Below are 144179 nucleotides of genomic sequence, written 5' to 3' on the forward strand. Positions count from 1 at the left end.
CCCGCCAGGAAATACTTAAGGACAAAATTTTCAGAGGCAATCCTGATGTTTCAGCGTCTAATGAGAGATCCACAAACAGAGAATGGAAACTGATATTTACTGAGCTCCTAGTATCCAGGCTACAGAATCCTCTTAGGAAAGATTGGTGAATCCCAGGCATATCCATTTCCAGTCTCTTATTTATACCTATGATAGAGATTACTAATCAATCACAGCACTTACTGGCTGAGACTTGATGACTGCCAGGGCTGACACGAAGGAGTGGTATCCCAGGAAGATCAGTTTGGGAGGAATTAATATAGTGAGGCTAATTTTGACTGTGTTGAGTTTGTTGTGCATATGGGTGGTAATAGGTGGTTGGATATAAAAGACTGAAGCCCAGGCCAAGGGAGAGGTCTGGGCAGAGAGAGACACTTGAGTCTTTGGCATGTAGACGGGAGCAGATCCAATCTCTTAGAGTGAGTGACAAGGCAAGATAAACTGGGAGTCTGATGAGCCTACAAATGGGGTCAGAAGGGACTGGCTTGAGAGGTAGAAGAAAAACCAGGAAAGAGTACTGGCGAGGAAACCATGGAGAAAGGGCGATTTAGGGAAAACATATGATAGCATCAAATGTTGGGAGAAGTTTGGTAAGGTGCAGATTGGAGAGTGTCTCTGATTATTATGAAGTTTTTAAATTATTTTTTAAAACTTTATTTGTTTTGAGAGAGAGAGAGCAAGGGAGGGGAGAGAAAGAGAGAGAGAGGGAGTGAGATTGAATTTCAGCAGGCTCCATGCTGGCAGTGCAGAACTTGATGCGGGACTCGATCCCATGAACCGTGAGATCATGACCTGAGCTGAAATCAAGAATTGGATACTTAACTGACTGAGCCACCCAGGAGCCCCTATGAAGAAGTTTTTAGTCACCTTGGTGAGTGCAGTTTCAGTGGGATAGGGAAGGTGGAATCCAGATGCTATAGTCTGAAAGGTGAACTGAATGTGAGCAAAGACTCACGTTGATGAAATCTGATCAGAGAGATAGAGATAGGTCTTAGAAAACCAACAAGATTATTGTAACTTCTTGGAATTTAAAGAAAATCTGAAAAAAATATAAAGAAAATCCGAGGTCAAATAAAAGGATCTGTAGACTGAGAAAAAGTGTCTAAGGGAAGATGCGTGTATCTGTGCTTGATCCAGTTCGCATGTACAATATCAAACCAACTGCGTCATTGTTTGAGACAGATCCTGCAGAAATGGATCCTAAATAGTGGGGGGGGGGGGGGGGAATTAATTTCAAGTGCAGGCTTTGCTAAAGAATATGTACTGACAGATAAAGCACAAATCCCTAAGCTTGTGTTTCTCACAGAAGGATCCACATGATGACCTGCATCAGAAATCCAGAGTGTTTCAAAAATGTTCATCCCTGGGATGTATTCTGGACCTACTGAATTGGGATCTCATGGTGTAAAGCCAAGTTTTAATAAACTCTCTGGGTTTAGAAAGCTCTAGAAGACATTTGCCCACTGTACAGCTGATGATAGGGATATTTACTAACTGTTCCATTCATAAGATTCTTTAGCAGTTTCATGACACTGGTAACTAGAGCCAGATTAAGAACCTTGTCTACTGGGCAGTTGCCTAGAGTAACCATCTATAGATGGAGTTAAAATATTCCTGGAATAAACAGCTGAAAACTGGGTCCACTTCAGTCAAAGTAGTGAGGGGAAAAAATCCCAAACCTTTGTTAACCTCAAACTGTCTTTTTTGAATATTTTTTGAATATTATTGAATATTTTTAGGATGAGCACAGGTGGCTGTCAGCTAAGATTTTGCAACAGAGTTATGTATGGTTTAGTGTTTCTAACTTGGAACTAGTGATTTATTTGAGCTGAGTCTTAAATCATTTAATGGTTCCTTAAAGTGTTCTGCTTTGGGAAATTATCCCCCTCCCCTGACACTGTAAACAACAGCAACAACACAAAAAACCAAGACTCAAACAAGCCCAGAGACAAGTATTAAGAGCTGCATAAAGGAGAGTCGTGTTGCTTAAATTTATCAGAAAATGGACACTGTCCTGGCCAGTGAAATTAACTAGGGAAAACTTTGCTTCAACCTAAAATATTCCCTACCAGAAGATTAGTTTCACCTTGTTTCACTAAATAAACGTGAAACAAAAGGTGTAAAATATTGGTTGGAGGAGGTGCAAAATCATCCATTTGGGTGGGTTCCCATGAGCCTTGGTTGACTCTGAATGTAATCCTGAACATTTGAATTAATAACTGAAATGATTTTGATTCTAAAAAGTATTTACTGAGTGCCTACGGAAGACAAAGTTTGTGCCATCATTAAGTTAACAAGAGCAAGACAGATACTAAATAAGTAATTCAAAAATATTTTTATATGCTTCTGTTCGGTGAGGCTTGTGTGTTGATAAACATGTGATAAATGTTCTCAAAATATCTGCTATGTAACACACAGAAAAATTAGATGTTAAAATGCAAGTGCATAATAAGTGGAAAAACTTAGAATTCAGAGATTTCATTTATTTTGAGATTTCAAGAATAAAAATATTAGAAATGTGACATACTTTGAATTTTAAGAATAATTCCAAATTTTCATGGACTTTTTATCTAGTAGGTGTGAGAGATAAGCCCACTGACCCAATCAAAGGAGGGACAAGGACTAGGAGCACAGTGAGGCAAGGGTTTAATCAACGTACTTGCAAGAGCCGGTGTCTGATGGACAGGCACATTTGGGGCACTCACAGCAGGCAATTTATCTCCTAGAGTGCAAGTCCCTCCCCTGATTCCTCATTGGCTGAGTACTACAGAGCTTACAGCCTTACCCAGACATCACCTATGCCCATGTAAGGAAAAAAAGTAGTCTGATTGGAACAAACGTACATTCTCTGAGGTAAGGCAGAGACTTTTAGTCCCTCCTCCCTTTATTCTACGGCGCATGCTCATTGCAAAGCCCGTAAAAAGGTCCATGCTCATTGCAAAGCCCGTGAAAAGAAGCCCATGAAAAGAAGCCCACAAAATGGAAAGGGGAAGAAGAAGAACGAGGAAGTGAAGTGTCTGAAGGTTTGGGACTCCATTGTGTGTGTGTGTTTGGGGGGGGGGTGTACATATTTCCAGTAGGTTGTAAACCTACTGTTAACTGGACAGCACATGAATCATCTCTCTTACTTCTCACAGGAGGCTATCCAATGTTAGTTATTCCTTGTTAACTAACATTGTCTATAAACTAGAACACTATTTGTACATTTTCTAGGGCTAACGTTAAAGGAATGGTTAAAACATTATTATAGACAAAAGTGCTAAAATGTTTTAAACACCATCAATCTATTAGTTAGAAGTATCTGCCCACTTTTTTCATTTGTTCACATGTTTCCATCATATAAATCATTTATATCTCCTTCTCTCTGATAAAGGCAATCAGTAATTTACCAATTAAATTTTCTTTATTCCCCTTATTATTGAGTCAGTATTAAACTACTGAACTAACAATGTTTCATGTTTGCACGAAAATGAATTCCCTAACATGCCATGGTATTCATCCCAAAACACAGGGCAGAACATATAGAATGATAAAATTCAGACAACTTTATAAATTATAAGAACCTTGCTAACCTGTTATCCTGGAAAGCACAGGAAAAGCCTTTATAATTCAGACATGCAATTACCTGTTGATTTTTCTTTTCTTTCTTTTTTTTTTTGTTTTTTGTTTTGTTTAAAAACTTTTTTTTAAAGTTTATTTATTTTGAGAGAGAGAGAGAGAGAGAGAGAGAGAGAGAGAGAGAGAGATAGAATGAATCCCAACCAGGCTCCACACTGTCATAGTGTGGAGCCTGATGTGGGGCTTGAACCCATGAACCATGAGATCATGAACTGAGCCGAAATCAAGAGTTGGACCCTTACCTGACTGAGCCACCCAGGCACCCCTGATTTTTCTGATGGCTGACTTTGGCCTTTTAGAGTTTAGTCAATCTGATCCTCTGACTTGGAAGCTAGAGGCTGGAAGTAGCATAAAATGCACAGGGAAGCCTTGTTTGGGAACTTGGCTATCTTCTATCGTGAATGGTGTCACACAGGGAGCTTTCTTCCTATGGATATTCATATTACTCACATGGAACTAGAAGGAAAATAATTTGACAGATTCTATAGTTGTGGTGAATAGGTTGGGCTTTGAATCAGACCAGGTTTGGAGTCCTGATTCTATAATCAAGCTGTGTGATTTGGATAAAAGGTAAAACTTTTGTTTTCTACCTATAAAATGGAGTCTACTTTGTAGACATGACGTAAAGATTAAGTGAGAAAACATTTTTTAACTGATAAGCTGATATGCCATGAACATAGTCATATAATATTGCTGAGAAAGAATGACTAAAAGTTATGCATATATACTTTTAAAAAAGACTTTATAGATTTAAAAGTACTTTTTACATACATTACTTCAAAATTTCTAAAGAAGCAAACTCCTTTTAGAGCCATGCTGGTGGAATCTTGTCATTGATTTCAGGAAGTAAAATATACAAGCGGGAGCTATTTGATTTTGTAGAACAAGGTCGTTTTATTTAACTAATGGGAGGGCAAAGGTGTTAAGAATTTCGCTTAGCCTCACTGACCTCATTGCCTTAAACATAGTTATGTTGGCTGTGAGACAAAGGAGAAGAATTTTTCCTAGACCTGCTGATCCGCTGAATATGCTAACCATTGGCATGTGACGAGATGGTTTCACTTTCAAGGTCCTCAAGATAAATAAGGCTTACAGCAACCATGGGCTTCCTAAGGGATCTGAGAAGGAGGAAGTCCATCTAGACAGTGGGTTGTATTGGATGCACACCTAGGGACAACTGGAAAGCATAACACAGCTCAGGAGAAGCCCAGAAATGAATATCAGAAAGTCAACAGAAACCGGATAAAGTGTGACACATTTGACACAAAAGTGACATTGATTCTCCTCTTCAGTGTGGATTCCCAGAGTGACTGAAGGATGGGAATCAGAAATCAGCCTAAAAGATGACTTGACTTAAGAAATCTGGGGCTATTGGCTTTTATTGTTTAATTGGAAACCTCATTTTGAGTGGAAGAAGTAACCTGATTTTTAGGTAAATCTATTCAATTGTGGAGAAAAAAAATAAGGACTTGTTTGTGTTTGGAGGGAAGGCTACTACTGGTTGTTTCATGTCGACTTTGAAGAGGACCCTTGAATTGCAGAAGCAGGTACTTCCAGATTGCATCTTTGGTCACACCTTCTGAGTTATTTCTTAATGTCTCCTGAGGCTGGTTATCCGTGAACTGTGTCATTGCTCAGACGTGGATCCCTGTGGTCTGTCTGCGTTTGCGATGGAATTGACAAAAATTTGTCGATTGAGCCTTCTGTACAGACACTATGCTAAATGTTGGGTGTACAAAATATGGACAAACAGTCTTGATGTCATGGAGCCCACACTCTAGAAGCAGTTGAATACATAGAGTGTTTCCCCTTTTTGGCTTCTGTTTGTCTTCTAATTTACTTCTCTACATTCAAAAGTTCAGATACTTGTTTGGAGATGTATTGAGTATGAATTAACTTCTTTTGGTACAAGCCCACTTCTTTTCTGGAGTGAATACAATGATACCTTTTATGACATCTGATGGCTTCTGCGGTCAATAAAACCTATCTAATAGGATGGTTAATGTTTGACTGAAGTCTGAAGGGAGAGGCTGGGGAAGCAGAACAGTGCGGAGGGAATGTTCTCCAGGGAGATTCTCAAGCCCCAGCAAGAGTCTCAACAGCTGAATGGAAGAAAATAACTTTTAACGGCCATTTTGTTATTTACTTACAGAAAGGTAAGGGTTGACATGTCTTAACTATGTTGATAATGTACTTCTTCAAGAATGACAAAATAGATGGTGGAGGGAGAGTACTTAAGTTGCTGGACAAATTTATTCCTTGAAGAGTGCTATGTAGCTGGGAAGGGAAGGGAAGCTTATTTCTGGTGTGACAAGTTTTGCTTAGGGAGCATAATTTCTTTCTCAGTTTCTTTTAATTAGCCTCTATTTTATAAATTTAATGAAATAGCTTTGGTTGAATCAAGTTTGGCAGTGGAAACAAAGAAAATGTGGAGTTTTGGGATGTTTAAATGAGTATTATACCCATTCTTTCTGATTAAAATATAAGAGTGCCTAGACCTAAGATGCTCTGGAGCTCTTGTATTCCAGAAGTTAGAACTGGAATCTGATTCTTAAAAAGTGTTCTCTCTCAGATGTGGTCTTCAAAAAATGAGCATTCTATCTACTTCTCAGAGACTGAGATTAAACTTAGGATTCTTGGGACTGTCTGGGACACAGTGGGGGAGGGGAAATGCATAGGAGAAAAGAAACCCTTTTCTTAAAAGTATTGGATATAAGAATTGAAAACAACCAAAAAACAAAACAAAAACAAACAAATAAACAAACAAAGAGTTGGAAACAGACAGACCTGCAAGCAAGTCTTGGGAAAGCAAGACTTATTGTATGTGTTGGTCAGCTTTTGGTGTTTCTTTCCACCTCATTGGTAGATGTACCATCTGCTAACAAGTGATTATTTTGAGATGTCAAGTTGTGTACAGCCTATTGTGTCTTCAAAGGTCCAGTCTCTGCCTCTGTCTTGTTTTTTTCTTTATTATGGGTGACTTTTGCGGGACAGATGCTGTCTCTGATGGGGGATGCTGAACAGGAGATTAGAAGAGCAATACATTCTCTGATATTTTCTTGTTTTTATTTTTCTCCAAAAACTTAGATAGCAGTGAAAAATCATTTCAAAGAGAAAGAAAGCACATGTTTAGGTGACAAGAAAAATGGATGACATTTAGCTCTCACCAGGAAAAAAAAGAACCACTGAGTAAGGGTTTATCGCAGATTGCAGGGTATATAGTTTATGAGTCTTCAGGGTTGGGCAGATGGGTTAGGCCAGTTTCATCATTTACCAGCCAGCAGGCATTGAGCAGATTGCTTAAGCTCCCTGGACCTTAATTTTCTCATCTATAAAATGGAGATACTTGCCTAACCAAGCAGTTGTGAGAATAAATTAGATAAGCTTGTAAAGAATTTGGTACATTGCTTGCCATGTGGTAGCTGTTCAATGAAAGTTGGCTCTCCTGTCCATTAAAAAGGTCAAGTAGATGATTCAGGTCAAGCTGAAAAGTTGTTGTTTCATTTCCTAGGGAAAAACAACAGTAATGTTACAGTAATGGCATTTTGGGCAAGAGAGCAACAGATTCTATTCTAAGGACATGAAATCCAAAGATATAACAGAATGATGAAACAATTGGGCTTTGTTTTTTTGTTTGTATGTTTTTATGAGAGGCATTTAAAAGCCCCTCTGATGTTTTGTATATAGTTGACGCTTGAACAACATGGGTTTGAACTCTGTGGGTTCTCTTAGGAACAAATATTTTCAATAAATACAGCAGAGTCCTATAAATGTATTTTCTCTTCTTTACAATTTTCTTTATATTTTCTTTCCCCAACTTATTTTGCTATAAGAGTACAGTATCTAATAAAACATAGAAAATATGTATTAATTGACTGGTTTTGTTATCATAACGCTTCCAGTCAACAGTAGGCTATTAGTAGTTAAGGTTTTGGGGAGTCAGAAGTTGTATGCAGATTTTTGACTGCACGGGGGTTTAGTGCCCCTAACCCCTGAGTTGTTTAAGGGTCAACTGTGTAAGTTTTTCAGTGGGTGTGGCATCCTTTGAAACTTGCCTTAGTGACCCCTGGGAAAAGTCATTGTTGTTCAAGATGAAGGTTACCTTTCCTATGCCTCCTCCCTTCTTTTATGAAAAGCAAAATCTATGCTGGCAGGAACTCAACTTAGAAGTCCCTGGAAAGGAGAATGCACCCCCACTTTTCTTCCATGTTAAGAGAGGTGACTCTGAGAAGGAAAGCTGAGCACGAATCATCCTGCTTCTTTTTCCAAAGGCTCACAAATAAATGCTTTTATGGGTGTTAGTTTACATGGATAAAAATCTATAGATTTAACTGTTGGCATAAAATTGCATTCATTCAGAAATCCTTGGTCTCCAGCCTAGACTGGGGCTCATTCTGTGGTCTACTCAATGATTCAACACGGAAAAAGTACTTCAGTTTGTTACGGGAGTATCTATCTACCTATTTGTTACTTGTGACAACAAATAGCAATGTTTATTGAGGTACAGTAAATATAAATGTAATAAAAACAGATATTTACTTAGTGGTTGAAGTAATAAAAAAAAAAAGTTGATTTTTCACTTAAGCTTATATAGCAGCCCAAGCTATGCTCGGTTAGTGTATGTGGCACAAAGAAAACTTAATTTTTCTTAAAAGATTCTCTAAGACTGACATATTGAATTTTCTCATCCATGATATTCTGAATCAATAATTTCTTACCATATTTTAATTATTTTTAAATATTAAGACTTGTGTTCTTGATAAAGAGATAAAGAGAAGTCAAAATGGTAGATTTGTAGTTTTAAAGAATGTTCAAACTAAGGATGAACACCTCTTCTGTTCATCCTAGGGAGGGTTCTGTGCTTGATCTGTGCAGTCAGATTGGTGCCCCTTCCTCAACCTCTCTGAGCTTAGTTTCTTTCCCTATAGGATGACAACAGGACCTACCTTATAGGATTGTTGTGCTATTTATTTTTTAAATTTATTATTACTATTTTTCAATATTTATTTATTTTTGAGAGACAGAGAATGAGTGGGGGAGGGGCAGAGAGAGAGGGAGACCCAGAATCAGAAGCAGCCTCCAGGCTCTGAGCTGTCAGCACAGAGCCTGACGTGGGGCTTGAACCTGTGAACCGTGAGATCACAACCTGAGCCAAAGTCCAACCCTTAACTGACCGAGCCACCCAGGTGCCCTGGATTGTTGTGCTATTTAAATGAAATAAGTTATCCAAAGCGTTTGACTTAGTAAATGCTCATAAAATGCTAGCTGATTAAAAAAATTTTTTTTTCAACTATAAAAAAACTAACTCACGAGAGATTTCATAGTGGCATGGTATTCTTTATTAAGATAGAATTAAATTCATTTTTCTTTTACTCTCTGACTCATCCCAGCCGCCAATTATGATTTAATTCAGGGATTGGAAAGTGAACCTGCTATAGTTGAGCATGTCTGTACATTTTTGTCATGAGAACCCTTGCCTCGGGGCTACTTTATAAATGAGCTAGTATTACAACAAGTGTTTTAGGGATTTTTGTTTTGTTTTGTTTTGTTTTAATCTCTGTGTCCAAACCCATTGGGATGAAATCTAATTTAGATTTACCTCACAAGGAATTTCTAAGGCCAGAATGTGTGATTTTATTATACTGGCAAATGCTTGTCTGTGTCCTTTATAATACACAAGTCACTGTTGTATCATGAGAAAGCACTTTGTCAAAAGCAATTCAGCCATCTTTTATGAGAAATAATGATTCCTAGCCTCCTCTTTAGGCCAGGGAAGGCCCTTACGATGTTCTGACAGATACGGAGGAAAGCACATCTTTCCCTTGTGGCCTCCCGGGGTTTCTGAGATGTCAACCTGCACATCGCAGGGAAAGCAACACTGACGTCTTACGGCCAACCTGCCTGACATGTCAGGCAAGCACCACGACTAGACATCCATCTATGCCCATTGAGGCCCTCCCTTCCCTTTGACCTCCCCTGACCACCTTCTCATTCAGGGATGGGGCATCCTGTGCGACTCTGAGGAGAGGGCTCCTCACTCCTGCTGCCCTTCCCTTACTCCCTTCCTGGGAGTGTTGGGTGGAATAAAGCTAGGCAGGAATAGGCATAAGCACATGTCTCAAAATGTTTCTTAGAGCTCATTTCTTCTTTAATACGACTGATTCCAGTAGTCATTTGTATTTAAATTGATCACATAAATTAAAAACATTTTAAGTCCTGGGGGAGGCCGTCTATCTTTCGTGAGCCCATTTATCTTGACCACGAACCTATTGATACAAATAATCACTCTCAGTTTTGTAGATGTGTAAATCCAGATTTTCATACACTGAAATATTGGCATATCTACGTTACAAAGCTTAGCGAGAGAACAAAGTGCTTCTATTTGTGTGCCCGGGGGTGGGCGTCCATCCCTCATTTTCTTCTTTCCTTCCTCCTAAATCAGTCTGAAGGATGAGGCAGCGGCCCTGCTTTTATGCCTGCCTGTTTACTTCTAGCTTATTAATGGCCGCTTTAATTGGGTCCCTAATTTGTCAAGAGTGCAAATTGGTCAGATCTTCCTGTGATTTTTCTAGACCTTTAGAGATGTAATTGGTGCCAGAGATTTGTGAGCAAGACCGACAAGATGGGCATGATTGATCTGAACATCACTTGATGAACAATGGTGTGAGCAGGCTTTTAATCTGATCTTTATTCATATCTGGCCTTGCTTTATAATTTATGGGGCTCTTAGCAATATACAGTGCAGAGATGAAAGAAATGGTACACAGGATATATGGTGCTGTTGGGTCCTGGCAGTATTATGAAGTCCAGTCACATCCTTTCCTGCCCACATCACCTATGAAAACAAATTTTCTAGTCCTTCCCTCCTGCACCTCCTTTGTTCTTTAGAAATGCATAGTTCAACCTTTGAGCAGGGTAAATTATTTGAATTCAAAGCCCTTAATGCTTCTTTTTTTTTTTCTTTTTTTTCTGTGAAGGATGAGCGATGACTAACTCTATTTAAGGTTTGCCTTTCTAGCTTTTTGCAAGGGGGAGAAAATCAATGCTTGTGTGTTGAGTTACTTGAAGGTTTGGAGACTTGGGATCTAGAAATTCCACGTCCTTACTCAGATAAAGGGGGAAATGACAAGAGTGTCTAAAAATGCCTCTTGGAGGAATTGGCGCCCAGCAGGAGAATCAATCAAGCTTCGAACGGAGCCCTGAGAGGCCTGCCAGGGGCACTGCATGTATAATAACTGAAGACAGCCCTTTCTGAGGCCACCTCTGTCCTGGAATGGCAGTGCCTTTCTTAGTCAAAAGCAGAGTTCCTTGGTATATTAGTTTGGTAGGACTGCCAAAGCAAAGCACCGCGGATGGGGTGGCTTAAACAACAGACATTTATTATCTCACAGTTCTGGAGTCTGGACATCCAAAACCAAGGTGTCAGCAGGGGTTGGTTCCTTCAGAGGGCCATGAGGGTCTGTTTTTGGCCCCTCCTTTCTGCTTCTGGATGCTCATCTTCTTCTTATGTCTCTTCACATTGTCTTCCCTCTCTGTGTGTTTGTGTGTCCAAATTTCCCCTTTTTATGAGGACACCAGTCAGATTGGATGAAGGCCTACCCTAATGACCTCATTTTAAGCGCATTACCTCTGTAAAGACCCTATCTCCAAATAACATCACATTCTGAGGTCCCTGGGAGATAGGACTCCAACATACGAATCGGGTGTGGGCACTATCCAACACGTAACACCTGGCTTGGCTAAAAAATGGGAGACTGCTGGGGCACCGGGGCGGCTCGGTCAGTTAAGTGCCGACTTTGACTCAGGTCATGGTCTCGCAGTGTGTGGGTTCAAGCCCGGCGTGAGGGTCTGTGCTGACAGCTCGGAGCCTGCAGCCTGCTTCAGATTGTCTCCCTCTCTCTGTCCCTCCCTCGCTCTTGCTCTGTCTCTCAAAAATAAATGTTAAAAAAAAATTTAATGGGGCGCCTGGGTGGCGCAGTCGGTTAAGCGTCCGACTTCAGCCAGGTCACGATCTCGCGGTCCGGGAGTTCGAGCCCCGCGTCGGGCTCTGGGCTGGTGGCTCGGAGCCTGGAGCCTGTTTCCGATTCTGTGTCTCCCTCTCTCTCTGCCCCTCCCCCGTTCATGCTCTGTCTCTCTCTGTCCCAAAAATGAATAAACGTTGAAAAAAAAAATTTAAAAAAGGAGACTGCTAAGGCGAAGGTCAGCGGGGAAATGAGGAGAGATGGTACGATACGGAATACGTGTTCTGTAGGAACTAGATCTCCTAGGCTAATGTTCCTCTGAGCAGGGGGCATCATATCAGTTTCTGACGAGGAAGAGCAGCAGAGTTTAAAAAAAAAAGGAAAAAGAAAAAGTTTTTTGAATTTTTGGGAAGATGTGTAATGGATTAAGTGATACTAGATGTCTCATTATGTTTATGAAAAGAACATGGGTGTAGAATTAGCCAGGCAGTGTGATCTCGGGCACGTCTCTTAACCTCTTTAACCCTCACCTTTAGATTTTTGATCTTTAAAAGGCAGATTTTAACAGTACCTGCTTCAGAGGGTTCCTATGAGAAATCAATAAGGTAACGCATACAGATGTCTTAGCCTGTGCATGGCAAATGGTTTTCAGTAAGTGTTAGCTGCCTTCGTGCTATTCTTCCGGCTGGACACAGATTCAGGACGCAGAGGGATTTGTGTTTTGTGGGCTGTGGTGAATCAAGGCATTAGCCGTAAACAGCAAGGCCAGCAGCCCTGATTCTGTATTTGCCGATGGTCCATGGTTAAAGCAAGTGGTGGTGGCTTTTCAAAATCCCCCTTTCCCACAAAACCTTTGACCTGTGTTGCTAAGGATGTGCTTGGCCTCACAGATAGTTGCCATAGAAACTGTCTGAATTTAGTCTTTGTGCCTGAGGGGAACCCCAACAAATAGCAAAAATTCTAAGCAGATCTTTGGATCAACCATTTCAGGTAGGGCAGCTAAAATGTCACTGAATTATCTAGAAATACACTCCAATCCTTTTCTAAGGAGCGTTTGTGAGGAAATCTATCAAGTGTGTGTGGCGTGGTGGTTTTAGGCAGTTGCGGTTATAAACTATGGTTTCCCTCCAGCAATATTATGATCCAGGATGTGATATTCATTAGTGGAATTACGTCCATGCACAGAGGAAATATAGGCAAGATTTGTTTGAGGGGCTAAAGTCCTCCTCTGGCATAATCCCAGCATTAGTGCCTTTTGCCTTGATGCATTCAGATAAAGGCTTTGTCTCACGGCTTCGCTTGGTTGTGAAGGCTGCTTCTTGAGTATTATGGGGGGCCTCCAAACGCCAGGGATGATGAAAGGAGACGTTCTACAGGACAGTGCTGAAAGCTCTGACTAAGGGAACGAGGTGGCAGAATGAATTTTTATGTGACGAACACTGTTCAAACTGTTAACTCATTGAACCCCATAAATCTCAAAGGTAAGTACTATGATCATCCCTGCTTTACAGAGGAATACAGACAGGTTGCTGGAGGAGCCAGGATCCAAACCAACCAGTCTAACTCCGGGGTCCGTGTTCCCAACAAACGCACTGTGGGGTATATTTGTCTGCAAATAAATCATGGAACCCTAGGCACGGCAGCAGAGAGCAATTACTTCTCTTGCTCACTGGAAACCTTTCTGTGCTGTGACTGACAAAATAAGGGATAAGTGCATTGCTACTTTTACGTTTTAGATTCCTTAAAGCATCCCAGATGGTGGCCTGTCGGAGCAACTGACTAAAATAAGGCATTTATTTTATTTTCATTTGCTTTTCTATCATTCAATTTATATGTCTTTGGGAGATTAAAAGCACTAAAGAAATCAGTTCAAGGAAGAGGTGATGTGTATCGGCCAGTCCTTAACCTATTTACTGAGCAGAAATCTGTTAGTGTATTTAAAAGAGAAGCAAGCCTTTTCACCAACAATAAAAATGTATTACTTTGCATCAAAACAAATCTTTAAATTCCAAATTAACTTCCTTTAACAATTTGTGTTTATTCTGAAAGCTCTTATAGATTGGACAAAATTCATAGGATATCAGTGTTAGACAATTAAAATGTTTTAGAATTTAACAAACATCTGTTGAGGGCTTAATATATGCAAGGCATAGTATGACAAGCTGTGAGAGGTAAAAAAAAAAAAAAAAATTTTTTTTAATTAGGCCTCATGGCGCCTGGGTGACTCAGTTGGTTGAGCGTCAGACTTCGGCTCAGGTCACGATCTGGCCGCTTGTGGATTCGAGCCCCGCCTCGGGCTATATGCCAACAGCTCAGAGCCTGGAGCCTGCTTTGGATCTGTGTCTCCCTCTCTCTCTGCCCCTCCCCCGCTTGCGCGCACTTTCTCTCTCTCTCTCTCTTATAAATTTTTTTTTTTCAACGTTTATTTATTTTTGGGACAGAGAGAGACAGAGCATGAACGGGGGAGGGGCAGAGAGAGAGGGAGACACAGAATCGGAAGCAGGCTCCAGGCTCTGAGCCATCAGCCCAGAGCCTGACGCGGGGCTCGAATTCACGGACCGCGAGATCGTGACCTGGCTGAAGTCGGACGCTTAACCGACTGCGCCACCCAGGCGCCCCTCTCTCTCTCTTAAAATAAATAAACATAATAAAATTTTTTTAAATAAAAAAATAAAATTAGGCCTCTGTCTTGAAGGATTGTGCTTCCTAGTAGAGGAAATAACATGGATATATAAATAAACGATAAAAAAATAAAATGCAGGAGGGGTTTCAAGAGGAAGATACATCTGGCTGGAAATCACTGACGATTTCATGAAGGAAGTAGGATTTTGGTTCTAGCTCCGTGAGCTACCCCTTATTTGCGTATCCCAGTTCTTAGCATGGTATCTGGCATATGAGAAGCTTTTTATAATAATTCAATGCTTTTGAAATAAATGAACAAGTTGGAACTAGAGGTAAGGTATGACAAGTAGTATGAGTAGAGGTCAGGAAGGACAATCTTAATCCAACTTCCTGATGCAAATATTATCTGTCCCTTTATTGCAGCTGGCTTTGTGCTGGGTGGGGAGGACAGCAAGCCCCGAAGCATGGAGACAGGAAATCTCGGGTGCAGAGTCCATCCTGGTAGACAGCTTTACTGAGGGTGGGAAGGGAGTTGGAGATAAGGCTGGAAGAGTGAGTTGGGACCAGTATTTGAAAGCTCTTGAATGCTGTGGAGCTTGAGGAGAATGATCCCCAAGTGTGCCATTATCATGTATATTTTCACTTCTCTTACAAGTATTTTTTATAATAATTATTATTTTTTGTTACTTTTTTTTTGAGAGAGAGAGCGAGCGAGCGAGAGAGAGCGCACACACACAAGTGGGCAAGGAGCAGAGAGAAAGGAAAAGAGAGAGAATCTCAAGCAGGCTCCACACTGTCAGTCTGGAGTGCAACGTGGGGCTTGAACCGACAAACCATGAGATCATGACCTGAGCTGAAACCAAGAGTTGGACACTCAACTGAATGAGCCACCCAGGCACCCCTTCTCTTAAAAACATTGGTGACAGCTGATCATGTGAATTTTTCCAATGTGAAAAAAACAAACAAACCTAGTTAGATTTAATAATTGATATATATATATATTTAATATTGCAATATGCTTCAGCCTGGCATTGTTATTTATTTCCATGTGTTTCCAAACCACATAAGCAGTCTAAAGCAGTAGAAAAATGTCTTGTTTGTGTTTAAGATAATGAGCCAATTCTAAAATGATGTTTGAACACAACGACCAAATTAATTCTGTTGCAAAAGCTCATTTCTAAACATTCATAGAATTTATGAATCTGATTTTCCTGAAGGGTTTTGATTCTAGCTCTTCCTTAACATAGCTGTAGAACCTTGGGAATAGTTCCTTCATTGATTTAGCATGTAGAAACAATATATACATTTTATATATCTCCATACCTCTATTCCTAGTTCTGTATCTCTGCAGCTCCCACATTATATACAGTACAGTAGAAAGAGTTGAAAGAGGTTTAGGTCTTTGGGATCTGACAGATCTGGCTGGAAGCAATGCAATGTCCCTTTCTAGCTATGTGTTAGGCAAATCACTTAACTTTGAACTTCCATTTCCTCATATATAAAACAAGTATAACATTTCCTAACTCATTATGTCTGTGAGAAACTCACAGGCTTTCTGACTCGGAATCCACTGTCTACATCACTGTTACACTGTTTGTAAAGGCTCCTCCCAAATCTACCTCCTAGATGTTGCTTAATAAATGCTTATTTCCATCTTTATCTCTTAAGGCATTTGCGAGGCTAAAATTGTGTAGTACATTTACCTTTTTATTTAAAAAAAAAATTTTTTTTTTCAACGTTTATTTATTTTTGGGACAGAGAGAGACAGAGCATGAACGGGGGAGGGGGAGGGGCAGAGAGAGAGGGAGACACAGAATCGGAAACAGGCTCCAGGCTCTGAGCCATCAGCCCAGAGCCTGACGCGGGGCTCGAACTCACGGACCGCGAGATCGTGACCTGGCTGAAGTCGGACGCTTAACCGACTGTGCCACCCAGGCGCCCCACATTTACCTTTTTAAAGTTCAAATATGGGAGCTCCAGTGGCACAATCGGTTAGCGTGTGGTACTTATAAAGTTCAAATATAAGCTATCCAAATGTAAGAAATTTAAAATGTCAGGGACTACATTTTTAGAGTGGTTAGAATTTCAATAACCATATTTTCATGGTGACTATATTAGTGATATAAGTTCATTGGAATTTTGGTGAAATGGGTACATGTTCCATTTTACCAATTTTTTTGGTTTTGTTTTAGCAGTCCAGTATTATGATAGGCAACAACCCTGCTTTATAGTCCATGTGGAAAATTTATATCAGATCTTAAAAATCAGTTCGTCATGATGTGTCTCAGAGTGAAAGTTATAATGTTGAAAAAATGTGAAGCCACAAGAAAGAAAGGAATAATGCTGAACAGAAGAGAGTAAGGGCAGAGTTTGGATTCTTATTTGGTTGCTTTTGGAGTAATAAGAAATATACTCTTCCCTTAGGCATATTGCCTAGTTAGCAACAGTGTTTAGAAGACCGAAGTGTGGCTGGTGAAGTCTTTGAATGAAGGATGATGAACGTTCTTGGGTTCTTTCTGCTCGAGGAAGCTCATGTCTTTGCAACTTTGAATCAGAATCACTAAAATTTTAGTATCTGTTATCCTGGCATTTGCCAAAACATATCTTTCCCATGCATACAATAAAAGTGAAAACTATACTTATTTTCTACCATTTATGACCCTTAAATGGAGAAGATTATAATAAAGTGAAACAGGTAAAGAAATGGAATTACTATGAGCTTCTTTGGGGATTTTGACTTGTGTGTTGCTATGGATGAGGCATCATAAAGCTTCTGGAAGGCTGGGTGGTTCCGAAACGAGAAGAAGCTGGCCTTTAGAAATCCCATTCTACTAGGTTTATAACTGGATATTGTTCCATGATCCTTTCTGGTTGGAAATACGTGATTTTAACCGACTGGTAACTAATCACTTTTATCTCTGGTTTATTCACAGAAGTTTCAGTACAGAAAACCACAATGATGCGAGCCCAACTCCATGGCTTGTGTCTCCTTACACTTTATTTGGTAAGAGAAGAGGATGTTCTTTATTTATTTGCCAGAATATTTTCTGCCATTTTCTACCTCATACCAAGGAAACGATGATTATCATCACCTAAAAAAAAAATCTATCAAAATTAAATTGTATACAAAGGACACGTAGTTTGCCCCACTGTGATATTTTTGATGAAATGGCTTCAAGTCAAATGTCTACTCTTCAACCAGGGAGGTACTTTCTCCTCAACTCTTAAGAACCAATACCACTTAACAGGCAAGGTTTAAAACAAATCTGTCTATTCATGTTTAGATCTTCATGTATAGCTCAGGGACTCTGGAAAGAAAAGTATACTGTACATATATTAATGTATATATATACTAAATATATTTATGTGTATGTAGTGTGTGTGTGTGTATATATATATATGTATAATTTAGTCTATGTCCCTTAATCTTGACTTTTTTTTTTACTTTGACCATGAAAAATTACCATGGGAATATTAAGAAAAGCATTTTCTCTATTTTCAACCCTGCTTTGTTTTGTACTTTTATCCCCTATATATGGTTTGGAGTTTTCTGGTCAGAGTTGTCTTTAGCCATTTGTTGAGTCAACCCTGTTGACTAACAGGCTTCTAGAAATTAGAGCTGGATGGACTCTGGAGAGACCCAGCCCTCAATCTTGGGTAGATAGTGGGGTGTCATCATTGTTTTATTCATGAGTCTCATAAAGGTCGTACACTTGCCCAACAGTCTGTTGTATTAGGAGGCAAGATTATGGGGAAGCATCTGCTTTCTCTTTAGAAGGAAGTTGCTAGACCCTCACATTTCAAATCTTGTTTTTTTTTTCTTCTGGGACCCAAAAATAGCATCAAATTCTAAGTTCCTGAGAGCCTCCTAGAGTCCTCAAAGTTCAGAATATTGACATAATGAAACAGAGCCAAACTTGTAAACCTACCAGAGCCTTCCTCCCGGGGGAGGGAAGGAAGCTGCGGTTCCAACTTTAGGAGCAATGTGCCTCCTCATAGACTGGGGGCTCAAAGCCAGACACAAGGGCTGCTTGGAGTATGTCAAACATCCCCTCTTAACCTGTCTCCTCTTCTTACCCTATTGAATGCCCTTTGCTATCTGTCTTATCACAGGGTGGTAGTGAAGTCAGACCTAGGTACAAAAGTGGCAGTGCCACTTACTAATGATAGGAGCTTGGGTGAGATAGTTAAGTTCTGAACCTCAGTTTCCTGCCCCATGAAATGGGTCTTAAAAGAGTACTTGCCTTATTGGTTGTTGTGGACATTTAATGAGCTAGTGCATTTATATAAAGCCCGTTGGTCAGTGACCGGCCCAGTCTAAGTACTAGATAAATATTGGCTATTATTATTACTACAGCATTTTAAATATTCAGTGTCTACATTCATATGGACCTTGACTTCCATGAGGAGAACTATCTTTTAGTCATCTTTGCAGCCTCAGCACGCAGCACTATGCCAGGAACAGGGTAGAAAGTAAGTACATAATCATGGACTTATATTAGGAGACAGCAAGATCTAAGACAAGATTCTATCATGATAATTTGATAATAGTGGGCTTATCTTGTCTGAGAAGGAGACATGCATTTTTTTTTTCCTGGATAAAACGTTGGATATAAGTTTTCCTTCTCTCTACTCTCAGGCCAGTGGGATTTCTACCTAGAGTAAGAAATAGTGCCCAAACCATTGCTGGCAGCAAGAGCCTTGCCCAGGAGATAGACACATGCACAGCTGTGTCAGGTGAAGGAAGGCAGTTGCTACCATCCACCCCACCACCCCCTGTCATTTAAAAAATTTTTTTAATGCTTATTTATTTTATTGAAAGAGAGAGAGAGAGAGAGAGAGAGAGAGAATGAATTAGTGGGGGAAGAACAGAGAGAGAGAGAAAAAAAAAGAGAATCGTAAGTAGGCTTCATGTTCAGCCTGAGGTGGGGCTTGATCTCCCAACTGTGAGATCATGACCTGAGCCAAAATCAAGAATCAGACGCTTGACTGACTGAGCCCCCCAGGCGCCCCTCACCCTCAGTCATTTGTTCAGCAAGTGGCTCTCCTGTTCTCTCCTGAGCACTGGTTTCCGTCGGGGGCACGAAACATTGCATGAATATATTGCAAGGGCCCTGAAGAGAAAGCAAGTAAGTGACCAGGGTTTGGGAAGGGGTGCTGCATAGTTAGGTAGGGAAATCAAGGAGAAGCCACCTGTTTTAGAGTTTTGCCTGGGATTGTACTTCTTCTAGAAGTAAGGAGGGTTTGGCATAAATACTATGTAATTACTGCAGAGAACTCTTGCTGGGAAGTACAAGGAGGGTGGCTACACGGTAGGCAGACCTAGCAGTCCCACGTATCCTTTGCTGGTCTGGAAGGGTGTGGCAACGTGGCTCAGAGTTGGGGCTCGGTGGTGCCACAGAGCTGGCTTCATCCCCCATTATCTGTGTCTCCGCTGTGGCACTTTTCTGGACGTACTTTCCTGATCTTGTTGAGGAACAGAAAAAATGATACGTGTGGAGGGTCTAGTCCCACAGCTGCTGCACAGGAAACGTTTAAAAAATGACAGTTCTATTCTCTTCCCTTCCTTTTACTTCGTGCAGGATGGTAGGTGTTACCTCTCCACCTCCTGCATGAACCCTCTTTTCTTTCTCGTTTCCCCCACACCACCTTTCCCAGTTCGGGCAATGTGGCTTGATGACTCAGAACACACACACGCATTTTGAAATCTTTATAGCCCAAATAGAAATGTTAATGGGCATGTAGGGAGATTTGCTGCCCTGTCACGAGAACCCAACTTTGAACCTTGCAACTGAGATATACCCTCCTGTCCCGATAGGTGAGCCAGCTTGTCCTCGCAGGAAGAACACAGCCTTGTTTGTGAGGTTTGCTCGACTAATGGGAGTTTCTTCTGGATGCCATTACTAGTGTGAGCTGCTGAAAGACTGGCCGCTTGCTGACATGAGCAGAAAGTTGATGAAGGCAGTTTGCTGTTAAATCATGATCCCACAGAAACCACTGCTCTTCTCTTGTACCAACCATGGTGGTGCCTGGACATCTGCACCCAGTTCTTGTGTCCTGCCCTCCAGAGGATAAGTGGAAAAGGAGTGCAGGGGAGAAAGAGCCCCCAGAGGAAGATATTCCCTTAAAGGAATTGATGAGCTAGAAGTCTATAACGTTATTGTGTCAGTTAAGGATGCTTTTAGTATAGGCAATAGAAAGTTCAACTTTGGAGTGGCTCTAGTAAGTCGAGGTTTATTTCCTCAGATAACGAGAAGCCTGAAGTGGACAGCCCAAGGCAGGTTTTGCATTTCTGTGATATTATCAGAGACTTGGGCATCATTCTCTTCGCTCCACCATTATTTGAGCTGATTTGTTCCCTTGTGGTTTCATGATGGCCACCACAGCCATAGACATGCGGTGCATGGTCTGAGCAAGAACAACGGGGAAGGGGGGTGACAATGCTGGCCACAGCTGTCCTTTTTCATTGGAAAATAAAAGCTTGACCAGAAACCCTCCAGTAGACTTCACCTTTTGTTTCAGGAGCCAGAACTAAGTCACTCAGCTCCCTGCTAGCTGCAGAGGAGTCTGGGAAAGAGACCTCTTGGCTTCCCGAAAGAGAGAGGTTGCTGATGGCTGGGGGCAGCTAGTCCATGGGCCTTCCACAATCTGAGGGAGTGGAGACCAAATTCCAAAGCCCTCTGTGTTTTCATCTGACAGACAACCAGTATCAAGTTAATCGAAATTCAGTGAACCAAGGGATATAGTGGAAGGCCTTCCCCCAAACTCTCATACTGATTGTTCTCGGTTTATTCTCAGCATGTCCATCCCAAGAGTGTACTTGCTCTCCCTGAAGAAGTGGCAAACAATTCTCTTCCCCCGAGTTCTTCACACTTTCTTGACTTTACCTCTCCAGCTCCCCAACCATCAACTCCTCATATTATACTTCTGATCCTAACCTATCCCACCCATGATTTCTACACAAGTAGACCTGAAGAACCACACAAGAAGCATTGGGTACGGGTGCTAAGTCCCTCATTCCAGAGGGCGCCCTCTGTGGATGGGTTGATGGCTGGCTGTCCCCCTGTGTGCCACCTGTCATGCTCTGTCTCACTTTAGAAGGATAGTTGTGGTGGGACATGGAGGCATGGCAGGGGTTGCCGCTGGATGTTCGCCATCCTCCTGGGTTGGGAATGGTGGGAGTCATACCCTCCTGTACATCCTTGATGTCACCTGTTTTCCTGTCAGATTGTCTTGGTCCTTTTTTGTTCCCTCTGGTAGGTAGTGGGGCATAGCAGCCGAGGGCAGCCATTGCAGAGTTGCAATGGGTTAGAATCCTGCTTCCCGTCAGCACCTGGGCAAACTGCTTACCCTCTCAGCATCTTAGTCTCATTGCCCGTAGAACGGAGCTGGCAGTAATAATTTGTCCCCAGGTGGTTGTCAGGATTAACTGTTTTTAGGGCTGAGTTCGGCACATAACTAATTTCTCTTCTTACTGTCCCAGCCACCACATACTGCTATTCCAGCCTGAATTTGGGTGTCTGCAGAGGTTTCTTGCCTGTCAAATTCAAGGTCTTTTGGCTTTAGAAATGTCTTAGTTACTTGAAGTAAACATTTTGTTCTTTTTTTTTTCCTGTATGAGCATGGATTGCTAATCAAACGTTAAAATAGTAAGCTTTTCTTGAAGTTACAGTTGTACCAAGTAAGCACTGTACTCAACACATCTAAATATTTTTTTCCCTTATAAATTTAGTTGTCCTTGAAGTGACCATGAACTCTAGGGTGCTGGGGATCTTCCATAAATGTCCTTCTAAATGAATAGGAGTGGAGGAAAGGTGTTTTAAGAAGCTGATTTAACACTGTGTTGTGTTTAGAAGACAGAGTGGCATTGTGGGCAGATAGAAGCTTTTGTTCAGTTAGATCTTAGTGTGTGTGCCCTGACAACCACTTAAGGCATTTACTCTGGGCAAGTAGCTTCACCTCTGTGAGCCTCATTTGTAACATGGGAGTGTTAATATTCTCTCTACAGGGGGATTGCTTGAATGGTTAAAGGAGAAAAATAGCACAAGACTCATGGCAAGCCATTTTGATATAGTGAAACTCAACAATATCAGATCTCTTTCTATCTGTTTTGACTATACTTTGCATTGTTTTGACTAGGTTAGAATGTTGTGTCTTCTATATCAGTCCTAGAAGCCATAATAAAATTAGCAAGTGGCATGTATGTATTCATAATGATGGGTATGCCAATTTTCTTTTTTTATTTCCTTTTTTAACAGACAGCTGGATATGGCCAGGAGAGGAAGTTTAGTGGACCCCTGAAACCCATGACATTTTCTATTTTTGAAGGCCAAGAACCAAGTCAAGTCATATTCCAGGTAATGGCTACTCTTGATCACTGTCACCTTCATTTTACAGGCTCTCACAGTGGACTTTACTCCTTAATCTACTGTACAGCAGGAAATAAAATAGAGGCATGGCAGATCTCATTATCAAGAATGATTTCAGAAGCTAAGTTAAACAGAGAGATGGGTGGCCTCAGTATTGTAAGGGGTTGTACGTGACATTCTCATTCAGACTTCTTCAACCATGTCTGGGGGAAATGCTCCCATCCCTGGGGGTGCGCAGCTTGGTGCCTATAGGCACTGCCTCTTCCTCAAGGTGGGAAGGGAACAAGTCCCTGGAGTGGGATGGCCATCTGACTATCCATCCAATGAGCATGCTGCTTGAAGCATTTGAAGATGCAGATTCTCTGGAGTAGCACTGGCATGGTGTGCTTTTCCTTACTATCTTCTCTGAACCCATCCCTGGGCCCTGGCCAGTGGGTTGGCCGTGCTGGGAGGTGGTCATCTCATGTAGTTAGATAACTGAGAAAAGCATCAGATTGAGGGTGGACTGTAGATGGAAGTAAGAGACTCCAGCTATAAAGGGGACCGAAAAAAGGCAGCAGCATGGACACCTGCCCTTTGCTGCCAGAGGAAAAAGCATGTACCGAGGACTGGCAGTAGAGAGTAGGTATTCCGTGGGCATCTATTGAACTTTCTATTGAACAGAATCAGGACCCCATAGAGGCAATCCCCAACTTACAAACTTCACAGACCTGGAAACTGGCTTGGTAAGATGATTCTAGTCTCTGAGTATCCCAGTCAGTGGAATCATTTCTTGGGTTGCTCCACCTCTTTTTCTGTTCTTTTTCCATTAGCCAGCCACCCTACAAAGCCCATCTCTTCTTGGCCAGAAATGATAGTCCAGTTGTCATAGCTGAATGTTTCTTACTTATGGGTGAGTGTGTTGGAGGAGAGGAGTAGGAGATGAAGGGGATTTCCTTCCTGGGATCTCAGAATCTTTGTGTTAGAAAAGACCTTGGAGACTTTTGGTACCAACCACTTGTTTTACAGATAAGGAAACTGAGGCTTAAATAAGTTATTGGCAGAGTTGAGATTAGAAAACAGATCTCCTGATACCTGTTTGGAGATGGAGATACCCTAGTCTCTCCATTTTGTATAAAGTTAAGTAAGTTAACAACAACACTGAGATTAGAAAACAGGTCTCCTGATACCTGTTTGGAGATGTAGATACCATACTCTCTCCATCTTTGTATATGGAGAGAATGCAGCAAACCCAGTTATGGTAGGATGTGCTTTGAACTCTTTATTGCAATGGTGCGGAGGTGTTGCACAGATACTTTTATTTGGTACCACTGGAAATATTCTTGCCTGGAGTTTAGGAGACACAAAGCGAGCTCAGTGCCCCATGAGGCTGATCCTTGGGTTGGTAACATATCTTAAAACAAAAAAGAACTAAACAGCCACAGACTTCTTTCACTGAGGATTTTCAACTAGCTCCAGTTCAGTACTCGAGGGGCTTCTAGAACATCAGATAATATAATACAAATCTAAGATAGGTCATTTTTTTCCTTGTAATGAGATTTAGCTTACACACCATAAAACCTACCATTTAGAATGTGCAAATCATTGATTTTTAATATATCACAGAGATGTGCAACCATCACCACTAATTCCAGAACATTTTCATCAGCCTCAAAATGAACCCTGTACTCATTAGTAGTCCTCATTCTCTTCTCTTCCGAGCTCCTGGCAAACACACATCTACTTGCCGTCTCTATTTGCCTATGTAGACATTTAATATAAATAGAATCATACGTGTGGCCTTTTGCGTATGGTTTCTTTTACTTAGCATGTTTTCCAAATTTATCCATACTCTAGCAGATATTAATACTTATTCCCTTTTTATAGCTGATTAATATTCCACTGTATGGATATATACCACATTTTGAATGTCCATTTTTCAACTGATGGACATTTATACCTATTATGAATAATGCTATTATGGACAGTCATATACAACTTTTTGTGAGGACATGTATTTTCAATTTTCTTGGATATATACCTAGGAGTAGAATTGCTAGAACATAGTTAATTCAATGTTTAACTTCTGAGGAACTGTAAAACTGTTCTCAAACCAACTGAACTATTTTACATTCTTACCAGCATTGCTTATAGGTTCTGATTTCTCCACATCCTTGCCAATGCATGTATTTATCTGTTTTTATTACAGCTATCCTCATGGGGGTGGAATGGTACTTTTTGTGGTTTGGGTCTACATTTCCATAATGACTAATGATGTTGAATATCTTCTCATGTGCTTATTGGCTGTTTGTATATCTTCTTTTTTTTTAAATGTTTTTTTTTTTTTTTCCTGAGAGAGAGAGAGAGAGAGAGAGAGAGAGAGAGAGAGAGAGAGAAACAGAGCACGTGTAGGGGAGGGGCAGAGAGAGAGGGAGACAGAATCCAAAGAAGGCTCTGGGCTCTAAGCTGTCAGCACAGAGCCTGATGTGGGGCTCAAACTCATAAGCCGTGAGATCATGAACTGAGCCAAAGTCGGACGCTTAACTGACTGAGCCACCCAGGCGCCCCTGTATATCTTCTTTGGAGAAATATTTTGCCTATTTTTAAACTGGGTTATCTTGTATTGTTCTAACAGCTCTTTATATATTCTATATTACAAGTTCCTTATCAGATATATGATTTGCAAATATTTTCTCACATTCTATGGGTTATTGTCTCACTTTTTGATAGTGTCATTTGAAACACAAAAGCCTTTAATTTGATGGGATGTTTTCCATTTATTCAGATCTTCTTTAATTTCTTTCAACCATGTTTTATAGTTTTCACTTTACCAATATTGTATTTCTTTTTTAAATTTATCTTGAAGTATGTTATTCTTTTTGCTCCTATTGTAGATGTAATTATTTTCTTAATATCCTTTTCAGATTATGCTTTGCTAGCATGTAGATATACAATTGATTTTTTTATACTGATATTTTATTCGTCAACCTTATTGGACTTGTTTATTAGCTGTAATACGTTTTTCAGATTCTGTATGATTTTCCATATATAAGATCATGCCGTCTTTGATTAGTTTTACTTCTTTCTTTCCAATCTGGATGTTTTTTTATTTCTTTTTCTTGCCTAGACCTTGAATAAAGCCTAAATAGAAGTGGCAAGATTGGGCATTTTTTTTTCTTGTTTCTAATCTTTTGGGGAAAGCTTTTAGTCTTTCACCATTAGTTATAAGGTTAGCTGTGGGTTTTTCTTAGATGGCCTTTATCAGGTTGAGGAAATTACCTTCTATTCCTGGTTTGTTGAGTATTTTTTTTTTCATGAAAGAATATTGGATTTTGTCAAATGATTTTCTGCCTCTGTTGAGATATTAATTTGGATTTGTCCTTTATTCTATGAACATGGGGTATTAAATTAATTGATTTTCATATTTTGAACTAGTCTTATATTCTGGTATAAATTCCACTTGATCATGGTATATAATCATGTCAGGATGATTCTGTCCTCTTAGAATGAGTTGGGAAGTATTCCTTACTCTACTTTTGGGCTGCATTTGTGAAGATTTGGTTTTATTTTTTCTTTATGTGTCAGGTAGAATTTACCAGTGAAGTCAACTGGTCCTGGGGTTTCCTTTGTGGGAAGTTTTTTGATTACTAATTCAGTCTCTTTACTTGCTATAGGTTTATTCAGATTTCCTGTTTATTTTTTAGTCAGTTTTAATAGTTTTCATCTAAGAATTCATTCATTTCACCAAGGTTGTCTAATTGATGGGTAAATAATTACTTATCATATTCTCATTAATCCTTGTTATCTCTGAAGGTTGGTAGTGATGTCTGCTTTTACATTCCTGATTTCAGTTATTTGAATCTTGTTTTTTTTTTTTCTTGATAAGCCCAGCTAAAGATTTCCCAATTTTGTTGATCTTTAAAAAAAACCAAATTCCAATTTTGTTGCTTTTTTTTCTCCTTTGCTTTGGTATTCTCCATTTTATTAATTTCCATTCTAAAAAAAATTTTTTTTAATGCTTATTTATTTTTGAGAGAGAAATAGACAGAGGACAAGCAGGGGAGGTGAAGAGAGAGTGGGAGACACAGAATCCAAAGCAGACTCCAGGCTCTGAGCTATCAGCACAGAGCTCAACGTGTGGCTCGAACCCATGAACTGTGAGATCATGACCTGAGCTAAAGTTGGATGCCTAACTGACTGAGCCACCCAGGCGCCCCTCACTAATTTCCATTCTAATCTTTATTTTCTTCTGCTTGTTTTGGGGTTAGTTTATTTATCTTTTCCTAGTTTCCCTTTATTCATCTTTTTCTAGTTTCTCAAAGTAAAAGATGACTGACTTGAGATCTTTCTTTTTTTATAAACATTTACAGCTAAAGATTTAGCTCGAAGTACTGCTTAATCTGCATCTCATGAGGTTTGGTCTGCTCTGTCTTCATTTTAATTCATCTAAAAGTATTTTATAATTTCCCTAAAAAATTTTTTTATGTTTTTATTTTATTATTTTATTTTAGTTTATTTTTTAACTTTACATTCAAGTTAGTTATCATATAGTGCAACAATGATTTTAGGAGTAGATTCCTTAATGCCCTTTACCCATTTAGCCCATCCCCCCTCCCACAACCCCTCCAGTAACCCTTTGTTTGTTCTCCATATTTAAGAGTCTCTTATGTTTCTGTCCCCCTCCCTGTTTTTATATTATTTTTGTTTCCCTTCCCTTATGTTCATCTGTTTTTTATCTTAAAGTTCTCATATGAGTGAAGACATATGATATTTGTCTTTCTCTGACTAATTTCGCTTAGCATAATACCCTCCAGTTCCATCCATGTAGTTGCAAATGGCAAGATGTCATTCTCTTTGATTGCCGAGTAATACTCCATTGTATATATATATACCACATCTTCTTTATCCATTCATCCATCGATGGACATTTGGGCTCTTTCCATACTTTGGTTATTGTTGATAGTGCTGCTGTAAACATTGGGGTGCCTGTGTCCCTTTGAAACAGCACACTTGTATACCTTGGATAAATACGTAGTAGTGCAATGGCTGGGTTGGGAGGTATTTATAATTTCCTTTTTGATTTCCTCTTTGACCTGTTGGTTATAGGGTGTGTTATTTCCACATATTTGTGATTTCCCCAAATTTCCTACTGTTTGGTTTCTAATTTTCTTCTGTTGTGGTCAGAGAATATATTTTGTATGATTTCAGTGTTTAAAAGTGTATTGAGATGTGGTTGCTTTAGCAGCACATATACTAAAATTGGAACGATACAGAGAAGATTGGCCCCTGCACAAGATGGCATGCAAATCCACAAAGCATTCTATACTTAAAAATAAAAAAATAAAAATGTATTGAGACTTGTTTTACGGCCTAACATATGATCTATCCTGGAGAATTTCCATGTGCATTTGAGAAGAATGTGTATTAGGGTTTTGTTGGATGGAGTGTATTTTGAGTGTATTTTGGGGTCTGTCGGTAGGTGATCTTTGTCTGTAATTGTTATAGTTTCTTGATGGATTGGCCCTTTATAGAATTTCCTCCTTTGTCTCAATTAACAATTTATGTTTTAAAGTCTGTTTTTCTTCTAAAAGCAGTCAGGCTTAATTTCACTCTCATTTTGAAATGTAGTTTTGTTGGATATACAATTTTTAATTGGCAGGTTTTTTTCTTTCAGCATAGTCTCCATGAGAAACCAGGTATTCATTTCATTGAGGATGCCCTTATGTAATGAGTCATTGCATTTTCAGCATTCTCCCTTTGTCTTTCACATATTTGATGATGTGTCTAATTTTGAGTCTCTTTGAGTTTGCTGTAGTTGGATTTAATCCAACTTCGTGGATGTATCGTATTTTTCTTGAACTCGGGAGGCTTTTGGTCATTCTTTCTTCAAATAATCTTTTGGCCTCTTTTGTTCTTTCATTTACTTTTTTGACTTTCACTACGCATGTGTTTGCTTGATGGTTCTTCATTGGTCTCTAGGATTCTGTTAATATTTCTTCATTCTTTTTTTTCTCTCTGTTCTTCACAGTAGATAATCTCAATTGATCGAATATCAAGTTCACTTATTTTTTCTTCTGCTATGTCAGATCTACTGTTGAACTTTCTATGAATTTTTTATTTTAGTTCTTATACTTGTCAACTCCAGAATTCCTATTTTTAAAAAATAATTTCTATGGGGTGCCTGGGTGGCTCAGTCAGTTAAGCATCTGACTTCAGCTCAGGTCATGATCTCACAGTCCGTGAGTTTGAGTCCCACATCAGGCTCTGTGCTGACAGCTTGGAGCCTGGAGCCTGCTTCGGATTCTGTGTCTCCCTCTCTCTGCCCCTCCCCTGCTCATGCTCTGTCTCTCTCTGTCTCAAAAATAAATAAAACATTAAAAAACTTTTTTAAAAATAATCTCTATGTCTTTACTGATATTCTCTCTTTGGTGAGATAATCATTTTAATACTTCCCTTTAGTTCTTTAGAAATAGTTTTATTTAGTTTTTGAGCCTATTTAAAATAATTTAAAATCTTTATCTAGTAAATGTAACATCTAGCCTTCCTCAGAGGCTATTTCTACTGACTGCTTCTTTTCCTGTATATGGGCCTTACATTCTTTTTATTAGCATGTCTCATAATCATTTGTTGAAAATTAGACATTTTAAAGAATATGATATGGAAATTCTAGAAATTGTATATCCTCCTCTTTCCAGTGTTTGTTGCTATTTGTTTGTTTAATGACTTTCCTGAATTAATTTTGTAAAGTGTATATTTTTTGTCATGTGTGGCCATTGATATCACGAAGTGATTGAACTGAGATTTCATTTGCTAGGGAGTTCTGTGTGCATGTTGGACACACCTTCAAGAATGTGGTAAACAGTTTACAACTCTGCCTTAGCCTTCACTTTTTGCTTGCACAAAGCCTCAAGGTCAGCCAGAGGTGAGATATTAGGGCCTTCTCAGGTCTTTCTTGAGTAGGTACACAGCCCTACTTGTGAATGTGGCTTTCTACACTCCCAGGAATATATGGAAGATTTTCAATGCCCCCTAGGGTCATCTTATTTCCCAGATTAACCTTTTAAGTATTTTGGTCAGCTTCTTGTTTATATTAACTATTATCACTGCCTCAGGTAACTGCAAAGTTGAATAATTGCTGATAATTATTTTTGACAAATTCCCCAAGAGAAAAATTGTTTGCAGTGAGTGAACTCCCAAATTCCTCACACTATATTTCCAGGAAACTTCCAGATAGGTCAGATAACAGCATTTCTCTGGGGGTGGGGCTTTTGGGAAACTCCAAACGCTTTCTCCCTTCTCCATGGTACTGTGGTTGTGAGGCTGTTGGATTTCAAGACTACTGTATATCTTTTTTTTTAATTTTATTTTTTTTAATTTACATCCAAATTAGTTAGCATATAGTGCAACAATGATTTCAGGAGTAGATTCCTTAGTGCCCCTTACCCATTTAACCCATCCCCCCTCCCACAACCCCTCCAGTAACCCTCAGTTTGTTCTCCATATTTATGAGTCTCTTCTGTTTTGTCCCCCTCCCTGTTTTTCTTGAATAAGGGACAATGGAATTTGGGCAATTCAATGTAATCACAAAGCTTGGTTCTTATTGACAGTAATTTTCTTAAATAAACACTCCTTGGATTTTGCAAGTTTTTGGTTAATTTCCAAGGTTCTGATAAAGTTTATATTTATTTACATTTTTTTTCCAGTTTCTCATTGCTTTTTTTTTTTTTTTTTTTTTTTTTTTATTTATTTTTGGGACAGAGAGAGACAGAGCATGAACGGGGGAGGGGCAGAGAGAGAGGGAGACACAGAATCGGAAACAGGCTCCAGGCTCTGAGCCATCAGCCCAGAGCCCGACGCGGGGCTCGAACTCACGGACCGCGAGATCGTGACCTGGCTGAAGTCGGACGCTTAACCGACTGCGCCACCCAGGCGCCCCAGCATTGCTTTTATGGAGGAAAAGTTTTGTTTTTTTTTCCAGATCATTACTCTACCTTTCCCATTGACATCTAAGACTTTTCCTTAAAACACAAAATAGTAACACTTTCATTTAGTAGATAAATAGCATAATATCAACAAGCAAACACTCACAGAAAAGTATTCACCCACAGTTCTACCCACTTAACACATCAAATATATATTTTTTCCATTTCTTGCCCAGTGACATGAATACTTTTGGTACTATTACAACCATAGTCTAGATTTACTCTTATATTCTCCTTTTGTTATTTTTCATAAATCCACTTTTTCCTTGTGCTGCTTCATACTTTATAGAATGAACATTTTAATTATTAACATTCTATCAACTTTATTATGTACAGTAGTAATTTTATCATCTTTAGTTTTTGATCATTTAGGAATTTTCAACTTTCCAATATTGTCAATAAGGCTACTTATACTATAAACATGTAGCTTACTGTTTAAAAAATATTTCTTTATGATAAATTCTGTTTGGTGATGTTTTCTATCAAAGGCTACATTTTATGCCTCAAGTTATTTTCAAAAAGATTGTGCTAACTTAAATTTCCACCAATAATATATGTGTTTCTTTACATCCTTTACAACATTGGCCGTTATTAGTTTTTAATGTTAATAAATAATATAAAAATGTATTAAAATTATTAATGAGGTTGAACAAACTTTTATGTTTGCTTCATTTTATGTGAATTTTCTTTTTTTTTAATTTTATTTAAATCCAAGTTAGTTAATATATAGTGTAATAATGGTTTCAGGAGTAGAATTTAGTGATTCATCACTTACATTTAGCACCCTGTGCTCATCCCATCAGGTGCCTTCCTTAATGCCTGTCACCCATTTAGTCCATGCCACAACCCAACACCCCTCCAGCAACCCTCAGTTTGTTTTCTGTATTTAAGAGCTCCTTCTCTGTTTTTATCTTATTCTTCCTTTTCTTGCACTATGTTCATCTGTTTTGTTTCTTAAATTTTATACAGGAGTGAAATCATAGGATGCATCTTTCTCTGACTTATTTTGCTTAGCATAAGACATTCTACTTTGATCCACATTGTTGAAAATGGCAAGATTTCATTCTTTTTGATCCTTGAGTAATATTCCAGTGTGTGTGTGTGTGTGTGTGTGTGTGTGTGTGTGTGTGTGTGTATCTTTATCCATTTATCAGTCAATGGACATTTTGGCTCTTTCCATAATTTGGCTATTGTTGATAGCACTGCTCTACACATTGGGGTGCATGTGCCCCTTTGAATCAGCATTTTTGTATCCTTTGGATAAATACCTAGTAGTACAATTACTGGGTTGTAGGTTAGCTCTATTTTTACCTTTTTGAGGAAACTCTATACTGTTTTCCAGAGTGGTCGTACCTGTTTGCATTCCCAGCAGCAGTGCAAAAGTATTCCCTTTTCTCCGCATCCTCACCAATATCTGTTGTTTCCTGTGTTGTTAATTTTAGCCATCTGACAGGTGTGAGGTGGTATCTCAATTGTGGTTTTGATTTGTATTTCCCTGATGATGAATGATGTTGAGCATCTTTTCATGTGTTTGTTGGCCATCTGGATGTCTTCTTTGGAAAACTGTTCATGTCTTCTGCCCATGTTTTCACTGGATTATGTGTTTTTTGGATGTTGAGTTTGATAAGTTCTTTATGGATTTTGGATACTAATCCTTTATCTGATATGTCATTTGCAAATATTTTCTCCCATTCTGTCGGTTGCCTTTTAGTTTTGTTGGTTGTTTCCTTCACCTTGCAGAAGCTTTTTATCTTGATGAGGTCTCAGTAGTTCATTTTTGCTTTTGTTTCCCTTGCCTCGGGAGACATGTCTAGTAAGAAGTTGCTGTAACCAAGGTCAAAGAGCTTGCTGCTGGTTTTCTCTTCCAGGATTTTGGTGGCTTCCTGTCTTGCATTTAGGTCTTTCATCCATTTTGAGTTTATTTTGTGTATGGTGTAAGAAAGTGGTCCGGGTTCATTTTTCTGTATGTTGCTGTCCAGTTCTCCCAACACCATTTGCTGGAGAAACTGTCTTTATTCCATTGGATATTCTTCCCTGCTTTGTCAGAGAAGAGTTGGCTATAGATTTGTGGGTCCTTTTATGGCTTCTGTATTCTATTACTTTGATCCATGTGTCTGTTTTTGTGCCAGTACCACACTGTCTTGATGATTACAGCTTTGTACTACAGTTTGAAGTCTGGAACTGTGATGCCGCCAGCTTTGGTTTTCTTTTTCAACATTACTTTTGCTATTTGGGGTGTTTTCTGGTTCCATACAAATTTTAGAATGGTTTGTTCTAGCTCTGTTAAGAATGTTAGTGTTATTTTGACAGGGATTTCATTGAATGTGTGATTGCTTTGGGTGGTATCAACATTTTAACAATATTTGTTCTTTTGATCCATGAGCATGGAATGTTTTTCCATTTCTTTGTGTCTTCTTTATTTCTTTCATAAGCTTTCTATAGTTTTCAGTGTATAGTTCTTTTATCTCTTTGGTTAGGTTTATTCCTGAGTATTTTATGGTTTTAGGTGCAATTGTAAATGGGATGGATTCCTTGATTTCTCTTTCTGCCGCTTCATTATTGGTGTATGGAAATGCAACTGATTTCTGTACATTGATTTTATATCCCGCAGCTTTGCTGAACTCATGGATCAGTTCTAGCAGCTTTGGGCAGAGCCTTTCAGGTTTTCCATGTAGCGTATCATCATATCATCTGCGAAGAGTGAAAGTTTCACTTCTTCCTTGCCAATTTGGATGATGCCTTATTTCTTTATGTTGTTTGATTTACTGAGGCTAGAACATCCAACACTATGTTGAATAACAGTGGTAATAGTGGACACCCTTTTCATGTTCCTGACCTTAAGGGGAAAGCTCTCAGTTTTTCCCCATTGAGGATAATATTAGCTGTGGGTTTTCATATATGGCCTTTGTGATCTTGAGGTGTGTTCCTTCTACCCTGACTTTCTTGAGGGTTTTTATCAAGAAAGGATGCTATATTTTGTCAAATGCTTTTTCTGCATCTATTGAGAGGATCATGTGGTTCTTACCCTTTCTTTTATTAATGTGATGTATCATGTTAATTGATTTGTGGATATTGAACCACCACCACAGCCAAGGAATAAATCCCACTTGATCATGGTGAATAATGCTTTTAATGTGTTGTTGGATTTGGTGGGCTAGTATCATGTTGAGAATTTTTGCATCCATGTTCATCAGGGAGATTGGTCTGTAATTCTTCTTTTTAGTGGGGTCTTTGTCGGTTTTGGAATACCAAGGTAATGCTGGCCTCATAGAATGAGTTTGGAAGTTTTCCGTCCATTTCTTTTCTTTTTTTTCTTTTTTCTTTTTTTTTTTAGAATAGCTTCAAAGGAATAGGTATTAACTCTTCCTTGAATGTTCGGCAGAATTCCCCTGGGAAGTCATCCAGCCCTGTACTCTTGTTTGTTGGGAGATTTTTAATTACTGATTCAGTTAGTTGACTGATTATGGGTCTGTTCAAATTGTCTTTAAAATTTTTTTTAATGTTTATTTATTTTTGAGAGAAAGAGAGATAGGGAGACAGAGGATCTGAAGCAGGCTCTGTGCTGACAGCCGACAGCCTGATGCTGGGCTCGAACTCACAAACCATGAGATCATGACATGTGCCAAAGTTAGGCGCTTAACTGGCTGAGTCACCTAAGTGCCCCCTCAAATTTTCTACTTCTTCCTGTTTCAGTTTTGGTAGTTTATGTTTCTAGGAATATGTCCGTTTCTTCCATATTGACAATGTGTTGGCATATTAATTGCTCATAATGTTCTTTTTTATTGTTTGTATTTCTACAGTGTTGATTGTAATCCTTCCTCTTTCATTTATTATTTGGGTCCTTTTTCTTTTTGATAAATCTGGCTAGAGGTTTATCAATTCTGTTAATTTTTTCAAGGAAACAGCTCCTAGTTTTGTTGATCTGTTCTATTGTTTTTTCGATTTCCATATCATTGATTTCTGCTCTAATCTTTATTATTTCCCTTCTTCTGCTGGTTTTGGGCTTCATTTGCTATTGTTTTCCCAGATCTTTCAGTTGTGTGGCTAGGTTGTGTTTTTGAGACCTTTCTTCCTTCTTTAGGAAGGCCTGGATTGCTATGTACTTCCTCCTTAGACTGCCTTTGCTGCTTCCAGAGGTTTTGGACTGTTGTGTTTTCATTTTCATTGGCTTCCATATACTTTTTAATTTCCTTTTTAATTTCTTGGTTAAGCCATTCATTCTTTAGTAGGATGTTCTTTAACCTCCAAGAATTTGTGGTCTTTCCAAATTTTTTCTTGTGATTGATTTCGAGTTTCATAGTTTTGTGGTCTGAAAATATGCGTGATATGATATTGATCTTTCTGTACTTGTTGAGGGCTGATTTGTGACCTAGTATGTGATCTATTCTGATCTATTCTGGAGAGTATTCCATGTGTACTGGGAAGAATGTGAATTCTACTTTAGGATGAAATGTTCTGAATATATCTATTAAGTCCATCAGGTGCAGTGTGTCATTAAAAGCCATTGTTTCCTTGTTGATTTTCTGCTTAGGTGATCTGTCCATTGCTATAAGTGGGATGTTAAAGTCCCCTGCTGTTATGGTATTATTATCAATGAGTTTCTTTCTGTTTGTGATAATTAATTTATATATTTGGGTGTTCCAAGTTGGGGTCATATATATTTACAATTGTTAGATCTTCTTGGTGGATAGACCCCTTAATTATGACATAATACACTTCATCTCTTGTTACAGGCTTTGTTTTAATATCTAGTTTGTCTGATGAAATATGGCTACTCTGGCTTTCCTTTGACATCCATTATATTATATGTGAATTTTCAATTTTTTTAAATTTAATTCTTTAAAAAAATTTTGTTTATTTATTTTTTTTAATGTTTATTTATTTTTGAGACAGAGAGAGACAGAGCATGCGCTGAGCATGGGAGGGGCAGAGAGAGAGGGAGACACAGAATCGGTAGCAGGCTCCAGGCCCTGAGCTGTCAGTACAGTCTGATGTGGGGCTCAAACCCATGAATCATAAGATCATGACCTGAACCAAAGTTGGACTCCTAACTGACTGAGCAACCCAGGGATCCCATGAAATTTCTATTCTTGTGGTCCTAAAAGTGCTATAACTATTCCATGAGTAATTACTGATATTTTCTTCACTTCTGAAAAATCAATTAAGATTGTCATATAGAATTTTATCAAGTTGAAGCCACTTTTAAATTGCTTTCTTAACATTAAAATGTCTCTTAACCTTTGTCATAATGTTTAGAAGAACCAAATGACATCTTTTTTTTCTTAGAAATCACGTTATCCCTTTTAATGTTTCTTTTCTTTTTTTAGTATAATTTATCGCCAAATTGGCTAACATACAGTGTGTGCAGTGTGCTCTTGGTTTTGGGGGTAGATTCCCGTGGTTCACCGCTTACATACAACACCCAGTGCTCATCCCAACAAGTGCTCTCCTCAATGCCCATCACCCATTTAGAAGCCGATAATGTTAGGGCACCTGGGTGGCTCAGTTGGTTAAGTGTCTGACTTTGGCTCAGGTCATGATCTCACAGTTTGTGGGTTTGAGCCCTGTGTCAGGCTCTGCACTGGTGGTGAAAAGTCTGCCTGGGATTTTCTCTCTCTCCCTCTCTCTGCCCCTTACCCACTTGTGCTCTCTCTCCCTCTCAAAAAAATGAATAAACTTAAAAAAAAAAAGAAGCTGGTAATGTTATAGCTTTCAGATATTCTCAGAAAAATCTCATCTAACTACAGCCACAATTTAAAGCATCAATTTGCTTTTTTTTTTTTTTTTCAACGTTTATTTATTTTTGGGACAGAGAGAGACAGAGCATGAATGGGGGAGGGGCAGAGAGAGAGGGAGACACAGAATCGGAAACAGGCTCCAGGCTCTGAGCCATCAGCCCAGAGCCCGACGCGGGGCTCGAACTCACGGACCGCGAGATCGTGACCTGACTGAAGTCGGACGCTTAACCGACTGCGCCACCCAGGCGCCCCCAATTTGCTTTTATCAATGTGTTAAATTATATTATACATTGTTTCTTGAGGAAATGTATTTTAAAAGATAAATAGTTAATATTCAGGCGGACATTTATTTATTTATTTATTTATTTTAATGTTTATTTTTGAGAGAGAGAGAGAGAGAGAGAGAAACAGAGTGTAAGCCAGGAAGGCACAGAGAGTGAGGGAGACACGGAATTGGAAGCAGGCTCTAGGCTCTGAGCTCTCAGCGCAGAACCTAACATGGGGCTCAAACCCATGAACCACAAGATCATGACTTGATCCCAAGTTTGATGCCTAACCAACTGAGCCACCCAGAGCAAACTTTTGGAATGCACCACTTTAAAAGCTCAGATCTTATTTAGTGATTGTACAAATGAAAACGTTACCTTTTCTACAAATTCTACAACATTGTTTTTTCCTTACAACCTAATCTGATTTTTGCTTTCTTCCCCAGTTTAAGGCCAGTCCTCCTGCTGTGACTTTCAAACTAACTGGAGAGACAGATGGCATATTTCAGATACAACCAGATGGACTTTTGTATCATAACAAAGCCCTGGATAGAGAAACAAGAGCTGTTCACAAACTCCAGGTGAATTGAAACCAGACAAAGGAATCTAACTCCAACCTCTCTGAACATCTTTTATCTTAGAAGAATCACTGGCACCTGCATTTCTTTCACAGAATCCTGTTACGGCTCTCTTGACATTAATGTCATGCTTTGCAAACCTCATTTGTCAATTTTTTACCAACTACAAAGGGATACCCCTTTGGGTATGGCAAAGATACCCTTTTCTTCAGGCTTTTTTAACCAGAGTAACCCAATTTAAATTGCCAAGGCCCTCAGAAAGCATTGCTTGCCCAAGCATGGCCATGCTCAAGTACCTGGATCAAAACCAAGCCAACCCTTCTCTGATATTCCACTGGTATCTTCCTTTGGTTTTTGTGTGGGTTCTGGATCCACAGAGAAGGCAGGATCAGTGCTAGGACAGACCTCCTGTGGGCCTTGCAAGAAGCAGAAGTAACCAGTGGTCAGAGGATCTGACTAAAGATAACTTCTCCCTCTTTGTCCTCCTTAGTTTTTCATGGTTTGTAGCTGAATACATGGGAATGGCAGAAAGCTAATTGTAGGAAAAAAAAGAACAAGCAAAAGCTTCCTGTCTGGTAACTTCTATTGGCTTTGCAGATTGACCACTAAAATGCTCTGTAAGAGGACATGGCACTTCCACAGCCTTAGGGTCAAAGTGTTCTTATCTAACTGACTCCAACTATTTAGAAAAGAAGCACGTCCAGTGTCCAGTATACCCTACTGCTGGAAGAACAAAGTCATGATTAGCCAGATTTAACTGATAGGGTCCCTGTTTTAGTACCTCCCAATATAGGGCTTTTATGGGTGTCTTTCACCCCTATAGTCACAAGGCTATTGGATCTTTGACGTCCAATTTCCTTCAACTGACTTTTGAGTGTGTCATATGAAGTTCAGACTCATCGCGGTGGTTTCCTTTTCCTTTCTACATCAGGTCTCCACCCTGGATGCTTATGGAGCCACAGTGGAGGGCCCAGTTCCCATCACCATAGAAGTGAAGGACATCAATGACAATCGACCCACGTTTCTCCAGCCAAACTATGAAGGCTCAGTAAGACAGAATTCTCGTCCAGGTAAAAGGCAGGAGTCTGGAGATATTTATGGAAAGGTAGAAGAATACCAGGCAGAAGGAGCAGATTTGTATGGCTAACAGCTGCGGCTGTCACTCATTAAGCACTTCCTGTCATATTTAAATTTCACAACAGTCATCTAGGAGTTAGTTTATTATCTCCATTGCTCTAAGACATGGTTTCTCAGCTTCGGCACTACTGACATCTTGGACCTGACAATTCTCTTTTTGTCAGGGGCTGTTCTGTCCATGTTAGGATGTTTAGCAGCATCCCTGCTATCTACTCACCAGATGCTGTTAGCAACCCCTCTCCCCAAGCTGTGACAATAAAGATGCCTTCAGACATTGCCAAATGTCACCTGGGGGACAAAATCTCTCCAGTTGAGAACTATGATTCTAGAATGAGCTTTAGAACACCTTAGAGCTGGGAGCACCTGGGTGACTCAGTTGGTTGAGCATCTGACTCCTGGTTTTGGCTCGGGTCATGAGTTCATGGTTCGTGGGTTCAAGCCCCATGTTGGGTTCTGCACTGGCAGTGCAGGAGCCTGCTTGGGACTCTCTCTCTGCCCCTTTCTGTCTACCCCTCCCCCACTTGCTCTCTGTCTCTCTCTCTCTCTCTCTCTCAAAATAAATAAATAAATAAATAAACAAACAAACAAACAAACAAAAAACTATATAAAAAAAAGAATACCTTAGAGCTCTAAGACACTCAAGAATACTCTAGGGAAGTGAGCTCAGTCTCTTACATTCTCCCAGAAATCTACACGCTTATGGTCACTACTGGCTCCCAGTTCTTTTTCTTCTCTTACTTGCAACTCCTGCTTACAGTCCATCCCTTCACTATGCTTCTACCCTTCATTTACGTTAAAGCCCCTCATCAAGGCATTATTGAAGATTTGGGGAGATGAAGGAGCATTATATCATAATATGAATATGAAGAAAACAAATGTGAATATTAGACTTCTGAGTTTTCATAAAGACTCTTGGCCATTTCCACCAACTCAATGTCAAGTTTCCCTCTGTGTTACTTAATCTTGTATCTCTTTCTTCAGTGCCACTTCTAGTAACTCAGGTAGAACATTTCTTCCACTTTATCATGTGCAGCAATTTCACTTTCTGTCCCTGAGACCACAACCAAAGACTCACTTATGAATTCTGCTAAATAAGAATCTTCTTTTTTTTTAATTAAAAAAATTTTTTTTAATGTTTTATTTATTTTTGAGACAGAGAGAGACAGAGCATGAGCAGGGGAGGGACAGAGAGAGAGGGAGACACAGAATCGGAAGCAGGCTCCAGGCTCTGAGCTGTCAGCACAGAGCCCGATGCGGGGCTTGAACCCACAAACTGTGAGATCATGACCTGAGCCAAAGTCGGACGCTTAACCAAATGAGCCACCCAGGCACCCCAAGAATCTTCTAAGTCTTACCCTTTCTCTCTTCACCAATAGGGTCTTCTAGATCAGTGGTTCCCAAAATTTTTGGTCTCAGGGCTCCTGTGTTCTTTTAAAAATTATTAACAACTCCAAAAATCTTCTGAATATGTGGATTATATCCAGTGATCTGCCGGTAAATGTTTAATAGCTATCTTTCTGAGGGGAGAAGCCCTGATTTGTAACATTTTCCAATTTCTGTGGTATAAATACTCCCAACATGGCTTATTTTAAGCTACCAGTGGTGTTAATAATTGGTTCACAAAGTTTCTGGAAATTCAACCATTGGCTTTCAAGAGCTGGCTCTAGGACATCACTGATTATCAATATTTACCATATTAGAAATTTAAAAAATTAATTCATTGTAAGTAATAATAAACATATTTTAATGAAAGTATTTTTAAGGACAAAAGGAATTATTAAGAATAGCTTTGTTTTAATCTTTGCACATCTTTTTAATAACTGGATTAATTAACTGAAAGCAGTTGGATTCTTGTGTCCTTTTCTGCACCCATTCTGTTGCTATAGGCTGTTTTAGTTGAAGCATATGAAGAAAAACTGGCCCCACACAGATATGCAGTTGGAGAAGGGAGGAGTATTGTAATAGCGTCCTCAGATAACTGTGGATATTCTTTGATACTACACCAGAACTCAACAAGTGGTGGTTTCTTAAAGGCTGGTGACAATGTGAAATCTGAAACTATACCAAAGCCTTTTTTTTGATACTCCTTTATGCTAAAATCCATCAAATTATCTTGTGCTTGACTGGATCTTTTACATGTGCATGACTCCATCAAACCTAAAATAATCTCAAAGACCCCTACAAGTCCCTGGACCATACTTCAAGAAACCCCATCCTAGGGGAAGGAAGCAGAGTAAAGATTTATTTCCCCACTGGTATAAATTATGGTACCTTCCCCCATCCTATCTCTGCCTCTTAGAAGATAAAAGTGGCTATGGTTGGTTTGGATTTCAATTAACATATTTTTCCTCTCTGGATATGTTTTGTTAAACAGGAAAACCCTTCATGTATGTCAATGCTACAGACCTGGATGACCCAACTACTCCCAATGGTCAGCTTATTTATGAAATTATCATCCAGCTTCCCAAGATCAATGATGTCATGTACTTTCAGATCAACAACAAAACAGGGGCAATTTCCCTTACCCTAGAAGGTAAGTCAAATGATGCCCTCATAAGACTGAGTCAGGAAGAGGGACCTAGAGCTGTGTTACCCTTGGAGACATTTCCTTTTCTCTTCTCTCCTACTTCTTATAGGATCTCGGGAATTGGATCCCATTAAGAATCCTTCCTACAGACTGGTGGTCTCAGTGAAGGACATGGGAGGCCAGAATGATCATTCCTTTAGTGACAGCACATCTGTGAACATTATGGTGAAGGAGAATATTTGGAAAGCACCAGAGCCTGTGGAGATTGTAGAAAACTCAACTGATCCTCACCCCATCAAAATCACTCAGGTAGTGCCCAAGGAATGTCTCCAGACTACGAGATAACTTTTTTTTTTTAGTTTATTTATTTATTTTTGAGAGGGAGAGGGAGAGAGGGAGAGAGAGAGAGCACAAGCAAGGGACACAGACACAGACATGGACACAGAATCTGAAGCAGGCTCCAGGCTCTGAGCTGTCAGCGCAGAGCCTGACACAGGGCTTGAACCCACAAACTGCAAGATCATGACTTGAGCCGAAGTCGGATGCTCAACCAACTGAGCCACCCAGGCACCCCTCAAGACAATGAGATAAATGGCCTCACTTTGTAGAGACCCTCTGTCATGGTCTTCACTGATATATTTATTGGGTACATTTTTACATAGCATAATTATAAAACAAACTAAATAGACAAAGTCTCTGGCCCTGAGTCTCTGGAGTTTATTAGTTTATTATCATGGGTAAACCCTGGACTTTACCAACTTGGATTCAGATACACACACATACACACACACACACACAAGCTTTAAAAAAGAATTGTACTCACCTTCCCTTCCAAGTAGATACTACTAATATACATGATTTGAATAACAGTTGCAAATATTTTTGAAAGACTGCTTCTTATTCTTGTGAGAAAATCTCTATCCAATAGACTCATCCCATCGGAGACTGAGGGACAGACACAGGACTGGCCAAGAGTAGAAGTCAAGTAGGCAACCTGTACTCTTGGAGACCACCCTCCTGCGACTCCATCTCCTATATGTGCCTCTACTCTTCATTCAAATGTCCCCCCTCTTCCCACCTCTGTGGTTGGTGCTCTTACCCTGGGTCCCCTCCTACCTTAGATCCTGGAAATCTACCTTCAGGTCCACCCAGATCTGATATTTTCTGTAAGATCAGGGGGTTCCTTGACGTGAAAACTGTGGGTTAGTGAGAGAGCACTAGATTTTGAAGCAGATAACCAAAACCACATGCCTCCTCCATTATTTTAATGACTGATCATGAATAAGCCATTTAACTCCTCTGAGCCCCAGTTCCTCTTCAATAAAATGGGGATAATAATACCTCTCTTGTTGTGAAGAGTAACTCAGCAACAGTATTTGTGAACATGGATAAAAGGTTTTAATATTATGAGTCTCAGTCTGTAGTTCCCCTAAGATATTTTTCTGAATGATGTTGTTAAGAGGTCCTGGAATGGCCCATCCCATCATACCTATTGTCAATCTTAAAAGGATTTTTATTTATTGAAATATTGAATTAATGAACTTCACCTTCGGGGTGAAAAAAAAGAATGAAAGCAAGAGATATTCTGCTTTATCAGCTAAGAAAATGTGTCAGGACTCACAGCCATGCAAATTTCAGACTTGGGGCCTTTACTAAAGTCTTATTTATTATGTAGGTTATCCCCACAAGGACTTAGAAATGCTAAAAAGAGCACACGTGTTTGTTCGTTCTCAGGGCTGTCAATGTAAAGAAATTCGAGGTGCTGCACCTAATACCCAGGCCTGGGGGAAAGTGCTTTGGGTGTCTTGAGACCCAGGAAGAAGAGTAGAGGGAACAGCTCAAGAGAAAAGAAGTCAGACTGAATTTTTAGGACACAAGGGGAGCTCTCTTAGAACCAAGAACATGGTCTTTGGCTTGACAGGAGGGTGGTGTTTAAACAGCTAACAAGGGGCAAGGGTGGTTCCTTGATACCCTTCCCAAGCTGGTCTGAGAGGATAGTTTAGTCTGGAAATTTCTCATAGCCATAGAGAAATTTCTCATAGCCATAGACATTGTGCCCTGGTTTCCTCACTTATAAAATGGGTATAATAGTCTCTACCTCCCCACCTCATGGGTCTCTTTGAAAATTTAATGAAATCGTACATAAGAGTGTTTAGAATTGTGTCTGGCATGTGGCAGATCCTCTGTAGGTGTTATTATAAGTATTAGAATGTCAGAGAGGCCAGGCTGTGTCTCTAGCAAGTTGACTGATCTTACCATTCAGTTTATTTTTTGCCAAGTTGTTTACGAACAACACTAGGAGTTGGCAGTTATTCTTGTCTTTGGAGTCTCTAAGACTAAATATTTAGGGGATGAATGTGCTTTATTTATGTACTATTTGTCTTACTTAAATAATGGCATGGAGAAGAGTTTAGAGTGTCTCCTATTGCTTTTATCATCGCCATTGTTGAGTTTCAGAAACTTGTCCTATGTCATGGATTTGTTCTCAGATAGTACCAGCTGCAAAGTACATTTTGTTTCTTGAACTAATGTTTCATGGATATGAAGTCTCCATGGTCAGACCTCCAAAGGAGCAACCCACAAATTCTTTAAAGATTCACAAAGACCTGCTTTAGAGAAGAAAAACACCCCTGTGTGCTTTTTTTGAGCAATGTAACTTGGTAAAACAAGAAAACAAAAGGCTTAATTTTGGTTGAGTATGAAGTAGTTCTAGGAAAACACAGACATAAAAACAAGATCGTCAGAAATTTCAAATTGAAAACCGGAAAATTGTTTATTCCTTTCCTTCCGGTTCTCTTGGTCCTGATCTATCTTTTCTCGCAATTCACCCTGGGCCCTGTAGGTGCAGTGGAATGAGCCAGGTGCACAATACTCCTTAGTTGAAAAGGAGAAGCCGTCAACTTTACCGTTTTCAATTGACCAGGAAGGAGGTATTTATGTGACTCAGCCCTTGGACCGTGAAGAAAAGGATTCGGTGAGTAAGTCTGGGAGGAGTTTCACAGATAGCAAGACGGAGTCCAGTGCCTACAGACAACTAAATGCAGAATCGATTCTACATAAAAACAACAACGACAACCAGAGCCCCAAACCGTGTTCTGGACCCCAGTATATTATTTCTCTCAAAGACATGAGAGCACGCCCAGAGATCCAACTCATTTCATTTTTTCTCGTCTTCCAGCTCTAAGTAAATTGAAAATAAAGGGGTAAATCCAAGCTGTTTCCTCTGCCTTTTAAAGGGGATGATGGAGGAGTCCTGTCTTAACACTGATCTTCCTGTTGTAGTATGTTTTTTATGCCGTGGCAAAGGATGAGATTGGAAAACCGCTTGCCCTCCCACTGCAAATTCGTGTAAAAGTGAAAGACATTAATGATAATCCACCTACATGTCCATCTGCGGTGACCGTATTTGAGGTCCAGGAGAATGAAGATATAGGTAAGAAAAGAGAGCTGTTCGAAGCTGTGTAACTCTCCACCATATATTACCTCTGTAAGCCCTTTCTCCTCTCTACCAGGTGGTGGGTGGGCAGGTAAGCCTGGTCGGGGATCGGTTGTCCGTGTCTAGCACAGCGCAGAGATTGAATACACTTTGGACTCCCATAGGTACAGTATTTTGGCTCAAACGTATGTGGGTGGTGCTCTGAAACTGGAGCTTTTATGACTACGACCACCACTATATTGCTACTACTACTACCCATTTACTACTACCAACTACCCCGATTATCATAACCATTTATGGATGCCAGGATCCTGTATACATATATAAGGTTATCTCATGTACAAGGTTGTCCCATCAATTCTTATTTGCCCTTCTAACAATCCGATAAAATCTCATCAAACTTGCTAAATGATTTAAATGATCATTTACATCCAATGTCAGATACCTTACAATAAGTAAGCACTACGAATGCAAGTTGGCTTTTGACCCTTGATTCTCCCTCTCTAGGAATCAAATAATTGTTCAGGAAGATGGTAGATGAAGCTCAAGTCCTACCTATTTTTGTCCTTTCGTTCTCAATTTGCTTTGTTTCTTTTCACTGTGTTGAATGATGGCTTTGGTTTTGTACAGAGGACAACTGCTAGGAGAACATTATGATGTCTGGGAGGTTTTTTTTAGCTTTATTTATTTTTAGAGAGGAAGAGAAAGAGCACATGCATGGGAGGGGCAGAGAAAGAGGGGGAGAGAATCCCAAGCAGGCTCTGTGCTGTCAGCATGGAACCCAATGCAGAGCTCAAATTCACAAACCACAAGATCATGACCTGAGCTGAAACCAAGAGTTGGATGCTTAACTGACTGAGCCACCCCGGTACCCCTGATTTCTAGGAGTTTTAGGACTTCCCTGGATTTGGCACAATGCTTGTCTATTACCCCATGGTAATGAGCCCATTGGTTGAACAGGCTGGCATTTCTTCCTTCCTTCCTTCCTTCCTTCCTTCCTTCCTTCCTTCCTTCCTCTCTCTCTCTCTTTCTTTCTTTCTTTCTTTCTTTTTCTTTCTTCCTTTCTTTCTTCCTTTCTTTTTAATTTTATTTTTTTAATTTACATGCAAATTAGTTAGCATCTAGTGCAACAATGATTTCAGGAGTAGATTCCTTAATGCCCCTTACCCATTTAGCCCATCCCCCTCCCCAACCCATCCAGTAACCCTCAGTTTGTTCTCCATATTTAAAAGTCTCTTATGTTTTTGTCCCCCTCCCTGTTTTTATATTATTTTTGCTCCCCTTCCCTTATGTTCATCTGTTCTGTGTCTTAAAGTCCTCATATGAGTGAAGTCATATGATTTTTATCTTTCTCTGACTGACTAATTTCACTTAGCATAATACCCTCTAGTTTCATCCACATAGTTGCAAATGGCAATATTTCATTCTTTTTGATTGCTGAGTAATACTCCATTGTATATATATACCACATCTTCTTTATCCACTCATCCATCAATGGACATTTGGGCTCTTTCCATACTTTGGCTATTGTTGATAGTGCTGCCATAAACATTGGGGTGCCTGTGTCCCTTTGAAACAGCACACCTGTATCCCTTGGATAAATACCTAGTAGTGCAATTGCTGGGTCATAGGGTAGTTCTATGTTTAATTTTTTGAGGAACCTCCACTGTTTTCCAGAGTGAGTGCACCAGTTTGCATTCCCACCAGCAGTGCAAAAGAGATCCTCTTTCTCGCATCTTTGCCAAAATCTGTTGTTGCCTGAGTTGTTAATGTTAGCCATTCTGACAGATGTAAGGTGGTATCTCATTGTGGTTTTGAATTGTATTTCCCTAAAAGATACTTTCTTTAAATTTTATTTATTGAAATAAAATTGTTGTTGCCTGAGTTGTTAATGTTAGCCATTCTGACAGGTGTAAGGTTGTATCTCATGGTGGTTTTGATTTGTATTTCCCTGATGATGAATGATGTTGAGCAGTTTTTCATGTGTTGGTTGCCATCTGGATGTCTTCTTTGGAGAAGTGTCTATTCATGTCTTTTGCCGTTTCTTCACTAGATTATTGTTTTTTGGGTGTTGAGTTTGATAAGTTCTGTATAGATTTTGGATACTAACCCTTTATCCAATATGTCGTTTGCAAGTATCTTCTCCCATTCCATCAGTTGCCTTTTGATTTTGCTGATTGTTTCCTTTGCCGTGCAGAAGGTTTTTATTTTGATGAAGTCCCAATAGTTCATTTTTGCTTTTGTTCCCCTGCCTCTGGAGAAATGTTGAGTAAGAAGTTGCTGCAGCCGAGGTCAAAGACGTTTTTTGCTTGCTTTCTTCTTGAGGATTTGGATGACTTCTTGTCTTACGTTTAGGTCTTTCATCCATTTTGAGTTTATTTTTGTGTATGGTGTAAGATAGTGGTCCAGGTTCATTTTTCTGCATGTCGCTCTCCAGTTTTCCCAGCACCATTTGCTGAAGAGACCATCTTTATCCCATTGGATATTCTTTCCTGCTTTGTCAAAGATTAGTTGGCCGTACGTTTGTGGGTCCATTTCTGGGTTCTCTATTCTGTTCCATTGATCTGAGTGTCTATTTTTTGTGCCACAGGCTGGCATTTCTTGAAATGTCTTTGTCTGTTGTTTTGTGCAAGATTAGACTGCCCCTCCTAGGGCCTTGCTGTCCTTGTAAGCAGACCCTCCTATACCTTGTGGACTTTCTTACCAGTTTCTTTTGATCTCTCTACTCTTCTTGCTACACATTTTTGGCACAGTGGGTGCCGTTCTGGCAGCTTGATGAGTACTGCTCCTGTGGCTCATTTGCTCAATGCTCACAGTTTTGTTTTGTTTTTTTCTTTTCTTGCTGTCAGGAGTCCTATACAGGTTACCTATTGTCTGCGTGTTCTGCTCAGGTCCTCTTTTTTTCATTTACTCTAATTCTTGCTGCAGTAGGAAGGGTCAAATGACAGCTTGAAGGATTTTAGTTGATTATAAGGAAGAATCTTCCAACAGTGACAGTTGTGTAAGAACGAAATGTATTACAATAGCCAAGAAATACTTGTGGCATCACCCTTTTTGAAAACCTCCCAAATTTCTGGTCTGTGATGCTAAATGAAGGTAGAGGATCTTTGAAGAACTTTCCAGATGATCACTCAAGTTTTTTTGTTTAGGGCCTAACATTTAGTGTATTAGTTGTCTATTGCTACATAACAAATGTCCCCCAAACTTCACAGTTTCAAACAAATATTTATTATATCAAAGTTTCTGTGAGTCAGGAATCAGAGCGTAGCTCAGTTGGGTACCTTTGATTCAGAGGGGAAGCTTGGGTGTGGGGGGCAGTGAGAGCTCAAAAAATGGTGACCAAGATGAAAGTCAGTATTTTTATAATCTAATCCCTGAGGTGCCATCCATCATTTTACCATATTCCATTCATTAGAAGTGAGTCACTAGGCCCAACCCACATTCAAGAGGTGGGGGTTATACCAGGGCATTAATATGGGAGAGGTCATTGGGAACAATTTTAAAAGCTGCCTACCTTTGGGAAGAGGATAGTACTAGCTTTCTGAGCCTGGTGAAGAACTCATTGTTGGTAGAATAAACTGTTCAGGGGCCCAGGGGATATTTGCTTCTCTAAAGGTGAGAATTTATTTTGTAGCTATATTTCACAAGGTGTCAAATGGTGGATGTAATGGGCCAGGAATTCTTATAAATCAGCACAGATTGAGTCTGTTCTCTATATTTAGCCTAAACAAAGATTTAGTATCTTTAGTGTCTTTTATTAGCCAAAATCTCGTAGGACTCATGTCCCCAAGTTTTAGCAATGCCAATATTAATTCTGAAATCCCACTCGTTACCAAGTTCTATGTGCTCATACAGGAAATTTCGTTTCTCGTAAAAGGCCCACCTCCCTGCCCCACCTGCCTAAACTATTTCTGAGTGTCCCAAGATATGCTGTATATACCTCTGAATCAATTCAGGCTGCCACCTGCTCCTGGCCTTTGTCACTCAGAGACATGGCCCTCCGTTTACTTCTGGCCCACCCAAAACATTCTCTGCTCCCACTAAGTAGCATCCTCTACTGGAATTTCCCCAGCCATTGATGTTGATAGTCCTCATGGTGACTCTGACAGCTGGAATTTTCCTGTGGGGTGGGAGAAGAACAGTGTCCTCTGTGTTACACTTACTTGCTGAGAGGAAAGGTCCAAGGGCTGCTCAGACCACAAAGGATCACAGAATTTAGTAAGATACTCTTTCATTCCAACACACATATTTTTAAGGGCAGAGGTATGCCACAGAGGTGACTTGGTTATAATGGACTCAGAACCATATTAGATAAATATTTGCCTATGCCCTGTAGATCATAATGCCCCCTCCCCAGCCCATGAGACACATCTACATGTGTCTGGTTCCATTATAGACAAAACATGCATACTTCTCTACCTCTCCTGTCAAAAAAAAAAAAATCTCTAAATTTCCATGTAAGTCAGTTGATGCAAATTGATTGGGGAAGGGGTGAAACTTAACTCCACAACTGGGATGTATTCAAATTTTAGCCCCAAGGTGGAACTTTTACTGCATGTTGAGAAACCCACAGTTCTCGTTTCACAGAGCAAGACGATCCAGAACCTATTAGAACTCACTCAGAACTAGAGGGAGCAGTGAGTCATAGCCTCTGACTTCTGGAACTCCCTGGACCAAAACACTCACCAGCATAAAATACATGGGGCTATAAACTGCACCAAGGTGGGGGATGTGTGCCTGTTCTTTGCCCTGTGTTATCTTTGGGGTGGGGTCAGTCTCTGCAACCAGTGCATAAAGTTGCTTAGAAGCAAGCCACAGTTGGCTCAGCCTTGTTTCGTTACACCATTTGTCTTGTCTATCAGTGTCCAAGGGGGGCCATAACAAATGACCACAAAGTTGGTGCCTTCAAACAACAGAAATGTATTCTCTCTCAGTACTGGAGGCTAGAAGTCTAAAATCAAGGTGCCAGCCATGAGAGAATTCTTTCTTGCCTCTTCTAGCTTCTGGTGGTTCCTGGCATTCCTTGACTGCTTAAGGCGTCACTCTAGTCTTTGCCTCCTCCTTCACGTGGCCACCTCCTCTGTGTGTGTCTTGTGTCTTCCCTTCTTCTAATAAGAACAGCAATCACTGGATTTAGCCTACTCTAAATTTAGGATGATTTCATCTCAAGATCCTTAACTAATTACATCTGCAAAGACTCTATTTCCAAATAAGGTCACATTTTAGGTTCAGGTGGACATGAATTTGTAGGACACTATTTGCTATGGCTGAATTGTGTCCCCTCTAAAACACATATGGTGAAATCCTCAGTATGTCAAAGGAGAAATATTATTTAGAACTAGGTTCGTTAAAGAGGTAGTTAAGTTGAAATGCTTCCATTAGTGTGGGTCTTAATCTAATATGAATGGTGTCATTCTAAGAAGAGAAAATCTGGACTCGGACATGTACAGAGGACTGGCTATGTGAAGACATGGGAAGACAGCCATCTGGAAACCAAGGAGAGAAGTCTTAGAACCAACCAACACTGCTAACATCTTGATCTCAGATCTTTAGCTTTCAGAAACTGTGAGAAAATAAAGTTCTGTTGCTAAATCTATCCAACCTGTGGTACTTTGTTATGCTGGCCCTGTCAGACTAATATACTGCTCGATGTACTACACTATGGAAAGAGTGAGAAGAACCAAATAAATCTAAGAACTTTAGTCTGCTACTCAAAGTTATTTACAGCACTTTCTAGGAAACTGCTTATCCAGTGAAACCCTTTTTAATACAGTAGATTAAATAGAGCCTGTAATGGATGGATTCCCTTTATTCCTTCTCCACAGGTAGCAATATTGGGACTTTTATTGGCCATGACATGGATGAAGAAAATACTGCCAACAGTGTTTTAGTATACAAAATTGTGGATCAAATTCCCAAACTTCCCAAGGAAGGACTCTTCCTGGTCCAAACCTACTCGGGAGTGGTCCAGTTGGCTGGGCAGTCCTTGAAGAAGCAAGACACTCCGCAGTACAATTTGACAATAGAGGTGTCTGACAAAGGTTAGTATCATGTTCACTGTCAAAAGTGAAATACTGTTTTACTTCCAGTTGCGATTTGTTAAGCTGCTCTAATGCCTGGGTGTATTACAGAATGCCATTTGAGAGTTCTTCCTTCCTTATAAAACACACATGGAACATAGAGGAGTTGGCCCAACATGGTAAGGCCAGAGTTACATACAGTTCAGCATCAGACCATTAGACCACAATACAACCTAACCTTGAATGGAGGAGAGAAGGAAAGAAGGCTGGTGGGAGTACCATAGATCATTAAGAGTAAAAAAAAAAAAAAAAAAGGAAAAAAAAAATGACAAGTTGGCCAAGGTCACTGAGGAGGTCCAAGGTTAGCCATCAAAAGAGTCTATGATCTCCTTGAACATGCCTGCCTTGGCATGCCTGCCTTGCTCGGTCAATGGCTGGGGCAGCCATGGGAAGTGAGGCCTCAGTGCAAACGTGCTGATGGATTTCAACCACAGCAGCGGTGGCCATTGTCAATTAAGTTCCCTGTTGTTGAAGTCAGCAAGGCACGTTCTCATGGCTGCTGTGATCATGATCCAGCCTGTTAGTGTATTTTCTATCTTCCCTTTCAGACTCCAAGGACTCTATTGTATGAAAGTGGGGGAGCAATACACTTGGGGGAGTTCTGTTTCTCTCAGCTTCCAGTTGGCCATGTAACATCACCAGGAGACATTGTTCCTTATTCCCGTACAATTTTCAAAGCAAGTGGTTCTTTTTTTTTTTTTTCTTTTTTATTTTGGGGACAGAGAGAGACAGAGCATGAACGGGGGAGGGGCAGAGAGAGAGGGAGACACAGAATCGGAAACAGGCTCCAGGCTCCGAGCCATCACCCAGAGCCTGACGCGGGGCTCGAACTCAGGGACCGCGAGATCGTGACCTGGCTGAAGTCGGACGCTTTACCGACTGCGCACCCAGGCGCCCCAAGCAAGTGGTTTCTTAATCTTTGTCGGTCCTAGGACGCTTTGAAACTCTGATGAAAACGGTGCATTCTCTAAGAAACGCACACATTTTCAGACAAGTGTGCAGAGACATACAAAAACACATGTATTCATAGCCAGATTTATTTGAGGGCACACACACTCCTAGGTAAGAATCTTTCTTTGAGTTAACTAGCACGAATGTCACACGACCCAATAGTTCAGTAACTGTTGAGCTAGGAGTCATAGATTATACAGGCCACAGAGATAGGAAGACTCCACTCTTCACCTTTCCCCCCTTTATATGGATATTGATATACTGAAGAGAATTAGGGTTTAATAGGCCTCTACTACAGACTTTTTTGGAAGTTAGTAATTTGGCAAATATTGAGGGCCTGCTGATATATGTCTAGCATTATGTAAGAGGTACAACAGAAGTGAGTATAATAAATCATCCCTTCCTATGATGAATTAACAGTTTCACGCCTTTAGCCATCCGTTTCTTTGGTCTAAATAGTTACTTGAGCGCTTACTTGCATAGATACCATTCAAGGTACTGAAGATACATAGATGAATAAGACCCAGTGTCTGTCCTCAAGGAGCATTTCATGATAAAGGAAGGGACATGGAATAAATAAATTACAAGAACATGTACAAGGTAGCCATGAAGGAAATGAGTGACTCAGTGGAGGGCGAGGGCAGGTAAGGCTTTCTAAAGGAAGGGGTTTCATTGAACTGAGTTTTGAAGGATGAATATGACAAGTTATAAAATAGTGCAGGGCTTATAGAGGAGAAGAAATTCCATCTGCAAATGCATTGAGACCTGAAGAAATTTGAGGCTGCAGGGCATAAGGTGGAAATCAGATTACAAATTCTCTATGTCGTGAGTACATCTATATAGAAAATGTGGACCAGATCATGAAATATATTTATTCATAATATATACGTGTGTATGTGTATTGTTGGAATGAAACATTCAATTGTACACTACTCTAGCCTAGAGACTAGGCTTAATTAACATAGTTTTACATAAAATCCTGGCTCACTGTTGGCCCAACTTGAAGTTTGTGCAGAGCGGGAGCCAGCAAGTTCAGGTCCTGACCACCTCTCCTCCATCCTCCCTGCACCAGCCCCGCCCCCCACCACAATGTTAGCTATTCTTGTTGTCTGCAAATATTCCAGGGACTGACCCCCAGCTTTAATCAGCATCCATTATTATAATCGAATGTTATTAGATCACAAGCCTGGCCTCATGTCCGGTGCTTTGAACACCATTCATGCCTGAGTATGTTTGTCAGGATCCTAGCAGCAAACAGTTCCTCAAAAGGAATAACCAAGAAGAGTTTAAAGAAGGGGTTATTTGCAAAGGTTGAAGGCAAGGTTAAGGGAAAGCAATGGGAGGTGTGAAGCATAATAGACGGCCTGCCTTCACGGAGGCGGAGGCGGGGTGGGAAGGGGCAAGGGAAGGGAACATTCCCGGAGGAGCAAGACCTGTAATTGTACCCTATAGGAGAGGCTGCTGGCAAAGGGGAACTGCCCCCAGACTTCTGTCCTCCCACCCCTCCTCCCATCTCCTGTCACTGCTGCCATTGGCAGCACCCAGGGTGTCCGCCATGTAGTTAGTTTCTGAGGTCAGCCTCCCAGGGCACAGAGCAGGGTGAAGGGTGGAGAGCAGACAGAGAGAGCAAAGGGAGCACATGGATTTGAATCCTGGCTCAACCACTAGTTAGTGTGTGACCTCGGTTAGCTTATCTAGCATTTCTATCCTGTGGTGTCCTCATTCGTGAACTAAATGAGAATGATGATAGTACGTCATGAAATTAGCCTGAAGATGAAATGAGTAATGCTGGTAAAGCACTGATACAATGCTGAAGATTTGCGTTGGGATAAGAACCTCAGTTCTGTTGTTATTGACATTTCATTCATTCGTTCATTCATTCATTCATTCATTCATTTATATTTAAGAGAGAGAGTGCTCTCTAGTGCAAGTGGGGGAGGGGGCAGAGGAAGAGAGAGAATCCCAAGCAGCCTCCATGCTCAGTGCAGAGCCTGACACGTGGCTCGATCCCATAACCCTGGGATCATGACTTGAGCCAAAATCAAAAGTTGGTATGCTCAACTGACCTGAGCCACTCAGGTGCCCAGTTATCAACATTTTATAGAAAAACTAACTGAGGCACAGAGTCCTTGAGTGACACACACCAAGCTCTTACACATCTGGTAAGTGACAGAGTCAGATTTTAACAGTGGGACTCCAGAGCCCTGAGTCTTAGCCATTATACAACATAATATATCATGGCTTAGAACCATGGGGACCCCAGAAAAGAAACTGTCACGTTGTTCCTCACTCTGGATATTTCCCTGGGCACCCCATTCCCATCTGTATTCTGTGTCCCTCTTGGACCTAGGTTGAACCTGCTCTCTCTTGACCAGATATTTGAATAGTCAAACCCACCCTCAAAGCCTGTGTTATTTCCCAAAGGGTTCCAAAGGGTCAGCTACCTCTGACCCCCTCTCACCTCCTACAGGCTGGATAGCCAGGCTTTTTGAAGAGGGCTAACTGTAACACTTCCTCCCTCATTTGGAGGAAAGGGAACAGGTACCTGACTTTCCCACCATAGAGGACAGAGAAGCATGGATGGTAAGTACTGGAAGTGTTCAGAGAAGGAAAGACAGCTAGCTGGGCTATTCGGGAAGGCTTTCTGGAAAGATAGTTTTGCACTAGGCTTTGAAGGCTACAAAAGTTTCACTACGTAGAAAAGAGAGGTTGGTGCTTCACAGGAAAAAAACCCAAACTGCCTTGATCAGGACAAGCCTTACCGCGGGGAAGGGGCATGTGTTCCATGTGCTGGAGAGCCCAGAGGAATTTCTTCCAGGGCTTTCTCCAGCCTTCCTTTTGGTGACCCTGCTGTGGGTACAGGTGGGGAGCAGAGAATTTGTTTCCCCCAAAAACTGCTATGTCAGTAGGCAGAATTCTGGCTGTGGCTGTCACTTGCCAATGTTTTTCTTGCAGATTTCTATTTAATGCATGATTTCTAACGAAAAATTATTGTCATATGACTTTGCCTTTCAGATTTCAAAACCCTCTGGCACGTGGAGATCAATTTATTGATATCAATGATCAGATCCCCATCTTTGAACAATCAGATGTGAGTGTTTTTCATCTGTTTTTTTCTCTTTATTTTGTTCATATTACTTGACCCTTACTTCTGCGATAAGACACTGTAAGTAGTAGGAAAAATTCCAGACTTTAAAGGTAGCTTTAGGCAAACTGGTAACAAACCCAGACACCATCTTCAGTGGAAATCTTCAGGGAACAATAGATTCACTGTTATAGTATTAACAGCATTTATAAACAGAATTTTATAAACTTCTACCAATGGCTCATTCTTTCCACGGGCTTGCTTAAAAGCTACACCTGCATCTTTGTCAAATGGAATGGAGTTGAATGCTAATTGCAATTTGTCATATATATTGTGTGACAATAAATGGTCTCAGACCAGCATTTTTAGTCAAACATGTGATGTTTGGAATATTGGCACTTTCCACTCCTTTTGCAATAATTGGGTAAGAGAAAGGAGAAGAAAAACTAACCTCTCGGTTAAGCTCAAGAAGGATGTGCTTAAGACATTTGCAAGAATTACGAAAATTGGTCAGAAAAAGCAGGAGAAAAAGGATCAGTAGAGAACGTCAAGAAAAATATTTCACATATTTTGATTTGGGCTTTAAACTTGGGGTGGTTTTACCACTGCTTCCCTTAAAAGGGATGTCTCTCTTTATTCTAGAGCAGAGGGAAGCCCATTTGACTAGATTGTTAGGTCATGTTTGAAGTCAGTTATGGGACGGTCCAGAGCCCTGTGATGATGATCACAAATCAAAATAGGGACAAGACTGTGACAAGGAAAGGGAATTGATGTATGAGAGGGTTTGGGGCGGCAAGAGGTGTGACTGAATATAACTTGTGTAGCAGGCACTGGGGCTACAAACATGGGGTAAGGAACCCCTTCCTTCTCAGTCTCCAGGAGCCCTTCCTTGTGTTGTGGTTTCCTTCTGGTCCATCTGGACAGTGCTTTCACACTGAGGACAAGAACACCCTTCTTTGAGAGTTGGAAATACAAACTGGGCTCTTGAGAGAGTGAGTGGGCTTCTGTCATTGCCCCAGTCCTCCTCCTGGGCTATGCCTATTACCATCTTTAAGCTCATGAGCCGAGAGGAGATGATCGGGGGGATTTTCAGTGGAGATGGTCTAGGCCAGTGACTAAGAACACAGGCTTTGGAATGGACAAGCATGGGCTTGAGTCCAATTCTGTGACTCACTAGCTGTGTGCTCTTGGTGGGGTTTACCCTTCCAATTTTTGTTTTTTCTGTCAAATGGAAATGATAATATAGCTACTCAATGGAGTGTTTTTATTGCTTATCTTTATTGAGTACTTATGTGCCAGGCATTCAGGGGGTTTACATGCTTTATCTCTCTCAATCCCCACAGCAAGCAGGAAGTAGGTCCTACTATTATTTTCATTAGACAGATGATCACCTGAGACGTAAGGAAATTAGATGACTTGCTTCCAGTCACCTGGCTCCTGAGTGGCAAGCCTAGGATTCATCCCCAGGCTGTTTGACTCCAAAGTTCAGGCTCTTACCCTCTATTCCTTGGTGGATTACAGATGAACTAAAATAATGTATGTAAAGTGCCTGCCACAATTTAGGTACTCAACACATAGTAGCTATTTATTTATATGATCACTAGTATAATAATTTCAGTTAGTAAACATATTGGATGTGAGAAGGGGAATCTATTTTAGAGTCCTACCAGTAGCTCTGAGACCTGTTTCTTGGTGCAGTGGATATCAGTCTACAAGTATGAATGAAGTCAAAATCAACTGCACCAAATTTATCAGTAGGAAAACATGCTCGGTAAGTATTGATACAAACTATGACGTGTGTTCATTGTGAAACCAAAGAGACAAATTTGCTCTTTGGCAATTGTGCTTGATGACAGAGGACATTCTCGTTTTCTTCTCCTATTTTTTTTTTTTGTTGTTGTTAGTATGGAAACCTGACTCTTGCTGAAGACACAGCCGTTGGGTCCACCATCTTGACCATCCGGGCCACAGACACTGATGAGCCATTTACTGGGAGTTCTAAAATCCTGTATCGTATTATACAGGGAGACAGTGAGGGGCGACTGGGGATTGACACAGATCCCCATACCAACGCTGGATATGTCATAATTAAAAAGGTAAATAGCCCCATTAGTGGAAGTTTTCTTTTTGATAAATCAAGTTACTTGGGACGGTGTAAGGATCTATGAGCAGAGGTAATGGATTAGCAGTGACCTTGCAGGTGTAGTGAGGGACTCCTAGAGCACTCAGTCATTCTCATCCACTGGAAAGACAGAAGGCCAAGATTCTAGTTCTGTGTCTGTCACTAACTCAGCAAGTAACCTTTGTGGAGGGAGGGAGGGTTGCCATAGAAGATATATAAAATATAGGATAAATAATATTTTAGAATAAGGGTATCCCATGCAATATTTGGGACCTATTCATACTAAAAATAATGTTTGTTGTTTACCTGATATTCGAATTTAACTAGGTCTTCTATATGTTTATTTGTTAAATCTTGGGAGTGGGGAGGTTTTGCTTAGGGCTTTACTTTGCAAGTGTGGGATGTTAGACTGGATGAGCCCTATGAGCCCTTTAGGCCGTAGACCCTCTATTCTAACGTGTCATCCATAGATTCTTCTTTAATAATGACTGGAAATCGGTATATCTCCTTCCAAGGTTTAATAGACAAGTTTATCCTTTCCTCCTATCCTTCCTGCCAACCCCCTACTTTCATCTTTTATGATATTGCTGAACTCAGTGGCTCTCACTTTATCCTTCCTTCTGTAAGGACTGGGAAGTCTAGAGCCAAAGTCTAATTACCAAGGTAGCTACTTCCTTGCACAGGATCTTCCCATCCCTTCTTCATTCTATTCCCATCCCGCAACTGACCTTTTTTCTCTATGGCTGCCTCATCTATGCTTTAGAGCATGTAAATAGTCTACCAGATGACTCAATAGGAAGCAGTACTCAGTGTCATCCAATATATTTGGAAATAAAAGGGATAAGAGTTACAGTGATAGTCTCTGTAGGTGTGGTTGAGTGTTGAAGGTTTGCAGTGCAGTGTGCTAGAGGCTGCAAAAAAAAGGTGCTGGAGGAAAGTTTTGGACCAGAATAAAGGAAAGCTGAAGAGGAGGACAGAATAGAATGATGTCACAGAAAATGGATAGAAGCACGGGGAGGAAAGTGCTAGTGTTGAAGGGAGCCCTAGGGCAGAGCGTCAGGATTCTGATCCTATTATTACCATATACTTCACTTCTGACAAAGGGCCTCGTTGGGATCGAGCGGCGAGGTTTGTGTTTGGACCAACTCAAACCATTAGCATCCTGTATCAGTCTGACATTTGGAAAAGATGATGTTATAACTACCCACCCCCCTCCTTCTTCATGGCTGTCTATGTGGAGAAGAACCACAGAAGGAACAGGCAAATGAAAGGACAGTTTTCAGAGTTGGCAGTGGGTGCTCCAGGAAGCATACTGACAGGGACAAACAGCTCCCAGTTTGTCCAGCACCAGAGCTCTTTGGAGATCTATGAGAAGATAGAGGCCTGTCCATCTCAGTACGGATAATTTCCACATGTCAACATTTCTTTGTGGTGGCTTTTGTGAACCAGCTTAAGTTAACTTGACCATTTGTGGCTGTTGGGCACCTTTAGGGAGGTGTTGGTGACCCCGAATGATCAGTGGTGGGTGCAAGCTGTGAGTATCCTCCCACACAACCCTGGCGTGAGGAGGTACGTTACAATCACGCAGGCCTCTGCCCTAAATCTTTGTCACATCCTTATTGTGTTTGTGGTTGTATTCCAAGTGTCTGGAATATTGCATGGCGCATCGTAGAGTCTGATAAATATTGGTTGACTGAATAAATAACTGAATTCTGCACTATATACACAAAAAGAATCACCCAGCTTGTGCTGTAGTCCTGTGAAGTCCCAGCTCTCCGTCCCTCAGGCACTGTGATGACAGTATTCTCGTGAGAGGATTTGTCTGACTGTCCAAAGAAAGAGGATCCTAGACAGAACAGAACTGGAGTTCTAGAACTCGGAAGGGTATAGGCTGCTAGCCTAGCCAGATGCTCGCACTGTTGTTCATGTGATGACTGAGAGATTATACCACATCTTAAACCAGACTACATGTCTTGGAGACCACTAATATCACCCCGTCTCTTTGTAAGATCACTCTGCCAATTAACGAACCTTCTAGGGCTGCTTGAGGTAGTTGTGGCTCAAGGCCTGCAGTAGCCGCAGCGTGTATCTCTGATTAAGATCTTTTAAATGCTAAGCAACAGCTCACCCTAAGGTGTAGATTCTGGGTTTAGGATATACCAAATGTTAACCAATAGCCCTTAGGATGTATGTATTCACTATGACAGATGTGTGTATTTACACTGTTCTTAGTGTTTTAAGTAAATTAGACCCTGTAATGTGGTTACTTGTGTGTGTCTTAGGCTTCTAATTCCATATCCGTTAAGCTGCTAGGGGAGTACCATTGCTTTTGAACCATCGTGCCAATCATCTTTCAACGTTTAAAACTAGTTGAAAAAACGGGGCGCCTGGGTGGCTCAGTCAGTTAAGCGTCTGGCTTCAGCTCAGGTCACGATCTCGCGGTCCGTGAGTTCGAGCCCCGCGTCGGGCTCTGGGCTGATGGCTCAGAGCCTGGAGCCTGCTTCCGATTCTGTGTCTCCCTCTCTCTCTGCCCCTTCCCCTATTCATGCTCTGTCTCTCTCTGTCTCAAAAATAAATAAACTTAAAAAAAAAAAAAAGCTGCTGAGGATTCAACTCAGTTAAAAAAAAAAACTAGTTGAAAAAATTATGGTCAAAAATACATCGCATAAAATCTATCCTTTAAAATTTTATAGTGCACCTTACCTATATGCACACGGTTGTATAGCATATCTCTAGATCTCTTTCATCGTGCATGAATGGAACTGTGCATTCCTTGAACAGGAGCTCCCCATTTCCCCAACCCTCCGGCTCCTGGCAACCACCATTCTACTTTCCATTTCTGTAAATTTGACTATTCCAGGTAGCTCCTTTAAGCGAAATCATATAGTATGTGTCCTTCTGTGACTGGCTTAGTTCCCTTAGCTTAATGTTCTCAGGGTTCTTCCATGCTGTAGCATATGACAGGATTTTCCTCTTTTTTAAAAAGGCTGCATAATTTTTCATTGTATGTATATACATTTTCTTTATCCATTCACTTGTCAGTCCACATTTTGGTTATGTCCCGTCCGTAGCTAGTGTGAATGATGCCGTCATGATCATGGGAATGCAAATTTCCTGCTTTCAGTTCTTTTGGGTAAATGTCCAGAAGTGGATTCCTGGATTATATAGCTGCTCTAGTGTTAATTTTTGAGGAAACTCCATGCTATTTTCCATAGCAGTTGTACCATTTTACATTCCCACCAACAGTGCGTGAGGGTTCCAATTTCTCCACATCCTCACCAACACTCGTTACTTTCTTTTCTTTTTTTAAAGTTTTAAAAAAATGTTTGATCTATTTATGAGAGACAGAGAGACAGAGTGCAGCGAGGGAGGGGCAGAGAGAGGGAGGCACAGAATTTGAAGCAGGCTCCAGGCTCTGATCTGTCAGCACAGAGCCTGACGCGGGACTTGAACTCACGAACTGTGAGATCATGACTTGAGCCGAAGTCAGATGCTTAACTCACTGAGCCACCCAGGTGCCCCTTGTTATTTTCTTTTCTTAAATTTTATAATGGCCATTCTAACAGATGTGGTTTTGATTTGCATTTCCTTGATGATTTGCGATGTTGGCCATCTTTCAATATACCTGTTGGCTACCTGTATATCTTCTTTGGAGAAATGTCTATTTTAAGTCCTTTGCCCGTCTCAAAATCGGATTATTTTAATTTTTTCAGTTTTTTGCTGTTGAACTGCAGAAGTTTCTTCTTACATGATGCATATAACCTCTCATCAGAGATGCAGTTTGTAAAGTCTTTTATTCTGTAGGTAGGTAGGTAGGCTTTTCATGCTGTTGCTGGTTTCCTTTGCTCTGCAGAAGCTTTTCACTTTGATGTAGTCCCACTGGTGTATTTTTGCTTTTATTGCCTGTGCTTTTGGTGTCATATCCGAAAACTAAGTTCTTAATCACGTTTCTATCAGCACCTGTTCATCTGAATGGCAAATGTGCTAATGTCTCACACGGACTCCAGTGGACTGGAACTAAGCTCCACTGCACGCATGTGGTTCAGGTCCCCCAGTGATGGCAGAGCTGGGAACTCGACCCCCAACCTCTGGCTCCTCTAACAAAACGTTTCTGTTGAGGCCTGGTATTGCCACTTACCAGCTCTGTGACTTTAACCAACTGCTGTCAGCTCCCACAGTCTTGGTTTTCTAATCTGTAGAGATAGGTAAAATGGAGGTACCTTCTTGTTGAGGCTGTTGGAGGATTAAATGAGAAAATACATTTATAGCTCTTAGTACAGCACCCAGCACATAGTAAACTTAATACATGTCCGGCATTATTTTAATTCTGATGAATTCAATCTACGGCAGAAGCCAGGATTCTGCCCGTGAGCAGATGTGTTTTCGCTCTTGCTGCGGGGGCCAAACCTGCCTACTCCAAGAGTGCAGTGGTGCGAACCAGGAATCTGCTGACTCAGCCTCTCCAGCAGAAGGCCTGGAAATCAGTTGTTTTATTTATTTACTTTTTTAAGATAACATTTGCTATTTATTAAAGTAGTTCTTACAGAGCTTACATTCTGCAGAAGGGAGCAGAGCACTCTTAGTGGTTTTATCTTTTTGGAGGTAAAAAGGACTACCAAATGTAATTTCGTCGAAGAAAGGCAACTTGATGTTGGCTGGGTTCATGTACCAGGTCTTTGTAAGCAGTGCAAGATCCCAAGGTTCCTGTCTGGGGCAAAAATTCATTAATTCATTCAATAAATATTTATTGAACGTCTAATGTGGAATTTCTGTTCCGAAATCAGTCATTTTAATAACTGCCCTGCAAAGAGGAGAAACCCTCCTAGTTTTTTCCTTTACTCTCCTACTAATATCACACTTCACTTCACTTTGGACGCTACGTGTGTGGGTCTTCCCCACCAAGCAATTCTTTGACACCAGCCTGAAGTCCTACAACTTAACGAAATTCTGACACTACCTACCTGGAGATAGTGCTGACTCCACAGGTTAAGGGCTCAGTTCCATATGACCACCCCTACTTCAGAAGCCAATTGCAAACCCCAGGTTGTCACCTGCACTTCAGAGAGACTGGCTATAAACTGGCTATATGATTCCCTTCTCAGGTTCCACCCCTTGCTAGAACAGCTCACAGAACTCAGAGAAATACTTACATTCACTAATTTTATCAAGGATATGATAGAGGATATAGGTGGACAGCCAGAAGAAAAGACCCATGGGACAAGGTCTGGAAGTGTCCCCAGTGCAGGAGTTCCTGTCCCCACTGTGTTGGGGTGCACCACTCTCTCAAAGCACCGGATATGTTCACCAACCTGCAAGCTCTGTGAGCTTGTGGGATTTTTACGGAGGCTTGTCCTGCAGACAGGACTGATCGGTGATTCAATCTCTAGCTTTCTTTCCCCTTCCTAGGGGGTGGGGCCACAAGTGCTAAGCTTCTAATTATGGCTTGCTCTTTCTGGTGAGCAGCCCCCATCCTGAAGCAATCCAGGACCCCACCAAGAATTGCTTCGTTAGAACAAAAGGTACTTCTCACCCAGGAAATTCCAGGGGGCTTATTAGGAGTTCAGTGTCAGGAGCCAGGGGCAGGGAACAATATATATATTTTCTATTATTTCACATGCCAAAGTGATGCTTAGGATGAATCAAGTTTTAGGAATGCTGTCCTGCTCAATATTTACTGCCACCCAGAGTGCTGGCCTATTGTATGATAGAACACGATAGTCTTGGGGCCAAGTGGGTATCAGGAGCAGGAAGTCTATTCCTTTGAGTCCTGCTCAGCTTATCAATAACTCCCCTGGACCCCCTTTTTAAAATTCAGGGTTTTGTTTTAGCTTGAAAATTTTTAGGTCATCTTTTTGTTTTTTAAGTTTATTTATTTATTTTGAGAGAGAGTGGGGGAGGGGCAGAGAGAGAGAATCCCAAGCAGGCTCCACACTGTCAGCGCAGAGCCCCGATGCGGGGCTTGAACTCATGAACCATGAGGTCATGACCTGACCCAAAACCAAGAGTGGGACACTTAACCAACTGAGTCACCCAGGTGCCCCTAGCTTTAACTTTTTCAGTGCAAATTTGTCACTTCTCTATTGTGGCTGGGCTTTTTGAGTTCTCAATATGTGGCCTATTTTTAACCAGCTCAAGCATCATTTGGAAAAATAACACACACGCTTTTTTCTCGTCACCAGTCATTGGTAAAAATGTGAAATAACCCCAGTCTCAACTCCTCTCTCTCAACACTTTTATCTCTGCCTCCAGGTTGAATCTAAATCACCGAGTTTGCCCCTTCAAGTAGTCGTGTGAAGAGGAATTGAGGCCTGAACATGTTTTTTTCAGCTTATTTGATGAATATATCTCGTTAGAGGGACCCAAGACCATCCCAAAAGGCCACAATGGGTCTCTTGACTTGGCTTTGCAGGCACTCCCTGTGTTATGGAAGATACAGAGGGTTTGATAAGGCTTGTCTCTGATTAAGTTCTGCTGATTATCATTTGCTAATTTAGCATCTTTCATTTCTAATTTTTCCCTGGAAGATGTGGGTCAGTGTTTTTCCTGGTGTGAAAGTTAAGCACACTGATCAATAGCAGGCTGCTCCTTTCTCATTTGGTCTTCCATTCAGTAAGTGTTTAAATTTTTTTTTTTTTTAGCGTTTATTTATTTTTTTGAGACAGAGAGAGACAAAGCATGAACGGGGGAGGGTCAGAGAGAGGGAGACACAGAATCTGAAACAGGCTCCAGGCTCTGAGCTGTTAGCACAGAGCCCGACGCGGGGCTCGAACTCACGGACCGCGAGATCATGACCTGGGCCGAAGTCGGCCGCTTAACCGACTGAGCCACCCAGGCGCCCCATTCAGTAAGTGTTTAAGGAGCACTGACATCCTCTCGTTACCGGTCTCCCTGTTGGGTGTGGGTACCCTCACATGGCTGCTTCTGCAGTTATTTTCCTAAAACACAAATCTGACCTTGTCAGTCTTGTGCGTAATGCTTCTCTTTGCTCCTCAAGGATAAAGTTCCAGCTCTTTAGCTGGACACACAGTCTCCCCTCTCATCTTTTTCTACTCTCAGTCTCACATGTTCTGTCGGGATAACACAGGCTTCTTCCCATTTGCAGACATGGTGTCTCGTGTTTTTATCCCCCACCACTGGGGGTGGCAGTGATGGGGTGGGAAATCCAGGGAGGCCATGTAGGACCCATTTGGTGAGAGGATAGGATGCCCCTCCTCTGTCTGAGCACATGGAGAGCTGAGCTGCCTGCATGAGCTTGGACTTGGCTGGACCAGCAAGGAACAGAGTACATCCTTTGTCCACATTGTAGGCTTGCTCTGGGGCTGTTCTATCTGCCAGGATTTCTCTGTTTGATGCCCCTGTCTTCATCCCCTGAGATAAGGAGTGGGTCCCTGGGAGTCAGAAGCTCTAGCTTGCACCCCACCCTCAGGTGGGGAGCTCTATCAGATCACTTGGAGGTGATCAAAAAATCATTATGGGGCCATGGCCTGCAGATAGGGGGTGCTTATCTCTGTAAACATCCTCTCTTTTACATCTTGTCTAGCTTACAAAATTTTATATCCTGTATGTTATATCCTGTCAATTGCTTCTTATTTTCTATCTCAAATGACCTTGAGTCTTCAGACATAATCCTTTCTCTTCCATATGAACAATCTATCATCCTTTCTATTGAACTAGAAATTATGTTGTGATGTTGTGTGTGTTTGTGTGTGCATGGAGGAGAGGGGTTTCTGAAGAGGGGGAATTTTCCCCAGAATCTCTTTTCCACTGGGGCTCTCAAGAGCCCAAGAAGGACCAAGTCCTTCTCATCTTTATATTTCTTGACTGATAACACAATGGATACTGCATGCCAAGGAAGAGTGGAGAAACAAAGATGAATATAACACAATTCCTCCTCTCAGAGAGCTTATGCTCAGTAAAGATCTAAAATAGATAACCAAACAATGAGATTCCTGAGTCAGGTACTGTGAGACTACAGGATGTGGAGCCCGTCCATCTGGGGATAGCTGGTGGGGATTGGGAAAGCTGATGTGGAGAGGACAACATTGACATTGAGCCAAGTCCTGACTGAGGGAGAGAACTTTTTCGGATGTTAGGGAAGGGCAGGCCAAGCTAATGCAATGGTGTGTCAAATCCTCCATGAGTTTTTCTCTTCCTTGATCTTAGCCAAAAGGCCAAGAAGCGATGAGTTTTTCTCTTCCTGAATGGATATTACCATTTCTGTTTAACTGATGAGCAACTGACATAAACCAAAGTTAAAAGACTGACAGCTCACCAGAAGTCCTGGGTCCTACAGGCCTGGGAGAGTGAACAAAACAGTGTGGTTTCCACAATCCATAATGTACCTTTTGGGCTTTGCTTTGTTTCCTTTGTTTTTGAGGTCCTGGGTGCCACTGAGACTGTGACTGTATCCTCTCCCTGGAAAAAAATTCACATGTACACAAATATAAATATTTCAATTTTGGTTTCTAGGGCTTCACAGCTTCCTAGAAGCCTTTTAATCCCAGATGAGAAGCCCAACTTTAGGGGCTATCACTCTTCAGCAGGCCTTTAAAGTTAGGATTCCTCCCCCACCCCCAGAATCATGGACTCTGTGCCTTGAGAGAGACCTTAGAAGTCACACAGAACCAGTTACTTAAATGATATGTAAGTTTCTAGGCTAGTCTATTATATCTTGTTTAACCCTATTCTTGAAAGCTACCAGAGTTGGGAATTTACTGGTTTTTGAAGCAACTCCTTGTCTTGGGTAGCTCTGTTATGTGCTTCCTCTTATTACACTCAAATTAGTTTCTTGATTCTTGATTCCTGGCTCTGTCCAGGATGGTCTGGAACAAGAGTGGATCCTCTATCTTTTGATTTTCTCTGCTAACCTCTGCCACCCTCTATGAGGTTAAGTCCTTTTTCTTGGGGTTTGGATCCCGAGGTCTCTGGGAAATCATTCTCCATACAATGTGAACATCTCAATATGAGTCTTTCCCCATCTGTCTTCTGGGAATTTTCTTGATAGAATTAATAAATTTCTGCTGAATGAATGGAGTATCCCAGGGTTAAATAAATTTGAAGAATGCTATATTGATTTCTTCTTTTAGGAGAGTCAGAATGCATATAGCATATTAAAAGCTCTGATAGTCCTTTAGCAAAGTCTTTTTTATGATTCTGTTATCATTCTGAGAAGTAGGTTTTTGCTGACACCAAATTGGGAACTGCTGCTCTGTAAGAAAGTTTTTAAAGGACTTTTGGGACCGAATCTTTTAAGAGAGCTAATCGTCCTCCAAATTAATTTTTCCTCTTTTTTTCCCCCTACACAGCCTCTTGATTTTGAAACAGTAGCCGTTCACAACATTGTGTTCCAAGCGGAGAATCCTGAGCCTCTGGTGTCTGGTGTAAATTATAACACCAGCTCTTCTGCGAAGTTCAAGCTTATTGTGACAGATGTGAATGAAGCACCCCAATTTTCCCAGCGCATATACCAAGCAAAAGTCAGGGAAGATGTGGCTGTAGGCACTAAAGTGGGCAACGTGACTGCCAAGGATCCGGAAAATCTGGACATAAGGTAGAGGAGAGCAACGCTGGGCAGGCCTAGCTGTGCTGTGACCATGGCCAGTGGGGAAGAAGAAGGGCTGGGAGGGGCAGAGAGGCTGGCCTGACTCCAGGGCTCTCCCCTAAGAAAGGAGCCAGTGATCTGACGCTCTATCCTAGGGTCCATGGTGAACTCAATCTTGGTCCCAACAGTCATCCAGTACCCTCTGGGCATCAGTGAGAATCCAGGCCCAGGCAAGTGGGAAGCATGTCAGCTTCCATCCCAGCCCACTAACTGCAAGTTGTGGCTGAGAGCTGGTGAGTTCAGCAGATGGGGTCCAGAAATTGGGTGACCCAAAGCCAGACTCTGTGTCTGTACCAGCCACGGGGGCCAGGGTTTGGGAGAGAGTTCTAGTCCAGTCCCTAAAATGGACTGAAGCTCTAGACAGAGAGAATGAAGCAAAAGCCCGGTTGGACAGACTCAGCCACCTGATATAAGGGAATCTTCTGGATGCAGAGTGCCTACATTTCTTGGATCTCTGGACAATAGTTCTGGGGTGACAAGACTCATTCCAGAGCCTACCTCTGGAGAGGTCAGTGCCCAGGCTGAGGAGGTTAGAAAAAAAAGATGTAAATCTTTCCATTCTTAGTCATTTTTTCCCAGTGCGACAGGACTTACACAGATTTGCCTTAGAAGTGAACAATGATAATTTGCCCAAGATATATATATGTGTGTGTGTATCCATATCTGTATCAATATTTATAACTTCTTTAAGATTGTATAGTTAACAAGCACATAGATAGGATTTGAGCCCAAATCTTTTGCTTCTGCGGCATGACAAATACTTTAGCATGCCTTAAACCATTGCATGTGGTTATGAATGACCTTAAATTCCTTAAATTTCTTGAAACATTTGAGGGGAGTCTTGCCTCCCAGTGAGCTGTCATTTAGGTACTTGGGATCACTTCTAAGACCTTTTTCTGATTGTCTATCAAGGAATAAAGTTCCCATCTACAATTTCACTCTCTACATCCTTCTCTGATTCCATAAAAACAAACATAAGGGGCGCCTGGATGGCTCAGTTGGTTAAGCGTCTGACTTCAGGTCAGGTCATGATCTCACGGGACTGTGCTCTGTGCTGACAGCTCAGAGCCTGGAGCCTGCTTTGGATTCTGTGTCTCTTTCTGTCTCTTCCCCTCCCCTGCTTGTGCTCTGTTTCTCTCTCTCAAAAATAAGTAAACATTTTTTTTTAAAGGCAAACATAAGAAAGAAAGAAGAGTGGGGGCTGTACTGTGTGGTTTAGTGTAGGTACTAATATATACATCAGAGCCACAAATTATGATGGGGCACAAAATATTTGTGATTTACGGCCATTTATTGTTTAACAAATACTTCTGCCTTCTTCATGAGAATGCTATAAAGATTATTAGTCAAAGATAAGTGAAAAAAAATTTGAGTTTATGAGTAGGGAAAACAAAGTCATTTAAGAACATTTCTTGGATCAAGGAAAAGATATACATGCTATCAAATTGAGATCAGGAAGATGAGGAAGAAGACCGAGAAGGGGAGTGTCCTGTAAGAAGACAAATGAAAAAAGGCATTTCAAGAACGAGGAATAATCAATATTTCTGAGGCTAGTAATAGGTCAGTTTAGAATTAAGGATGGCTCCAAAGTTTTTGGCCTGAGTGGATTCTTTTTCTCTCGGCCCCCAAAATTTATAATCCATCAGCACCCATTGGGTCCTAATCCGACCCACCAGCAAAAATTAGAGATCCTTTCCTTGAACTATATCCAGAATGCAAATGCTTCTCACCATGTCCACCATGGTCCAGACCACCATCCTCTCTTTCCTGGGTCCATCCCTGCCCACTCCTCCAGCCCACCCTGCGTCCACCTGCCACAATCACAGTGGTCCTTTTAAAAAGTGGATCAGCTCAAAGGACTTCACTGAAAACCTTCCAAAGAGTTCCCATCTTACTCAGAATGAAATCCCAAGTACATAGGATTTCTTCTTCATCAGCTGTACATGCAGCCTAACAGTGCTTGGCATATAGAACATACTAATATTACAAAAAAAAAAATTAATTTGATGAACTAATACACCCTGGCTTTTTAATCATTCTCTTGCTTCTGGGCATATAGGTTGTTTCCAGTATTTTTTTATTATATAAAATATTTTGAATATATGCATGAATGGAATTCTTTTTTAACCTTGATTAAATTGTTTTTTATTTGGGGGAAAATTTCCAGAGGTGGTATTCATTGACCTAAAGATATGGACATCCTTATGGCTATGTTGTGTTGCCTCTCAAAAGGCAACACTAATCGGTTTTCCTGTGGTTCTAGTCTTGTCTCAGATTCATCTCTCACACACCTAACAACAAGTTCCATTGAAAACACAAATATGACTAGATCGCCTTCCTGCTTAACAGCGTTCCACGGCTGCCCATTGCTTCCCATTATCTGGCTCTTTCTACTTCCCTGGTTTCATCTTTTGCCATCCACTGCTTCCCGTTTTTATCCCAACACAGCTGGGATGTCTGACCCTCTCACACCACCAGGCTATTCCTTGGTCTCTTTGCATTAGCTCATGCAATCGCTTCTGCCTGAAGCATCCTGTTTCTTGCCTTAGTTAACATCTCCTGCTTCAGAAAAGCTTCTCTGGGGTGCCACAGGGCCCCTCTCATTGTATTTACCACATTTTATTGGAATTATCTATTTCTGTGTCTGTCTCCTCCATTGGCCTAAGAGCCTGTTTTTTTGGGGTTTTTTTTGTTTGTTTTTTTTGTTTGTTTTTTGATAATCTCCTCTCTTGTTCTACAGCCTGATGTTTGCTAAGCACTCAGTAGATGTTTGTAGAAGGAACAATTCACTGTGCCACCAGCAGCCCGAGTGTCCACCCACTCCCTGGCATCTCCGCCCCTGGGTGTTCAAGTTTTCTTAGAGGGAGTGGTTTGCTAATCAGTTTTAAAAGATGTTTCCAGGGGGCACCTGGGTGGCTCGGTTGGTTAAGCATCTGGCTTCGGCTCAGGTCATGATCTCACCATTTGTGGGGTTGAGTCCCGTGTTGGGCTCTGTGCTGACAACTCAGAGCCTGGAGCCTGCTTCGGATTCTGTGTCTCCCTCTCTCTCTGCCCCTCCCCCGCTCACACTCTGTCTCTCTCAAAAATAAATAAACATTAAAAAAATTTTTTAAAGATGTTTCCAGGCTGTCTTAATTAGAAACCTTTGATTTGCAGAAAAGTTTAACTTCTTTCCTCCAGAATTTGTGACTATACCTTTTCTAATAAAACAAGTATAACTACAAATCCGTAAGGATGAGGACATCCTCCTTTTGAAGATAGATGAGATACAAATAAAGCATAAATTAATTAATTATCCTTTAAATATGTTATAAGTGATATGCAAGGGATAAGGCATAATAATCCATAGACTCTCTTCACATTTTCACACAGACTAACGTGGGTTTTCTTTTGCTCTTTTTACTCTATGAAGTTATTCTCTGAGAGACAACACAAGAGGCTGGCTTAAAATTGACCCTGTCACTGGCGAGATCTTTACCACGGCTCCTCTGGACAGGGAAGCTGAAAGTCTGTATCGGGTGCAAGTGATGGCGACCGAAGTAGGTGAGAAAGAAAAAAGGAGCAAATTATTAGGTGGTACGTTAATAGACATGGGAGGGAAGATGGCACGGGTGGGAAACTTAACTGGGTCAAATTGTCAGCCTATCTTAGAGTGGAAGGTTGATAAGGGTGCAAAAGTGGAGTGAAGGGCCCACACCTTCCTGGTTCTGTGCAAGGTGCGGCCCACGGGTGCCCCTGAACTGGGCTCTTTCAGGCAGGGGTGCACCTGCAGGCTGGCTAGTGAGCAAGAGAGCTGCTGCCACTCGCTCTTGTTCCTGGAGGGACTACAGCTTCTGCGCAGGTGTCTGTGTCCCAGCTGAACTCCCTCCCCTTCCTCCAAAGTGCTTGTGGGTTTCTCTCGAGAGCAGGGCCAAACCACTGCTCTGCTGACCTAGACCATAACTTGCTCTTTCAGCCTGCGATTGCAGTGGTTCAGGTCTGATCCTTTCTGAAACAGAAAATATTTAAAAAAAAAATTTTTTTTAAGTTTATTTACTTATTTTGAGGAAGAGAGAGAGAGAGAGCACAAGCAGGGGAGGGGCAGAGAGAAGGAGAGACAGAATTCCAAGCAGGCTCAGTGCCATCGGTGCAGAACCCGATGCGGGGCTCAAACTCACAAACTGTGAGAGCGTGATCTGAGTGGAGAGGAAGGGTCGGACGCTTAACCGACTGCACCACCCAGGTACCCGAGACAGAAAGTGTTTTATGCCATGTTGTCAACTTGGATATGTGCCAGAATCACCTGGGAGCCTGTTCAATAAGGTAGGAGGAGTTCGCCCCTGGAGATTCTGATTCACTAGGTTTGGCTGGCCCTGGGTATCTCTGTTCTGATGAAATCAGGTGACCATTTGAAAGAAAAGACGTATACAGATGAGCCCAGGATGTTTGAATCATCCTGCAGAATCTTTGCATGCCGTTGGATCCCGTTGTGGTGCTATATATCCCCACTGACTTTGAACGTAGAGTTCCAGGGAATTTAAAAAATTAAAATCAACATAAATCCACAGGAATAGCATGCTTACCAGTGATAAGGCTGGTGATTAAAACATGAGGCTTCTTTGCATTTAAATGGAGTTTTCTAACTTAGAGTAGAAATTCTGTTGTTCTTATGCTGGTTGAAGCCTCTAATTAAATAGTAAATATATCTGCCTGGTTTACCAGAAAATGAGAATTGAACAAATTGGGACTAAATAAATACAGTTTTAGACCAAAAATATATATATAAATAAATAAACTCTCAAAATGTGAGGCCCAGGGTTGGGAGGTGGAATGGGGAACATTCCAGTGGATGGAAATCATAAAAATGGCCCCTGCCTGTGAAAAGATTAAGAAAAACAAAAGCACCCACATCAGATTAAGCCAATGAGGGTAGAAATGCCGAAGTGTGTGCCAAATTTGGAACGATTGTGTGCAAGCAGACGGGCCTTGCTGAAGTGGGGGCGGGGCGGGGGGGGGGGACGGTCTTTCTCCCTTGCTTGTTTCCACAGATGCACATTCCATTATCACATTGTATACCTTTAACTCTTTATTTAAAAGCTCCCGAGTAATCAGGAAGTTTCTGGCTGAGCCTTTGTGCCACGCATTCCGCTACAACATACCATGGGGATTAACGCTTGACTTTGGATGTGTCCTAGGGGCCTCTCACATTTTAGAAGTTTCACAAATTAAAATCGGGATTCAATGCTCTGCACCCCTTGTTGGCTCTGAAATGATGCCTGAAACGACCTCAAGAGCACAGTGTCTTTCCCCCCTTTGGTTAAATGTGGTCAGGGCCCTAGAAGACAGTTGAAAAGCAAAGCAGGAAGACAGGGTTCACTGGAATTGAAACGGGATGGGGTCAGAAATTGTGGAAATGGTATCTGTGATTGATGTCGGGGAGAATGAGGAGAGTCAGTGTTTATGTTGTCCTGGCATCCTTGTTTCAAGCACTCAGTGTGACAACCTAATCCTCATACAACACTTTGGGTAAGTACTATTATTGGCCATATTTTATGGACGAGGGAATCAAGGCACTGAGAAGTTAAGTAACTTGCCCACCATCACACAGCTACCAACCATTAAGGCTACAGGGTCTAAATCTTTCACCACTACACCACAGAAAATCACATTCGCGCAGCCCTTTACTGTTTTCAACAAACACGACACATGGGATCCTCACAAAGTCACATGTTGTACAGCTGAAGAAACGGGTGTAGAAACCCACATACATGCCCGAGTCAGTGCTGAGGAGCGGTTGTGGGCTCTAGAGTCAGACTTCCTGGGATGGAAGCCTCTCTACTGCTGTGTGACCTTGAGCAAGTCACACGACTTCTCTGAACCGCAGTCTTGTCATCAGTAAATGCACATCGGAGTTGTTTTGAAGTAATACGTATAAAATATTAGTGTGTAAATCTTAGTTATTATTATCATCACTAAGACTTTTTAACCAGGAAACGAAAGCGGGTCTGATTCTAAAAGCTTGTTATCTTTCTACTACTTCAGCATACCCAACTGCTTTAAGAGTGTGTGTGTGTGTGTGTGTGTGTGTGTGTGTGTGTGTATTTATTTATTTATTTTAAAGAAAAGAAGGTATCTTGTCACATTATGAGGAAAATGAGAAAGCTGATACCACGTTTCAATCCCTTACTTCCTTAGGCGGCTCCTCCCAGAGCTCCATAGCCAGTTTCCACCTGACCCTCTTGGATGTCAACGACAACCCCCCTCGGCTAGCCAAGGAGTACACGGGCTTGTTTCTGTGCCATCCCCTCCACCAAGAGGGGACTCTCATTTTTGAGGTCACTGATGATGATCAGCGGTCATTTCCGAGTCCACACTTTTCATATTCCCTCGTCAGTGAAAGCTCACGAAATGACTGGGAAGTTTCGAGAGTCAACGGTGAGTTGAACAAAACGCTGACGGATGATAAAATTAGGTTTTATTTTCCTTGGTGTGCTTGCGGTGGCACTCAACACAGAGTTTTCCCCCATGCTGCAGGGAGGAAGCTCATGCTTTGAGAACCTGTAGAGGGGAGCTCTCCAGGGGGAAGAAAGCCCTGGGCTTCGGAGGGAGGAGAGATTAACATACAGCATCCCCCTTAGTGTATAGGGGCAGTTGGACAATCTGAACAGCATTTGCAGAATTTCCAATGGCCACCGAGGGACAGATTTCATAATGGTTTTTAAAAACACCTTCATGGAAAAATAATTGTCACACAATAAACGGCACATATTTAAAGTGCACAATTTTATAGAAATTGATAAATGTCGACCCCATGAAGCCCTCATCACAATAAGGATAAGAATATTTTCACCACCCCCCAAGATTTTTCATGCTCTAGCTCTAGGTGCAGTCCTCATTTCCCACCCCACCCCCACCCCGCCAGTCCTCCACCCCCCATCCCCGGGAATGGCTGCTCTGCTTTTCATCACTATAGATTAGTTTGCATTTTCAAGAATTTTATCTAAATAAAATAATACAGTATGTGCTCTTTTTGGCTGGCTGTTTTTGCCTTAGCTTACTTATTCTGGAATTTCTCCATGTCGTTCTGTGTATCAATACTCATTCCTTTCGATTATGGAGTAGCATTCCATGGTAAGACGCTCTCACAGTTTGTTAGCCATTCACTTCTTGACTGTCACTTGGTTTGCTTCCAGTCTTTGCTGTTACAAATAAAGCTGCTATGAGCATTGTGACCAAGAATTCTGTAGGAGCATATGCTTTCATTTTTCTTGGTTAAATACCTAGAAGTGGAATGGCTGGGTCATATGGTAGCTGTATGGTTAAAGTTTTCAGAAAATGGCAAATGGCTTTCCAGTTTGTAACGTTCTACATCCGCAGCAGTCTATGAGGGTTCTGGTTGCTCAACGTTCCTCCCAATACTTGCTCTAATTGGTTTTTTTAATTGTAGCCATTTTAGTGGGAATGCAGTAGCATTTCGTTATGGTTTTAATGTAAGTTTCCCTAAAGACTAATGGTGTTGAGCATCTTTTCATGTGTTTATTTGCCACCCATATATCTTCACAGGTGGAGGGGCTGGTCAAATTTTGTGCCCATTTGAAAAATTTGGCTGTTGGCCTTCTATTGTTGACTTCTAGCATTCTTTCTATAATCGAGGTATCAGTTCTTTGTCAGATACATGTTTGCAAATATTTTCTCATGGGTTATGACTTGTGTTTGCATTTTGTAAGTGTCTTTTTTTTAAGTTTTTTTTTTAACATTTATTTATTATTGAGAGACAGAGAGAGACAGAGCATGAGCAGGGGAGGGGCCGAGAGACAGGGAGACACAGAATCCAAAGCAGGCTCCAGGCTCTGAGCTGTCAGCGCAGAGCCCGACACAGGGCTCAAACTCACTCACCATGAGATCATGATCTCTTCAACCTGAGTTGAAGTTGAGCTTAACTGACTGAGCCACCCAGGCGCCCCTCCAAAGATTTTCTACATGGACAATCATATTGTCTGCAAATGATAGCATTTTAATTTCCTTTCCAAACCAGATGACTTTTATTTCTTTATTTTTTTATTACTGGCTAAAACCATCAGAATGTTGAATCAAAGTAGTGAGAGTAGAAATAAACTGATCTTGGGAGAAAGCACTTAGGCTTTGACCATTAAGTATAAAGTTTGCTATAGTTTTTTTGTATCAGATCAAGGAGTTTATCTTCTGTTCCTAACTTGCACAGAGGTTTTTTGTTTTGTTTTGTTTTTTGTTTTTTTTTTTTTTTTTAACTAGGAATGGACGCTAACATTTTCATGTACTTCTTTTGCATCTATTGAGATGATTGTATGGTTGATTTTTTTGGTCTATTGATTTGGTGAATTGTGTCAATCAACTTTTGGAATCAACTTCTAGATCTTAAACCAATCTCTTCCTGGTATAATGCTTACTTGGTGGTGAAATATTAGCATTTTTATGTATTGCTGGATTTGATTTGCAAAAATTTTAAGGATTTCTCCATCTGTATTCATGAGGGATATTGGTCTATATCTTTCTTTCCTTGTAATGTCTTTGTCAGGTTTTGATGTCAGAGTAATGCTGCTTCATCGAATGAGTTATGAAATATTCTACTTCTTCAATTATCTGGAAGAGTTTGTGTAAAATTGTTTTTTATTTCTCTCTTAATGTTTGGTAGAATCTACTATGAAGCCATTTGGACCCAGAGTTGTCTTTATAAAAAGTTTTAAGTAAAAATTCAACTTCTTGGGGCACCTGAGTGGCTCAGTCAGTTAAGTGACCAACTCTTGATTTCGGCTCAGGTCATGATCTCATGGTTCCTGAGATCGAGCCCCACGTTGGGTTGAGAGCTGATAGCATGGAGCCTGCTTGGGATTCTCTCTCTCTCTTCCTCTCTCTCTGCCGCTTCCCTGCTCGTGCTCTCTCTCCCTCAAAATAATAAGCTTAAAAATTCAATTTCATTAATAGATACAGGGCTATTTAAATTACAGATTTTTTCTTGGTTGAACTTATTAGTTTGCATCTTTTAAATAATTTGTCTGTTTCATTTGATTTGTCTAATTTATTGGCACAAAGTTATTTGTCATATGGTTTTATTATTCTCCTAAAATCTACAGACTCTGTAGTGATATCGTCACCTCATTCTGATATTGGAAAGTTGTCTCTTTTTTTTTTCCTGATCAATCTGGCTAGAGGTCATTAATTTTACTGATATTCTCAAAGAACCAGCTTTTGATTTCATAGATTTTTTTCCTGCATTTTTGTTTTGTATTTCAATGCTCAGATTTTTATTATTTCCTTTATTCTTCTTATGTTGAATTTAATTTGTTCTTCTTGTTTTATTTTTATTAAGGTGGAAGCTGAGGCAATTAATTTGGAAAGTTTTTCTTTGTTATTGTGGGCATTTGGTGCAATGATTTTATGTCTTAGTGTCATGTTAGCTGTAGCCCACAAAGTTTGACATGTTGTGTTTCCATTTTCATTCCATTCCAAATACTTCCTAATTTCCCTTTAGATTTCTTCTGTGACCCATGGCTTACTTAGAAGTGTGTTATATAGTTCCCAAATATATGGGGATTTCCCACATCTTTGATTATGGATTTCTAACTTAATTGCTTAGCAACCAGGGGACAATTGGCTAAAATACTTTTAAATTTATTGAGACTTCTGTCTCTCAGTACTTTGAGGATGTTTTTCCCCCGGTGTCCTGGATTGCACCGTTTCTTCTTTGTTCCCTTAAATGTAATTTATCCTTTTTCCTCTGGATGTTTTTAAGATTTTCTTTTTCACACACACACACGCACAGGATGATCTTTCTCACTAGTTTTAAGCAATTTGATTATTATGTGCCTTAGTGTCACTTTGTTTTTCTTTTTCCTGGGATTTACTAATCTTGGATCTGAGGACTTAGAGTTTTTACCTAATTTGGAAAATCATTTAGCAGTTACGTCTTCAAATATTTTTTCTTTTTCTAATTCAGTGTTTCATTCAGTCTAATGTTATAAAACATAGCTACAGAGCTATGATAGTTAGTAGTATTTATTCTACAGAGCAATCATAAATTGAGAAATTAAAGGGTGCTTTGGCATCCTGTTTGACGTTATGGAAGGCAATGTTGAGTGGTGATACTTTGGGTAATTAACTCATACTTATATCGAATAATTTCCTGGGCCAACCTTAGTATTATATTGCAAAGGTGCGCTTTATTCCTGTTATACATGGGTATGAGGTTGTGTTTTTATGTCATTCATTTTTTCCCCCTATTCTGACAGGAACTCATGCCAAACTTTCTACCAAGCACACGAACTTTGAAGAGGGACTTTACAGTGTCCAATCCGCATCAGTGATGGTGGCCGGCCACCGCTGGAAGGGTATAGTCTCTTTACCAGGTAGGTACTTTGCCACAGGCAACTTGGGATAATGTCTGTCACCATGGGTAGTTTGAGAGAATTCCTGTCTTTGATATAGGATTTTGCAAAACTTTTTGCTTGGAAAATATATTTTACCAAATACTGTTTTGCGTTGTAGTTACTTTCTGCACGTGTGTGGAAGGACATTGTTTTCAGCCAGCAGGTCACCAGCCTGGGATGCCCACTGTGGGCATGGCAGTTGGTATACTCCTGACCACATTTTTGGTTATTGGTGAGTATAATTTCTCAGATTCAGGGATTCCTGTTCTGGGCCTTAGAAACCTTCACCTCAGGGTCTGTCTTCGGGGCTGGTCTGCTGGCTGCTTACTGACGTTCTAGGCAAACAGCCAGGAATATGCATTACCAGCAAACCATCAGACTCTCCTAGTTGAGATCTGCTGCCTTAATACCACCCATTACCTATCATTGGTTAGTTGGGAAATATCACGCAAGAGGCTTTAAAGCATAAATTGTTATGTTTTGTGCCTAGTGTCCAAACTTTTGTGATACAGGAGAGAGAGATGCAGTAGCTGTGCCCCTGCTATGTGGCAGGCACGGTGCTTGATGTGGGGGATAGGTGATGGGCAAGATATACACGGATCCTACCCTCACAGAGCTTACAGGCCAGTCTACCGTTGTTGGAACAGGTAGAATTAGCCTTCCGGTGGAGACGCTTACATACCCAAAATGTTGCAGAACTTCCCTTTGAGTATTTTCGTGATGGTAGACTAATTCTTTGTTACCCCAGAACAAGTCGAGCTTATCATGGGCCTTATTCTGCTTTGGCCCTGGCCAGGCTAAACAGCAGGGTCCCCACTTCTAGCTGTCTTCTTTTTTTGTGAAACGCTCAGTGCTCAAAGAGGTCCTCTTTCAATTGTTGTCCTCATCATAAGTTAAATAGTAGAAATAGATACTTCACCAAGTCATATCCACTTGACTGAAGGGGTTTATACCATTTCACATCCTTTCTCTTTGAAAAGGAAGGCTGGGATTATTCTAAGAATTCTTACTCGTTCTCTAGCATTTGGTCTTTTCTGCTGCTATCCAGTCTACACATTAGACTCTGATTCGCAGCTCTAAAAGGGACCTCATTTCCTTATACCATTCCATCCAGATTCCTCATTATCATGACATGGAAGGGCCTTTGTGACATAGTCATTACTCATCCTAACATATGCATGGGGATCATCTTTTCCCCCTGATCACAGGTTGGTGCATACCCTTTCATACTAATTGAGCTAGACTTTTGAGTTTTCACTCACTTAAGCTTCCTTCTACCTCTATGCCTTTTCTTATTCTATCCTCCCTCCCATCTTGAAAGGATTTTTGAGTTTATGCACCAAATAGCAGTTTCTCAGATGACCATGTAAAGCCCATAATTTGCCACAAGTTAGACTGGGTAAGTCTGGGGATATCTGGAGATAGAAGTAATAGGATCTTACAGTTTCATGCCCTTTACTTTTTTAAAGTAGGGTTTGGAATTAGTGCAAGATTCTTTTTTTTTTATGTTTATTTTTTTTCTTTTTGATAGAGCAAAAAGCAGAGGAGGGGCAGAGAGAGAGTGGGGACAGGGAATCTAAAGCAGGGCTTCTGCACTGACAGCTCGATGCAGGGCTTGAAACCGCGAATCATGAGATCATGACCTGAGTATGACAGATGCTTAACCGAGTGAGCCACCCCAGATACCCTGGAATTAAGTGCAATATTCTTAATGGGTCTCTGAGTATCCAGTCCTTTTCTGCCACGATTCCTTTCTATAAATTTACTGCAGGTTAATTTCCTTCAAACAACTCCCCTTTTCCATATTGGTCTCTGGGTTTATAGTACCCTTTACTGCTAAACGCACAATGTAATTTTGTAGGTGTTCAGAGATAGGAGAAACCAGAAAGATTAGGGAGGTCTACTCAAGCTGGAGCTATGAGGAAGGCACCAAGAAAATGTGATAACTGGTGTGGACACACCCGAGATTTAGGTAGGTGAACAGGTCAGAGAACAGCTTTCTGGTTGTTCTCACTGAACTATTTCCTCTAGAGAAGAGGATGAAGGACTGGAATCAACATTCACTGAGTACGTCCAAAGTTCAGGAAGTCTGCCAGATGCTCGTGCACTTAGTCATCCACGTACATTAGGTCCTATATTTCTTGGTAAAGACCCAGCAATAGCCACCAGCAGAGAGATATGCTTTGGGAGTTGATACGTACTTACCGAACAAGATAATGGTAAGCTTATGAACCCAAGAAAGCCAATGCCTAGAATCCCTTATTCACCAGGACAACGAAACTTTGTTGACCCACAAAAGAAATGAAGTTACATGAGTCACTTTTTCCTACCAGGGTATTACTTCATAAACAAATGTGATAGTACATTTTAAGATTCCATCTCTTTGACCTTAGAATTTTCTCTTTTAGGTATAATTTTAGCAGTTGTGTTTATCCGAATAAAGAGAATGAAGGCAAAGATACTGTTCGAAAGTGCTCAGGCATCCGAAGCCCAACCTCTGAGAAACTGAATTTGAGCAGGAATGTTGGAGTTTATGTACCAAGTGCTATTTCAGTAAACACAACCATTTAATCTCATAATTTTACTTTTTGTCCAACATGTGCTCTGTAATTTTTTACAGATATACCCCTCTTGCCCTTTAATATTTTATTACTCTTTGATATTTCATGTGCTATAGACATTAGAGACATTTTCCATTTTCCCATGACCACTTTCCCCTCTGCAAAAGCCTTCGCTATTTATCCAAAGCCAAAAATGTATGTGTTTTTTCCCTTTAGGAAAGATGGACTGATGAACTCTTCTGTTCACTTCTCCTTATCGAGGATTTATCAGTCCTCCACCACAGAACTTCCTGGATTCCACTCATACTTTCTCCACTTCTATCCTATGTCTCCTCCCTCATGTCTCATTTGGTATTGTACCAATTTTAAGACATTTGTTGGAGACCCAGGACAAAGGGCAATCTCAGGAAAAACATAAAATAGGAGCGCCGTCCCTTGGTGTGAACAGACACTCTCTTGTGTTAGTAGCCTTCTTTGGCTCACCGTGGCTTCTAGTGCTCTTCGTTTGAGGTTCTTCCACTTGGGAATGGCACAAGCCACACAGGCCCCTTTCATCAGTCTTGGTGCAGAAACCAACCACTGACTAGACTTACTACCCTACCATGCTTACGTGCTGCACGTGTTTCTTATGTGTATATTAATAGTTTTGGTTACTGTATATTTAACGGTAAAAGAAAATATGAACGCACGAAAGACGTAGTGACAAAAACCGAGATAAATGTTGGCTATGGTTTGGTTTCTTGAGCTCTTTGGCTCTACTTGCCGGTTCTTTGCATTTGTTGAGGGAACACCTGGAGAGCCATGGTTACTTACGGTTTATCAGAACTGCGTCCCATGTAGAGTGGGTCCGTAAGGAGGAGTGTCCAATGAAATAAAAATTCACTGCTTTCGGACCGTGGATTGGGTTCAAGACAGATATAGTTGGGATTTAAAAATTTTAAATAAGAGAACCTTAGACATTTGGAAGCATTTTTAGGTCTGATGCTATTGTCTTGCTCAGGCTTTGAGCCTTGAAAGCATTCAATATTACAAAACCTCTCAGAATTTCCAAGAATTTTTTAGAAGAGAACTTGTATCTGAAAAGGTGCTCTTAGAATGGCAGCTGAAGCAGGCCACGGAGTTCTGTTTTTCCTAAATAATCCTTTTTGTGGACTTCTATTATATTTTTTATGGGCAAAAAAGTAAAACAAAAGAAAATATCCAAACCCTAAGACCTCATTTTTTCTTTCTTATTTAGTATCTTGTACTTCAAACTCTTACCTGTTTTTTTACATGAGGCTCATTGAAAGTCTTGTAATGGGTAAAGTTCTCCCTTGTCTCACTGTACATTAGAAGGCAAAACAAAAATCCAAGAATGCCAAAAGAAAATTTACTTCACAAATTATACCCCAACCTAAAGAATAGTCTTCCTCAGCAACTTCTATAGGTATATTGTGTGTTTTGATCAAGAGTGACTATGATGTGACATTTAGGTCACATAAAATTACATCATTTCTTGCCCTGCTCATTTTCAAGAAATCCTATTATCATTGTTGAAAGACCAAAACCGTCCAAGGCAGTTTTCTGAATTGGGTTCAGGGATCTAACCTGCCTCAATTCAGTGTTGTTCTCTCTGGACCAACTTGTCCCACCTAATAATAGACTGATCACACAGAATCTTCTCATCTAAAATCATTGATTAGTATTCATACTTTTCTTGCTGTTCTGTTTGTTTGTTTGTTTACCATGGTGGGCTCTTTCTTTCAACCTTTTCTTCCTTCCATGACCAGATCCTACCCATTTTTAAGGTCTTTAAGATCGATTTAAATACTGGTCCCTTTGAGAAGCCTTCTCTGATTTCCTCCAGGAGATCAGGCCTATTACCTCATCTAAACTTCCACAGTGTGGTGAGAAGAATTGTTCGGCCAGGTTCCATCCCCTCTTCTGGTTAGGGTAGCTCTATTTCCACTGGGAAACATTTCCTCCACCCCTCACCTCATCTATGTAGTTTGGGTAGAGCCAACCCCCTGTGTTTCCTCATCCTTCCAGTTTTAGAGATAGGTACTTTATCTCACTAAGACTTCTAAAATTCTAGTTGGCACTCGTAGAAAATAGCTCTCTTCAAGTGGAATTTGCTAATCGTGTAGGAAGTTAGCTTAGAGCATTCTGATCACCACTACAGTGAGCTTGTCCCTGAACAAAGACTATAGAGAGTTAAGAGGTAAGAGGAGAAATTCAAAAGATGTTGAGGACAAGCATCCAGCTTTGTTTGAAAGCAAACTTGCCTTGGACTTTTCTATCCTGTGAGCCAGTACATCCTTTTTAACTTAAGCCTTGATGTATTTCTGGCCCTTGCAAGAAAAAGAGTGGTCTTTGAACCTTGCTTATGGCCCTTCTCATGTTCTACAATTAGAGCCCATTTAATCTCTGCAACTGGTCGGGGACTTCTCGGAGTCCTTGCAATGCCACTATGACAAGTCTTGGCTCATCGTGGCTCCTCCATAGTTTTTGAAGTATGCATAAATGAAAGAGCTGATTCATTTTTGGCCACTTATGCTATTGTCATTTAAGTGCCATTCATTTGACAAACTTGGAACTAATTCGTTCTTTGGTTCACTTACCCTATGCTCAAAGACATCTGAAGTCCCACTTTACCGCCCTTCTTTCCCTACATACAAACCCTGATGCTCCATTCAAACATCCTCAGAGCTGGCTGTGATGGTTCGTGAGGCCTATGAATTAAAAAGCCCCTGAGAATTTCTGGATGGTTACGAATAGCTGTGAGATGAGGGTCTCGGTGGTGGAGGTGGGAGGAATAGGTGACAACTTTTGTGAGCAGCTCTGTTGAAAGTCTCAAAGGCTTCTGGGGAGCAATACATTTAGAGTGGAGATCTCTGGGTATTGGTCCCTAGTCTAAAGAACCCACAGGCAGGAACGCGGAGATACCTCTGAAGTATCTAAGGGAAGAAGGAACTGATTTATTTCCAAGATTCGGTGCAATGCTATATGCATCATGGGAGCTTGTTAAACTTGGAACCTTAAAAGTTATCCAAAATGATACAACATCTTGTAACTCAACTGAAAAAATCAGTTTATCTAGTTTTTAAAATTTATTTTCAGAGAGAGAGAAAGACAATCCCAAGCAGGGTGTGCTATAAGGACAGAGTCCAATGCAGGGCTCGAACTCGTGAACAATGATATCATGACCTGAGCCAAAATCAAGAGCCAGACATTTAACCGACTGAGCCACCCAGGCACCTCAGTTTAACTACTTTTAGGTATACAATTCATTTGCATTAAGTGAATACATATGGTTGTGCAACCATCACCAACATCCATCTCTAGAACACTTTCATCTTCCCAAATGAAATTCTACCCATTAAACAGTAATTCCCCATCCCCTTCCTTCCCCAAGCCTCTGAGAACCACTATTCTAACTTTCTGTCTCCGAATTTGATTATTCTTTGTACCTCATATAAATGGAATCCTACCATGTTTGTCCATAATATCAATGTTTTAAAATAGTAGCAGGAAAAAAAATAGAATTCAAAACCTAAAGTTGTCTCATGAGGAAACTCTCTCAAGACTAAGGCTATTTTTGGTTTTGCCTGCATCCATATGTATCACACACATTGTATACACTTAAATATACATTTTACACACATGTGAAGATGTCCATACAATGGATTTGTTTGTTCCCCAGACACCACACATGCTGTCATTGCTCCTAAATTTCTCTTCACAAAAGCCTGTCTCGTTCTGACCGAGGCCCAAGAAGTGTGGTCAGGTGGTGGGTGACCAGCTGTTTACTACAGGGGTTCTCGGTGGCTGCATGTTCAAATCACCTGGGGGAGTTTTTCAAAAACACTCATTCCCAGGGCCTCATCTCCAAATGAATTAGCATCTCTGGGCAGAGGACCGTGCCTTTAGCATTAAAAACAAAATCTCTCCGGCATGAATCTAATGTGTATCCCCAACTGAGAACTCTTCCTCCAGATGATCCCTGGAGGGCATAGTCAGCACCTAGGTGGGGTGGAATGTGATCCTTTTTAGGGTCTGAATCAGCATGCTTCTTCAGAACCTTGGCTCCCCAGTCCTCTCAAATTTCTGGGCACCTTTAATCCTAACCAGCCCTGCCCAGACCCCTTCCAGGTGCAAACATGTCCCTGACCCAGAGCTCAGGGAAGGGGGGTTGGGGTGGGGTGGGTGCTGGCAGGAGAGCCATTCCTTGGTCCACAGAGATCCTTCAACTAAGAGCAGCCTGGTGCGTCCAGGCTCAAGTCACTTTGCCACTGCCCTGGGAGCCTGTGAACTCCAACCTAGAAGCTGAGAAGAAAGAAGCCTTTGCAGCTGGAGAGGGAGTGTCGATGCCTAGCTTTTCACCGTAGATAAGTCTCTCAAAAATTACTCTGAAAATGTGCATCTGTGTAAAGTCACCCTCCCGTGTCTGTGCTTGGAGAGTTGGCTATTTATTTATTTATGAAATGCTTTTGTTTATTTTTGAGAGAGGGTGTAAGAGAGAGAGAGAGCACAGGCAGGGGAGGGGCAGAGAGGGGGAGGGGGGACATACAGAATCCAAAGCAGGCTCCAGGCTCTGAGCCATCAGTACAGAGCCCGATGCAGGGCTCGAACTCACAAACCATGAGATCATGACCTGAGCCGAAGTCGGATGCTTAAACCAACTGAGCCACCCAGGTGCAAAGAGAGTTGGCTATTTAAAGAAATATCATGCATGCAAAACCATGCAAAACACAACATTTTTTTAAAAATACAGTTACCTTCCATTTTATTGGTTTTCCATTTTTACATACTAACATGGTACAGAATCCATTTGGCATTTCAAAATGATTTCCTGAGTACGTGTTATGTGTTAGTCATTTGTAAGCTATCTGGGCCTTTCCAGCAGGGAGGCCTCCTGAGATGGTAGATACTTCTAACAGGTAAAGGGCTGTCCTGGAATTCAGGTCTGGTAATGGTGGTGGCAAAAGCATAAGCCAATCTTGAGGCCTCTATGAGTTGTCTCCAGTAGTCATTGGTTTCTCTGGACAGAAACCAAAGCCTCCTTTTTTCATGTGGTCCTTGTCCTGAGAGAGGCAGTGAGACAGGAAGGCCAGGTGAGGAAGGGGCAGGCCATAGAAACAAGTGCCCATCTGATTAAGAGAAAGCATCATTTTCATTTTTTCCATGGCAACAACTGGGCTGATGTGTAACTCCAGGATTTGAAAGGCTACCGTTTCCAAGCGGAGAAGGGTGTGCACATGGGAGGTGGGAATAAAAATAGCATGTGTGTTGACCTAGCATTTTTAGCTACTCTTGAATTAAGCACAGGATTGGGAGGAAACAGAATCTATTCTTGGTAACAGAGTATAAAACGGGGCTTTTTTGGCTCCTGGCCAAGAAAAGATCCCAATGACAGAATTTCTGGCGGCTCTGCTCAGACACAACCCAAGTGAGGCATGGTCTGGTTGGCGGAGGGCACAAAGAACCGAGGAAATGTTCTCAAGGTTTCCAGGTCCACCACAGGGCAGGAGGGGAGAGACCGTGGCTCAGGTTCCCCGCTTAGTTTTGCCTTTTACAGCGGGGTTTCAGACAGCCTTTCTGGGGCCTCCAAGGGAGAAGGGGTTTTCCTCAGTAAGCAAATATGGCTTTGTGCATGCTTGCTGAAATCCCGACACGGTCGTGCCCAATGGCACTGGGTTTTCAGTGGGTTTGAGCTCTTCCTGGGCTGTTCCACATCCTCTTATCTCTGCTGCTTCTCCTCTGGCAGCATTATGCTTGACGAGGCAGGAGACGCAGAAGCACTGCTTGGGTCCAGGTAGGCATTACTGTGTCCTTCAGGAGGGGCCCTCTGAGAAGCAGAGGCCAAGGTGGAATTAGGCAAGGAAGAGACTGAGGGGAGGAAAGGTCTGTGAGGGATTTAGGGGAGGAACAGGAGAAGGCGGCGGGCGGGGGTTCCCCCACACCACATAGAAGTTTGATAGCTGTTGAAGAAGAGAAGGAAGGAAGGAAGATGGATAGGAAGAATCTCAGGCCTCTGTGTGGTCCAGCTCTGAGAGTCTGGGTGGGGTTGATGTTGAGCCCCGGAGCAAAGATTGTCTGTCGGAGCCCATATTGGACTGAAACCACCTGTCCTTGGAACCCCTATTGTCTGGGTGGCTGACTGGGGGTGTGATCCCGGAGGCGGAGGTGGGAGCAAGCAGCTGGGTGCAGGAGCCTTCAGAGGAAGAGCGGAGCCTCTTCTCCTATGGCTGTCAAGGTTAGTGAGTTCTTTTGCTCTTTTACTTATTTGTCACGTATTTATTAAGCCCCCAGTCTGGCCAGTTACCACCCTAGCCACCAGGAACACAAAGAACAGTAGCCAATAATTCTACAACGTTAAAGTGTGCCAGGCACTATCCTAAATGCCTTACAATATATTAAGTCAGTGACGCCTTACAACTACTGGCTGAGGGAGATACAATTGTTATGTCTAGTGCACAGATCAGAAACCGCAGTAGAGAGAGGTTAAGTATGTAACTCACTCAAGGTCACGTACCAAATAGGAGACCCCAGCAGTGTCTCTGAAGCCGGTCCCCAGAGCTATCATATTTATCTAAGGTAAGATGCCATCTGTTGTAAGACACGTTATTATTTCATATGATGCTAAGAAAGAAAAGAGAACTGTCAGTTGACTGCACCATGCCATTGTTCGTAAGATGCATCCTCGAGTTCAGAGATGTTAAAATGTGAAAAAATGTGAACCTTGATTCGACAGTTATTGCACAAAGTCACTGCCTTTGTTCTCACGGACTCCACAGTCACACAGGGGAGACAGACCATTGCCACGCACCGCGGTGAGTATCAAATGTCACCGAAGCAGAGCACACAGATCACTGCAGTGGCCGACAGAGGAGTGAGTCAGTGCTTTTCCCCCCCGCGGTGTCTAAGAAGCCATCACAGGGGAAGAGGCATCCAGCTGCGTCCCAGGGTTTCTCCAAATAGAAAAGGGAAGGGTGGAATTGGAAATTTGGGGTATTTTAAGGGCCATGGTTGATAATGCTAATGCTAATAATAAAACACCAATAGCGAATCATTGATTAAGAGCTCATGATGTGCCAGGCTCTGTGTGAAGGGCTTTTCATGCATCATACATTTTAATCCTCACAGAAACCCTAGGCGAAAGCACTCTTAATAGTCCCATTTTACAGGAAAGGAATCTGAGGCTCAGGAGGTGGACTGCTTTACCCCACAGTGCACAGCTTGGAGGAGAATGAACCAGGGTAAGAATCTCCAGAAACCTGGCTCCCAAGTCTCAGACTTTCATTGCACTGCTGGACCACCTCTGAGAAGCAAATTGGTTTGATAACGCTATATGGTATAATTGAAATTTGCTAAGAGAGAAGAACTGAAATATTCTCACTAAATAAATAAGTAAATAGGTAAATCCATGAGGTGATGGATGTGCTAATTAACTTGATGGGGGAATCCCTTCATAATGCATACTTATATCAAATCATCACATTGTACACTTTAACTATCTTACCATTTTATTTGTCAATTACACCTCAATAAAGCTGAAAGAAAAAGAAAGCTGATCAGCGATGAGATGTGCTCACCAAAGTCATTCTCATCCACTGAGCTCCCCATTTCCTGGGAAAAGCATGGATGAGGGCTGGACGTGATCAAACACAAGGATTGAGGAGTGGCTGTCCCGAGTCCTGACTCTGAAGTTGGTCAGATAATGAATGATGGGTGGGGGGGGGTGCTGGGGGTGGGGGTGGTGCAAGACCAGAGCCTCTCAATCATTTCAGCTGTCTAGTATTTGCTGAAAGTTTACCCTGAGCAAAGGTCTGTGCTGGGCATTAAGGGGATCACTGAAGGGAGGCATGGACTGGGCACCAAAGTTGAATGAATATAAATGTAACGTTGGGGTCCAGCTGCAGCCCTTCTCACCTCCAGCCTCAGCAATTGCTTCCTCCCGCCTTGCTCGCTTTAGTCACGCTGGCCATCTGCATTTCCCTGAGGAGCCCAAAGTCCTTCCACTTCTGTTCCTTTACAGTGCCTCTGTCTGGAATGTCCTCTAACCTCTTCCCTTTTTGTGTGGCTCACCTTTGCTCTTGTTTTAGGTCTCGATGTCCAGGTTGCCTCCTTGAGATGTCCTGCCTATTATTTTCTATCATAACACCTGCTAAATTCCTCCCTCACACTTTTCATAGTGCATAATTGTGTTCTTTATTAGTCTGCATCTTTAGGGCAGAGACCTTGTTCACCACTGTGTCCCAGCACTGGGCATGATGCCTGGCATACAGTAGGTGCTCCAGTTTTGGATGAATGAGTGTCTTAGCTTAGAATATGATTGAGGAGCCAAGATCTATGTCTAGGACACAGAAAAGAGTTAGCTGCTCAACTGCTCAAAGAATGGAAAGTTTGATGTGTGCATTGAACAGGATGGGCAGAATTCAGAGACTTAGGGATGGCCAGGGAGGAAAAATCAGTGGAAGGGGGTAGGAGCAAAATTCAGTCTGTGGGAGGACAAAAAATAGTTTTCTCTTTCTGCAGGTTTGAAGCACCTTCATTTTCAGTATCTGGAATCATCCTAGCCTTCCTTAACCCCTGGGCTCTCCTTCTACTTGTTGGAACATGGGCTAAGGCCCCAATGGCCAGTTGTCCAGGCTTCTGTCCCTGCAGTGCTTTGTGGGCTCCCTTGGGAGACTGAACACAGTATTGGGACTGAATTCTCATGGCTTCTCAGCCTAGGAATGGGCACAATTTGGGGAAAACCATCATGGATGCTATCCTCATTTTTACTATGCATCGTGGACCAAATGACTCCCAATGTCCGGAAAGGACCTCAGATGCCCATATTTTAGAATTCCTTTGAGGATTTTAGAAGTAGAGATAGGTCTCCCCAATTACAATATCTTTAGTCAGCTATTCCTGGTTGGGTTTTTTTTCCCCACACAAAGATAAAATAGAGTACATAATTTGATTCACTCACTGAATTATGTACTTGCAGAGTTTGAATTTCATTGATTTCCATACCATATATTTTGAAGGTCAAGACATGTTGCCCTTTTATGGATTAAAGACCTAAATGTGAGGGGCACCAGGGTGTCTCAGTCAGTTGAGTGTTCAACTCTTGATTTCAGCTCAGATCACGATCTCACAGTTTGTGGGTTCCAGCCCCATGTGGGGCTCTGTGCCGACAGCATGACGCCTGCTTGGGATTCTCTCTCTCCTTCTGTCCCTCCCCTGCTTGTGTGCTCTCTCTGTCTCTCTCTGTCTTTCTCCCTCTTTCAAAATAAATAAGTAAAGACCTAAATGTGAGCCCTGAAACCATAAAAATCCTAGAGGAGAACACAGGCAGTATGTAACCTCTTTGACATCAGCCATAGCAACTTCTTTCTATATATGTCTCCTGAGGCAAGGGAAACAAAAGTGAAAATAAACTATTGGGACTTCATCAAAATAAAAAGCTTCTGCACAGTGAAGAAAACAATCAGCAAAGCTAAAAGGCAACCTACAGAATGGAAGAAGACATTTGCAAATGACATATCTGATGAAGGATTAGTATCCAAAGTATATAAAGAATGTATAAAACTCAACACCTCAAAACCAAATATCCAATTTAAAAAAAGGGCAGAAGACATGCATAGACATTTTTCCAAAGAAGACATCCAGATGGTCAACAAACACATGAAAAGATGCTCAACAGCACTGATCATCAGGGAAATGTGAATCAAAACTACAATGAGGTACCACCTCCCACCTGTCAGAATGGCTAAAATCAACAACACAAGAAACAACAGGTGTTGGTGAGGATTCAGAGAAAGGGGAACCCTCTTGCCCTGTTGGTGGGAATGCAAACTGGTGCAGCCACTCTGGAAAACTGTATGGAGAGTCCTCAAGAAGTTAAAAACAGAACTACCCTACAATCCAGCAATTGCACTACTAGGTATTTACCCAAAGAATACAAAAATACTAATTCGAAGGGGTACATCCACCCTGATGCTTATAGCAGCATTATCTACAATAGCCAAACTATGGGAACAGCTCAAGTGTCCACTGACTGATGAATGGATAAAGAATATATATATATATATATATATATATATATATATATATATATAATTGAATATTACTCAGGCATAAAAAAAGAATGAAATTTTGCCACCAGCAATGACGTGGATGGAGCTAGAGAGTATTATGCTAAATGAAAAGCAGTCTGAGAAAGACAAAACCATATGATTTCACTCATTTGTGGAATTTAAGAAACAAAACAAATGAGCAAAGGGGCAAAAAAGAGAGAGAGAAAGAGAAACCAAGAAACAGATTCTTAACTATAGAAACAAACACTGATGGCTACCAGAGGGGAATTGGGGGGTGGGGTAATGGGTGAAATAGGTGATTGGGGTTAAGGAGTGCACTTGTGATGAGCACAGAGTGATGTATGGAAGTGTTAAGTTACTATATTGTACGCCTGAAACGAATATATATATTGTATTATATTCATCTATACATATGAAACTAATATATATATTAGTAACATAATATATGTGGGTTACATAACTGGAATTAAAATAAACACTTAAGAAAAGAGAGTGTTTAGGTAGAATTAATAGAAGTTGGAAGGAACAATAGAAAAAGTAAGATAGAAATAAGAATTATTATGATATTATTGTGAAAATAAAGGGAAAAATAAAAAGTATAATTTAAAAAAGGAGACTCACTACCATGTTATACATGTTCTGCCTGATGTTAAACAGACATTTATTTATCTTACTTGTCTAGTATCAAGTCTTATTATTTATTCATGTGTTTGCCTCCCCGGACCCCACCCCCATCAAGCACACACTCTGAGCTCCTTTAGGGCAAGAAATCATGTCTTATTATCATCGTAGTTCTGCTGACAGCAAAGAATCCTCAATAAAACAACTTCTTGGTAAATGTTGAATTAAACTGAAGAGTTCCAAGACCTTCTAGAAGTTTGGTTCTCTGCTCTTTTTAGCAGAGCACATTGCCTCAGTTTACCTGAGTCCAAAGTTGTCGCCTGTTAACTATATAAACCAGAATTTCTGTCCTCCTTGTCAAAGACTATTAAAGAGCAGAAATCTCACTTTAGCCTTAACTGATCTGTGACTTAATTTGGGAAGCCTCTCCTTGCTCAAGATTAGACATTATTGAACAAAGAATACAGAAGAATGAACTAAAAATAACTTTCTGCTATAATGGAAAAACAATTTAAAAATTTAAGCAAAACTCTCTGCCACAAACCTCAACCCTTTAAGAAGCTTCTAGCTGTTTCAGAATTTGAAGGGAATATTAATCGCCACATTTCAGCCAAGGACAACACCATGTGATTGAGCTAGGAATGAAATCATTTGGGTATGTATTTTCTGGAACCCTGCCCTGAATAGTTTTCTTCTTGACATATGTCCAGCTCTTTAAAACGGCTTAACGTTAGTAAGGCTCATAGCTTTTGAGATAAAATCCTGTCTAGAATACAAAAGAAGCATAGAGAATGCTCCAAGTGAGGGAGAGAAAAGAAAGGAAGACAGCATTTGTTGAGGGTGAGAGAGCATTCACCCTGATAGTGCGTGATGAAGACTGCTTTGTTAACGAGAGCCTCACCAAAAGAGTCATCGTGGTGGCTGACGTGATCTTTACTCCCAGAATTAGGACACTTTGGATTTAGCTAAGAATCATCTTCAAATTCACGCATTATTCACATAATCCACAAATCACTATGTATTATTTTTTCATTCCTAATAAGCAGGCAGAAAGTAGCGGTAACATCCACTGCAGCCATCATTCTGGCAGCTTCCTTTCCATTAATAATCTTGCTCAACAGAATCCTGTCGGACCTTCGGAAAGAGTTTTGGATGCTCCCAGACCCCAGGTTCAAGGGTTCTTCCGCCAAATGATTAGTAAGTAATGTTTATAGTAATATCTACCCACCTAGGAACATTTCTGTCTCCGTTATTTTACCATGATCAGAGCCCGATCCTAAAAACCAAGTGGAAAACATTTTAAGAAAACAAAAGGGATGAAAACCCCTTTGTGAGGCCAGATCTGTGGAATTACAGAGACTTGGTAAAGGCTCTGCAGCAGCTGGGAACAGTCAGCCAGAGAGTGCTGCAGAATTCATAAACCAAGTTAAGAGTTTTGGTGCCCTGGAAAAAGCTCTAAAATGTTCCAATCATTAAATTACTCGACTGAAATCATTTTCAGATGAGCAAATTCGGGACAAACATTACCAACTTTTTGAAACTACATCATATGTTCCAAAAGCAAAATGGAAAACAATAAAGCGGAATGGTCTGTTCTTACCCCACCTGTTTATACAGGTAATGTCAGATTTAATACAGAAGTGGTGGCAAAAGAAATCTCTGATATGTGTGTCCTCAGAGCCAATAATATGACTCTAGACACCCGGGGTCACTGATTCAAAGGAATTTAATCGGTAAACGATTCTGCCAAGCAGAATGGTTAATGTCAGGACATCTAATACATGGTGGCTACTCAGAAAATGTTCATCTCAGTGATACACAAATCCAGGGGAAAGTGACACTTGATGAAGAGAATAAGGTGAAAACCTGAAGTTTGGCAGGGTAACGAGGGCCTGTGGCAGACGAGAAAAACAGCAGCCAAATAAAGGTAAGGCAAACACTCGCAAACTGAGGTGTTGACAAAAAATTAGAGAAGACCATTGTAAAAAGGAGTGAGTGGCTGATGAGGTCCAATGGAGTCATATGCCTCGGAAACCGGACCAGTAAGTGTCAGGAACATTTAACAACGAGGTGGTGACCTGGATGATAATAGTTAACAGTTTGCATCCGAGACTCTTTCAGTAGGCAGCTTCTACAATTGCCCCCAACTCCTCGCATCACATGCTTGTGTGCCCTGACCCTGAGGGGGGGCTGGAGTTAGTGCCACAATCCTGGTGAATGGAATCTGGCAGATGGGATGGATGTCACTTGTGATAGTGGGTAACAGAGAGACTGTGGCTCTTCTCTCAGGCTGTCCTCTGACTTTCTTTCTCTCATTTGCTTGTTCTGGAGGAAGCCGCCTTGTGAGCCACCCTGAAGAGAGAGTCACCTGACAAAAAAAAAACCCTGATGTTTCTGGCCAACAGCCAGTGTAGACCTGAGGCCGGACGCAGCCATGTGTATCCAAGGGCATTCCTGCAATCATTTACCATGTTAGGGATATGTATTACTAGACATAGATTTCTTCCATTTGTCTCGAGAAGTACCATGACATTATTGCTGAAGATCGCTTTGTAGCCATTCTCTCACCTACCAGCAACGAGTGGTGGCCCTAGGGACTTGAGAATGGACACAGAAGACATCTTCCCTAAATCACTGGCTGACTTAGCTCTCTTTCTCAAAGCTTGGAGTCAGCTCACTATTCTAACCAGTTTCTTGTATAAAAAGAAGGACTCTGGCCTCATTCAGGTCCACCTCTTACCAGCTGGCTGTGTTAACATTGGGGAAATGAGTTAAACAAGCTTTGCCTCAGTTTCCTCACAAATAAAATAAAGATGATAATGGCCCCTCCTTAATAATAACAGTGAACATTTATTGGGAGCTTACTGCATACCAAACACTATTTAAGCACACTAAGTGTGTCAAACTCATTTAATCTTCTCAACTCTATGACATAGACTTTATTATTATTATTGCATTTTATGATAAAGAAACTGAAGAAAGGGTAAGAAGCTTTCCTGAGGTCACACAGCTGGTAAGGGGGCAGACATTGGATAGAGGGTTACTGTCATGATGGACCGCCATAATGGTTGTATGTGAGGCCCAGCCTGGCACATAGTAGGTATGTGCCGTGACAAATGCTAGGTGTTATTTCTAGGTCACCTTCTGCCCATGATATTGCCTCAGAAACAATCACAGAAATCTGTCGGAGGCCACGAGCGAGGTAAGTAGCACAAGTTAAAGCACTGAGTCTTGTTATTAAAACCAAGTTAGTGGGATAGTGACATGCCAGAGAGGCAGTTGTGGGTTTTCTAGGAAGCCGTCAAGCAGAAGCAGCCAGCGAAAGCCAGGCACGGAGCCAGTGTGGATGGACAACTAGAGGCACGCTCCGGAGAGGATCGAATGCTGAGCTCTCACAATGGCTGGAAGAGGTCTAAGAATGGAAAAGGGGCGACTGTGCCACCGACCCCACTCCTTTCTAAGATAATCTCCAGTGGTCTAATCCTTCTGTTTTTCCGTTTCATAACTGCAGAGTCATTGGCTTTCTTTCTTCCCCACAGATAACCCCACTCTATTCATGTGGATTCTTAGAACATTTTTTCCATTCCCCAAGACGCACTTAGGCTAACCCTGCTCTTGCTTCCATCTGCAGCCAAGCTGAATTTTATGGATCTTCACTTGTGTTGCCTCCAACCCTATTTAAAACTTGTCACTGAGTTCCTATTTTCTCAAAGATGTTTCCTGCAATCAAAAAGATTTATTATTTAATTGGACTTCCATGGAAATAATTTTAAGTGTTCCCCCGCCTTCTTTACAACTCTTCAGCACAGATTTCTGTTCTGATGTTTCAGAAACAGGACTTCTGGGGACTGTGTTGTGATTTGTGATATCCTCAGAGCGACGACTCCTTCCTTTTACAGAGGCTTTCCTTCTCTGACCGAGGTTAACCCCCTACCTATACCCTTGATGCCATCTCCTTCTTCCTTCCTTGAATCTACACTTTGTCTCTGCCTCACCATCACCCATGTCTCCCTCTCCTATGTCCCCCCCTCCCCAATTTCACTGGCTTCCTGTCTCTTCCAGTCTCGCTAATCCCTTAGCTCTCTTCCTCTTTCCTTCCTGCAGTGGTCAAGTCTCTCCAACAAGTGGTATCACTTATAATTTCACTTCCTTGGTCCTATTACCCTCTAAAATTACCCTTTCCTCCATGGCCGATGGCCTCCTGATTGTCAACGTCCATAACCATCCCTGATTTTGTCCTCTGTAATCGCTGGGTAGCACTTGGTGTTGTTGACCCACCTCACCCTTCCTAAATTTCATCTCTCCTGGCTTCTCTTTCTGGAAGTGGTGATTCCTTCCAGCAGCTATCTCTGATTTCCCAAAATAAGATGTGACTTCCTCCTCTCTGCGATTGTATGTGTCTATGTCATATCTTCATATCTGCCCTTATAACTTATAAATTCCTTGAGAACAGTGACCTTGTTTTTATAACTCTCTCCATGCACATGTATACACATTCCACCTGGAGCTAATACAATGGCCTGCTCAAAGCAAGTATTTAACAAACATTAAGTACAGATACAAACATGGTCTCAAAATTCAGGATGCAGGCTGAATGTGGTCCAAAAATGAATTTAATTTGGCCCACTGAAGTGATTTAAAAAGATTTGAGTTAATGATCAGCATTTAAAAATGGGATATTTCCAAAAAAGTATTTAAGAAATGAGAATTGGGATCATTCACATAAAAAACTAGGATGTCTTGCTCATTTGCTTTGGCAAGTCTGACTTAATCTGGTCTGGGTCCCCATTCCTACATGGCGACAGTTAGCAGGATCTGAGTATCCACTGTCACCTTGGGTGGGACACCTGTGTCCCAGGTTTTCACTTCACTCATTGGCATTTTCTTTATGGTCCCTCTAGGCACTTTTGTATTATGAACTCTTGATAAATGAACCAAAACAACTGGATTAAGGAAAAACAGACTCTTCAGTTTGTCTGTCAGTTTTCCTATTCACTTTGTTATCTGGCTACCTATTAAGAATTTGGAGTGGATGGGAAGCTGGAAGTCTCTCTGAGCTCCATATAACTGGCTTGGATCTGGAGATAATGCTTCTTTCGTGAAGCCTGCTGCTACAGAATCCTCAATGTCAACACACAATACACACACACACACACACACACACACACACGTCTTTAGCTACATATATGGTTTAACTTCAGCTGCCTGTTGGCAGTGTTTCCCCTACACACACCTTCAATGCATCTTGAGGTCTATTTCCCTTTATGCACATGTTAGTGAGCTTTTGGTTGGTGAGCAGTGGAGGAGGAAGAGCCTTGGTGGCGACAGAAAGAAGAGAAGGAGGAGTTTGGAAGGGATGTTCCCCTGGGCTGGCCCTATGGATGGAGTGTGCCCTTTGGTGAAGAGGGAGAATCCAAAACTAACACAAGCATCTGGAGGGGCTCTGGGTAGAGCTGCCCAGATGCACCAGGAGGCACAGAGTGGCTAGATTTGTAAAGGGGTCCCTTTTGGCCTTTGCAAAGAGATTTTGGCCCTCTCTTCACCCGGAAGTCTGGAGGGTTTGGAAGTGGAAGACATAGTACTCTTGGCCTTCTTGTGATGGGCTGTGAAGGCAACAAGGCTCGCCACACTGAGGGCAATGTCGATGACAGAGAGCAGAAAGGGAAGAACAGAGCAAGTGTGCAAGTTAATAAACTGGTTGTAGGTCACTTGTGAAGCATCTTCTCGTAGCTTGCTGGAGTAAATGGAGGACATCTTGCTGGGGTCCTGCCATTACACAGATGGGGGCTACTGAGCTGTTCGACATTGGTTTACAGGGATTTGTGTGTTCATCTATATTCGTTGGGATATAAAGTCGGCCTCTTCAACAAAGAGACCTAAATAGTAGTGATTTAAATGAAAAGTTAACTTCTTTTGTGGGTCAAAGTTCAGGGAGATGGTCCAGGGGTGGTATGGCAGCTCCATAATCATCAGGGCCTTAGTTCCTCCTATGTTGCTGCTCTTCTGTCCTTACGATGTGGCTTCCACCTCATGGTTCTAGATGGTACCTCCCACTCCTGCCATCACGTCTGTATTTCAAGCAGCAGGAAGGAAAAGAAGGGGGAAAGGCGAGGTCTTTGCTTCTTTTTAAAGGTACAACAGGGGAGGTGCACAGAACATTTCTAAAGTCCCACTGACCAGAACTTTGTTACAGGGCCACCCCTAGCTGCAGGGGAGGCTGAGAAGTACAGTGTTTGGCTCGGTAATCATGCACCCACTTAAAAATTCTCTCTCTCTAGGAGAAGGGAAGAATGAATATTGGATTTCAAATAGAAGTCTCGGCTACAACAGCTGTCTCTACTAGACTGGAAACTCACTAATGACCAGGTCTTTGGCAACATTGATTCTACCAAGCGCTAGCATAATATGTGTGCGTAGTTGACGGCTCATTAACCAGATCCGCCATGAAATCTGCTCTTGCTACCTTTGTCCTACAGGCTAGTCATGGAGTTAGTGCCATCCCATGGCAATGTCAGGGAGGGGCTCTACACAGAATCCCCCAATGCACACAGCTGCTAATGAAGACAACAGAAAAGTTCTGGGTAGGTGTGTGTTTGCTCGAAGAAACACTATTTATTTATTTATTTATTTAAAATGTTTATTTTTTTTTTTTAATTTTTTTTTTCAACGTTTATTTATTTTTGGGACAGAGAGAGACAGAGCATGAACGGGGGAGGGGCAGAGAGAGAGAGGGAGACACAGAATCGGAAACAGGCTCCAGGCTCCGAGCCATCAGCCCAGAGCCTGACGCGGGGCTCGAACTCACGGACCGCGAGATCGCGACCTGGCTGAAGTCGGACGCTTAACCGACTGCGCCACCCAGGCGCCCCTAAAATGTTTATTTTTGAGGCGCGGGGGGGAGGCAGGGGGAGAGGCAGAGAAAGAGGGAGACACAGAATCTGAAGCAGGCTCCAGGCTCCAAGCTGTCAGCACAGCTATGTGGGGCTCAAATTCACGAACCGTGAGATGGTGACCTGAGCCGAAGTCAGGGGCTTAACTGACTGAGCCACCCAGGTGCCTCTGGGGAAACCCAATTTCTAATCATCTTTATAAAAACCAAAGAGAAACCTCAGCCGGTAAAATCAAGAGACAAACAGCTTGCGTTTCTCCACTGATTTATGACACAGGTTTCCTCAGCATGGCTCCTTTGCCACTTACCAACAGATAGATACTGGGAATGTCTTCTTCCATGGCCTAAGGCTATTAGTGGAGAGCAAAGAGCTTTTCAACTAAAGATTGTGCACTGCAAAATTCCAAACCTACAGGAGATTTGGCTGAAAGGCTCATTGCTTGAGGGTTTCCAGCCTTCCTTGAGGGCCTTGTTTCTAGACAATAAGGATTCCTGGCCCCAGGGCTGAGGTGTGTTTGGGGACTTTAGAAGGGTGAGTGTACTGACCTCTCAGTCCTTGCTTTAACTGTGTCCTTGCTTTAACTGTGCAGCCCGCCATTCCCCGAGGTGTTGCCAAGAATTTTTTTCTGAAGTACATGGTTTCGAGCATATCTTCTGTAAGAACAAGGGTCCTATTGACAAACGCAGCGACGTGGAAAGAGCATGGATTTAGAATAAGACTTTGTTTTTTGTTTTTTAAGTTTATTTATTTGTTTATGTTGAGAGAGAGAGAGTGGGTGAGGGGCAGAGAGACTGGGAGAGAGAATCTCAAGCAGGCTCCACACTGTCAGTGCAGAGCCCAACACAGGGTTCAAAACCAGGAACCGTGAGCTGAGCTGAAGTGAAGAGTCAGACCTTTAACTCACTGAGCCACCCAGGCACCCCAGATTCACTTTGTAGCAAGCCCCTGCTCGACCACATAGGTAGGGGACTTCGGGCAAGTCCTGTAACTTTATAGACCCTCAGTTTCCTCATCTATAAAGTTGGATGCATGCCTCAGCAGGATTGTTAAAAGAATGATATCAGCTAAAATCATCTATCAGAAGAGTACCTTGTACATAGAAAAACTCTGTGATGATGTTATTTTTATGCTGCTTTGACTGACGAGGAGGCCGTGCCTCGGATCCCTCCCACTGTGTGGGAAGGAACATTTGAAGAAGAGTCGCATTAGCTCCCTTCTGATATTGCAGCCCCCACATCTGGCTCATTGTTTCCGTGGCTCTCCTCCACAGCCACGAATGGCCCATTCTCAGGTTAGTCAGCAGATTGGAGCTTGGCATTCGAGTCAGAGAGACCTCGCTTTGAAGTCTGCTCTGCAGTTCTTGAGTGAGTTACTTAGCTGTCTGCGTCAAGATTTCCAAGTGGGAAAATACAGCAGTGTATCAGTTAGGATGGTGTTGGCTGCAAGTAGCAAAACGATACGACTCACATTGGCTTAAGCAGTCAGGACACTGATCATCTCACATAATAGGATGTCCCAAAGAATGCAGATTTCAGGGCTCTTTGACTCAGCGGCTCAACTGTGCTAGCTAGGAAGCCAGTCTTTACCTCTCCTGGCCCCTTCCGCCCTCATGCTGGCTCTGCCCGGTTAGCTATATGCTTGCAGCTGATCTAAGCATCAAATATTAAGGAAACTTTTCTAAGAAGTGCTCCAGGAGCATTCTCCTCCCAACTCACTTTCTAGATGAGAGGTACACATGGCTGTGGTGTCTTTCTTGACTGGATGGGGGCCCCAAAACATGATGATCTGTGGAATCCAGTGGCGTGTGGCAGGTGGTGAAAGAATTCACCTGAGGCAGAACAAAGACGATAGAAGGGTATTGAATATACCACAAGGGAGTGGCTGGCAGGACAGCAAAGAAGAGACTGTGTGCAATGAGGCAGTGGGTGGGGCTGTTTTTAAAAGAGGAAGGTCAGGAGGTATGGGGACATATGGAATTTTTCCTTTTTTGGTAACTGCCTGGTTGTAAGTAGCCCATTGGTCAGCTAGGGCTTAGGGGTATTTTGAGGTGGGTTGCCCGATGGGTCTGACAGTATTCAGCCAGGGAGTCACTGTGGATCCTTCTCCCTTACTCAGGTTTCCATTGCTCAAGCCTGTTGCCTAAAAGTGGCCTCTACAGTGGCCATTCCTGAACCAAGTACTGGGAAGGGGATAGGCTTACCCTGAGATAGATCAGGCCCATCATTGGAGCAGGGATGCATGTGGTTTTCCGGAGGCTGCACTTGGGGAAAACAAAACTGACAGTGATAAAAGAGAGGGGAAAATGGATGTGGAGTGGTCCCTCTGCCAGGATTCCATCAGCCCATCAGGGTTATAAGAAATATGGTAATGAAAAGGAAAACACTTGCTCCCTTTATTCACTACTCACTGAATACTTCTGTACTCCAAGTGTGTGGGGTGATTTTTTTCCTTTATACCAAGCAATTCTCTGATTCTTAGTGGACACCAACTAGGTGTCCTACAAATTTAACTCAATTTCATTCTATTGGCACGATCTACCTGGAGACAGTATCAGATCTCACAGGTGAAGGGCACAGTCCCCCCCAGACTGTCCCCAGTTCCCATTTTGAATGCCAATCACCAGAGCAGGTTACCACCTGTGCTTCTGGGCTATAAATCTGGAGTTCTCATGACCCCCCTCTTGGGTTTGATAAGTTGCTAGAGTGATTCATTGAACTCAGAAAGACAGTTTACTTACTAGATTATTGGCTTATTATAAAAGGATACAACTCAGGAACAGCCATATGGGAGAGATGCACAGGTAAGGTATAAGGTATGGGGAAAGGAGTGTGGTTCCATGCCCTCTCAGGGCTCACCACCCTCCCAGCACCTCCATTTTCAGCAAACCAGAAGCTTTAGGGATTTTAACAGAGGCTTCATTACATAGGCATGATTGATGAAGTCATCGGCCATTGGTGATGAAAGTCTGTCTCCAGCTCCTTTCCCCTCCTGGGAAGCGGAAGTAGTGTGGGTAGTGTGGGGCTAAAAGTTCCGACCCTCTAATCACATGGTTGGTTTCCCTGGCAACCAGCCCCCATCCTCTGGGCTTTCCAAAAATCACTTCATTAACATAAACTCAGATGTGGTTGAAAGGGGCTTGTGTGGAACAAAAGATTCCCTTCCAGCCTTTATAGCACTTATCACTTAGCAAATTACATGGATTTGAAGAGCTCTGTGCCAGGAACCCAAGACCAAATATGTATTTGCTTTTGTATCACAATATCACAGGTAGCGAGTGCTTAATAAAGAGTACTCATTAGTATTATTGCTCTCTTTTTTCCCTCTGCCATCAGGCTCTCTTTATTCTGGATCTAGCTGCTTCAAGATCCAGATATGTGCTCATATGGACATTCCTAAAACGTGGCAGTTCTGGTATCAAGCAGAACTATGGGCACTTTTTTTCTTTAAGTTTGTTTATTTTGAGAGAGAGAGAGAGAGAGAGAGAGAGAGAGACTCCCAAGCAGGCTCCACACGCTGTCAGTGCAGAGCCACGAACCACGAGATCATGACCTGAGCCGAAATCAAGAGTTAGATGCTCAACCAACTGAGCTACCCAGGTGCCCCAGAACTGTGGGGACAAAACCCCTTCATGCATAACCATACAGAATTCTCCTTAGGACCTTTATGAGTCACACGTGTCCTTGAAGCAACCCCGTGGGCCTCTCGCTGTGCTTGCTGTGTTCGGGGAGCAGAGGGCCTGGCACAGTCCTCAGAGGTTGATCTATGGCTGCAAGAGCTTGGCCTAGCAGGTGACGCGCTCTCGGCCTTTATCACTAACCCCAAGGCCCTCACTCCTCTTTCTTTGCTAAATCCAGCGAATGAAACCATGTGCTTATGATTCACAACATCCTTTTTGGCAGTTATCCTGAGCAAAACTGACTGTAATAGGAACAATATTATGAAAATATTAATCTGATATAGTTTTCATTTGCCTGTAGTTCTTGAGTCATAAGTCTGAGCATTAAGCTTATTACTCAGAGAAAGAGGGCGTTTGCGTCTAAAAATAGCAAAATGCTGTTTCTCATAGTCCATTCTTGGGTATGGGTTTCCACTTTAGAACATTCCAAAGCATAGAATGGGTTATTTTTTACAAGGCCATCTGGCTCAAATGCCTGCTCTTAAGACACGTTCCTCACATTTCCTAGTTGGAGGTAAAGGAAAACAGCATCCCATAATAACTCCTTGGTGAGGGTCCTCTTACCCGCCCCCCCAAAGTAGGTTCCTTCACTCTTTTCTCTGGTCTTGTTGCTTTCATTGTACTATTCCCTCCACCTGGCTTTGCTTTCTCCTTGCCTACCACTTTTTTCACCCTTCCTTCAAAACACAGCTGAAAGTTCATCTTGAGGAAAACTTTCTTGAACAGCCTTGAATTATGCAGGTCATTTTGTTGCCGGGTGGACTGCCGGGCCCTGAGACCTCTGCCCAGCCCACCCAGGGATGTCGCTGGAGGCTCCTGGTCGTCCTAAGAAAGAATTAGAGGACAGACCAGACACCAGGGGTGAATGGAGCAAGCAGGGACGTTTGCTAAAATGGAAGTACACCCTCGAGATGTGAGAGCGGGTGAGCTCAAGGGAGGTCTGAAAGATGTCTGGTGTGCAGTTGTTTACTTCTGCCATATGTATCTACTCCCAAGACAACGCTATAGTAATAGTACACGTGATGCGTAGAAAAAAATGGAGGCGCGACCAACCTTGTTAATTGGACGTTTCATTCTAATCACATAGATGGTATCCTAGTGAGGACAGAAGTGTCAGGTGACAGAGACAGAGGTGTTCAGAAATTTGTTGCTTCCTTTCGAAATGTAGTAAAACCTGCCAACCAACCAAGAGAAATTCCAGCCGTTGCTTCCAGAGGTTCTCTTGTGGCCTTTGAAGTTGATGACTAGGTGATACACAGCCTCATCAGTGTTCTGACCTTGTATAACACTAGCCAGGAGTACTGGTCATAGAGGCAAGAATCTGCTTTCTTATCTAGCTCTAGTGTTAAGAACAAGCCCTCACATGGGTAGGAAAACAAAGAAACTGTCTATTAGAGGCAAGGCAGCACCCAGAACTCATCTTACTTGGCCCCAGAAGTCCTTGTCACAGATTCATTAGCCTCCCTTTGGAGTGTCTCCTTAGATGTAGCTAATGAACATTTTTAACCCAATAAATATAATTATCTACACACACACACACACACACACACACACACACACATATGTATGTATATTCCAATTATCCAATCTTTTCAACATGCTCAAAAATATTCAGAGATTCCACAAAATTAAAACAAGACACCACCCATTTCTAAAGCAAACACTAAATATATATTGTGTTGAACTGATTAATTCACAGGATTTACCAAATCCAAAGAGGCAGAGGGGCACGTTAGAACAGCTGAGATCATGAGATACTGAAGTTATAGGATAATAGACTTTTGATTGAGGTTCAATATGGCTTCCACCCCAGATATTAGTAATCAGACTAGCATTTTTGGACTGGGTCCTTTGTTTTAGACAGACTTCATTTATCCTGCCTACAGGATTGTCCAAACCTTCTCCCATCTGCTGGGACTTTCTATCTAATATTTTAAGTTTCCTTTTCTTTTAACCAAATGCTTTACAGGAATATGACCTTCTCAAGGTTTAGCATTTGAGTTTCTTGTTTTGTATGCCTTTTTATGAGGAGTTGTTTTTTTTAAATATCAGTTCTGTAATGCTTTTCATTTCTTTACCTAAGCATTTAATGTAATTAATAATCAATAACTGCCTATTAGGTAAGTCAGTGACTACTTCATCCCCTCAAAACCCTCTTGTAAGTAGTTAAGTCTTAAGATATTGTTCCATGAATAATTCAGTGAAAATCTGTCCTTTTGTTAAATGTAGATAGATGAGCATGTTTAATAAGAGAATAACATGGGGCACCTAGGTGGCTCAGTCGGTTGAGCATCCGACTTTGGCTCAGGTCATGATCTCGCAGTTTGTGGGTTCGAGCCCCGCATCGGGTTCTGTGCTGACAGCTCAGAGCCTGGAGCCTGTTTCAGATTCTGTCTCCCTCTCTCTCTGCCCCTCCCCCAATCGTGCTCTGTCTCTGTCTCAAAAATAAATAAACATTAAAAAAATTTTTTTAAAAAAGAAAGAGAATAATGTACGTGGTTTCATCCAGTTCTCTCCAAAGGTCCACATAGCAGCTCTCAGCCAAGTGACCTTTCCCTTTTGTCTCACCTTGGCTCCAGAAAAGGAGATGTGCCAGTGACAAATGATATAAGATTCTGATTTGCAAGTTTCCTAAACTTTCTGGAATGAAATGCTGACTCACCGTTAGAAATGACCATTTTTTTTTTAATGTTTATTTATTTTTGAGAGAGACAGAAACAGATCGTGAGTGGGGGAGAGGCAGAGAGAGAGGGAGACAGAATCTGAAACAGGCTCCAGGCTCTGAGCTGTCAGCCCAGGGCCCAATGCGGGGCTGGAACTCACGAATCCCGAGATCATAACCTGAGCCGAAGTAGGATGCTCAACCGACTGAGCCACCTAGGCACCCCAAAATGACCATGTGTTTTTTGTTTGTTTTTGTTTTCTTTTAAATGTATGAAATTTATTGTCAAATTGGTTTCCATACAACACTCAGTGCTCATCCCAACAGGTGCCCTCCTCAATACCCATCACCCACCCTCCCCTCCCTCCCACCCCCCATCAGCCCTCAGTTTGTTCTCAGTTTTTAAGAGTCTCTTATGCTTTGGGTCTCTCCCACTCTAACCTCTTTTTTTTTTTTTCCTTCCCCTCCCCCACGGGTTCCTGTTAAGTTTCTCAGGATCCACATAAGAGTGAACACACATGGTATCTGTCTTTCTCTGTATGGCTTATTTCACTTAGCACAACACTCTCCAGTTCCATCCATGTTGTTACAAAGGGCCATATTTCATTCTTTCTCATTGCCACGTAGTATTCCATTGTGTATATAAACCACAATTTCTTTATCCATTCATCAGTTGATGGACATTTAGGCTCTTTCCATAATTTGGCTATTGTTGAGAGTGCTGCTATAAACATTGGGGTACAAGTGCCCCTATGCATCAGTACTCCTGTATCCCTTGGGTAAATTCCCAGCAGTGCTACTGCTGGGTCCTAGGGTAGGTCTATCTGTAATTTTCTGAGGAACCTCCACACTGCTTTCCAGAGCAACTGCACCAGTTTGCATTCCCACCAACAGTGCAAGAGGGTTCCCGTTTCTCCACATCCTCTCCAGCATCTATAGTCTCCTGATTTGTTCATTTTGGCCACTCTGACTGGCATGAGGTGATATCTGAGTGTGGTTTTGATTTGCATTTCCCTGATGAGGAGCGACATAGAGCATCTTTTCATGTGCCTGTTGGCCATCCCGATGTCTTCTTTAGAGAAGTGTCTATTCATGTTTTCTGCCCGTTTCTTCATTGGATTATTTGTTTTTCAGGTGTGGAGTTTGGTGAGCTCTTTATAGATTTTGGATACTAGCCCTTTGTCCGATATGTCATTTGCAAATATCTTTTCCCATTCTGTCGGTTGCCTTTTAGTTTTGTTGATTGTTTCCTTTGCTGTGCAGAAGCTTTTTATCTTCATGATGACCATGTCTTTTGATCCAGGGTCCAATAAACAGGCAGGGATCAGTTGGATTTCAACAACTACCTAGTATGTCTGCAAATAACTGACACTATCTGAGATTGCAAGAGAGATCTGAGGCAGAAATAGTGGCATATGGAGTTCTTCGGAAAATAATTCCCCAATCCAAATTGTATTCTGTTAATCTGCCTCAAAGTCCTCTATCTTTTTTTAATCATATATAGCATTTATAATAATTTTAATAACATGTTTGTGTCTTTAATTTGTTAATGGTCATCTCCCCTGCCCATCACGAAGCTCCAAGAGAGCAGGAAGTGTTATTGTTATTATTTTTGAGGTATTACTTACATATATAAAAATACACAAATCCTAAGTACGTAGGTTGATGGAAATTTTTATGTGCATATACACTCACATATCTACTACCCATGTTAAGATATAGACCATTTTCACCACTCCAAGAAGTTCTTTTTTTTAAATTTTTTTTATGTTTATTTATTTTTGAGAGAGAGAGAGCACAAGCAGGGGAGGGGCAGAAAGAGAGGGAGACACAGGATCTGCAGAAGGCTCCAGGCTCTGAGCTGTAGGCACAGAGCCCAAGGCGGGGCTCGAACCCATGAACCGTGGGATCATGACCTGAGCTGAAGTCAGACTCTTAACCGACTGAGCCACCCAGGTGCCCCAGCCAAGAAGTTCTTTTATGTAAGCTCCCAGTCAATATTTCTATTTTGTATCACTGTAGGTTAATTTTGTCCGTTCTTGAATTTCATGTAAATGGAAACATATAGTATGTTTATTCTCTTTTATGTCTGGCTTTTAAAAATTTAATATAAATGGTTTAAGATTCATCCATATTTTTCTATGTCTTTAGCTTTATTTTTCCTATTAGCATATAATATTCCATTCCACTATATATCACAATTTACATACCATTCTCCTGTTGATAAACTTGGGAGTCATTTCTCACTTTAGCCACAATGAATAAAGCTGCTATGAAAAAGCCTTGGAGAAGTCTTTTTGTGATGTACACATTCATTTCTCTGAGGTATATGCCTCGGGTAGACATGCTGGGTCATAGGGTAAACACATGTTTAACTTTGTGCATACTGCTAAGGAGTCTTCCAAGATAGCTGTGTCATTACACACCTCCCCAGTCACAACTGAGAGTTCTCATTGCCCCACATCCTTGGCAGCACTTGGTGTTGTCATTCTTTCGGTTTTAGCCGTTCTGTTTGGCACACAGAGGTATCTCATTGGGGTTCCAATTTGTATTTCCCTAATGGGTAATTACGTTGAATGAACATCTCTCTCAGGATTATACTTTCTTTCCCACAGTCCGTAAACACAACTATGTGTTGGTTGAGCAGCAACTACTTTGACTAAATATAAATGCAGGTATAATGGAGTTTATACTTCTTAGGTTCTGCTGGCCCAGTTTGTAAGAGCTGTCTACTCTAAAAGCACAGAATTTCTATTAGAAGTTTTACCTTTCGGGGTGCCTGGGTGGCTCAGTTGGTTGAGCATCCAACTTCAGGTCAGGTTATGATCTCATGGGTTCGTGGGTTCAAGCCCCATGTCGGGCTCTGTGTTGACAGCTCAGAGCCTAGAGTCTGCTTTGGTTTCTGTGTCTCCCTCTCTGCCCCTCCCCTGCTTGTGCTCTGTCTCTGTCTCTCAAAAAGTAAATAAACATTAAAATATATATATATATGTGTATATATATATATATATATTATATAAGAAAAAGAAGTTTTACCTTTAATTTCTGTGACATGTGGAGAGATAATCTCACCAGAAGGGATTTTCCTTGTGCCATTATATCTGAAAGTTTGGTTCCACAGAGAGGTTTTGTAGGATGGTACACTGGGTTGAAGTGTTTCCTCTTCAAGTTCATGCCCACTTGGAACCTCAGAATGTAATTTTCTTTGGAAATTGAATCTTTGAGGATATAATTAGTTAAGATGAGGTTATACTGATTCAAGGATGGGCCTTAAGTCGAGTGATGTTATGTATATAAGAAGGCCGTGTGAAGACAGAGAAGCACACACAGGGGAAAGAAGACCATGGAGCAAAGACTGGAGCGATGCATCAGCAGCCCAAGAAACACCAAGGATTCTGGAGCTGCCAGAAGCTAGGAAGAGGCTAGGACGGGTGCTTCTCCAGAGCCTTCAGAAGGAACATGGCTCTGCAGACATCTTGATTTCAGACTTGCAGCCTTCGGAACTGTGAGAGATTAAATTTCTGTTCTCTTGAGTCGCCTGGCTTGTGCTAATTTGGTATGGCAGGCCTAGGAAGCTAATACACATGGATTTATGGAGAATTTCACATTCAAGATGATGGAGCAGGTTCAGCTGAGAATTCTTAAAAGTACCACACTATGGTGCACTGATATAGAAGCTCTGCACTGGAAAGAGTAATGCTTCGGATGTGTATTGCTTTTTTGGTTAAACCAAACAATATGATGGGTGCATCATGGAAAGTATATCCTTGATGTGTCAAGATTCACTGACTATCCAGGAATTCAGTCAAGCAATATTTCTGCATTCCGTGGGCTCTTAGAAGCTGACTCATGACTGTTGAAGACTTTCCATTTCATTTGCCTCAAAGTAGAATGAAATTTCCTCAAGATAGGGCACAGCACAATGCCTGGCACAAAGATGGATATCAATAAATGTTACTCAATAGACTGTAGTAATTAGGTCTCTTTCAGTTGTAAAGCAGCAGAAACTAACTCAGACTTACTTTTATGGGCTCATATAACTATAAAGACCAGGACACAGATTGTTTCTGTAGGGCTAGATCTGGGGGCTTATACGGTTCTCTTTCCATTTCTCAGTTCTGTGTTAGCATCATTCTTAATTGCCTTTCCCCCACCACTCCTTGTAAAGGCAAAGAGAGCCACCAACCGTTCTAGACTTACATAACTTTCACAGTTAAGGATCTTAATGAAAAAAGAAAGGAGTGCTTCTTTTGTTGCTAGTTCCAGAAAAAGTCCAGGGTGCTCTGATTTCTCCTGCTTGGGTTACAATGACTGTGACCAGGGGAGTGGAGAACTCTGGACAGGCCCAGGTCACGTGTGGCTGAACCACAAGGATTGAGAATGGGGAGGGTTGTTTCTCCCAAGAGACCTCTGTAAACAAAAAACATATCCATCACTTGCCTGAGCTGTCATTAAGAGTCATCTTTGGAATGGAATGCCACTGCTGGTAATTGCTCAGCCTTCTTATTTATAGACTTCCCTGGTGTCTCTAGAAGTTTCATTCCTGTATCACTCAGCAGGCAGGAGAAAGCAGACGATCTGTGACAGTCTTTTTCTGGAGCAAACTTTCCTGGGCCACCCCATCCAAAATCGAAGTAGGCAACAACAGCAGGATCTCAAAAGGTAGAAAGACGTGAATGGAAGTTGAAAGGAACAAAGCATTAACATTGAGCCTCATTCACTGCTAGCACACAAAGACCCACTTTAAGATTGGCAGAGCCAAAGTAGCCTTGCAAGGACTCTCCAAACTTCTGAGCTCAGATAGGGCGATCAGTTTGAAACAGAAAGGAATTCATGCCTGAGGAATCAAATTAAGCATGACCGAGATGCTTAGCCTTCGTCTCTTTGATGATTGAGAATTTTCTTTCTCTGTCTCCATAGGACAAGAAGCAATGAAACTAACATTTTAACTCTTCAATATAAGTAGGATTTAGAATATAAGTAAGTTTACGTTGTATTTTTTAAGGAGAAACAACTGAGTTAGACATTATTAGCAGTGTTGAAATAAGTTTCTAGGCTCCAGATGGAGTCACTCACCACATCAGCAAACCAAAACTTAGACAATTTCCATGTCCCTGTAAATGCTCTGCTTGACCAGAAACTCAGCATATACATCTGGTCAGCCAACCCCTAAATGCTAAGCCAGTTCTGAGCTGGCTTTATCCTCATTTCCTTGTTCCTTCATTTTCTATTTTTCTCTTTCTTGTTCCTTATTCTTTATTCTGTAAAAGCTTCTTGCTTTCTGCCCCATTTTGCAGTTCTCTGAACCCCTGGGAACTGAGACTGCTTCATGAGGTGTTAAATAAAGTTTGTTTGTAACCCCTAAAGGTCGTGATCCCGCGGTTTCTAAGTTCAAGCCCCAGTGGGGCTCTGTGCTGACAGCTCAGAGCTTAGAGCCTGCTTTGGTTTCTGTGTCTCCCTCTCTATCTACCCCAACCCAGCTCGCACTCTGTCTCTCTCAAAAATAAATAAACACGAAAAAAGGTTAAAAAAAAATAATTTTCAACAGCAGCAAAAATAAACTCTAAAATATTTTTTAAAAATAATTTTTGGGGCGCCTGGGTGGCGCAGTCGGTTAAGCGTCCGACTTCAGCCAGGTCACGATCTCGCGGTCCGTGGGTTCAAGCCCTGCGTCGGGCTCTGGGCTGATGGCTCGGAGCCTGGAGCCTGTTTCAGATTCTGTGTCTCCCTCTCTCTCTGCCCCTCCCCCGTTCATGCTCTGTCTCTCTCTGTCCCAAAAATAAATAAAAAAAGTTGAAAAAAAAATAATTTTTAACAGCAGCTATCATTTATAATATGATTTATATGTCAAGCGCTATGCTAATTTTAATAGTTAATATTCCCAACATTCCTGTAAGATAGTTACTCATACCATCTCCGAGATACTTCTAGGATTTTCCATGCAGCAGTTTACAAGGTATTTTTTTAATACATTACAATTTTAAAATTCTATCTCTAAGGTTCTTTGAGTATAGAATGGGGAAGGAAAAGCCAGGTGGCTCCACATGGATCACAAAAGGATGAAACCTAATTACACACATAAGGAGAGGAGCCTTGTCCAGGGCCCCACGCAGCACCTTGGCGCGACCCCCCAATTCCGTGTCCACTTTTGTCTCCACGTCTGGTCTACCGGTCTAGTGACAGACCCCTAAGAACGGTGCGGGTGAGCAGCCGCAGTGATTCAGGAACAGACCAAAACGAAGATACTCTCTGAAAGGGCACTTCCTGGGAACCCTGTCACTGTGGGCTCCAGAGAGTGACAGGAAACAGGCAGTGCCGGTGGCTTCCGGGTGTCCTCCTGTGCCATCTTGTTGACATTTCTCAGAGGGCATGTGCCCTGTCTGACTTGTTTCAAAACATACGCTCTCTCTCAAATGCTTCTCAGGGATCCTTGAGCCTCTGGCTTATTACAAGAAGTGTTCCTGCTATTCCAGAAATAATTTTTTCAGATCTGAGTGCCTGCTAATAGTTGAGACTTGGCCTGTGAAGCCATGTTGGACTACGTCACGACTCTGGAAAATTCTGTTACAGTGGCCCTTTCTCTGATGCTATTACTGTTTTTAAAATGTTATTTTTTGTTAACTGTACTAAAGGATATATAGTCATTTTATAAAAATTAGAAGTCAACAAGTAAAAGGGGAAAAAAAACCAAGAAACACAGTGCCACCTACTTAATTGATACACTAGCTCATGTCCTTGTAAATATTTTTGCCTTTCCCTGCAAAGGGTTCACACAATGCAAACTATTTTGTGATTTGCTTTTTGCATCTAATAATATTCAACTAAGTGTTTTCCCATGTCTGCAAATGCACTGCTATAACCCATATAACAGCATAGTATTCCACTCGCGGATACAGCTACTCTTACATTTAAGCAAAACAAAGTAAACCCGGTAGGTGCCATATCTTCTGAGAACTCCGTACCAAAGCAGACATTCAAACACTTGCTTGGAAAAACTAAGAAAATCATGTTTAATGGTTGTTTGATAACAGTACATCAAAGAATCGGTTTGGTTACTTTGTCCCCTGAGACCAGTGCCTTTTTTCTTACTGCATTAACTTAATCGGTCAGGAGCTCCGAGGTTCTGCGTCTAGATCCTAAACGTCCCCGGAAAGCTAAACAAAAATGTGAGATAAACATTTGAGGTAGGTTTTCCTGACCACAGTCAGAGCTGTCTGTTTTGTACTCCCCTCGCAGGGCGGGTGCTGACAGGGACCCTTCGGCCTTGTTGACTGTTCCATCCCCCATGTGACGTCATTGGACGTGGGAGGGAGGCGTGGAGGGGCGCTTACAGCCTGCTGCTCTGCTCGCTCCTTGAACACACTTTATCTTGTCGCCGAAATAATCTTCTGTCATTTGTAAGGAGACTTCCTGGCAGTAATAGTTAGACGCAGTGCCTTCCTCGGTTTTCTTTCTTGTTTTACCGCGTCATGTGTAAGATGATGTTCCCTTGCTTGCCGCAGTATTAGGCTGTTGGGGAGGGTGGGAAAGAAAGACAGGAGACAGTTTGCTAGAGCTTTCGGCACAAGAATTATCGTCTTCCCTTTCAGGAGATGTAAATGGCCGTTGCTGCTGGAGGTGTGACAGGCAGCTTCACAACCCATCACCCTGCAGGGCAGCAACACATCTACACAAGGATGTCTTTTGTGAGCTTTCTCCCCGGCCTTCCAAGTGTGTGCTGTTGACCCCTGCGCCACCATCCTGGAGAGCTCAAACAGCAGGGCGACAGGTTCCCTGGAGGTGTCTCCTCTCATCTTGACCCCAAAGGCAGATCCCATGCTGCCGTCTCTGCCTGGCGCTGGCTGTCACAGAGGAGCCTCTGTCTGATGTGGGTACCTCTGTTTCAGATCTGCTTAAGAGCTTTGCCTCTCTGGTCTTTTTTTTTTTTGTTTTTTTAACGTTTATTTATTTCTTTTGAGAGAGAGAGAGAGAGAGAGAGAGAGATAGCAGGGGAGGGGCAGAGAGAGAAAGTGTGTATGTTTGAGAGGGAGAAAGAAAGAACCCCAAGCAGGCTCCAGGCTCTGAGCTGTCAGTGCAGAGCCCGACGTGGGGCTCGAACCCACGAACTGTGAGATCAGGACCTGAGCCAAAGTCGGACGCGTAACTGACTGAACCACCCAGGCGCCCCTTGCCTCACTAGTCTTTAGACTCCTTGTGGTGAAGTAGATGAGTTGGCAGTGGGAACAGAGCTGTCAGGGACAAAACTGATGGATAAATTCAGAGGCAGAGGCCATGCGAGGAATGGAACACGCCCTTACAGCAAGCTTTCCCCGACACCTTCCCCTGGGGCACACGGCCCATCATCAGGAATGGGAATTAGCTTGTCACTTCTGGTCTGGACCTCCCTCTGGCTGATGGCTCTAACCTCTCCCTCTAGGTCTAAGCTCCATTCTGGCTTCTCTTAGCGCGGAGGCTTTTGCTCTGGACTCTAAAATTTCCCCCAAGTGATATTTCAGCAACTGCCCTGGACTCTTTCCTGTGTTTTGACTGTGTCATATTCGGCCTGTTTGTCATTGCCACCTTTTCTGACCTTGCCACCTTGGGCTGCAACTCCTTGCTCCCTAGGGAGGGTCCTCCACCTCCAGGCCACCGGCTAGACACCCGATTCTCTGCTGCTCTCTAGCTGTCCCAGAGGGAACTGCAGCGTCTGGGTGCAGAATTCCTGGTGGGCTGGACCCCCTTCTAAAGACCTACCAGGATCCAGGTTCTGTGCAGGCCCAAAGCCCACTAGGTTTGCTTAAAAGCAGCACCCTGGTCTGAGACAGCAGTGCCCGGGCCTAGGGCTTTTCTGCACACGTGTTGCATAAGCCCTGGATAAGTTCCGATTACCGGCAACCCTTTGCCACACGGGATTCTGCAGGACAGAAATAGAAGGGTAGAAAGGCAAATGAATAATCATGGGAGCATAATCTTCTCTCTGAATAACTGAAAACCACTGGATTATATCTGACCTCCTTTTCCTGTATCAGCTTTTGTCCTGAGGGAGACAATTACACAGAAGGGAGGGAAAGATCCTTTGTTTATTGCATTTACCGTGTGGAATCAATTATTGAAAAGTGGTACATTTCTTGACGGTCATTAACGAGTAGCACTGTAGTAATCCTCATCGCAAATGATTCAGAATTTTCCATGAGAAGAGCACGAGACTCTTTGAACCACCAAATTGGAATGAGGGTCCATCTATAATCTCAGTGAAAACGAACAAGTCCCCAGTTCCACTGATAATATGGAAATTATCCACTTAATTATGTCAGCCAGAGAGAAGTGGCTTTTCCTTAGCCAAATTTGCATTTTATTTTGTGCTCTGATGACTGTGGCGGAGGTCATGGAATGCCTAAGAAGCGTTCTGTTCTCTGTGTGCGGATGTTGTGACGGAATCACTTTTAGTTATTCACAAAACGATCTTTAAAAGTAATAAAGAACATAAGACTGCCACCCTCATCCAAAAAATAGACAACGATGTAAATGGTCTTGTGTTCGGATTCTGGGTCAGACTGCACTGTTAGCTGATGACTTGGGACGGCTATTACATCTTGTTAAGAATTAAAAGGAATAATGCAAGTAAAGTGAGCACAGAGAGACACGGTGGGCACAGCAAGCCCTCAACAAAGAATGAGTTGAGGCAAGTATATTAGCTTCCTATTGTTGCTTAGGAACAATATTGTTCCTATTGTTCCTTAGTGGCTTAAAACAACACAAATGTATTAGCTTATAGTTCTGGAGGCCAGAAGTCTTAAAATCAAGATGTTCTTCTAGGGGCGCCTGGGTGGTTCAATTGGTTAAACGTCCAACTCTTGAATTTGGCTCAGGATTCCAGGGTTGTGGGATCGAGCCCTGAGTTGGGCTCTGTGCTGAGTGTGGAGCCTGCTTAAGATTCTCTCTCTCTCTCTCTCTCTCTCTCTCTGCTCCCTACCTCCTGCTTGAGCTTGAGTTCTCTCTCTCTCAAACAACAAAAATTCTTCTGGAGGTTCTGGGGGAGACTTTATTTCCTTGCTCCTCATAGCTTCCAGAGGCTGCCCGCATTCCTACCCCTGGACCTATGTCACTCTGACTGTGCTTCCACTCTCACATCTCCTCTGACTCTCCTGTCTCCTTTTTTCACTTAGAAGAACACTTTTGGGGCGCCTGGGTGGCTCAGTCTGTTAAGCATCTGACTTTTGATTTGGGGTCAGGTCATGATCTCACAGTTCATGAGATGAAGCCCTGCATCAGGCTCTGTGCTGTCGGCGTGGAGTCTGCTTGGAATTCTCTTTCCCCCTTTCTCTCTACCCCTCCCCCGTTCTCATGAGTGTGCTCTCTCTTTCAAAACAAACAAACAAACAAACAAACAATCTAAAAGTAATTTAAAAAAGAAGAACACTTGTGATTGCCTTGGGCCCATGCAGAGAAGCCCGGATAATCTCCTATCTCAAAATCCTTGATTTAACCATACATGCGAAGTCTCTTTTGCATGCTAAGGTAACAAATTTACAGGCTCCAGGGACTGGGACAGGACATCTTTTGGGGCGGGAGTGAAGGCACTATTCTGCTCATCTAGCAACTTATTTCACTCTTAGGTCTTTGAGGATATTTTGACAGCACAGACAATGGCACAGCTTGGATAAAACATAGGTTGGAAATGTACAAATGCTCAAGGGTTTTTGAGTTTGGGAGCATAAATGAGAAGCTGTTACCGGCATGCAGGTTGACCACTTAATTCAAAAATGGTTATTTCCCAAACTCCAATTGCGAAAGAACAATGGGGGTGAGCAGATAGGTACAGAATAAAGCTTTTTTGATTTGTATCACAGTCACTGGATTGAAAATGCTGAAAAGTTAGTGGTTGGGCTTGACATGTAAGTGTTACAGTCCTTGGCCAGGTTCAGCCCTCAAGCATATCCTTCCATGGCCAGTGGTGGCTGTAACAGTCCTGACTCCACTCCTGTGATGTCAACCCCTCATGCACTCCTGTATTGTCAAGAGGCACCAGCCAGAGTGGAAGTCAATCAACAACATTAGCCTCCTATCTTTGTAATCGGCACCAAAAAGAAATAGTCATATTTGAAGAGCTGTCTCATTGGTTACTAAGACTATAATGAATGATCAGAATCCTGGGTGATGAGGCTGGGAGGAACCTTGGAAATACTCTGCTCCAAATGCTGGTTTTCTAGGTATGAAAACAGGATTTGGAAAGGTTATGCAACCTGCCCAAGTCACTCAGGATTCTAGGAACCTGGGTTTCCATTGAGGTGTTCCTTCCATTGCTACAAAGAGTTGCCAACCTCTCCTAATTTGCATAATTAATGTATTCTTCTCCTTTGCATTTTTTAGTATAGTACAAGCCCTATACGCTGGTCCAGTGTTTCTCAAACTTTAGTGGGTATCAAAATCTCTCAGAAGAATTGTAAAACTGGAGATTCCTGGGCTCTACCCCCAAAGATCTGATTCAGTAGGTCTGGGGTAAGGTCTGAAAATGTGCATTTCTACAAGCTTGCAGGTAATCCAGATGATGCTGGACTAGCACTCCTCTAGTCCCTCCTCCACATCCTAGGAGAGAGGGTGGCAGAAATTAAACAGGGAGGAAGATCACGGTCAGTTTCCACCATGCAAAGTACAATTATGCAATAGGACAGCAGTCTTACAAGCCATGCTATTGCCCTGAGAAATAATTTTCAATAAATTTCAATATCTGGAAATCTCTTCTTTTAGCACATAAAAAACACTTAGCAGATATACCTGTCTATAGAGTAGAGGGAATTGCTCTCCCTACCATTATGACTTAGGTGGAACACAGAGCAAGGAGGATATGATATAAGGAAGCCTTGTCTGTTTCCAGGCCCAGTCATTGCCGGAAGAAGATGGAAAATGAGAGCTAATTAATGAATGCCACCCAAGGGACTACCTTCTCCAGTCCTAGAACATCCTGGGCCTTTGCTAGCTTATGTGGTGTCTTTGCGCATGTGAGAAGAAGGTGTCTTTTGGATAAAGGGAAGACAACGGGTACCCCTCTGGGATGATCAGTTGGAAAGAGGAGCCCCTTCCCCAAGCTGATGCAGCTCTAGCCAGCTCATGGCTTGGCGAGCAAGGCATGGGCTAGAATGAAACCCCTACTCCAACCACACTGAGGCACCTTGTTCAAGACACAAACAGACTAACCACAGCAGCTTACCGTGCCTCTTCTCTGCCACATCCCTCCCCTTGGATACCGTCTTAGAATTAGGAAGCGTTGAGGCTATCTATGAGCATTATGATTCCAGAGAGACTCAATATACCTAAATGGACTATTTAAATGATGAGAATGCACTAAGCTTTAAGCTGAGATAGGCCTATGATTAAAATTTTTATTCCTCCTGCCTAAAGAATAGGAACGTGGGGAAAAACCAGGCTGGCGATAGACTGAAATCTTTGGGAGATTGTTTGCAAAGATGGCCGCAAGGACTCCTTCCACCCCTGTATGGAGGCCCCTCTGCCTTGTGACTTAGCTTCTCCTCCCTCTAGAGAAGGAGCCTGTTTTCTACCCCTTGAATCCGGGGTTGGCCATCTGACTTTCTTTGGCCAAGTTAGCAAACATGAAGCAAGCAGAAGCTCAAAATGTACTCGAGCCCTGGGGCTTACCTTCTCTTTCACCTGTGGACTTTGAACACCATGTGAACAAACCAGATGAGCCTGTTGGAGGATGAGATACTAGGTGCAGGGACCGCTGAGAACTGCAAAAACTCTCCACACAACTGACTCAGTCCAAACCCCTGCCCGAGTTGACTCGACCAAATACTAGCATGGCTTCTAGAAGGATCCTGCTCCTCTTGAGTTTCTATCTAGAAAAGCTCAAGGCTGCCAAAGGAATTGATGCTTTGTTCCAGCCAACACCCAAAGATAGGTCCCTGACTTCCCCTTCTCAGAGCATTTATTTAAAAAAGCTGATGATTATGAATCCTTCCACTGTCCCTTGCAGATGTACAGACATCTGGCCAACTCTAGAGTATCTTTCTCAAGGATCTGGAAGTCATTCCTTTACATTAAAAACATTTCTTTTTTATTTTTATTTTTTTTTTTTTTCCAACGTTTATTTATTTTTAAGACAGAGAGAGACAGAGCATGAACGGGGGAGGGGCAGAGAGAGAGGGAGACACAGAATTGGAAACAGGCTCCAGGCTCTGAGCCATCAGCCCAGAGCCCGACGCGGGGCTCGAACTCCCGGACCGCGAGATCGTGACCTGGCTGAAGTCGGACGCTTAACCGACTGCGCCACCCAGGCGCCCCAAAACATTTCTTTTTTAAATGTTTATTTATTTTTGAGAGGGAAAGAGACAGAGCATGAGCAGGGGAGGGGCAGAGAGAAAGGGAGACACAGAATCTGAGCTGTTAGCACACAGCCTGACCTGGGGCTCGAACCCACAAACCGTGAGATCATGACCTGAGCCAAAGTCAGACACTTAACTGACTGAGCCACCTAGGAGCCCCTAAATTTTTGGGGGGGGTTTGTTTATTTTGAGAGAGAGAGAGAGATAGAGAGCAAGTAGGGGAGGGGCAGAGGTCAGGAGAGAGGGAGAGAGTCCCAAGGAGGCTGGGTGCTGTCAGCCCAGAGCCCGACCTGGGGCTCGAACTCACAAACCGTGAGGTCATGAACTGAGCCGAAATCAAGTCAGACGCTTTACCAACTCAGCCACCCAGGTGCCCCTAAAAGTCATTCCTTTAAAATGTAATTATCAAGAAGAATAGGACCTCTGTCTCCCAGTCTGTGGAGGGTGGGAGGCTAACTTTGCTAAACCCAGTTAGCAGACACAGGACCTAACCGCCTTTGCACGAACCACCCTTCCTACCCACTTTTGGTAATGTTTTACTTCCCTGACTCTACCTTAGTCCCTGCTCGCTTCCCCTCCCAATTTCCTCATTTTCCCTTTTATATGCAAACCAGAATTGAAAGCTCTGCTCTTTTCCCTACTGCAGTAGTTATTTAAAAAAAAAAAAAAAAATGTTTTTACTGCTTTTAACCAATGTCTGGCTTTGTTTCTCTCTGATGGGCCCACGCTGTCCTGCAACCCTACCCTTCCCAGCTGAGATCCCAGACACGAGAAAAGCTGTCTTAGACCATATAACTCCAAGGGATCCAGCCCAGATGAGAAGAACCACTCAACCAGTAATAAATATTCGAGAAACAATAAATATTTGCTCTTTGAATCTAAATTTTGGGGTGGTCTGTTGCATAAGAAGAGCTAACTGATACAATTTAAATTTTTTTTTTTTTTTGGTGCAAACTCAAATTTTAGAGTAGGTTAAATTCATGACTTCATTCCACTTGTTATAATATCTTGTATGCCAATCCTAAGAACGCAGGTAAAAGTATGCAAACTAAGTCCATTAGCGTGGCTGGATTGCATAACAAAATACAAGGCAGATGGATTTTTACGACCGTTAATTTAACCTATACTCTGAGTTAAAACAGGCAGACAAGTTCACTAGGGGAGATAAATATCCACCCTCCAGGCAGGTGAAATGGACTGGCAGCAGGCTGAGCGCTCCAGGAGCCTATCTGTTCTATTCAATTACCTCAACATTTCTTGAAGATTCTTACAGAGATATGACACCTGAGTGGGTTGCCGTGGAGTGCAGGATGGATGGTAAGGAATTGATTACTATCAACTTGTTCCTAGTATATGCTAATATTGCCAATGGCTAACTTGCAAATTAGAGTGGTCCCCAGGTTCTCCCACTAGAATGACTATTCTGACCCACTTGCAGAGTCAGTGCGTTCAGGAGTGGGGAAAGAGTGGGGCTGCCAAGATGGCAACAGGACCTGCATGCTATTTCATGTCACAACGGAAAAAAAAAAAAAGATTCAGAACTTTGGTCTGGTTGGACTGATAGCCATCTACAAATCGACTGATTTACCAACAGTGAGGCAGGAATCTCTGTCTTAGTCTTGACTCTGAGCTGATCCATGCCGGAGCATGTCATTTTCTACAGGGCTGGTATAGTCTTATTCCTTTATTTTTTAAAAAATATTTTTAACATTTATTTACTTTTGAGAGACAGAGAGACAGAGCGTGAGTGGGGAAGGGGCGGAGAGTGAGGGAGACACAAAATCTGAAGCAGGCTCCAGGCTCTGAGCCATTAGCACAGAGCCCGACGTGCAGCTCAAACCCACGAACTGTGAGATGATAAACTGAGCTGAAGTCAGACGCCCGGCCGACTGAGCCACCCAGGCACCCCTAGTCTTATTCCTTTTAATGTATGCCTTTTACTGTCGGTGGGAGGACCTTAGTGGTTTTTGGTTTTTTGTTTTGTTTGTTTGTTTTAGCAAAATTCACAAATGCTATAAGTTAGATGTATCTTGTTCCATACAGATTCTTGGAATGTTCACTCATAAAACGGGTTCAGCTAAAAATGTTACGGGACCTGGTGACCATTTGGAGGGGAAGAGGTGACGGGGATGGGTAGTAACCAACTTGACGTGCTTAGTAGGTGCCGGTGAGGGAAACCCCTTTATTTATGACCCAGAAGACCAGTGCGCTAATTTATGAAGTTAACCAAATTTGGAAATATTTGTGACAAAGGTGAAATAATTCAAATGATATTGACAATGGAAGAATCCTGGAAAAAAAAATAAAAATTATTTTCTACCTCAGGAAACATAGGAACCAATACCTGGAAGACACAGCAATCTAAAATGCTGACTCTGTAGATGGGAAAACCCCCAGAAATTGGCAAGTACGGGAAAATATTAATAAATGTATACATTGGCATAAAGTATGCAATTTGTAAGCCACTTGCTTTCTGCTTATGAAGATTCTTTACAGCATTACTGGAATGTTCACTACATTGAAAATGGAAAATCATATCTGTAGAGTGTCATTTTTTGTGATTAGGCTGCTATGTATTGCAAAACCTATCAACCTAGCACACATTTATTAAGCACCTACTATTTTCCAGTTCCTGTGCTGAGGAAGCAACTGGAAACCGGCCATCGTCATACAGCAAAATTAGTGCTATAAGAAAGGTAAAGACTTATGTGAGAGGAAAAAAACACTTTTGCATTCATTCCATCCTTAATTCCTTATACACATGTGACCTGCCAAACAATTTTTGCAGCCAAGGAGGCGCAAAAAAAAGCTGATTTTACATCACTATCGTCATTACCATTGTCACCTTCCTACTCCTACTTCCTACTTCCTACTCCTGTGGCGTGTGGTCTCACCGGGTTCAGAGGCACCACTCCAAAATGGACGACGCTTTCCAGGTCTGACTGACCACAGCCCCTCCCCCCTGCCGGAAAGGAATGCTCCCTTCGTCCCTCATCCTTGGCTTCTTTTCCCTGGGCTGCCTGCAAGACTCCAGAGACTTAAGATAGGTTTTATTTATTCTTGTCTCCTTGAGGTTTTGCTTATGTGTACTTTCCAGTTTCTAAAGTGCTGAAAGATATATTGTCTTTTTTTTTTTTTTTTTTAAACCGGGCAGCTGATTGCCGAGCTACTCACCGAAGAACACATCTTAAAAAGAGATTGCTGCACATGTAGCATCTGCTTCAGTTTAGGCTTGTTCTTGTTCTGCTGTTAGAGCAATCGATCTTGACCTCCAGGATTTGTCTCACCTAATGAAGGTTGCGGCAAATGTGATTTTCGCCTCAATTTTTACATTTTTAGAAGGAGGTGTAGGATTGCTTCAATACAGGTTAAATCCATTTAATTGAGCAAGCATTTTAAGGTCCACTGCATCAATAATGAAATCTCCCAGGTTGGAGGCCGAGGGGATAGCAAGGATGAATAAGGCAGTCTGTGCCCTCTGGGAGACTTTGATTTAATTGGAAGGTAGGTTGTTTCGTGTATGATTGAGAGCAGCGTTCGGCAACCTTTTTCTGAAAAGAGTCAGAAAGTAAACATTTTAGGCTTTGTGGGCCATAGGGTCTGTCACAACTACTCAACCCTGCTTTTGTAGCATGAGAAGAGCCATAGACAATAGTTGAAAAAAAAAAATGGGTGTGGCTATGCTCAAATAATATTTATTTACAGGGGTACCTGGGTGGCTCAGTTGGTTGAGCGACCGACTCTTGATCTCAGCTCAGGTCTTGATTTCAGGGGGTCGTGAGTTCAAGACCTGAATTGGGCTCTCCATTGGGGGGTGAAGTCTACTTAAAAAAAAAAAAAGTTTATTTACAAAAATAAGCAGCATGCCAGATCTGGCTAACCAGTCAGAGTTTGCTGGTTCCTAGCTTAGAGCAAGGACTTTGCCATCAGAATGCTCATTTTATAGCCCTCTGCCTCTAACTGTGGGACGGTGGGCATTCCGCTTAACCCCCCCCCAAGTCTTGGATTTCATATCTATGAGTGGGGATGGGAATAAAAGCTGCCTCGTGGGATTGTTCTAAGGTTTAATGAGATAGGGCTCATCGGCTCCAGGTTGGTTCCCAGTAAAGCCTCAATACATGTTGACACTTACTGCTAAGCCAGGAGCCCAATCAGAAGCCTCTTTGGCAAGGACATGTAGCAGTGATGACAGCTACAGGAGTAGAGAAGCGGACTCTAAGCCATTAAATGTTGTAAACAAATTCTCTTTGAAGTGGGAGACTGATACAAGGCCCTCCCGGAGAGGGGTATGAGGACCAGACAGCCTTCTGAGATGGTCTCAGATCTTTCCAGGCAAATATGGCTGGCTTTTGCTCTGTTGTTATTATATTTTGTGCAGGCCTCCATTAGAGTCTTTGGAGGTACCCCTGAGGTCACCGACAGCCAATGTCTGTCCCCACTCCTTTGGGAACCCCTCCTTCTGGGATCCCAGGACCGAGAACAGGGCCGGGCTCAGTTAGGTGATTAGTAAGTATCGCTCACATATATTTTTCAGTGTTTAGGATTCCATACAGGTATAGAAACAGCTCTGCTGTAACAACCCTGAGCTCTGCAAAGCCGGTCCAGTTTCCAGGGAGTTTTGGACGGACCCTCCAAAAATGCTGCTGTCATCCTTCTTTTCACTGCCGTTCCTAAGCTGGATCTTCACCATTCCAAGGAATGTCTGTTTCCTTTCTTTCTCAGGGTCAAGGACCGATCCCTGTAATGCTTACAGGATGTTCTTGAATAGCCAATTGTCCTCTGATTATTAAGTGAATAATCTTCTTTTCATTTCACAGAAATGAAAAACAAGTTAAAATGCCAAAGTCAAACAGTCTGAGCACGGCAATTTTCTACAGTGGATGGAGGCCATGCCACCATGCAGAGACCCAGATAAACAAAGTGAGTGCAAGCCAGACAGCCAGCTTTCCATCATATATATATCCAGTAGGCATTCTCTAGCGCCTTCCTGGCACAGTCTGGAAGGAAAGTGCCAAATGGGGACACGGCTGACATCCACCTCAATTCTAACAGACACAGATCAATGGACCCTGGCACCTGGTTCATCTCTTATTTGAATTGCTTTTGAAAGCTCAGGCTAGGGAAAGCCAACAAAGTCTGTGACACAATGTGCTATTGGTCTTTGCCAAATGCACTTCAGCTGTCTGTCTCTCCGTTATGGTGAGTCATTCTAGACTGGGGTGGGGTGGGATGGGAGGGGGAGGAGAGGAGGCTTCTTTACAAAGAGTGCAGAGGAACTGGGGTCAAGACATCCCAGTTCTTTGTGCAAGCTGGGCATTGTTGCACGCTTCTATCTAAGTCACAGAGTCAGGAATGGAGCAGAAGGGAAGAATGGGGGCCTGGGAGAGGAAGAACAAAACTAGCATATGTCAGCACATGGGCAAGGTTAGTGCTTGATGCTGATACACACGATTGCAGTAAAGTCCCACAAAAAAACCCAGGTTCTTCATACCAGAGCACTTCTCTACCCCAAATCCTAGATGTGAAGGCAATGACCAGGTTTTAACCAATCTGCACAAACTTCATTGCCTCATGCTGTCCCCAGCGTCAGTCAGCACTTGCTATGTCGGCTTTCCTCAGACTTGGCATTCTCTCTTTTGCCACAGGACCTTTGCACATGCTATTCTCATGATCTGGAACTCTCTTCTGACCTTCCAGCTTTTTTATCTAAGTAACTCAATATTTAAATTTTTTTAATGTTTATTCATTTTTGAGAGAGAGACAGACAGAGTGTGATCAGGGGAGGGGCAGAGAGAGAGGGAGACACAGAATCCCAAGCAGACCCCAGGCTCTGAGCTATCAGCACAGAACCTGACGTGGGGCTCAAACCCCTGAACCAAGATCATGGCCTGAGCCGAAGTCGGACGCCTAACCGATGGAATCACGCAGGCGCCCCTAAGTAACTCGATATTTAGATCTCAGTTCCAGTTTTTCTTCACCAGGAAAGCCTTAGCTAACTCTGAGGTATAGGTCAAGTATCATAGTTTTGGGCTGCATTTCTTCTCTTCAAACCACAGTTTGTGATTACATGTTTATTAGTGGTAAGTAAGTAGTTAATGTAGTGTTTTATTCCTATCATTAACACAGTTCCTGGCTCCAGAGCTGAACTACTAGGATTTGGATCCTACCTCCAACACCTACCAGTTTTGTGACATGGGCAAATCACCGCGTCTCTGGACGCCTAGTTTCTGCATCTATAAAATGGGGGTTAGAGTGGTGTCAATGTCATAGAGTTGTTGGGACGATTAAGTGAGTAACACCTTCTTAGGTGTTCATGCTGCTCTTCTCCTTGGTGTTGACCTTGCTTGGATTTCTGCATTCACAGATGTAGCAGGACCTTGGCTTTAACTGCTCCCGACTCCCTGCTTTGACCAACTGGATTTGCTGTTACATTGGTTCATTTTGGCCTGGTCAGTCTATGATTTTTTTCTCTTCTGCCCCTGAGCCCATCTCTAGCCCCAAAACTCAACTGAACTGGCGCTGGCTTGAGTCCAGATTGTGACCACTGCTCTGGAAGGAAGGGAGGGAGAGGGGATGGCCAAGCAGAACTGGACAGACTCAAGCTCTGACCTGCAGCTGCCTCCACCATGGGCTGCAGTGAGGGACGGGGAGCTGACAGGCAGACAGGACACAGAGACTCTCCAAAACGCTGCCCTCGTGTCTTGTCTCACTCCCCTCCCTGACCTGGCAGTGTTCTGTCACTGCTCTTGGTGGATGGCCTGAACCCTGTGGTCCTGAAAGCAGCACTGAGGGGAATTATGTTGGTGGAGGGTTTTCCACTATAATCACTCTTCTATTACCATGTTATGATTGCATGTTTACATGATGCAATTATTTCATTTCAAATTAGTTTGTAATAAATAATTTTTTTATTAAAAAAATTTTTTTATGTTTATTCATTTTTGAAAGACAGAGAAAGGACAGAGCACAAGCAGGGGTGGGGTGGAGAGAGAGGGGGACACAGAATTGGAAGCAGGCTCCAGGCTCTGAGCTGTCAGCACAGAGCCTGACGCGGGGCTCAAAATTAAGGACCGCGAGATCATGACCTGAGCCGAAGTCAGACGCTCAACCGACTGAGCCACCCAGGTGCCCCTGTAATAAATACATTTTAAAAAAATTTTTATAAAGGGGTGCCTAGGTGGCCTCAGTTGGTGAAGCATCTGACTCTTGATTTCGTCTCAGGTCATGATCTCACAGTTCCTGGATTGAGCCCTGTGTTGGGGTCTACACAGCACCGAGCTTGCTTGGGATTCTTTCCCTCTTTCTGCCTCCCCTGCACTCACTTGTATGCTCTCTCTCTCTCTCTCTGTCTCTGTCTCTGTCTGTGTCTCTGTGTATCTGTCTCTCAAAATAAATAAATAAACTTAAAAATGTTTTTAGGGGCGCCTGGGTGGCGCAGTCAGTTAAGCGTCTGACTTCAGCCAGGTCACGATCTCGCGGTCCGTGAGTTCGAGCCCCGCGTCGGGCTCTGGGCTGATGGCTCAGAGCCTGGAGCCTGTTTCCGATTCTGTGTTTCCCTCTCTCTCTGCCCCTCCCCTGTTCATGCTCTGTCTCTCTCTGTCTCAAAATAAATAAACATTGAAAAAAAAAATTAAAAAAAAAATGTTTTTAATTAAAAAAATTAGTTTTTAATTATAAAAGCAATAGAAATGTCCATGGTTTAAAAGTTCACAGTGATTAGATACACAGAAAAGTTATTTAAAAAACTCTCCTCCAACTTACATGTAAGTGCATATCCCATCCCTCCTTGGGGGTGTCCACGGTGTATTGTGTGTTCTAAAAAAGTATTTGCTAAACATGCAATTTATGCAAAAATACGTTTTAATACATCCCTTTCTACACAAATGATATACATATTGCCCTGCACAAGGTATAACTTTGTTTCATTTTATTTATTTTATTTGAGAGAGAGCGAGCATGCAAATGGGGGAGAGGGGCAGAGGGAGAGAGAGAGAGAGAGAGAGAACGAAACCCAAACAGGTTCCAGGCTCAGCACAGAGCCTGACACAGGGCTCAATCCCACAACCCCGAGGTCATGACCTGAGATGAGGTCAAGAGTTAGACGCTCAACCGACTGAGCCACCCAGGTGCCCCAACTTTGTTTCATTTTAAAAGATGAATACAGATTGAAGAAAAAACAGACATTCAGAATACCACTTGTCAACCTGTGTTGATCCTTCACATATTATTGATATATGACACATTCTTTTCAAGGTAATAAAATTCTGTTCGGAAAATTCAGAAAAGTTGTCACTTTAAAACCAAAAGAAGTTTTGGCCTTAAATGGGTATTAAATAGTACTTGTACAGGGTAGGGATTTACCAAATGTTAGGTATCGTCACTGCCACTACTGTTATCATCGTTAGTATAGTCTAGAAGGGAAGGCTGTGTGAGAGCAGCTGATTACTCCTTCCTACGTGTCACTACTAACCCTTGTATATATTCTGCAGTCACATCAGCAGTTCTAGATTTATAATTGTGTGTTTGTATTTATTCCTTTGGAGTCTTATTTCTCTTTCAAGCCCCAAGGGCTTAGTAGTGCCTGGGATATAATACACGATCAGTCTTTTCACTGTCAATCCCTTTGTAAACATTTGGCTTCCACTCTTAAATATAAATAGGCAGCCAAGGATCATCAGTTTGAAGAGAGCTAAGTCATGGGCTCCAGGAAACAGGGAACCCAACACAGGAAAGAGATGCAGAGAATAACCAGTATGATGGTGGAAGTTAGTTCTGCTGTTCTACAGCAGGCCTAGAACGAAACCAGGGGAGATAGAGCAAAAGAACAGAGGATTGTCTCCCAGGGAAAAGTGTAATTAACAGGTCAAGATGAGCTTGACCATATTGCGGGGAATTTTACAGTGTTGTAAGTGAATCTGGCTATAAATTAATGGTAAGTACTTAAAAAAAACCCTAAGGGAATAAAAAATAGCACAAGCCTGAACTCCAGGAAAAACAAGATCTATAGGAAAGCAAATTAAATAAACAATGCTTGCAGAGTAAAAAACATATAAACACACAGTAGTAATTTAATCAAAACTTGGGATATAAATATACTTGGAAGATAGTAAGAAGGGGAAATCGAGATGGGAGAGAATAAAGCTTTTTTTCCCAGAGTGTGTAAAGTCAGTAGATAATGTCCATAAAATTGAAAGGAAAAAAAAAGTAAGAAATATTTGTAAAAGCATATTACTTAGCATGAATTTTCCTCAAAAAATTAAAAATAGAATGAACATATGATCCAGTAACTCTACTTTTGGGTATAATCTCAAAAGAATTGAATGGATCTCAAAAAGATATTTGCACACCTATGTTCACTGAAGCATTATTCACAATAACCAAGAAATGGAAACAAACCAAATGCCCATCAATGAATGAATGGATAAAGAAACTGTAGTCTATACATACAATGGAATAATAGGTAGCCTTAACAAAAGAAGGAAATTCTGCCATTTACATCAATATGAATAAGCCTGGAGGACTTTATGCTAAGTGAAATAAACCAGTTACAAAAAGACAAATATTGTATGATCCTACTTATATGAGATATCTGGTCAAAGTCATAGAAAGAAGTAGAATTATGGTTGCCAGGGGGCTGTCAAGGCACAGGGGCAGCAGGGCAGAAATGGAGAGTTGTTCAACGGGTATAAAGCTTTAGTTTTGCAAGGTGAAAAAGTTCTTACGTATCTGTTGCACAGCAATGTAAGTATAGTTAACACCACTGAACTGTACTTAAAAATGGTTAAGAGGATGAATTTTATGTTGTTGTTTTTTTTTTTTTTTTTACTCAATTAAAAAACCTCATTGACAGTTAAAATTTAACAGCACAGGTAAAATATGTACATTTTATTATGTGTAAATTATAGCTTTATTTACTTGAAAAAGCCAGAAAAAAAAAAATCTCGTTACTTAGAGAAAGCACTAGAAAAAACAGCTCTTTAAAGAAAGCTCTTAAAGAGGCATTCTCTGGTGATGGGTAGGGGTAGGGCAGGAACTACCTGTTCATATTACAATTAACTATGTTATGTTCATACATTACACCCCACCCCCAAATAATAAACATTAAATTTAAAAAAATCATTCAAGGAAATGAGTCAATACCAAGCTTTCAATGGAAAAATGGATCAAGGTTGAGTCAGGAAAGAAATACAAAAAACTAATGAAAATAAGGAAAAGTGTTCAAACTTATCAGTAACCGGAGAAACTCAGCAACATACTATTTTTCTATGAAAATAGCAGATATAACAAAAAATTCACATAAAGGCATGGATGGCCTCTAATAGGACAACAGTTCCATACATTGTTGGTATAACCCTCAAGACAGCACGTTGAGAATGTGTAGTGAAATTGTTATGGAAATTGGTTTGGATCACCAGAAAGAAGAACCAAGCGGTACTCAGAGACCTTGGGAGGAAGGAGGTTTTGGAAGGAAGGAGGTTTATTTTACACCGGTGGGCCCAGAGGAGATCATTCTCCAGAGATCTGAGCCCAGAGCATCCACGGAGGGGACAATTTATAGGCTGTTACTTCCGTATTCCTCATTAGTAGTAATTTGGCACCTGAGGCAAGTAGGGTGGGAACAAGAACCTGGAAGGGAAGTTTTCAGGCAGGGACTGAAATTCCCTTATCAGTTCTGTCGGCCACCATATAACAGGTTATTCCCTAACAAAACCTTTAAAGATATTCATGACTTTTGACCCAGTGCCTCCTTTTTAAGAATTTGGTATAAACACAAAATTGAAGGGTTAGATCAGAGAAACGGACAAAAATATCACGTACGAAAGTGTTCGTCACGGCACTACTATTTACAATGTTTTATTATGAAAATTTCAAACCCAGAAAAGTTGAAAGAAAAGTACAATGACCTCTCATATACTATCTACCTGGATTCAACTAGTGACAGCATTTTGTCCTGTTTGAAAGTAAGTTGCCAATATCCTGACACTTCATCCTCAATATCTTATGCCAGTGATATTTATAATGGTAAAGTGTTAGAAAGAACCAAAAGTATAACGACAAAGGAATGCTATATAGGTTATAGGATATTATGCAGACATTAAAATGATTTTCATGATGCATTTGCGATTATCTTGAAAATACTCAGAGCTTGTGGCTACATAAGTAAAGCAGAAGTCAAATTGTATGACCCCAAATAGAAAACACCAATAGTTAACAGTGGGTATGTCTGGGTATTGGGATTGATGAGGGAACTTGGGGCCAGCTGAGGGCAAAGTACAGGCTAACAGCACCCCACCCCGAGGTGGGATATATGTGGTAATCCCCAGATACTCCTGGCTACCCAAGAAAAAAGGAATGGTGCTTGCCACGGTGATGTGGGAAACAAACGAAAAACTAAAGGCAAATGAAAAATTAAATTCCCTTACTGCCTACGGCCCATTGACAACCCCTTGAAGCAGGCAGAGTGATGCTCTAGGAGCTCAGATGCCTCAATGATGACACTTTACTAGGCGCAAAAGGGAATTGTGGCTTAACTTTATCCTGACCCCAGGATCCTTTAAGTCTACTTTAACATATAAAAATACCTTTGGAAACTTCCTTTATCTCAACTCCCCCAAGATATATGCTGGCAATCATACTCCAAGCTTATGGCCCCTTGATATACATCTGAAGGGTCTCGTGTCTGAGGTTTTACTAAACGGTAATAAATGACCTTTTCCTAATAGCAGCTAGCCTTTCAAGGTCCTGGAAACCTTGCTTCCAAAATTCCTTAGAGACTTACTGAGGGTATATAATCAGTTACCCGCCACAACCCTAGTGCAGCTCTTTCTGCTCACGGGTCCTGTCCCCGTGTTCTAATAAAATCACCTTTTTGCACCAAAGACGTCTTTAAGAATTCTTTCTTGGCTGTCAGCTCCGGACCACCCAACCATCACCCCAAAACCCCATCAGGCAATTTTTACTATATATATATATATATATATATTTATTTATTTAGTGTTTTATATATATATATTTATATATATATATATATATAAACACTATATATATATATACTTAGTGTTTTAGTGTTTAGACATTTTATTTTATTTTTGTTTTTAAATTAAATTCAATTAATTAAATTTACTTATTTTTAAATAAATTATTTAAATAAATTAAATGTAATTTAATTTAAAATTTAAAATTAAATTTTAAATAAATTATTAAATAAATTTACTTATTTTTAAATAAATTTAAATAAATATAAATATATATGTATATATATTTAGTGTTTAGTGTTTAGACATTTTATTTTATTTTTGTTTTTAAATTAAATTTAATTAACTAAATTTACTTATTTTTTTTTTTAATTTTTTTTCAACGTTTATTTATTTTTGGGACAGAGAGAGACAGAGCATGAACGGGGGAGGGGCAGAGAGAGAGGGAGACACAGAATCGGAAACAGGCTCCAGGCTCTGAGCCATCAGCCCAGAGCCTGATGCGGGGCTCGAACTCCCGGACCGCGAGATCGTGACCTGGCTGAAGTCGGACGCTTAACCGACTGCGCCACCCAGGCGCCCCTAAATTTACTTATTTTTAAATAAATTCAAGTTAGTTAACATATAATGTAGTCTTGGCTTCAGGAGTAGAACATAATGAGGGAGCATAAGGGGAGCTGACAGGCCACAAACACCCCACCCCCACCCCAAGGTGGGATGTGTGTGATATTCCCCAGGCACTCCTGGCTGCCCAAAAACAAAGGGAAAGGGAAAAAACAAATGGAAAGGGAAAAAACAGAGATTACAGTCCTTCAGGACCTAAGTCTCCATCTTCCCTCCATAGTGATATGGGAAACAAAGGCAGAAGGAAATGGCAGATAGAACTAAATTTCTTTATAACCTGCAGCCCATTGGCAAATACTTGAGGCTGGCAGAGTAAAATGCTTCTCCAGGAACTCCCTACTGTCTTATGTTAATGCTTTGCTAGAGGGAAAAACAACCTGAGCTTGACAATAGTTAGGCCTCCAGTATCCTGTGAGTGTTCTTTAGCATATGAAAATCTCACTGGAAACTTTCCCTGGACTTTACCTCCCCCCTCCCCCCCCAACCCCATAGTATATAACCAGTTTCTCCTCATGGTCCCAGGGTAGCTCTTCGTGCCCATGGGTCCTGTCCCTGTGCTTTAATAAAATCACCTGTTTGCACCAAAGATGTCTTCAAGAATTCTTTCTTGGTCGTTGGCTCCGGACCCCATGAACCCCATGGTCACCCCACAAAACCTCATCAGAACCCAGTGATTCATCTCTTACATATGCAAAAGAGAAATTCCAGAGAAGCGATTTGTCCATTCAATGAATATTACATAGTGAGTTCTTTCCTATGTGTCCTGCCATATGAAATGTGTCATGCTGTCCCCATGACAAATCCCATTTCTGGCATCAAAACACCAGGGGCTGTCTGCAGGGGCGCCTGGGTGGCTCCATCGTTTAAGCGTCTGACTTCAGCTCAGATCATGATTTCATGGTGTGAGGGTTCGAGCCCCCGTGTGGGGCTCTATGCTGACAACTCAGAGCCTGGAGTCTCCTCAGATTCTGGGTCTCCCTCTCTCCCTGCTCCTCTCCCGCTCACACTCTTTCTTTGTCTTTCAAAAATAAATAAATGTTAAAAAAATAAAAATAAAAAACAAAATCCAAACAGTAGTCTGCAGAGGCCGTAGTGAAGTCTGCAGTGAGTTCTTCCAGCCTTTTGTTGACTGACCTTTAGAGAAGTTTGTAGGCTGCACATCGTGTATCAGAAGATACGAGGAAGTTCCTATCTGGGTCAATCTGAGACTGTGTTTATTACTATTTTTCTAATTTCTGATGATCCTGGAAATTATCCTGAATTCCAACTGCTTGTGTCTCTCTATTGGTCTTCCATTTTTTTTTTAATGTTTATTTATTGTTGAGAGAGAGAGACAGAGCTCAAGCAAGGGAGGGAGGGCAGAGAAAGAGAGGGAGACACAGAATCCAAAACAGGCTCCAGGCTCTGAGCTGTCAGCACAGAGCCCAATGTGGGGCTCCAACTGACAAACCATGAGATCATGACCAGAGCTGGAGTCAGACGCTTGACCGACTGAGCCACCCAGGCGCCTCCACTGGTCTTGATAAGGGAGCATAAGGCAAGCTGAGGGCAAAGTACACATACCCACGCCCCCTCACCCAAGTGGGACGTGTGTGATATTCTCTGGACACTCCTGGCTGCCCAAGAACAAAGGAAAGGGAAGAAAACAAGTGGTTAACTGATAGCGATCACAGTCTTGCAGGACAGGAGAATCCTTCAGTTTACAAATATCTTAGTAAATTACAAAAAAAAAAAAAAGAAGACAATCTTATCAATAGCCTAATCTCTAGAAACCTATAGACTCAGTTTCCTGGAACCCCAACATCACCCTCCCCTCCATAGTGATGTGGGGAACAAAGGCGAGAAAGAAATGGCAGGTGAAATTAAATTTCCTCATAACCTGCAGCCCATTGGCAAATACTTGAGGCAAATACAGAGTATAATGTTCCTCTGGGAACCCCCTAGAGTCCTAATGTTAACACCTCACTAAGGGAAAACAGCCTGAGCTGGACAACAGCAAGGCCTCAGGTATCTTAGGATCACATCTCTTCACATCAAAGTCCTCCTGGAGGCCTCCCTTTTGACTTTACCTCCCCCAACTCCATAGTATACAAGTGTCACTCTCCACAACCCCAGTGCAGCTCTTCCTGCCCACGGGTCCTGTCCCCGTGCTCTGATAAAATCACCTTTTTGCACCAAAGACGTCTTCAAGAATTCTTTCTTGGCCGTCAGCTCTGAACCCCCACCATTCCAAAACCCCATCGAACTGAATCTCTCTCCCTTACTCCTGCCTGTCCAGCTCACACAGGCCCCCTGGAAGGTCTTGCCTGAATCCTGAGCACCTGATAACCCCTGGGGAATGGGAAAAATGACTCTCTCACCTCAGGCCCCAAGTGCTGCATATGCTGTCCCAGTCTCCTTTCCTGCTTCCCACCCTGGACTCTTAGCTCTAAAGAACAGAGCCTGTCTGACCTCGGTGTCCCCAGGACCTAGAAGAGAGTGGGGCTCAGCCACCAGGAGTTTGAATGCCTACTCTGTCATTCTTTTTTTCCTGGAAAGTATTTACAATGACTCTAGAACATCCCCTAGCCCGTTAGGGTTCCTTAGCCTCACTGAGAGAAATTCTGGAAAAAGGGGTGTATTCCCATCTGACCAGTGAGCGAGAGCTCAGGATTTTAGTCCTGTCTCTGGTCACGGGCCTGGATAGGGGCAGCATTTTGTCTGTCAGAGGGAGACAGTTTGGGACGACTCGGATGGTCTTCTGGGGGGAGGAACGCGGCAGGGGAGGCATCTGAAATGCAAGCCTCTTCCCACTAACGGTGAGCTGAGTCCACTATCAGCAGGTTCACCTCCTCCCTGGGCTTGCTTCTTCATCTGTGAAATGTTAAGTCTGGACTGGGTGACTCCCCAGGTCCCTTCAGTGTGAGTCAGAGCGGGCACCCCACACCTGAGCCCACATGGGAGCACAGAGGATGCCCTCAGCCCAAAAGCCTCGGGAGCTCCCAACAAACCCGGAGAAGTTCAGTTCAGAGCGGGTCCCACCCTGGTGACGTCTCCTCCCACGTGGGGGGGGGGGGGGGGGGGGGGGGGGGGGAAGCTCCCTTCCAGAACATAGAAGGCCCCTCAGACTCCATCCCCCACCCCCCGTTTGGTGGTGTGACCGTGGCTGGAGGTTTCAGCGTGCAAGCCTGCAGGCCCAGTGTGCGCTCCCTGCCACCGGGACGGCCAGGATCATTTGGGCGTTGTCTGCAGACCCCGACGCACACAACTGCCTAAGGAGGAAGGTTCAGGCCCCAGGCCTCTGTTAGCTGGGACCTGCTCTCCGGCCTTTGCCCCAGCCCCCCACCGCAGCCCCCAGCCTGCCAGGCTGCTGGGTCCCTCGTGAAAGGACGACTTCACTTCAGCGGAGGCTGGTTTGGGGTTTGGTGCTTTTGAATCATTTTCAGAAACAGAAAATGGACATCGCTTCACCCTCCCCTCCCTCCCCTGGCACATCCTCTGCGTCTCAGCCCCCCCGTCGCGAATGAGTAGATGTAAAATCGGGCAGGAAGATCGGGCATCATTTAGAAGAGAGCAGATTTACGTAAAGGTCCCTCCAAATGTAGCTATTTTGAAACACTTAGGCTGCTGCGGGGTTTGAGAGGATGTCGTGTTGGAACGAGCACTTCCTGTGACAAAATGGGAGAAATAATTACCCTGCGGTTCTCCGGCCGACAGCGCTATGGAAACCAGTGACCTGCTGCACATGGCCTGTGACTAATGCCGACTGAATTCTAAAAGGCATCATTTTGCAAAAAAAAAAAAAAAAAGCAGGATAATAATAAAATTCAGAAGCTTTCTAATATGACGTTTATGACTTTTCTCCTCATATGCCGAAAATATTTTTCATTGCTGAAACCCAGGGCTCAGAGACTGAGGACCCCAACTATTAAATATCCCAAACTTTGAATATTACTGATTTGTGAAAGAAAAAACAAAACAAACAAACAAACAACAGAGGACTGGGGAGGGGAGGGAATAGAGCTCTAGCTTCATACTCTAGCGAAAAATAAAACCAAGAACATAATGCAGTGTCCTTACTAGTGGTTTTATGAAAACCCGCTCGCCTGGCTGGCACAGATGCACACTGGCCGACGCTTCCGGGGTGAAAGCCTGGGAGAGGGGCCAGCCCGACCTGTGATATCAGTGTGTATCCCGTGTTGGTGCCCCTGCACTTTTTCACTGATTTCCTGCGACCCCTAGCGCCATTTGAAAACGGATGACGTTTTGCCCTGGAAAGTTCCGCTCTTGGAAATACGCCCAAACTTTTGACATGGGAAAATTTTTACATCTATTGCTTAACGATTCCCAGCACACACCATAACCCCCTCACCAACACACACACACACACACACACACACACACACACACACACAATTTAGGGTACTTTAGTTCACCCTACCGAAAATAAATTAATTAATGAAAAACAACAAAGGGGCTTTATTTCCCACAGTAAAGTGAGAGGAGGAGAAACCAGCAGAGCCCTAGTTCCCTGAGGAGGAAAGAGGTCTTTGCTCAGCTCTTTCCCCATAGGGGAAGCCCTTCCATTCACTCCCTTCCTCCCTCGCTCCCTGGGAGTGGCTAATCTGGTTGTGCAGCTCTTAAGACACCAACTGACTGGGTCATGTTCACCATTCACCAGGGACAAGGGTGCTGGGAATTAGCGGCTCTCTATTCTGTGTGTTGCTGAAGCGGTAAACAGATTCAGGGCAGGCCTGCTCATCCTCCCTTCTCAGTGGGGAGACTGCTGAGGTCTTGGCCAGCTCAGGGGGGAGCTTCGCGATCTCTCCTCATCTCATCCTCCAGGGGCCGCGTGGGGTGCTTCTCTCCTGTGCTGCCAGCGGAGGGTGATGAATACCTGAGAGCTGGATTTGCACTTAGGAGGAAACTGAAGGGCTGCCCCTCAGGACCCAGGTGGTGGCCACTTTCTCCCATCCTTTTCGTGGTCATTTTGCACAGAGTGGTGCTTCTCCAACTTTCACAGCATCAGGATCACTAGGGGGCCTGTTAAAACACGTGCTGCTGGGCCCGAGCTGGAGTATCTGGTTCAATAGGTCTGGAGCGGGACCTTAGAATCTGCATTTCTATTACGTTCCCAGGTGACGCCCATGCCACTGGGCCAGCAACCACATTTTGACAATCACAGAGTGTCACAGACACGAGCCTGGCTTATGATAGGTAGTATTTTTTAAGTTATCATTTTAGAGAGAGAGAGGGAGAGAGCACGCATGAGCAGGGGAGAGGGGCAGAGGGAGAGAGAATGTTAAGCAGGCTCCTTGCTCAGCGCGGAGCCCAACATGGGGCTCCATCCTACGATCCTAGGATCATGACCTGGGGCAAAATCAAGAGTCAAACGCTCGGCTGACTGAGCCACCCACACACCCCTTGCTTTCTTTTACAAATTGTGTGTTCCTGGGTACCTAGCTGAATACCATCAAAACCTTCCTCTGACCACCTGAACCCTTTCCTCCACCAGCCATCACTTCTCTCTAGGACTCCACTTAGACGTCAGGTCTTCCGGGAAGTCTGTTGGATCCTCGTCTAGTTCTGAACCTCTAGGGCTCTATGCCCCTCTTCTGCGTTCCTGTATCTGCCCCAGCAATCCTCCTTCACAGCACTCGTCATTCGTCTCACTTGCTTGAAGCCAGACACTGTCCTCATGCTGACTTGTCTCTAAAACCGGATCATAACACAATGCTTCATAAGTATATGTTGAGTCCACTTACAACTCCAAGAATCAAATTGAACTTGGCATCTCTCTCATGATGCACCTCACAAACCAGGACTGAACAGAGTAGAGTCAGGTCAAGGCCAAAGTCATTCCACAAACATTTATTGCGCGCCTGCTCTGAGACTGGGAATGAGTTAGGTACGGAAGAGCAAGCCGCACACGCAGCTAAGAATTCTCACCAACGGATGAGCCCTGATGGCCGTCTCCCTCCCGCAGGGAGTTCTTCCTCCTCCCAGGGCCTGGAGGTAATGCTTGTGAAAACCTAATGCCTGCATTGCACCCCAGCTCCCTCCTAGGTCTGTGTGGAGGACAGAAGGTGCACCGAGCAGCTGGCTTAAGAGAACACTCGGGTCTCTGCACTTCTCCCCACTGGTTCAGGTTTTGGCCTTGTCTCCTGAGAGGAGCATATGGGTTCTGTGTCCTGGCTCCATGCCTTTGAAGCATGTCAGGGCCTTTCATTCAGTTCCTCAATGATGGCATTAAATGCAAAGGAAAACCCCACCCAGCCATTCACAGATAAAGATGATGTCCTGACCCAGTTTAGATTTCTGTCTGGGGTGCCTGGGTGGCTCTGTCGGTTAAGTGTCTGACTTCGGCTCAGGTCACAATCTCACAGCTCGTGGGAGCCCCATGTGGGGCTCTATGCCGACAGCTCAGAGCCTGGAGCCTGCTTTGGATTCTGTGTCTCCCTCTCTCTCTGCCCCTCCCACACTTGCACACACACACACACACACACACACTCTCTCTCTCTCTCTTAAAAAGTAAATAAACATTAAAACAAAATTAGACAGATATATGTCTAGGTTCTTGTTTGTTTGTTTTTTTGGGTTTTTTTTTTTTTGCCCCTTAGTATTCCTCAGGCACAGAAGAAAAATGTATCTCAGTTCTGGCAGGAGATCCAAATCTGTGTCCCGACATATCTGGACTCCAAAAACAAAAAACAAAAAAAGGTCACATTATTTGTTTCCATTATTTGCACAATCTAAGAACTAGGCTTCCTTGGCCGGGAAAGAGCTCTGCAGAGAGGAAGACCCCCTCAGAAGGGGACCAAGGATGGGACATTGATCCTTCATAGGGGCAGCTTGGCTTCCAGCCAGGCTCCACGTGTAGGCACGTCAGGGACAAAGATCCGTTGTGTCATGCTTTCACCAGCCAGGGCATGACACACGTACAAGGATGTAAACTGCAGCACAGTTGACCGTAATGAAAGACTGCACACAACTTAAATGTCCATTGTTATCAGGCCACTTAGATAAATGATGGTCTCCCCATACCATGGAGTGTCAGGCAGCCATTAAAAAGAATGTGCTAATGAGCAGTGATGTCTAAGGTATGTTGTCAGGAGAAAAGAGAAGAGACAGAACAGTGTTCGTAGCTTCAATCAGCATAAAAAAAGAGGACCGATCTACTTATCTTTCTACTCATGCATATACAGGAACATGTATGGTCTTAAATACTTACTGGCTTAAATGTTCTGGGCAGGGGAACTAGACATTCGAAGGTGAGGGGAAGGCTTAACCTTCATGATATGTATTTCAAGGCACAAGCTTCCACCCACCTCCAGTATTCATAAAGGCTCCCGGAAGGTGGTCCTTCACAGTGGAACACTTGATTGCATTGATACCCATAGGCGGGCGGCTCAGCAATGCTCCTCGTGCGGGCTTTGCCTTCTTCCCCGCCTCTGTCCTCGGTCCCCTCACCCCTATTCCCTGCCATTTTATTCTCTGATAAAGTGGTAGCACATATGGCTTTGCCTCAGGCTCCGCCTTCTGCAGAACCCTGACGGAGACACCAAGAAATTCTTTCTTTTCTTTTGTTTTGATAAAGTGCTGTTTGAGGAAGACAAATTGTTCTGAGACAACATATAGTCAGTGCAGGTTGGGGTGGTTACAGAGGTTGACTTGCACGATGGATTTTTCGAAGGAGGCAAATTTAATACAGATTCAGTCATAAGGCATCTAGGGATAATACAGATTTAGTCATAAATCTAGGGATATGACTTCACAGTAGCAAGTACTAGATATCATTGAAAACGGATTTTTTTTTTTAAGGATCATTTTAGAAAGCAATAGTGATGGGGTTAGTTTATAGATATCACAAATACATATTTAGAGGATGGGTGAAAAAAACAACTGTACTAAATTTTTTTTTTAAGTTTATTTATGTATTTTGATTGAGAGAGAGAGAGAGAGAGCACATGTGCACAAGTTGGGGAGGGGCACAGAGAGGGAGAGAGAAGCCCAAGCAGGCTCCACACTGTCAGCACAGAGCCCAATGTGGGGCTCAGACTCATGAACTGTGAGATCATGACTTGAACTGAAATCAAGAGTCAGATGCGTAATCAGCGGAGCCACCCAGGTGCCCCTCAACTGTACTAAATCTTATGGAAATGGATATTTGGAGCTTAGAGTAAACTTTCATTAATGGCATACTGTATGGATTAAAAAGCAATGTATCTCAAAGCAATATAGCTGGAAATCGGATCCATGCGCTTTGGAAAAGTCTTAGATGGCTCAACGGTGACTGTACTTGGGATAAAGACCTTGATGTCAGTGGGAACACGAAGAGTTTATGAAAGATTGTTTCCCTGAATGTGAGATTGGGAATGTTTAAAAGCAGCATTTCTGAATTACTAGAACTTTTATAATAAATGTGTCTGCATAATTAAATTAATAAATGTAACAGACATCTGTGTATTGCATTTGCATTTCTAAAAGAGTGTATTCTCATTTTGGTCAAAATCTTTTTAACGATCTTCAGCCTTTCGAAAATGGAGACTCACCTCTCTTCCAGTTTGCTGTCTAGTCAGACACTTGTGGCTTGTAAGGGTTCGGCAGGAAGGAGGGAGCTAACAAACCCCAGACCCTTTGCCTTTCTCCTCCCTAATAGCTCAGTTCTGCTTGCTCTTTGCTGCTCAGGTTCCACCAGGAGCTTGCTTGTTTTGCTTTGCTTTGTTTCCTCTAACAAGAGAGCCAGCCTTGGGTCTAGATCTGCGCCTGGCTCTTCTTACCCTGATATGTCCTGGCTGGTTTTCTGCCATACAGCTGATAGGGTAGGCGGATCTAGTTTCTGTTGATGAAAATCATCTCAGTTTGCCCAAGAAAGAGTGCCTTTCAGGTTGTCCTGCAGGGGCCAAACACCTGCCAAACACAAGTCAGAGCCACACAGAGAAAGGGCACAGGGAAGTATTTTCTTGTGAATGTTTTCTCCCTGTCATGGAGGCAGTGGTGCTCAGTGGTGGCTAAAACCAGGTTGACACTAATGTGGCTGCTTTGGGTAAATAGATCACTTGTCTTCGCTCTAATGAGGAAGGGATCTTAATAGGACAATAGGTCGATTCACGATTATTATTAAAAAAAATTTTTTTTTCAACGTTTTATTTATTTTTTTGGGGACAGAGAGAGACAGAGCATGAACGGGGGAGGGGCAGAGAGAGAGGGAGACACAGAATCGGAAACAGGCTCCAGGCTCTGAGCCATCAGCCCAGAGCCCGACGCGGGGCTCGAACTCCCGGACCGCGAGATCGTGACCTGGCTGAAGTCGGACGCTTAACCGACTGCGCCACCCGGGCGCCCCCACGATTATTATTATCAGTATTAGCACTCCCACTCCTGGTCTTCTCCTACACCCTGGCTCGTCCACAGCTTATCATCACAGACAGGACCTAGACATTGGTGCTACCGTGTTTTTAGGGGCCACCAGGCAGAAATTTGCCATTTGGGTATCTCCTAACAACTGGAGAAGGAGAGCTGTTGATAGTGTGAGCACTGGGACCAAGCTCGCAAATGGTCTCTGGGTTCCTGATCACCCAACAGACGGGCCTAGGGCAAGGCTCTGAAGCCAGCACCAAAAGGGAATCGAAAAATGGCTTCTTATTAGCCAATCAAGCGACCAGTGACAGCAGAGTGGTAAAGGGCTTGAGTGTGGGGAGTTAGACAGACCAGATAAGAATTTTAACTCCTCTATGTACTGGCCGTGTAAACTTGGGTATATTTATTAACCGTTTTCTTTCCATTTCTTTCATTCAAAATGGGATAATAATGAACCCTCTCCCTTTCCCCATAATGTTGGGAGGATTAAGTAAGATAAATACGGAAAATGCCCGGCTTGTTGTCTGGCATCCAGTAGTCCAAAGATGTGTTATTATTAATGAGTATATTACAGCCATTTCCTTTAACTAGCGTTTGATCATGTACTACCAATATGTCATTCAGTCCTTCTCTGACCTATCCTTGCTCTCAGTGCACTAAACACAGCATGACTATCCCTGACAAGTTCTTAGAAACTCCTCCCCGAATCACTGCCCATGAACAACAAGAAAAAGAAACACTAAGTCAGAGCTAAACGTCGAATACTTCACATGGGCTTAGGGAATGAATTAATTGATTGAAATAGGCTGACAAGAGATTAGATAAGAAGCTCTTGAGAGAAAAACAAAGGATGTGGTAAAAATAGGCAGACTTGTTTACTATTGTGGGTTGCTTTATAGTGATCTTGGTGGTAAGGAAATAAAGAGACAAGGAGAAAAGTAGGCCCAATTCTTGGACAAGTAGAACACTTGTCTTCATTACCCTCAGCAACACAGATATCATTCCGGAGACTGTAGCAATAAAGTATTCTAGAATCTGAGTGAGGCATTGCAAAATGAAATACTACCCAAACAGGATAGCAAAAGCGAGTACTGTGTTACTCCCTTGGACTCTATTCCCCAGCCACCAATTCCTCTCCCTAGAAGCAACCAGAGTGAACCGATTTCTTTTTTTCTTTTAATTCCATTTTTTATTTTTAAAATTTACATCCAAGTTAGTTAGCATATAGCCCAACAGTGATTTCAGGAGTAGATTCCTTAGTGCCCCTTACCCATTTAGCCCATCCCCCCCTCCCACAACCCCTCCAGTAATCCTCAGTTTGTTCTCCATATTTATGAGTCTCTTCTGTTTTGTCCCACTCCCTGTTTTTATATTATTTTTGTTTCCCTTCCCTTATGTTCATCTGTTTTGTCTCTTAAAGTCCTCATATGAGTGAAGTCATATGATTTTTGTCTTTTACTGACTAATTTCACTTAGCATAATACCCTCCAGTTCCATGCACATAGTTGCAAATGGCAAGATTTCATTCTTTTTGATTGCCAAGCAATACTCTATTGTATATATGTACCATATCTTCTTTATCCATTCATCCGTTGATGGACATTTGGGCTCTTCCCATACTTTGGCTATTGTTGATAGTGCTGCTGTAAACATGGGGGTGAGAGTGAACCGATTTCTCATGAATCTTTTTGGTGACATTCTCTACATAATCAAGTGAAAGCTTTTACCTTTTTTTTTTTTTAATCTTTATTTATTTTTGAGAGAAAGAGACAGAGTGCAGGTGGGGGAGGGGTGGAGAGAGAATGAGACACAGAATCCCAAGCAGGCTCCAGACTCTGAGCTGTCAACACAGAGCCCTATGCAGGGCTCGAACTCACTAACGGAACCCACGAACCGAACCATGAGATCATGACCTGAGCTGAAGTCGGATGCTTCACCAACTGAGCCACCCAGGTGCCCCTTACCTTTTTTAATTCAAATGGTAACAAAGCAGATGCATTGTTCTTCATTCTAGTATTCCATTTGACACTGTATTCTGATAATCACTGTAACGTGAATACACGAGAGCCTCCTCATTCCCTTCTCATTCACGCAGTATTCCATCCCATGCATATGCCGTAATTTACTTAAGAAATGCCCTGTTGGTGGATAGTTAGGTTGTTCCTGGTCTTTTGTTGTTATAAAGAGTGCTGCAATAAATAACTTTAGACCCATAGCATTTCTCACCTGTAGAGACAACATTTTACAAAGTGTATCAGGGCACCTGGGTGGCTCAGTCGGTTAAGGGTCTGACTCTTGATTTCGGTTCAGGTCATGATCTCATGGTTCGTGGGTTCAAGCCCTGTGTTGGGCTCTGTGCTGACAATACAGAGCCTGCTTGGGATTCTCTCCCCTTCTCTTCCTCCCACCCCCCCCCACACACACACTGGTTTCAGCGCGTGCACACATGTGCTCTCTTTCTGTCTCGAAATAAATAAATAAAATGTAAAAAGAAGTCTATCAGTGTTTCTTCATCTTTTGCAAGCAGGAGTCACAGATACTGAGAGTCTTGTGGAAACGATGCTTCTATAAGTGATGTCCCTCTCAGATCCCTTTTACCAGGCCAGTTATAAGCCTCCAGCTACAGTGAATGTGGGCTGCTAATGGAGCATGGCTGCCCCTTTTTCCAGAGGTTTGGCATTCCTCTCACCCTCTGCAGCCCTGACTGACACAGGGGTACAAAACAAAGACCTACTCTGTGATGCAGTTATCTGCCAGAGTGTCCCGCAAGGTCAGATGAAAGCTGGACATCAGCTGAGACTACATCTTCTCTTGGTTTTTTCCTGTGCTCTACCCTACTTTCCTTAATCCTTTTTCCCTGAGGTAATTCTCTCATGCTCTTGAATCCCTGTTTTAGGCTCTGCTTCAAAGGAACACTACTTAAGACAGCTTTTGTCCTCAGAAAAACGTACACACAGATAGCCAAGAAAACTTCACAATTTCAGGGAGTTCAATTACTCTCTGAGTTCCAGATTGAAAAACTTTGGGTGGAATAGCACAGGGCTCTACCTCTAAAATCCTAAAACACCCCTGGTCTCACAAATAGAAATAGCCCCTCACATGTGGTTTTACATCATATCCAACCATTTCTTCTGTACTTTAATTTATCTATTTCCTTTTTGGTAGAAGATGTCAACTTGATTAATTTCCTTTAGAGCTTCAAATATCTTAATCAATAGTTGGACCGTTCACAATCTGTGGGTAAGAAGTGGAAATTTTTACTCCAAAATAGGCTCCAGTTTGCAAATGCACATCCAGGGTAAAGTGTTTTCACCTCTGGGAAATGGGGGAAATGAGAAATCTTTCCAAGTAGTTTGAATACCTGATATCCATTTGGGAGGAAATGTGGGGGCTATCTCCTCCATCTTTTTTTTTTTTTTAACCTTTATTCATTCTTGAGAGACAGAGAGAGACAGAGCATGAGCAGGGAAGGGGCAGAGAGAGGGAGACACAGAATCCGAAGCAGGCTCCAGGCTCCGAGCTGTCAGCATAGAGCCTGACGCGGGGCTCAAACTCAGGAGCCATGAGATCATGACCTAAGCTGAAGTCAGACACTCAACCAACTAAGCCACCCAGGCGCCCCTATCTCCTCCATCTTTTGAACCCAGATCTCCAATTTTCTTAGAAGTTTATAGAGTTCTGGGGGACACGTTCTTCTGGAATTTACCAGTTTCTGTCACCCAGTTTTCGAAACCTCTAGGAAAACCTCTTCTTTAGTCATTGGTAAACTCAAATGCACAGATTCTTCCAGCTGGGCTTAGTGAATCAAATAGGTCACGAAGAATGACTTCAATAAAAATGGCGTCTAAATCCAGCAGTCCAAGTCTCCACAGACAATTACCAGAACCTCATTTTTTTGGCACTGCTACCTATGGGGGGAAGTGACAGATAGGGGGCTGAGTAATAATAATAACAACAATAACAGCAGCCACAGCATTCATAGCAGCTATTCTTCAATTCACCGAGCATCTGCTACTAGCACTATGCGAAGTGGGCATATGGTGCGAGCCAGCTTATATGCATCATCTGATTGAAATCTTCCCAACAACCCCATAAGATGTGGCTTACGTATGATGGGAATGAGGTACCAAAAGGTTTTCTTTTTCAACTTCAGCAATATTTATTTATATCAAATCAAGAATCTCCAAGAATTTCCTGATAAAAAGCAAACCGAAGCCCTATGATTGCCTACAGCAGGGGTGGGGGAGAATGGAAAAGAAATAAGAAGAGACGAAGTAGGGAGGACTGGCTGAAAATTAAAGTTGCCCACAAGTTTGCCACTAACCATGGAGAGGGCCTTGAGGTGGCTGGGGGTGGCTGACACAGGATCATCCTCATCTGTTGAATGGGATTTCTGAGGTGTGAATTAATCACAGCCTTCTTTCTTCTGCTCTCCAGATTCTGAACTCATTAAGAAGTAGGAGTTGTGTTGGGAGCAAGGTATCCACTTATTGATGGCTAAGGTGATTGGAGAGATGATTTGGACCCTTGGACAAATTAGTGGTTAAATCTGGGGTGGGGGGCATGGGAGAGCAGCATGGAGGACCAGGCCTGGCCTCACAGCTTGTGAGTTTACGAGCTTGAGAGATAGGAGCAGAGAGAGAGAGGCCTCTAACTCATTAACCTTCACCAAAATAGAACACGAACATCCAGGGACCAGTGGATGTCAAACTCTAGTCATCTCAGCAACCAGATGAATCACTCTGCCCACAGGAGGAGCATTGACAGGTTAGGAGAGGAAACCAGAAACATTATTCCAGAACTCTTTCCTCTGGGGGATAGAACGGATGTTCCCTCTCCTTTATAGAAATGTCAAGACAGGTTACTGAACCTCCTCTCTCAACCCTCCTGTTATCCCTATCCCCAGCATGAACCTCTGCCATAAAGCCCCATTTGCTAAATTTTAACTTGCTTTCCACTAAAGGATGCCACATATCATAGGAATATCAAGATCTAGACTTTAATAACAAATAGATAAAACAAGAACAGAAGCATAAAGAAACAAAATGCTTTAGGCAGATTCTTCACTACTGAAGAAAGAATAAACACACTTGGCATGATATGACACTACGATGGATTTCTCCTGCTCACTTCACTTTTGCTCCCCCTTCTGGATTAAAAAAATTAAGCCCCTGAGGAGGAAGAGCATTTTCATAATGCTATGTCACATCTTGGGTCCCATGGGAAAAGGTCCAAATGTCAAATAATAAAAAAAAAAAAAAACAAAAAAAAACAAAACCCAGGTAATGTCTGGAACACAACTGCTCTACTCATACTTGGTAAAAAACTCTCCATTCCTTTTTGAGATTTCCCCAGGCAGAAACTGAGAAGCAATGAGCATTGTCTTTTACATGCTTGTAAAACAAAACAAAACAAGACAAAAAACACATAAGACAAAGCATGGAAGTACACTACCTCCCCAAACTAAAATTTGACCCTTTGGGAGAAAAGAATCTGGAATCTGAATGTTGCTGCTCAAATATGTATGTATGAAAATGGTATGTAAACATGTATAGAACATATAGCCCTTTGCGGATGATAATGTTTTAAAGGAGAAAATCTAGATGACCTTGGGTATGGTGATGATTTTTTAGCTACAACACCGAAGGTACCATCCACGAAAGAAATAGCTGATAGGCTGAACTTCGGTGAGAAACACTGTTAAGAAAATGAAAAGATAAGCCATAGACTTGGAAAAAATATTTGCCAAAGACATAACTGATACAGGACTATTATTCAAAATATCCTAAGGACACTTAAAATTCAACAGTAAAAAAATAACCAACATGATCTTAAAAATGGGCAGAAGATTTGAACACATATCTCACTACAGAAGTCAGTAGTGTCTCTCAAAACAAAACAAAAAAAGCCAACAATGACAACAACAACATCTTTTAGGATAGCCAAAATCCAGGACACCGACAACACTAAATGCT

General features: G+C 42.1%; 1 protein-coding gene and 1 pseudogene across 1 annotated transcript; both read left to right on the plus strand.

Moving 5' to 3' along the window:
- The first annotated feature begins 5685 nt into the window (after window positions 1-5685).
- CDH17 (cadherin 17) lies at window positions 5686-79779 on the plus strand. Its single transcript, XM_030304446.1, is given in 21 exon segments — window positions 5686-5813; window positions 17174-17244; window positions 22499-22597; window positions 37021-37155; window positions 38084-38222; window positions 40664-40822; window positions 40926-41125; window positions 43659-43790; window positions 44099-44249; window positions 50078-50293; window positions 54299-54328; window positions 54331-54374; window positions 56273-56464; window positions 65796-66040; window positions 69504-69634; window positions 72266-72505; window positions 76336-76392; window positions 76395-76432; window positions 76434-76452; window positions 76592-76705; window positions 78882-79779. Coding segments are annotated over 20 exon segments (2490 nt in total). The 5' UTR covers window positions 5686-5813; window positions 17174-17196; the 3' UTR covers window positions 78983-79779.
- Window positions 27822-27918, plus strand: LOC115506616 (annotated as a pseudogene).
- Window positions 79780-144179: the final 64400 nt, after the last annotated feature.

This window comes from Lynx canadensis, chromosome F2 (assembly GCF_007474595.2).
Source record: "Lynx canadensis isolate LIC74 chromosome F2, mLynCan4.pri.v2, whole genome shotgun sequence".
NCBI classification, from domain to species: Eukaryota; Metazoa; Chordata; class Mammalia; order Carnivora; family Felidae; genus Lynx; species Lynx canadensis.